This window comes from Oryctolagus cuniculus, chromosome 20, assembly GCF_964237555.1.
Source record: "Oryctolagus cuniculus chromosome 20, mOryCun1.1, whole genome shotgun sequence".
In the NCBI taxonomy this organism is placed as follows: Eukaryota; Metazoa; Chordata; class Mammalia; order Lagomorpha; family Leporidae; genus Oryctolagus; species Oryctolagus cuniculus.
Genome location: NC_091451.1, coordinates 39,985,820 through 40,124,743, shown reverse-complemented (window position 1 = coordinate 40,124,743; position 138,924 = coordinate 39,985,820). Strand labels below are relative to the sequence as shown.

At 58.1% G+C, this 138,924-nt stretch overlaps 2 protein-coding genes, 3 long non-coding RNA genes and 1 other non-coding gene across 11 annotated transcripts; 3 read left to right on the top strand and 3 right to left on the bottom strand.

The window, feature by feature from the left end:
- Positions 1-12,788: 12,788 nt before the first annotated feature.
- Positions 12,789-19,543, bottom strand: LOC108176054 (uncharacterized). The gene is made up of 2 exons (XR_011385040.1): positions 19,252-19,543; positions 12,789-17,585 (listed from the first exon to the last, which is right to left on the bottom strand). It is a non-coding gene; the product is annotated as an uncharacterized lncRNA (long non-coding RNA).
- Positions 19,544-29,001: 9,458 nt separating this feature from the next.
- On the bottom strand, positions 29,002-38,693 carry GLRX5 (glutaredoxin 5). Its single transcript, XM_002723629.5, has 2 exons — positions 38,299-38,693; positions 29,002-29,595 (listed from the first exon to the last, which is right to left on the bottom strand). The coding sequence occupies exons 1-2, from the start codon at positions 38,591-38,593 to the stop codon at positions 29,417-29,419; spliced, it is 474 nt and encodes a 157-aa protein (XP_002723675.2). The 5' UTR covers positions 38,594-38,693; the 3' UTR covers positions 29,002-29,416.
- Positions 38,694-38,827: 134 nt separating this feature from the next.
- Positions 38,828-42,560, top strand: LOC108176053 (uncharacterized). Its single transcript, XR_001792730.3, has 2 exons — positions 38,828-39,381; positions 40,506-42,560. It is a non-coding gene; the product is annotated as an uncharacterized lncRNA (long non-coding RNA).
- On the top strand, positions 39,445-39,718 carry LOC127490186 (small Cajal body-specific RNA 13). Its single transcript, XR_007918033.1, has one exon. It is a non-coding gene; the product is annotated as a small Cajal body-specific RNA 13 (non-coding RNA).
- LOC127490185 (uncharacterized) lies at positions 41,843-48,033 on the bottom strand. The gene is made up of 2 exons (XR_011385041.1): positions 47,512-48,033; positions 41,843-46,614 (listed from the first exon to the last, which is right to left on the bottom strand). It is a non-coding gene; the product is annotated as an uncharacterized lncRNA (long non-coding RNA).
- A 4,775-nt stretch (positions 48,034-52,808) lies between these two features.
- Positions 52,809-131,939, top strand: SYNE3 (spectrin repeat containing nuclear envelope family member 3). 6 transcript variants are annotated; one of them, XM_070065589.1, is made up of 19 exons: positions 52,879-52,900; positions 67,657-67,714; positions 90,396-90,544; positions 92,084-92,256; positions 93,422-93,731; positions 99,592-99,753; positions 100,987-101,334; positions 104,131-104,267; positions 104,386-104,560; positions 105,538-105,720; positions 107,447-107,590; positions 109,062-109,196; positions 112,188-112,349; positions 112,846-113,018; positions 113,442-113,571; positions 113,919-114,080; positions 117,609-117,758; positions 119,169-119,207; positions 126,623-131,939. In XM_070065589.1, exons 2-19 carry the CDS (start codon positions 67,684-67,686, stop codon positions 126,824-126,826), a joined length of 2,967 nt encoding a protein of 988 aa, XP_069921690.1. In that variant the 5' UTR covers positions 52,879-52,900; positions 67,657-67,683; the 3' UTR covers positions 126,827-131,939. The 6 variants fall into 6 exon arrangements, with proteins under 6 accessions (XP_069921694.1, XP_069921690.1, XP_051698310.1 ...); XM_051842350.2 differs by lacking the exon at positions 52,879-52,900 and adding an exon at positions 63,691-65,046; XM_070065590.1 differs by lacking the exon at positions 52,879-52,900 and adding an exon at positions 65,137-65,195.
- Positions 131,940-138,924: the final 6,985 nt, after the last annotated feature.

Below are 138,924 nucleotides of genomic sequence, written 5' to 3'. Positions count from 1 at the left end.
AAGTCCCAGCCTGCAGAAAGCTAATCTCAGACCAAATATCAGGATGCTCCCTGCGAGCTATAGAGCAAGGCAGCCGCGTGCAAGTGGGCAGGAGTGCAAGGGGAAGAAACTCCACACCAGGCTCTTTGAAGACTTATGTTCCATCCTGCTGATAGCTGAGTGGTTAGGGATCACCCACCCTCCCCATCCCCCTTGCCTCCCACCTGACTCCAAGGCAGAAGTGAAGGCTAAAGTAGGATGTGGGAGAGGCAGGATCCCAACGAGGAGCAGCTGAAGAGGGGGAAGTGTTTACGAGATCAAGGGCTCATTGAGGGCAGGGGCTGTGTCTTGCCCCTAGCACCTGTCACAAAGCAGGACTTGAGGCCGGCGCTGCAGCTCACTTGGCTAATCCTCTGCCTGTGGCACTGGCACCCCGGGTTCTAGTCCCGGTCGGGGTGCTGGATTCTGTCCCGGTTGCCCCTCTTCCAGTCCATCTCTCTGCTGTGGCCCGGGAAGGCAGTGGAGGATGGCCCAAGTGCTTGGGCCCTGCACCCGCATGGGAGACCAGGAGGAAGCACCTGGCTCCTGGCTTCAGATCGGCACAGTGCCAGCCGTAGTGGCCATTTGAGGGGTGAACCAACGGAAGGAAGACCTTTCTCTCTGTCTCTCTCTCTCACTAACTCTGCCTGTCAAAAAAAAAAAAAAAAAAAAAAAAGGCAGGACTTGAGCAATGATCGTTAACTTGAGCATCACACAGAGACACACAGAGACCACAGTTCTGGAGTTCAGGAGAGGCCAGGTCGGCAGAGCTTGCAGTGGGATACCTGCTGCTGCACCAGCATGCTGAGGGGTCGCGTTGATCATTGATGAGCGATTAGACTGTGTTTAGCAAGAGGAGGCAAGATGGCGGATTCTCAAGGCCACAAGGAACCATGGAGGCCACTTGACATTTGCACAACTCCCGTCCACATGAGCCCCGCTGAGCAGGATAGCCTTCCGGTTACAGTGGGCGCTCTGTAGCCACTGCTGGCTTTGTACCGCGGCCTCTTGGGCTACCCAACTCGGTCCACCTGCCTGGACGAACATGACAGAAACTCACCTGCTGGGCAGCAGCCCCTTTCCTCAGCCCAGTAGGGGAGTCGGATCGTCCTGCTCCCCACTTTTCCCCCTCTGCTAAGTCACTTCTGCTTTGACTTTCCTCTCCACCTCTCCCACTGGAAGACAGGCCCCGCCCCCTCAAGGGCAGGTGCTGCGTATCTCGTCTCTGCACACCCAACACATGGTGCAACGGCTGATGCCCACATGGGCCTGCACACACAGCTGGAGGCTGACCAAACCCCGGCATTCAACACCAGTGGGAGAGAGACACACGGCGTCCTCAGCACCTGGACCAAGCACTTCTCTTGTCGTTGTGACCTCTCTGAGCCCGGGACGCACCTTGCAGTCGCTGTGTCCCGGTTATTTTTCCTGCAGGCGAGCATCCAAGCAGGCAGAGTGTCATGAGCCTGGGACAACAGTGGAGCACTCCTCAGAAATCACTCTGTGTGAGGAAGCACACAGAACTCCCGATAAACATGACCGGAAGAGACCCTCCCACGACACACTGCAATCAAACGCACCACAGGAAACATAAAGACAAGATTCTAAAGTGTGCGAGAGAGAAACTCCAGATTACTCTCAGAGGATCTCCAATCAGACTCACAGCAGACTTCTCATCAGAAACCCCACAGGCTAGGAGAGAATGGCGAGATGTAGCCCAAGTACTAAGAGAAAAAAAACTGCCATCCCAGAATGTTATATCCTGCAAAGCTCTCATTTGTGAATGAAGGTAAAATAAAGACCTTTCATAGCAAACAGACATTGAAGGAATTTGTCACCACTCCTCCAACCCTGCAAAAGATGCTTAAAGATGTGTTACACACAGAAACACAGAATCACGGCCATCAATATGAAAGAAGGCAAAGGAAGAAAACCTCACAGTAAAAGATCACAGGAAGTTCAAACTATATATTAGAAATATCTTTAGAGGCTGGCGCTGTGGCACACTAGGTTAATCCTCTGCCTGCGGCACCGGTATCCCATATGGGCGCAGGTTCTAGTCCCAGTTGCTCTTCTTCCAGTCCAGCTCTATGCTGTGGCCTGGGATGTCAGTAGAGGATGGCCCAAGTACTTGGGCCTCTTAACCCACATGGGAGACTAGGAAGAAGTTCCTGGCTCCTGGCTTTGGATCGGCACAGCTCTGGTCATTGTGGCCATTAGGGGAATAAACCAGTGGACGGAAGACCTTTCTCTTTGTCTCTCTCTCACTGTCTATAACTGTACCTGTCAAATAAATAAAATCTTAAAAAAAGAAATATGTTTGGAAAAATGGCAGGGCAAAGTCACTACTTATCAATAGTCACACTGAATGTAAATGGCCTCAACTCTCCAGTTAAAAGACAAAGACTGGCTGAATGGGTTAAAAAACAAAACCATCTATTTGCTGCTTACAAGAAACACATCTTTCCAACAAAGGGGCATGCAGACTGAAAGTGAAAGGCTGGAAAAGATATTCCATGCCAACAGAAACCAAAACAGAGCTGGCATAGCCATCTTAATATCAGAGAAAATGAACTTTAACACAAAACTGTTAAGAGAGACAAAAAGAGGCACTATATAATGATTAAGGGATCAATTCAACAGGAATATGTAACTATTATAAACGTGTATGCACTTAACTACAGGGCACTGGGCTACTTAAAAGATATGTTAAGGGACTTAAAGGGAGACTTAGACTCCAATACAATAGGATTGGAGGACTTTAATACTCCACTTTCAGCAATGGACAGATCAATCAGACAGAAGATCAACAAGGTGTGGGGAGCAACTGGGAGAAACTCGGACTAGACTAAGTTACTGGAATTAAGACTTATTCTATACATCTGCTCTCCCACAATATGTCGCTGGGAGAGGAGCAAACAGCTTCTACCCAGCTGCCTCTCACCAACTTGACAAGCTGTAGGAGCTGCTCCTGATTGGAGGAGAGCAGCGTACTCGGCGTGTGGGTAGCAGAGTTGGGATTGGTGGAAGAGGACTATAAAGGAGGAGAGAGACAACATGCACCAGGAACATCTAGAGGGAACATCTATCTGAAGGAACACCTGTGCAGCCCCCGAGAGAGCCGGCCGGCGGTGTGCCGCTCCCCTGTGGAAGTGGGGAAAGTGGCAGGGGGAACCGCCCTTCCACGGAGGTGGAAGGGACGGTAGCCAACCCGGGAAGAACCAGCAGCAAACCCGGGAAGGGCCAAGCAGACAAAAGAACAGCGCAGGGTCCTGTGTCGTTCCTCCATGAAGAGGGGGAGCGACACAAGGAAACAGCAGATTTAATCGACACTACAGACCAAATGGATCCAACAGATATCTACAGAACTTTTCATCCTACACTTAAAGAATACACATTCTTCTCAGCAGTACATGGAACCTATTCTAGGATTGACCACGTACTAGGCCATAAAGCAAATCTCAACAAATTCAAAATAATCAAAACCATACCATGCAGCTTCTCAGACCACAGTGGAATGAAGCTGGAAATTAGCAACTCAGGAACCCCTAGAGCATATGCAAACACGTGGAGACTGAACAACATGCTCCTGAATGAACAGTGGGTCATAGAGGAAATCAAAAGAGAAATAAAAAACTTTCTGGAAGTAAATGAGGATAACAACACAACATATCAAAAATTATGGGATACGGCAAAAGCAATGTTAATAGGAAAGTTTATAGCAATAGGTGCCTACATCAAGAAATTGGAAAGGCACCAAATAAATGAGCCATCAATGCATCTCAAGGATCTAGAAAAACTGCAGCAAACCAGACCCAAAACTAGCAAGAGAAGAGAAATAATTAAAATTAGAGAAGAAATCAACAGAATTGAATCCAAAAAAATCGCAAACGATCAGCAAAACGAAGAGCTGGTGTTTTGAAAAAATAAACAAAATTGATACACCATTGGCCCAACTAACTAAAAAAATGAGAGAGAAGATCCAAATCAATAAAATCAGAGATGAAAAAGGGAATGTAGCAACAGACAACACAGAAATAAAAAGAGTCATCAGAAATTACTACAAAGAGTCGTATGCCAACAAACTGGGAAATATATCAGAAATGGATAGATTCCTGGACACATGCAGCCTACCTAAACTGAACCATGAAGACACAGAAAATCTAAACAGACCCATAACTGAGTCAGAAATTGAATCAGTAATAAAGGCCTTCGCAACAAAGAAAAGCCTATGACCGGATGGATTCACTGCTGAATTCTACCAGACATTTAAAGAAAAACTAACTCCAATTCTTCTCAAGCTATTCAAAACCATTGAAGGAGAGGGAATCCTTCCGAATTCTTTCTAGGAAGCCAGCACCACCTTAATCCCTAAACCTGAAAAAGATGCTGCAGAGAAAGAGAATTACAGACCAATTTCCCTGATGAACATAGACATAAAAATCATCAGTAGGGGCTAGCGCCGTGGCTCACTTGGCTAATCCTCCACCTGTGGTGCTGGCATCCCATATGGGCACCAGTTCTAGTCCCAGATGCTCCTCTTCCAGTCCAGCTCTCTGCTGTGGCCCGGGAGGGCAGTGGAGAATGGCCCAAGTCCTTGGGCCCTGCACCCGCATGGGAGACCAGGAGGAAGTACCTGGCTCCTGACTTTGGATTGGTGCAGCGCCAGCCGTGGCAGCCATTTGGAGAGTGAACCAACGGAAGGAAGACCTTTCTCTCTGTCTCTCCCTCTTACTGTCTATAACTCTGCCTGTCAAATAAAAATTAAAAAAAAAAAAAGAACAGTGTGGGGACAGTAGAACAGCACTGGAACTTCAGGTCTGGCAGTCATTAGCAGGGTGGCCTCAGACAAGTCACTTACCACCTGTGAACCTTGTTGAAAAAAAATGCTCAATAAAATTCTGGCCAATAGAATGCAACAACACATCAGAAAGATCATCCACCCAGACCAAGTGGGATTTATCCCTAGTATGCAGGGATGGTTCAACGTTTGCAGATCAATCAATGTGATATACCACATTAACAAACTGCAGAAGAAAAACCATATGGTTATTTCAATAGATGCAAAGAAAGCATTTGATAAAATACAACAGCCTTTCATGATGAAAACTCTAAGCAAATTGGGTATAGAAGGAACATTCCTCAATACAATCAAGGCAATTTATGAAAACCCCACAGCCAGCATCCTATTGAATGGGGAAAAGTTGGAAGCACTTCCACTGAGATCCGGTGCCAGACAGGGATGCCCACTCTCACCATTGCTGTTCAATATAGTACTAGAAGTTTTAGCCAAAGCCATTAGGCAAGAAAAAGAAATTAAAGGGATACAAATTGGGAAGGAAGATGTCAAACTATCCCTCAAATCTATGATATGATTATTTAGGGGATCCAAAGAACTCTACTAAGAGACTATTGGAACTCATAGAAGAGTTTGGCAAAGTAGCAGGACATAAAATCAATGCACAAAAATCAACAGCCTTTGTATACACAGACAATGCCACGGCTGAGAAAGAACTTCTAAGATCAATCCCATTCACAATAGCTACAAAAACAATCAAATACCTTGGCATAAACTTAACCAAGGATTCAAAGATCTCTATGATGAAAATTACAAAACCTTAAAGAAAGAAATAGAAGAGGATACCAAAAAAATGGAAAAATCTTCCATGTTCATGGATTGGAAGAATCAATATCACCAAAATGTCATATTCCCCAAAGCAATTTATAGATTCAATGTGATCCCAATCAAAATACCAAAGACATTCTTCTCAGATCTGGAAAAAATGGTGCTGAAATTCATATGGAGGCCCAGGAGACTTGGAATAGCTACAGCAGTCTTGCACAACAAAAACAAAGCCGGAGGCATCACAATACCAGATTTCAAGACATACTACAGGGCAATTGTAATCAAAACAGCCTGGTACTGGTACAGAAACAGATGGATAGACCAATGGAACAGAATAGGAACACCAGAAATCAATCCAAACATCTACAACCAACTTATATTTGAGAAAGGATCTAAAACCAATTCCTGGAGCAAGGACAGTCTATTCAACAAATGGTGTTGGAAAAACTGGATTTCCACATGCAGAAGTATGAAGCAAGACCCCTACCTTACACCTTACACAAAAATCCACTCAACGTGGATTAAAGATCTAAAGCTACAACTCAATACCATCAAATTATTGAAGAACATTGGAGAAACCCTGCAAGATATAGGCACAGGCAGATTTCTTGGAAAAGACCCCAGAGGCACAGGCAGTTAAAGCCAGAATTAACAATTGGGATTACATCAAATTGAGAAGTTTCTGTACTACAAAAGAAACAGTCAGGAAAGTGAAGAGGCAACCAAAAGAATGGGAAAAAATATTTGAAAATTATGCAACTGATAAAGGATTAATAACCAGAATCTACAAAGAGATCAAGAAACTCCACAACCACAAAACAAACAACCCATTAAGAGATGGGCCAAGGACCTAAATAGACATTTTTCAAAAGAGGAAATCAAATGGCCAACAGACACATGAAAAACTGTTCAGGATCACTAGCAATCAGGGAAATGCAAATCAAAACCGCAATGAGGTTTCACCTCACCCTGGTTAGAATGGCTCACATACAGAAATCTACCAATAACAGATGCTGGCGAGGATGTGGGGAAAAAGGGACACTAACCCACTGTTGGTGGGAATGCAAACTGGTTAAGCCACTATGGAAGTCAGTCTGGAGATTCCTCAGAAACCTGAATATAACCCTACCATACAACCCAGCCATCCCACTCCTCAAAATTTACCCAAAGGGAATTAAATTGGCAAATAAAAGAGATGTCTGCACCTCAATGTTTACTGCAGCTCAATTCACAATAACTAAGACATGGAATCAACCTAAATGCCCATCAACAGAGACTGGATAAAGAAATTATGGGATATATCCTCTATAGAATACTATACAGGAGTAAAAAAAATGAAATCTGGTCATTTGCAAAAAATGGAGGAATCTGGAAAACATCATGCTGAGTGAAATCAGCCAGTCCCGAAGGGACAAATATCATATGTTCTCTGATCTGTGACGACTAACCGAGCACCTAAAAGGAAACCTGTAGAAGTAAAATGGACACTATGAGAAACAGTGACTTGATCAGCCCTGACTGTCCTGTAGAGGAACAACTCACTGTTTTATTCTTTTTAGTATTTTCTTGTACTACTTAATACCATTGGTTGAACTCTTTAATTAACACACAATTATTCTTTTTTTTTTAATTTTTTTTGACAGGCAGAGTGGACAGTGAGAGAGAGAGACAGAGAGAAAGCTTTTCCTTTTCTGTTGGTTCACCCTTCAATGGCCGCTGCGGCCGGCGTGCTGTGGCTGGCGCACCGCGCTGATCCAAAGCCAGGAGCCAGGTGCTTCTCCTGGTCTCCCATGTGGGTGCAGGGCCCAAGAATTTGGGCCATCCTCCACTGCACTTCCGGGCCACAGCAGAGAGCTGGCCTGGAAGAGAGGCAACAGGGACAGAATCTGGTGCCCCGACCGGGACTAGAACCTGGTGTGCTGGCGCCGCAGGCGGAGGATTAGCCTATTGAGCTGCAGCGCCAGCCCACAATTATTTTTAGGTGTTTAAATTTAACTGAAAATTGATCCCTGTTAAAAACAAGAGTGGGACTAAGAGAGGGAGGAGATGTACAGTTTGGCACACGCTCACTTGGACTTACCCCTAATGGTAGAGCTAGAAATGTGCCAGGGGATTCCAAATCAATCCCATTAAGGTGGCATGTACCATCGCCATCTCACTAGTCAAAGGGATCAGTTTAAGTTCATAATGATAGGATTAAGTGTCAAAGGGATCACGTAAACAAGACTAGTGTCTGCTAATAATAACTGATAGAATTAAAAAGGAAAAGGCTGGCGCCATGGCTCAATAGGCTAATCCTCCACCTTGTGGTGTTGGCACACCAGGTTCTAGTCCCGGTCAGGGTGCCAGATTCTGTCCCAGTTGCCCCTCTTCCAGGCCAGCTCTCTGCTGTGGCCCGGGAGGGCAGTGGAGGATGGCCCAAGTGCTTGGGCCCTGCACCTCATGGGAAACCAGGAGAAGCACCTGGCTCCTGGCTTTGGATCAGCGCATTGCGCTGGCCGCAGCGCGCCGGCCATGGCAGCCATTGGAGGGTGAACCAACAGAAAAGGAAGACCTTTCTCTCTGTCTCTCTCTCTCACTGTCCACTCTGCCTGTCAAAAAAAAAAAAAAAGAATTAAAAAGGAAAGAACAATCCAACATGGGAAGTGGGATACACAGCAGACTCATAAAATGACAGATGTCCTAAACAGCACTCTGGCCTCAGAATCAGTCCTTAAGGCACTCAGATCTGGCTAAAAAGCCCATGAGTGTTTCTCATGGAAACTCTCCAAGCATGGAAAGCCAAGACACTGTGGCAAAAAAAATGACCTAAATGAAAGATCTCTGTGAGTGAGATCCCAGCAGAAACAAGGGGCCATCAAAGAAGGAGGTACCTTTCTCTGAAGGGAGGAGAGAACTTCCACTTTGATTATGGCCTTGTCTAAATAAGGTCGGAGTTTGTGAACTCAAGAGGCTTCCATAGCCTTGGCAGCTCATGACAAGAGCCTCGGGTGATTACTGACATCATAAATAAGAGTGTCAATTGTTAAATCAACAACAGGAGTCACTGTGCACTTACTCCCCATGTAGGATCTCTGTCCTTAATATGTTGTACCATGGAATTAACGGTAAAACTAGTCTTCAAACAGTACTTTATATTTTGTGTATCTGTGTGGGGGCAAACTGTTGAAATCTTTACTTAGTATATACTAAGTTGATCTGCTGTATATAAAGATAATTGAAAATGAATCTTGATGAAGAATGGGATGGGAGAGGGAGTGGGAGATGGGATGGTTGCGGGTAGGAGGGAGGTTATGGGAGGAAAAACTGCTATAATGAAAAAGTTGTACTTTCTAAATTTATATTTACTAAAGTTTAAAAAACCTGTAACTATGAAATACATAAAAAAAAAAAGAAAGAAATTGGCTGGCACCACGGCTCAACAGGCTAATCTTCTGCCTGTGGTGCCGGCACACCGGGTTCTAGTCCCGGTCAGGGTGCCAGATTCTGTCCCGGTTGCCCCTCTTCCAGGCCAGCTCTCTGCTGTGGCTCGGGAGTGCAGTGGAGGATGGCCCAGGTCCTTGGGCCCTGCACCCCATGGGAGACCAGGAGAAGCACCTGGCTCCTGGCTTCGGATCAGCGCGTTGCGCCAGCCGCAGCGTGCCAGCTGCAGTGGCCATTGGAGGGTGAACCAACGGAAAAGGAAGACCTTTCTCTCTGTCTCTCTCTCTCACTGTCCACTCTGCCTGTCAAAAAAAAAAAAAATCACTCTGTGTGGTAGGAAAAACGATGCCACCCACCTGTCCCAAAGAGCTCCACCTCCTAACCTCTGGAACTGTGGATGTGGTACCTTCCACGGCAGGAGACTTTGCAGACGGCTTAAACTCTGGATCCTGAAATGGGGAGGCAATGCTGGAGTATCTGGGTTGGTCACAAAACTCATGAGAGGGGGTTGGTGCTGTGGCTCATTGCTCATTGCTAAGCCTCCACCTGCAGTGCTGGCATCCCATATGAGCACTAGTTCGAGTCCCAGCTACTCCAGTTCCCATCCAGCTCTCTGCTGTGGCCTGGGAAAGCAGTAGAAGATGGCCCAAGTCCTTGGGTCCCTGCACCCACATGGGAGACCTGGGAGAAGCTCCTGGCTCCTGGCTTCAGATGGGCGCAGCTCCAGCCGCCGCAGCCATTTGAGGAGTGAACCAGCGGATGGAAGACCTCTCTCTCTGTCTCACCCTCTCTCTGTCTGTAACTCTGCCTCTCAAATAAATACGTAAAATCCTTACAAAAGAAAGTCGTCACAAGCGGTCACCCTGAAGTCATCGGTGGCCAAGGCAGGCCCTCTGGCGGCCCACTCAGCCTCTGTGCCACTCGGAAAAGCTCAAGCCCCAGCCGCCTCTCCGCTGAGCCTCCTGGCACCTTTCTGAAGATGGGCTCCAGCCCGCAGCACCCTGCTGGCCCCCTCCCCACTCCGATACTGTCGCTCCCCATCTTCGTGGAGGAACGACACAAGACCCTGCGCTGTTCTTTCGTCTGCTCGGCCCTCCCCGGGTTTGCTGCTGGTTCTTCCCGGGTTGGCTGCCGTCCCTTCCACCTCCGTGGAAGGGCGGTTCCCCCTGCCACATTCCCCACTTCCGTGGGGGAGCGGCACATCGCTGACCGGCTCTCTCGGGGGCTGCACAGGTGTTCCCCTTAGATGTTCCTGGTGCATGTTGTCTCTCTCCTCCTTTATAGTCCTCTTCCACCAATCCCAACTCTGCTACCCACACGCCGAGTACGCTGCTCTCCTCCAATCAGGAGCAGGTCCCACAGTTTATTGGTTGAACTGGAGGCAGCTGTGTAGAAGCTGTTTCCCTTCTCAGCGCCATATTGTGGGAGAGCAGATGCATAGAATAAGTCTTAATTCCAGTAACTTAGTCTAGTCCGAGTTGCTCCCACTTGCTCCCCACACGATACCCTCCCCTCCCCTCCTCCCTCCCTCCCCCAACTCTCTAAAGCAGATCTCGCATGGCCTTCCAGCTCCCCTGCAGGAGGCACCCCAAGGAACCTGGGTTTAGAGAGGAGGGAAGCGAAAGTGCGTGGGTTCAACTTCATAAAAAGATTATCCTTGGGACATCAGCCTGATAACTGTGGCCCTGGGAGTAAGGGTGAGGACGAGTTTCAGGCAGGGCATTTGCGAATCTCAGGTTTTTAAAGCCCTAGGTCATGGAGATGAGAAGCAGTGTGAGCCCTTAGCAGGATCTGGGTCCCCAACTCTCCAGAGCTGTCTGTCTTCCTGGACTTGACATTCATGGTTTGGAGGAAGCACTGCCAAGGCTTTCAACTCTGGGGGTGTGGGTCTCTGGCCAAAGATTCTGACTCCACATCTTTCATATTTCTGATGAAAACAGCCAAAGGCGCTCAAAACGTCAAAAGCAGATCGGGATCCTCGTTCTGCCGAGTTGGGTCCCTGCGGGCGCGCACAGCTGCCTCCACTTCCCAGGAGGCAGAGTGGTGGGTCCAACAAGAGGGTTTTGTGTGTGGAGCATCAGGAAAAGCTGGCGGAGGGACAGTCTTGGGTCATGCAGGCGGCCCTCCCACTTTCCCAGGGTGCCCAGCGGCCTTGCGCCTTCCTGTGGTCAGATAAGGACCATGGCGTCCATGGCCTGGCTGGTTCCAGGGTTCTCCACCCTGGCCACCCATGATCAGCACACCAGCGCTGGCCACAAGTCTGCTCCAGTGCATCCTGGGTGAGGCCTGAGCACCTGCACCCACACGAGTCTCCAGGTGGTTCAAGTGCACACCAAGGATTGGGAGCCCAGATTCAGCCCTGCAAACCCCTCCGCCCGCCCTCATGGCGTCCTCACTTTCTCAGAGGCACAGCCACACTGCCCATGCCCTCCCCAACCCCCGTTCCTTTACTACGTCAGCTTTTCCTTTGGACCTCATGGCACTGATCTCCCAGGCCCAGATCTTAGCTCAAATGCTGCCACTTCCTCCAGGACACCCTCCTGGACCTGCTGGACTAAATCATGCCACCCTCCCACATTGGTCAAGGTCAGCTGGGAAGACAGAGGCCACTCTAGGTGCTTTGAGCAGAAGGGACTTAAATCCTGGGCACTGGTCACAGGATGCTGCAGTAATGAGAGGGAGCTGTGGCCACGCCCTGGGCTGGGCAGCTAGCAGGTGTCTCCCGCAAGCCAGAAGCTGAGGCATTTGGGCAGGAGCTGGACTATGGTGAGGGCTGCCCACTGGGGGCCACAGAAGGAGGGGCTTTCTGGCAAGCAGCCATGCCCATGAAGAGAGACAGCCACTGGGAGATGCCACCCACAGCAGCCCAGGTGGACGGAGGTGGGCACTGGCCGTGGCAGGGGTGGGGGCAGTGCCTGCAGCCGGAGCCCAGCCCCCACTCCAGTGGCTCCTGGAAGGGACCCACGTGAGGCAACATCCCCCGGGGAGGGCCTGAGTTCGCCCAGGGTTGGTAACACAGCACGCAGGGGAGTCGGGAGGCCTGGTGCTGTGGGCAGAGGAAGAAACCCCAGATGGACGCTGGAGCAGCACACAGGAGCCTCCCAGGAGGCAGAGGAACGGGTTTAAGGTCTCTGTGCAGAGGCAGACAGCACAGGCCCGGGGGGGGGGCGGCCCGGGGGGAGCCAAGGCCTCCAGGTGCTTGCGGATCCTGCACAAAAGGGAGCCATCCTTAGTCTGGCTCTAAGCCACACACACCCCAGCCTGCAGCCCAAACCGGCTCACTGCTGTGACCGCGCGCGAGCTAAGAATGTGAGTGTGCAAACAGTCACTGCTCTTTGAATATCCCTTAGTATTGCATGTTGGGGACCCGTCATTTGTCTCTCTGTCCTCGGGGACCCAGAGCAACCAGGGTCTGACACTGACCACTTCCCGTCACCCCACAGCGGGGGAAGCATGGCTTCCCTGTGCCTTGGGGGAGGAACAGAGAACATGATTGACGTGCCCTTGGTCACAAAGCTCGTGAACGGCAAATCATGGACTTGACTCCCAGGCCCCCCTCTTTCCACGAGAAATTCACAGAACAAATAAAGGCGAGACGCAGCCGGAGGCAGTGCATGGGAGCGTGGGCTTTGCAATCAGTGGGTTCTGGGACACATCCTGGCTCTGCCTGTGTGGGGTTTGTCAAGTGGATAGACAGAACACAGACATCTACACCCGAAGAGTGCCGCCGGATAGCTCTCGGCCGGCGCTTTTTATTAGAGGGTGCCAGCAAGTCAGCAAGCTAGCACGTGCACATCTTCAAAGACAGGTCCACTCAAACGCTATCGCAAGTTCAGAATCAGAGCCGAGTAGTTCGAACAGAGACCAATGATTGGCAAAACCGGAAACATCTACCCTTGTTATAGAAGACGGTCCCGACTCCGGCGCTGGGTGGACGACCTTGAATGAGATTCGGGAGACGGGCGGCCCAGTCGGTGACCAAGAACGCGCACCAGTAACTGAGCTGGCGCTGTGATGACCGAAAGCGTCAGGACTGGGCCCAGCATCCTTGTCGCCAGCTCCCAGGCTGGTCCCAGTGAGAAGCAGGAATCCCGCCCCGGGCCCCTGGTGGGGAGGGAGCGACTTCTCCCACCTTCACCTGGGACCAGCACAGAGGGGCCCCTGGCTCCAAGGAGGCAGAAGAGGAAGCGTCTCCTGCCCACGGAGCCTGCCCTCCGCAGGGCTGGGCCAGGATGGCTGGTTTTCCACGCTGTGAATGTGTGCCAAAGGGCAAGCAGTCACGCGCATGAAGAGATAGAGCCCCTGGGAGATGCCACCCACCGCAGCCCACAGCACCTGCAGCTGAGGACACGGCTCCAGACCTCACCAGGAAGAGGTGGCTGGAGAAACAGCCAAAAAGCTTGTGCTAACGTCTCACCCACTGCTCACAGCTGCCCCAAAAGGTAGAGACTGTTATTAAACCCACTTTATAGATGAGAAGGGCGAGAGTCAGAGATGACAAGGGAGCCCCGAGGATTAGAGATGAAGATGCAGCCACACGTGTACCCACCCCCAGGACCTGCACCTGCACCTGTAGGCGTCGGAATGCGTGGTTTTCCCGCCAGATCCTACACTCCCTGCATTCTCCCTGGCGCCGCCCGAGACCCCGGTCTTCCGGGCAATGCTGTGGGAGTGACTATCCGGGATTGCCAACAAAGCATTTGATCGCAGGCAGAGCTGTGACTCCTATCAATAAAGGCATTTGGCCAAGTGGTTAAGACACTGGCTGGGATGTGTACATCCCACCTCAGGGGGCCTGGGTTCAATCCCCAGCTCCAGCTCCTGGCTCTGCTTCCTACTCATGCAGACCCTGGGAGGCAGCAGTGATGGCTCGATAGCTGGGTCTCCGCCGCCTGTGTGGGAGCCCAGGACCGAGCTCCTGGCTTCAGCCTCCCCAGCTCGCTCACTCTCGCCCTCTTCCAACCCCTGCTGTACTGGATTCAGCAGGTACTTTTTGCACTATGTGCCAAATATTTCTCCTAGGTGCTTGGAAGACGGCGATGCATGCCAACAGCAGAATGGCCCTCCCAACCTCCTCTGTGCGGACTGCAGTAGGTCTGGCAGCCGGGGCTCCTGCTGCAACAACCAGGGAAACACGAGGAAACGGGGGAGTCACATCGGGAAGCTGAGACATCAACACAGGGCAGGATGAGCTGCAGGTTAGAGACGGAGGCTCAGTCTCTAGAGGGGACAAGGTGAGCCAAGCTTCAAAGAGCTGACCACAGAAAGGCCTGGAGGGCCACGTTCAGGGACCAGGAATAAACCAGAAGTGGACTGAGTCCAGCTTAACTCCAGTGCACCGACCATCCAGCTCGGCTGCTGGGGAGAGAGGAAGACTGGTGGAAAACAGCGCTATCTATAGCCTGTGTGGATTATGGGTCTCTTCTACAAAATGAACAGCACTGAATATACAAATACACAAGTGAGTCCAGTAGGCCGGCGCCATGGGTAGCAGGTAAAGCCGCCTGCAGTGCCGCATCCCATAGGGGTGCCGGTGTGAATCCCGGCTGCTCCACTTCCCATCCAGCTCTCTGCTGTGGCCTGGGAAAGCAGTAGAAGATGGCCCGAGTCCTTGGGCCCCTGTACCTGTGGGGGAGACCCGGAAGAAGCTCCTGGCTCCTGGCTTTGGCTCTGCCCAACTCTGGCGGTTGTGGCCATTTGGGGAGTGAACCAGCAGATGGAAGACCTCTCTCTCTCTCTCTCTCTCTCTCTCTCTCTGCCTCTGCCTTTCAAATAAATAAGTAAATAAATAAATCTTCCAGAAACAAAAACAAGTGAGTCCAATATATCTGGGCTTTGAATAGAAAAGTCAGATGTTCATTTTCATTTTGGCTCTGGGGGCCATGGAGTGTCCCGTGACACCGTGAGGCCCAGCTTCACCGTGTGAACTGGCGACAAAGGGGAAGGAGAAATGACTCGGAATCACAAGAGAAGTGGCAATAGAGACAGACCCATAGGCGATGTAAACGACTCGGTCAACAAAGATCTTAAAGTAATTTAAAATATTAAAATTAGGGGAAAATCATGCCCAAAGATGAAAATGGAGAATTTTTTTAAAGATTTATTTATTTATTTGAGAGGCAGAGACAGAGAGAGAGGTCTTCCATCTGCTGGTTCACTCTCCAATTGGCTGCAATGGCCAGAGCTGTGCCGACCTGAAGCCAGGAGACAGGAGCTTCCTCTGGGTCTCCCATGCAAGTGCAGGGGCCCAAGGACTTGGGCCATCTTCTACTGCTTTCCCAGGCCACAGCAGAGAGCTGGATGGAAGTGAAGCAGCCAGGACCTGAACCGGCGCCCATACGGGATGTCAGCACTGCAGGCAGTGGCTTTACCCGCTACATCACAGCACCGGCCCCACAAACACATTTTCTAAAGACTTTTCTCATGAGCAGGTGACGCCAGTTTCTCGATCATGGTTCCATTTAATGATGATGATGGTCATGCACCAAGCTCTGCTCTGGGAGTGTCTCCCGGCATCACTTTGTCGAAAGCTCATAGGTACCCCCTTGGGGGTGACTCGCGTCCTCTTCTACAGGGACAAAGACTGAGGCTTGGAGGGTCTGGGGAAGAAGCGGACGCCAGAGCCCAAACCCACGCTCCTACTTGCACTGCTGTTCCCATGGCAAGGGAGCCCGCGACGCTCCACCCAGCACAGAGCCTCAGGAGTGTGGCTCTGGGGCTTCCCCTGCACCCCGGGAACAGCCAATGACACTGTCAGACCCCACAAACGCACCAGAACCCCACACAAGCCGGACCAGCAGCTCTCCCCGCTCGAGGCTGCGTGTCGGGGCCCTGACTCGGCAAAGGCAGCATCCTAGCCTTTATCCCCTGCCACCTGGCGGCCGAGCCCTCCTCCAAACCTCCCGGCACCTCCGGGGGGCCCCAGGCCTTGGCTACCAGCCAGCAGATTTCCTGTGCATTGGGAAAGACTCAGAGGGGCCACCCGGCTGTCCCCGTCCTGTGGGTGTCCAGGGCCCCTTCCTTAGTGATGCCCAGCCCATGGCCATCAGCGTGGCAGGAATGTGGCTGTGACCTCCGTCAGGTAGCTGCCCTACTGGGTTTGGAATTCCCTGGGGGACCAGAGACCGGAACTGATGGATGAGTAAGCGCCGAGTCACCAAACCAAAGTGACGAGCGCCTGAGACTTCCCTTTCTCATCCGCTCCTTTGGTGCTTACGGAGGGCCCAATCTGGGCCCAACGCAGGTGCAGGACAGCAGCAGGTGGGCAGCACAGCTGCCTGGCACGTTCACGGCCCACCTGTGCCACGGGGAATCTTGCAGCTCTGACGGCATGGGTACCTGCCTCATCCGAGGACACTCGGGGAGAGAGTAAGGGTGTCGGGATTTGAACCCAGCTCCAGGCTCCCGAGCCCACTCTCCCAGCCACGGTAAAGGGAGCTCTTCCGAGGGCCCTCACAATCCGGTCATGGTGACAACACATGCACGGCTCCGCCTGGCGAGACAGCACCAGGGACGGATCACGAGAGGCTTCCGGGAGGAAGCCACACTCCAGCCTGATGTCACAGCCAGGCTTTGCATCTACAAGGGGAACGACAGATCCGCTTTCTCACAGCAAAGCAAACGCGGCAGGAGACAGAGGAGAGGGGAACGGCGAATCCCCAGGAGGCACCAGGACCCGGCCAGCTCCATGCTCTTCTTGGGCGAGACACTGACAGCTGCCACTCCGAGCCGTCTGCCCTCGGCTGCCGGTGGGTGCTCAGACACAGCAGCTTAGAGTTGATGGGTCACCCCAAGAATGGGAGGATCGAACTGCCGAGACAGGCGGCCACTGCGCTCACGGGCCGACGCAGGTCAGCAAACCCCGCACTGAAAGCCCCGGCTGGCCAAGGTGCACCCCTCCCCTCGCAGGTGCACCCCACACAGCCACCCTGTGACAATGCAGCCCGACCTCGGGCCCCTCATAAACAAGCAAATTCTCCTGCTGGCTGTCACTCGTGTCTTTGATGTATCCTGTCACAGGAGGCACTTTTATCATCCCCACCTTGCAGATGGCACAACCGGGCCGGAGGGCTCTGGGGGCCAGACCCCTCAGCCCAGGATGCCTGCAGCCTGAGAAGCCGGGACGAGGGGATTCCGAGCCGTCAAACGGGCATCTCCAAGATGCACCTGCGAGAACGCACTGCGCGCCCACGAGCCGCTTCCGATGGACGGTGCTGCCTGGTGCCCAGACGCACTTCCTAGAAACCCAGTGTCTGGGAAGGAGGCGAGGGCCGCTTCCGTGGGAGGAAACGCGGAATGTGTGGGGCTCAGGGCTGCGCCCGGGGGCACGTGGGCTCTGCTGGATGCGCTGTTCACAGAGGGCGCTCTCCAGGGAGGTCCGGAGTGGGTCTCGGGGTGGCCGAGCGGAGCGGCGCAGCCCACGGAAGGCAGCCGGGACGGGGCGCATTCGCAGACAAACGGCGCCACCTGCTGGTCCTCTGCAGAGCGCCCCAGAACAACCGCGTTCGGCAAACAGCTCCTGGAGGAGGCGAAAATCCCTAGTGTTTCCAACTCCGTGAGAGTCGGATCCACTTGGTACATTTTCATAAAAATGAAGAGTGAGCATGAGCTAATTATACAATAAGTGTGTGTTCAGCGTGTGCTCAGATGAGATACGCGGTGTGTGCCCTCCTGGGAGGTGCATTTTTGGGCAAAGGGTAGCTGTATGATCCCATGCACACATGCACACTGAAGGACAAAGATTCCAGGAGGCCCTTGTCTTGGACCGGATTCTTCCTGCACTAGGGCCCAACAAACCACCACTCACACTAAAAGTTCCACTGTGCAGACCCCAAACCGAGTTCCAACCCCCCGGGAAATCAGGAGGGAAATGTGATGGCCACAGTCCTGGCCAGTTCCAGTCGGCAGGACAATGAGACTCCTCTACAAGAAGGCACCCTGGTGTTAGCCAGTCAGCTGCTTTCCTGTAGCTCCGTCTCCCTGAAGTGACAGATCTGCCTTTCTGTTCTGCTTCTGCTCCCTTCAACCCTGTTCTGTCTACACAACCAGGCCCTCGGCTCTGTTTTATGGAGTAACACATGGCCTGGCTCGAGTCCCAGACAGAGCCAGTGACCATCGTACTTGTGCACGTGTGCCCACATGCACAGGTGCACGCATGGACACGCACACACACACGCACACACACACATGTGCAAGCTTGGGCAGGAACTGACACAGGCCGGGAATGACAGGGAAGGAGAGAGGACGCTGCCGGGCTCTGGGGGAGGAAGCAGGGTCTCCGGCCACGGCTGGCCATCGGCCGCTTTGAAGTAAGAGCTGAATCTGGAGAAAAGGCAGCCGTGTGGGAAGGAATTACTTCCCCGGAAGAAACCGCAACAAGAGTGGAGGCGGGTGCCAGGCTGACGGGGAGAGGCCGCTGTGTCGGGGGCACAGCACAGTCTGGGTCTGGGGGCGGCCGCTGTGGCGCGGGCGGAGCTGCTGCTCAGGATGGCACCCCCACTTCGGGGGCCAGTTCGAGTCTGGCTGCTCCACTTCAGACCAGACTTCCTGCTAATACATCTAGGAAGCTGCAGATGATGGCTCAAGTAGCTGGGCCCCCGCCACCCCCGTGGGAGACCTGGGTGGAGTTCCCGGCTCCCGGCTTCAGCCTGCCCTAGGAAGGCCCAGCCCGGGCTGTTGCAGGCATTGACCGAGCGGACAGGGCACCGGGGGAGTGAGCCTGCCTGTGGACTCTCTCTGTCTCCCTCCATCACTCTGCCTTTGGAATGAAGATGAACAGCCCTTAAGAAACCCGTTGCCTGGCTGAGGCTCACAGCAAGATTCCCGCGAGCTCTCAAGGGCTCTACCCCATGCACCCGTCATTATTGCTCCTTGAACAAACATGACTCAGCTCTTGAAGAGGTCGCCCTTAGAGTCGACCCTGGCAGATTCGCACTACCAGGCACGCTTACAGCCCTGCTAGTTTACAGTGACCACCTTCTGACTGGGGAGGCCGCTCAGACGGAGACACCCAGGGCGAGGTGGTTGGGCCAAAAGCTGGGAAGCCAGGGGGCAATCAACAGTCCTGGCTGGAACACCGAGGGCCCTTGTAACCAAGCCTTTTAAAGATCACTTTAGAAAGCAAATGGAGCCAGCGTTGTGGCACAGTGGGTTAACGCCATGGCCTGAAGCACCGGCATACCTACCATATGGGCGCTGGTTCTAGTCTCGGCTTCTCCTCTTCCAATCCAGCTCTCTGCTATGGCCTGGGAAAGCAGTAGAAGATGGCCCAAATGCTTGGTCCCTTGCAGGAAGAAGCTCCTGGCTCCTGGATTTGGATCGGCGCAGCTCCAGCCATTGTGGCCATCTGGGGAGTGAACCACTGGACAGAAGACCTCTCTTCTCTCTGTGTAACTCTTTCAAATAAATAAATCTTTAAAAAAAAAAAAGAAAAAAAGAAAGAAAGCAAACGGGTAGGGGTCGGTGCAGTGGCATAGTGGGTAAAGCTACCACCTGTAGTGCTGGCATCCCAAATGGTCCCTGGTTCGACTCCCGGCTGTTCCACTTCCTATCCAGCTCTCCGCTATGGCCTGGAAAAGAAATAGAAGATGGCCCAAGTCCTTGGGTTCCTGCACCCATGGGAGACCTGGAAGAAGCTCCTGGCTCCTGGCTTCTGATTGGCGCAGTTCTGGCCTTTGCAGCCATTTGGGGAGTGAACCAATGGATGGAAGATCTCTCTCTCTCTCTCTCTGCCTCTCCTTCTCTCTCTGTGTAACCCTGACTTTCAAATAAAAAACAAAAAAGCAAACAGGTAGACAGGTGGGTACATCACGCAGAGCCCCTGGCCAAACAGCGACAGGAAACAAGGGGAAGACGGAGCATCCCAATGGCCTTCCGAGAAACTTCCCGTGCGGCGCTCCGAGACCCACAGCTGCTCCGCCTCCGCTGACACAGAGACGGCCAGGGAAGAGCGTGCTGCGGCTGTGGCCCAGGGACCAGCAGCGACTGTGTGCCCTTTGGTTAGGAGTCTGCGGAGTCTGCACTGGAGCCGACCCCGGGACTCTGAGAATCACTGCTACAGAGCTCCGACGTGCTCTGGGGGCGCAGAGGGAACTGGAACGCGGAGCAGTGCCCGAACAGGCACGCGACCCTGGGCGGGGGACACGCGTCACGGCATCTTCAGGGCACGGTCAGGGCCACGCAGGGGCTTCTACTCCGGTCTCCCTCTTCTTGTCTGTGCCTCCTGCCCTCGTGGGTAACACGTTAGGTGGACGTTAAAATGAAGTTAAGATAGTTGATGTTCCACTGTGTCACCTACAGGCACAAAGGTTCTTGTACGTAAACAATCTAAACTTTTCAAAAGAAAACTGGGCAAAATGGGAAGCCATGGCTCGTATTTAGACACTCAAAGCGGTCCCATGGGAGTTGGAAGTCAAGCAGCTGGGCTGCTTCATTTCTCCTCTCGGACCCCAGCCCAAGAGGGATCACCGCTATCCACCAGCTCTGCCGATCAGCGCCGGAGTGGTGAGAGGCAGCTCACCCGGCGTCGTTCAACCTCTGCTCTGCGTGTGGGTAAAGGGTGGGGTCCCCGCGTGGCCCAGAGGCCGGGGGTCTTTCCAGGCACTTGGGCCCTAGGAGGGGCGGGAACGCAGCCAGGAAACCACAGCCCTTGACAGGTGCAGAGCTCTCGGAGATGGGAGTGATGAGAGCCGGCAGCGGCCGGAAGGTGGGTGTGCCGGCAGCCCGTGTGCGCTGACAGTTTTATCTTGCTAGCCACACGCTCCAGTCTCCCCGCTGTGTCACAAGCACCACAGGCAGTGTCTCGGGTCCGCAGCTGGCAGTCAGCCTGGCCGTGGCGCAGGAGGATGGGCCCTGTCAGGATCATCCCTGCACGGGGGAGGGGGCAGGGAGAGGTTGATGGCTCATGGGAAGGACACACAGGACTTGGAAGCTGTCATGTTTGTTCAAGGAGCAATAATGACGGGTGCATGGGGTGGAGCCCTTGAGAGTGCCCAGACCCCAGGAATCCCCAGACAGGGCTCCCACTCCGCCTCCCCACGTGGGGTGCATCATCCCTCCAGGGCCAGTGAGTGACAGCACATGCAGACCTAGCCAACCAGGGAAGCCCACCAGAGCCCGGTGTCCAAGGGCTTTAGCGGCGGCCACAGGACTGGCCATGGCTCCCCAGAGGTCGACCCTCTGCTGCCGGACCTCGGACCGCGGCGGCTGCTACAGAAGCTCTTATCAGGCAGTGCCGGGGCTACCTCCCAGGAGCAGGTCAAAGGCCCTTTCTCTAAAATGGGTGCAGGGTTCCGAGCCCCTCCCTCCATGAACCCTTAGTGGACATAGAACAGGAAAGCAGGGACTATGGCTACAACTACGGGGGACTCCGGAGAGGTGGGGAGGGGAGGTTGGTGATGACTGAGCGGCTCTGAACCTGTGCCTACCAGAATCTTACAACGCCGCAAACTGATCAGCAAGGCAAAAGCAACACGAGCACATCAGGGAACAGGAGGCCGAGGCAGGCGTTCAGCCTGGTGGCTCAGACACGTGCATTCCATGTCACAGACCCTGGGCTCAACCCCCACTTCCGCTCCCGGATCCAGCTTCCCGCCAGTGCAGACCTGAGGCAGCAGCCGAGGTGGCTCAGGTCTGTGGGAGCCCTGGACCGAGTTCCCGGTTCCTTGCTTTGGCCCCAGACCCACCCCAGTCATTGCAGGCATTTGGGGACTAAACCAGCAGATGAGAGCTCTCTGTCCCTCTAACTCTCAAATAAATAACAAGCAGCAAGCAGAAGAAAAAACTTAGAGTCCCGCCGCTCCACTTCTGATCCAGTGCCCTGCTAATGTGCCTGGGAAAGCAGCAGAAGATGGTCCACGTGTTTGGGCCCCTGCACCCATGTGGGGACCCAGATGGAGCTGCTGGCTCCTGGCTTCAGTCTGGCCCAGCACTGGCCATTGTGGCCATCTGGGGAGTGAACCAGCCTGAAGCTCTCTCTCTCTCTTGCTCTCACTCCCCCTACCCCCTGAGTCTCCTTCTCTCTCTGTAACTGACTTTCCAACAAATTTTTAAATTAATTTTTAAAGAAAGAAATGGAAATTGGTTGCATCCAGGAGCAAGATTATGGGTTAAAAGGTAAAAGGCAGGAGACTACTGATTCTAGGGGCCTGGCGCTGTGGCACAGTGGGTTAACACCCTAGCCTGAAGCACTGGCCTCCCATATGGGTGCCATAGGGGTGCTGGTTGGAGACCCAGCTCTCTGCTGTGGCCTGGGAAGGCAGTGGAAGATGGCCCAAGTCCTTGGCCTCTGCACCCACTTGGGAGACCCGGAAGAAGCTCCTGGCTCCTGGCTTCAGATTGGTGCAGCTCCGGCTGTTGTGGCCAGCTGGGGAGTGAACCATCGGATGGAAGACCTCTCTCTCTCTCTCTCTGCCTCTCCTCTGTGTAACTCTGACTTGCAAATAAATAAATAAACCTTTAAAAAAAAAAAGGCAAAAGGCAGGAGACTACTGATTCTCATTATTAGTTTTCAGGACCATTGGAGCCATTTATGTGTGTGCATTATTCAATCAGAGTAAAAATTAACTAAACATTCAAGCAACTGGGGTTCTAAAACATAGTTACCTATGTTGCCAACAACCAGAGGGGACCAAAGGGCCAAGGGCGACACTGGAGAGGGCTAAGGGGTGGATGGAGGACGGGCAGAGGCAAGCTGCATGCTGGCAGGAACTCAGGACAGCAGGTGGCCCTGAGCGGGTGCAGAAATAGATCACCAGGCCAGGGCGGGGCGGAAGTGCAGGGAGAGCGGGCGGCTGGTGGGAGTCGTCCGGGCAGCTCTGCCTGGCTGTCCTCATGTTTGGAATTTCTCCCAGGAAGCACAATGGGGCCTGTGGCTCAGCCATGGGTCCGCACCGCACCCGGAGCCTCGAGTGCCTCCCCTGGGCATCCCTCATGCTGCTCGTGCACCTGGCTGTGCCCAGCGGGCCTGCCCTGCCGCTGCTGGCCTGGAACGCCGGACCCTCCACCTGCACGCAGACTTGAGAGCGGACTGCTGGGGGGTCTCCCGGAAGGCCTGGCCGCCCTGGTTCTTGCCATGGGGAACTGAAGATGGACGTCAGCTCTGAGGGCGGCTGTGGGGAGAACCGTCCCAGACACCCCGCCAGAGCCTCACCGAGCTCCTGCGCCGAGGACACGCTCGTGTGGCAAGGCCTCTGACATGGGACGCGGCCCAGACTCCAGCTCTGCTCCTGGCTCCTGACCTCGCACCGGTGACGGTGACAGTCTGACCGCCCTGCGCCCTGCGCCCTGCAGCCGCGGTCTGGAAGGAGCAGATCTTTGGTGGGGGGTGGGGGACCAAATGCTGTGTCCCTCTCCCCTGTCACACCGAGTGAGATCCCATAAACCCAGGGACCAGCTGAGTCTGTAACAAGTGATTGCAAACCCAGTGACTTTAAACCGAATTTTTTTTCTCTTTTATTTCTGGAGGTCGTTCGTCCGCAGTCTCACAGGGCCAAAATTGAGGCCTGCATTTTTTTTTTTTTTTTTTTTTTTTTTTTAAGATTTATTTTATTTATTTGACAGGTAGAGTTACAGACAGTGAGAGGGAGACAGAGAGAGAGAGAGGTCTCCCATCCACTGATTCATTCCGCAGATGGCCACAACGGCCGGAGCTGCGCCGATCTGAAGCCAGGAGCCAGGAGCCAGGAGCCAGGAGCCAGGAGCCTCCTCCAGGTCTCCCACGCAGGCACAGGGCCCAAGGACCTGGACCATCCATCCTCACTGCTATCCCAGGCCACAGCAGAGAGCCGGATCAGAAGAGGAGCAGCTGGGACTAGAATCGGCGCCCATATGGGATGCCAACACTGCAGGCCAGGGCGTTAACCTGCTGTGCCACAGCGCTGGCCCCACGGCCTGCATTCTTATAACTTCCAGGGAGAATGGTTTCCTGGTCTCTTCCTGCTCCCAGGGGCTACCTGCAGTCCTCGGCGTGTGGCCTCTTCCTCCACCTCCTCTGACTCTGCTCCTACTGCCTCCCTGTTTTGTTTTAATTTATTTTTATTCCTTGAAAGAGAGACAGAGAGAGGCAAACAGACCGTCCATCCACTGGTTCCCTCCCCAAATGCCTGCAACAGCCAGGGCTGGGCAGGTGAAAGCCAGGAGCTTCATCTGGGTTTCACAAGTGGATGACAGGGACCCAACTTTGAGCCATCTCCTGCTGCCCCGCAGGGTCCATCTGCACAAAGCTGGGATCGGAAGCAGAGACGGGACTTGAACCCAGGCACTCTGGGATACGATGAGGATGTCCTAGCCCTGCCTTAACTACAGCACCAGTGCCCACACTGGTGATTGCATCATGCTCACCCAAACGATACAGGACCATCTCCTGTCTCAAAGGCAGAGAGAGTTTCCATCCACTGGTCCACTAACACCCCAAATGGCTGCAATGGCCAGGTCTGGGCCGGGCAAAGCCACGAACCAGAAACTCCATCCGGGTCTCCCCCATGGGTGGCAGGGGTTCAAGGCCATCTTCTGCATTAGCAGGGAGCTGGATCGGAAGTGGAGCAGCTGGAACTGGAAGTGGCACTCCGACATGGGACGCTGGCATTGCAAGCGCTGACTTAACCCACTGCACCACACCACCAGCCCCTTCCCTCCCCAGAATCATTCTAAGGAGACTTTACTAAAAAATGATGGACAAGAGACAAACACAATTGAAAGGTCAGAATCACAGGAAGCTGCCAGTTGCCAGGGTTCCAATCCACACATCAAGATGCCGGGAAAGCACTGGGCTTCTCCCGTGTCAGACTCCAGCTTCAGGGCAGGAGGGGAGGGACCTGACCCTGGGCGGAAGGCTCAGCCCCAGGCAGGGAGGGGCCCCAGGCTCTAGGGCTCAGCCTGGTTCAGCACTGGATACTGACGGTCAAAGCCTGCCCTTGTCAGGACTGGCAGAGGACACAGCGGTGGCAGCCAGGGGCTTCCCACATCTCAGCAGCAAATTTCCTGCGAGCCAGGGCACGCGTCCACCTCCCCGTGTGGCGAGATGGACCCTGCGACAACGGCTGGATAGGAGAACTCGGTGTCGCCATCCTCGCCGCTGAGAAGCCACAAGTAGCTCAAGGTGAGACCAAGCTCTGGTGAGCGTTAACTCACACAAAGCCCAACAAATCAGTTCAGAACAGACTTCCCACTCTAGGAGGAAACACGGGTCGTAACACTCTGTAGCAGTAAGTCAGACTACCTGCTTAGGAAAATAATTCTCGGGCTGAAGGCCCTCCCATCACCTAGGGCGGCGGGACCACTGAGACGAAACCTTGGCACCTACCTTCGGACACGAAGCCCCATCACAACCCTCTGCTGATGAGCACAGACGGACCTCCAGGTGGTGAGGAGTGACGCGGTGCAGGTGGAAGCCGACTCAAGCCCAGGCAGGTGGAGAAAGGGGGCACTGGCTGGTGTGAGGTCAGCAGCACCCGGGGGAGGAGCCGGCACACAAACCCAGGATGTCTGAGCCAGGCCCAGGCTCCTGGCTACTGCCCCAGGCTGCTGGGCTGAACTTCAATAAGCTGTCACTTCCTGTGACCAGTCCAAGGAGAAGGGAGGAGGGGGATTCTCTACTGTTCTCACAAAGAAAGCCAAGTTGAAGACGGTCCCATCCTCGAGTGAACACAGGCTTCCGTTCTGTCTGGGGCGCTCAGGGCAGGCGCTCTGGAGTTAAGAGGTGTCGCTGTGCTGCTAGGGGGAGTCCGGGAGGTGGGGAAGGGAGGGAGTCAGGCCAGAGCTCTGGCAGAGGGGTTAAAGGATCCTGGAAGCAGGTGCACGCACCCAGGGAGCAGCCGCCGGCTTCGACTCAGGCCAGGCTGAGCCGGCGCAGCTGTGCTCGGCTCGCGGTTGCACGATGCCCATCAGACCAGAGGTGACGCGGCTCTCAGGACACGAGGCGTGCCTGCAAGTGCCGGGACCCTAGGCCCGTTCCTCCCCTCCCCAGCCTCTGCTCTCCCTCAGCCCACAGGGTTCTCCGGGGCCTAAGATTTGCACTTCTATGAAAACAAAGCCGCCTCTGTGCAACCCAACACATACTTTCTCCTATCAGTGAATGCGGGAGCTCTCACCTCTGACCTAAATTCACTTCAACAAAACTCTGCCAATCCACCTCATTCCTGTTTCTGCTACATTTTGCTTTTGTTTGGGAGACAGAGAAAACATGTGCATGTGCTCCCCAAATGCTTGCAATCAATCTAGTCTCCCACGTGGGTGGTAGGGACCCATCACTACTGTCTCCCTGGGTACCCATTAGCAGGTAGCTGACTCCAGCTGGTGAAGCCATTTGGAGAATGAACCAGTGGATGGAAATCTGTCACTCTCTCTTTCAAATAAATATTTTTTTAAAAGTTGCCTTTTGTCCTGAAATAGTTCCAAAACATAGAGCATAAATGAAGTGTAACATTTATGTAACCACCAGTCCATGAAACATAAAAACCTGAAATCATAACAATGTTTAATCTTCTAAACTACCTTCATCTGTTTCTAACCGGATACCCGGCTTCAAGCTGTGACAGACAACACCCAACACAAGTCTGACAGCAGCCACATGTCCGGGAGCCTAGGAGCAGATCCTGTCCTCGTGGAGACAGCGCGGGCTGGTGCACCTGTCTGGGGAACTTGAGGTTCACTGCTCTGACCTCACTGTGCATCCTAATTATGCAGACCTTCATAACTAATCATAGTTATCAGACAGCATCTTCAATTTCCCACTGGGTAAAGACTGGCTAAGCAGATAGGAAAGAATTTTTGTTTTGTTTTGTTTTGATTATTTGACAGCTAGACTTGACTGTGAGAGAGAGAGACAGAGAGAAAGGTCTTCCTTCCATTGGTGCACTCCCCAGATGGCCGCAACGGCCGGAGCTGCGCTGATCCGAAGCCAGGAGCCAGGAGCTTCCTCCAGGTCCCCATGCGGGTGCAGGGCCCCAAGCACTTGGGCCATCCTCCACTGCCCTCCCAGACCACAGCAGAGAGCTGGACTGGAAGAGGAGAAACCGGGACCAGAACCGGCGCCCATGTGGGATGCCGGTGCCGCAGGCGGAGGATTAACCAGGTGAGCCACGGCGCCAGCCCCAGATAGGAAAGAGTATTCATTAACTTCTAGGAAGAGCATTTACAAGTCTTGCAGAGCTGGGTGACTCCTGACATTCCTAAGTCCTCTGGTGACTTGGTCGCATCTCGCTAAGATTCACAGGTTTCAGGGCCAAACTGTTCACTTGGCAGCCTTCTCCTGGCCCAAGGACAGTCCAGGGACGTTTTGTACACGAGTCAGCTTCTCACCGTTTCACTCTTCAGACGAAGCTAAGGGGTGAATAAGCAGATCTAAGGAAAAGAAGCAAACCCACAGAGCGTGACCACGCTACACCCCGGACGTGAAGCCGAGGGCCCCTGTGCAGGCCTGGGTGAGCGACTCTGCCTGGTTCTCACCCGGGCGGCATGAAGCCTTTCCCAGGGCAAGGTCACAGCCTTGGCGCACCACACCCAGCAGCTCCCACAGCCCTCCCTCTCTTCCATCCCGCCGACGTGTTCCAGCCTCCTCTAGGATTTCTACGCGTGCTCTTCACTTCCAAGGCATCCACGGACCGGATGTACAGTTCACACCACAAACCCGACCTCAGGCAGGAAGTGTGCAGACTCCTCCCCAGGTGCATTCCAGAAACTGAGTGGTCAACATAGAAGCAGCCAGAGGGCGCTGGGGCCAGGAGCCAGCCTCCCCCCATCCCTACAAATGCACCACCTTCCCCGCTCCGTCCCCAGACGCACTTCTGCACCCACGCTCTGGAGACCAGGAAGGACCCGGCCCTGGGATGGCCCCTTCCCCCCAGCCTGGGAAGCCCTGCTGGCTCCTCCCTAACCGTCTTGGGAGGCAGAGACCATGAGCGTCTTACTAAGACCCTGGACACCGACTCTCTGCTGTGACTCCAATTATTTCCTTTTTTTTTTTTTTTAATGATTTATTTATTTGAAAGTCAGGGTTACAGAGAGGAGAGGCAGAGAGAAAGATCTTCCATCCGATGGTTCACTCCCCAATTGGCTGCAACAGCTGGAGCTGTGCTGATCCGAAGCCAGGAGCCAGGAGCTTCTTCTGGATCTCCCAGGCAGGTGGAGGACCTTGGGCCATTTTCTACTGCTTTCCCAAGCTATAGCAGAGAGCTGGATAGGAAGTGGAGCAGATGGGATTCGAACCGGTGTCCATATGGGATGCCGGCCCTGCAGGGTGTGGCTTTACTCACTACACCACAGCGCCAGCCCCTACTTCCTTTCTTATAAAGGCCCCACTTGAAACCACCTTGCAATCATTTCTTTCTCTCTGAGAGGCAGAGGGGAGCACCCATTCACTGGTTCAGGCCCCAGATGCCAGCAGCAGCTTCCCGGATGGAGCTGGGAGTTGGGAACTCAGCCCAGGTCCCCCTCAGGGGCAACAGTGACCCAGCCGCTAGGGCTATCACCTGCTGCCCCGCAGGGCACTGGAACCCAGGCGCTCTGAAACAGGACCCTGGCATCTGAATGGTGAGGCCACGCGCTCACTCACCCAGCTCCGCTAGACAAAAACTCTGCATACTTCCGGGCGATTTGATGTGTCGATACAGAAAGGCCCGATCATCTCAGAAACAAAATACCCACCGCACCCACAGCCCCGCAGGCCGATGCCTGCCCCCCGCCCCCCCCTGCAGCACAGGCTCTGAGGATGGCAGGTGCAACCTCGCCTCCTCCGTGTCCCTCCGCTCAGCCCGCCTCCTGCTGGACTGTCCACTCGGCACTCAGAGCACCACCTCCCCTGGCGAGCCGCAGCTCGGGGCCGATTCCTGCAACAACTCAGGAGCAGGTGCGTCAAGGGAATGCCACTCCCAAGGCTGCAGGCACCACAAAGCCCTGCAGGGCTGTGCTCAGCGGGATTAACTCACGCACACACAGGGTCCCGCTGTCGGCAGTTTATTTTAAAAAAACCACACCCCAGTCGTCACATTTTCTCTGTCCACCATTTTCCTTGACGGGAGAAGTGAGCAAACAACCGGGGGTGTTATCTTTGCAGACCGACACAGCAGCAGAGGGGTCACGGTCAGCAGGGACTCACAAGCTCATCTGCGTCCCCGGGTCAGGGAAGGGACAGGTGACCACAGAACAGGCTCCGTCTACAGCGAGAGCGGGAGACAGCACTGAATCATTACGGCACAGTGTTGTAAACAGGTTCATCGCAGACTCTTCTCAGCCCGAACACCAGACGAACGGAACCCAGCCTCAGCCTGCAAGCCGGCAGAGGGGGTGCAGGAGAGGCCGCGCGGCGAGGGCTTCTGGGCGGCGAGGCCCTGCGGGGCGGCGGCGCCCGGGCCCTCACTTGGAGTCCTGGTCTTTGTCTTCACCCAGGAGGGCGGAGCGCACCCCCAGCTTCTTCAGCTCCTCCACCAGGTCCCCGTTCTGGTGCATCTGCAGGAGGATGTCGCAGCCCCCCACAAACTCGCCGTTGAGGTACACCTGCGGGATGGTGGGCCAGTTGGAGTAGTCCTTGATGCCTGCGGGGGGAGGACATTCAAGCGTCAAAGGTCGCATCCGAGCTTCACAAAGACCTCTGCCCAGCGCCCCTCCTCTTCTGCCTTCCCGTCTCCGGGACAGCAACATGTCAGTCCCAGGGACACACGGGCCAGGGTTCAACTCCCCATCACAGACCACGAGCCCTCAGCGGGTCATGTGACCTCGGACATCTCTCTTCACAGGCCAACACGAATGCACTTGCAAACATTCGCCAGTGAAGGCTGTGTTGCCTACGTAAAGCACAAGGTCAAGGGCACGACTCATAACTCCTCTGCACAGATTACACGGAGCGGACTACAGAGCTATTTTTAACTGGCCAAACGGAGCACATAAACAAACAAATCAGTAGTGATTTTCATGCAAATTAAAAATACAAAATGTGTTCCCTCTATCTAGCACTTCTTAGCAAACATTTTCCAAATAAAATGACCAAGCTGACTTACAGTATCATCACAGGTAACAGCCCCCAGATGGAAGTCACCTGCCCTCAAAAGTTGGTGCCTTCTACACAAACAGTGGGTCTGCTCTGAACAGCGGCGTCAGCCTGGGCGCGGGTGCCGGCGCCTTATCTCTGCTCTGCACACCTCACCCATGTCCCCCACCCCCCGCCCCGCCCCGGGCCTGGGAAAGCCACTCTGGGGTCTCAGGTCCCCAGGAAAGGGTCAGCACCACTCATCATCAGGACTTCTCTCCAGGCCAAGCGCATGGACACACGGGCTCCTGGCCATTCTGACGGTGGGCGTCAGAGATGAAGGACTCACATGTGCGCTGCGGGCCAGGTGTAAATGCGACCCTCCCTCAGTCTGTGGGCACTGACTGCACTGATGTCACCTACGAAGTGGCTTCTTTAACCTCCTCAGCTTCCTTCAATACCTTTCACACACGAGCCATTTATGTGTACATCAGGTGTTTTTCAACTACTAAGACATGGCGAATCCTCCTAGGACAGTAAAGTTCTATCAGTTTCTTCCAGTGAGGGCCTTCAATTCTGACACATACCACAGATGCTGCCTGGGCCGGGCAGGTGGCAGAGCAGTTACGGTGCACTCATCCCATCCTGGGTTCAAGTCCTGGCTCCACTTCCATCTTCCTGCCAACCTGCACCCTGGGGCTGGCAGATGATGGCTCAGGTGTGGGGCCCTGCCACCCACGTGGGAGACCTCAACTGGGTGCCCAGTTCTTGGCTCTGCCCTGGCCCTGCCCTGGCTGTCGCGGACCTTTGGGGAGTAAACCAGTGGACAGAAGATCTCTCTCTCTCTCTCTCTCTCTGCCTTTCAAATAAACAAAATACATTTTAAAAGTTTTAAAAAAATTTCTGCCACAAAACTACATGTTTAATCCTAAAAGGTAAAAAACAAATTTTTTTTAATTTAAATCTTCGTTGAGTAGAAGGGTGAATCTGTCCGTCACTTTTACGATCTGGCCTCATTCATGAAACTTCGTTTTGCTGCAGACCCCACATCCTGACACTGGAAGCTGGGGGAACAGCACCGAGCCCCCACCCCACGGCCACCGGTACAAGGAGCCTGCAGACCACAGATTCCAGAGAGCCCGCATCACCCGACACGCACAGCCCTGTGCAAACGAAGCCACCCCTTCACACCACTCCTCCTAACACACGCAGGCCACAGTGAATGCCAGCACCTGCCGGACAGCACCCGCGTGCCCGCTGGCTGACGGGGCCGGGGGAAGTGCACCTGCCGCCTTTGCGTTCCCAGTAATGCGCAGCCAAAGCTCTGGCTCCTTTCTTCAAAGCTATGCGATGTGCCGTTTTAAAGAAATCCGATATAAGTTTAACTACTTAAGGAAATACCCAATTGTTTCCTATGGAATGAAGTGAGAAACTTCTGCAAGAAAGAAAAGACCTTGTTCGCAGGTTGAACAATTAAAAAGAACCCTGTGGACTCTCAATGACTGTATCAACATGGTTAATTTCTCCCACAGGCAGCTCTCAAAAGCTGCACCTACTGTGACAGTTTTTACAAATATCACCAGAAGTAACTCAGAATCAGGGACCAGCTTCCGCCATTCAGGAAATCATAGCCCAGAACAGAGTTCAAGATAATCCTATTTCCTACGACAGACAGGGTTCAACCTGGGACAGAAAAGGTTAACCGCAGTTATGTAACCGAGAAACAGGAGGAGCCAGGGGTCAGGAGACTCTTGCAAAATCGGTTTACACAAATATTACTGCTCCACAAAAAAAAAAAAAAAAAAAAAAAAAAAAAAATCAGTATTCCAGTGGCCTGAGCCGGCGAAGGCAGGGCAGATGCACGCCCACCCCCTCCCGAACCTCCAGAGGCACTTTCAAAGTGCCGCCCTGCAGGGCGCTGGACTTTGCTCCTGGTCTGGACCCTGGACTGTGCAAGCGCAGCAGCCCCGGCTTCCTTTCTCCTGGGGTTTCACCACAGGGCCTCCACCCACTCGGCTTGCTGGGCTCCGTGGCCCCACACAGGGCACGTCACCACCAGTCATCTGGGTCTTCCCTAGCCTCGAGAATGGCGTCAGGCCCGAGACAGCCCGAGCCGGAAGCAGCGGCCAGGCCGGCTACCCCCCGGGAGGAGCGCGGCCCGCTGGCAGGGCAGGCAGGCCCGCTTGCTGGCTTGTGAACACGGCGCAGACGGCCTCAGCTTCCCCGTCTGTCAAGTGGGAGCGGCGCTGTCTCACAGGCTTGGAGACATAACAGGGAAAAGGAACTAAGCTCCCAGCACAGCGCAGGGACCCCGTGCACCCCCCTCCCCATCACCGCTCTCCATCCCACCCTGACGGAAACACTTTCCTGAGAAACACGGAGAAAAAATACAGAAAAATACTAGCAAGAATATCATTTACTGAGCTAAGGGCTACTCTTTCAGTGTCTTCCACAAATAACCTTATTTAATCTTCGCAAAGAGCCCACCAGGGAGGTACAGCTGTCCCTAGGCTATGGATGAGGGGAATCAGAGCAGCTGGGTCACCCAAGTCCCGCGCGGTGGAGCCAGGCTCGGCACCCGGCACCGCCGCCCACAGCGGCCCGGCACTGCACCCGCACCTGCCCGGCACACTGCCTGACTTCTCTAACGTCTGTACACACATCCTTTCAACCCACAGTCTTTTTCAAGGTTTACTTGATTGACTTGAAAAGCAGAGTTTCAGAGAGAGACAGAAAGATCTTCCACCTGCTGGTTCACTCTCCAAATTGCCACAACGGCCAGAGCTGGGCCAGACTGAAGTCAGGAGCCTGGAGCTCCATCTGAGTCTCCCACGTGGGTGGCAGGGGCCCAGGCGTTTGGCTGCTGCTTTCCCAGGCTCATAGCAGGGAGCTGGATCAGAAGTGGAGCCGCCGGGACTCCAACCAGTGCTCACATGGAATGCCAGTGTCGCAGGTGGTGGCTTAACCACGACACCGGCATGACCACAACACTCGCACCAAACGTATTTTTGTGATTTTGCCATGTTGAATAAATCTAGTTCTAGTACATTTTAATCCCAATTTCGTTTTCTATCACATCACTGAACTACTTTATCCAGTCTGCTACTAAGCAACCCAGACTTCCTCCCGTCAGTTTTCCACCCTTCCAGCAACATGGCAGCGGGCATCTTCGCGTGTCCCTTACGCAGCAAGCGTCACCTCTAGCAATGGCAGCAAACCGCGGCCTGCGGGCCAGATCTGATCCACTTCCGGTTTTGTAAATAAAGTTTTATCAGAAGCCAGCAACACTCATTCGTCCATGTACTGCCCGACCACTGTCACACAATGGTGGCGCTGAACATGTGCGGCCCACAAAGCCTTTTCTTACAGAGGAAGTGAGCCCCTCCCACTCCAGACTGTACTCCTGGGGGTGAGGCCACTGGGTCTGGGCCCTGTCCACCTCCGGCTTAGTGCTGACACTCGAGGGACGTGTGGGTACCACCCTACACTCTCACCTGCAGCACGAGACAGCCACAGACAAGCACAACCACACAACTTATTGTCCGACTTCTAGTGGCAGCCAGCTGACAGGTGTCGTATTTTTACCACTGTCTTAAATGTGCGGATACCGGAGACACTGGGCAAATTCTCAATGTGGAAAACGGCTGTTTATTCCACAAATATTTGAGTCTCTGCTCCACCACGCTGTTCCTAACGCAAGGAAAACAACGGTGATCCAGCAAGCACATTTAAACTGCGTGTGTTTTTCAGAGCAAGGGGAGAGCTGGCCACAGGCTGAGGGCTGGCTGCAAGCTTGCGCTGCGCAGAGGCAACCTGGCCTGGACGGCAAACGGCGAAGCGTGGACGGCACGCTCACAGCTGGGTGACAGCGGTGTGCTCTGGCCTGCCCCCGGCCTCTGGCTCTCTGCTGTGTGACTGCAGATAGAACGGGAGGGCAAGAGGCCTCGCCCACTCCCCGTGCCTCAGTGCCTGGCACTCACAGGCAGCCCCTCCCCGCCTGGGCCCCTTCAGACCTTGGCCTTCACTGGGGCAGGAAGAGAGAATTCCGCAGGTGCTCACTGCTGCGGCGGGTGGCGGGCGGCGGGTGGCGGGTGCTCACCCCTGCGGCGGGTGGCGGGTGCTCACCCCTGCAGCGGGCGGCGATCCCTTGGCTGGGGCCGGCGCACAAACCCATCTTTGGCAACAGCGAGCACCGGCCAGCCTGTCACTCGCCTCGGTACACAGCACAGGGGAGTCTTAGGGCTCAAAGCCGCGCCCGGCTAGGCTCAGGGCCGCGCTGGGCCGGGCTCCCACCTCCGTCCAGTGGGACTGGCGGCCTGCACTCACCTTCACTTTCCCCGGCAGCAGCAGACGTGTGTGTTACAGCCCACGGGTACAGACACACGCGTCAACCACATATCAGCGAATGAAACTCAGTGGTCAAGAGATTTTTTTTTAAGTACAGATTTGTATTTTTTACATGCTTGCTTATTTTCATGAAAGGCAAAGTAAGAGTGAGCAAGGAGAGGGGAGAAAGATCTTCACTCCCCAAGTATCTGCAGCACTCAGGGCTGGGCCAGGCTGAAGCCAGGAGCCTGGAGCTCCACCCGGGTCTCCCACGTGGGTGGCCGGGGTCCAAGCACTGGAGCCACCATCTGATGCCTCCCAGGCACACCAGCAGGGAGCTGGATCAGAAGCAGAGTGGCCAGGACTCGAAGCAGTGCTGTTAAGAGGCAGGTGTCGCAGGCAACAGCTTCACCCACCGTCCAGTTGCCCTCACCTCCACAATCAGAGATTTCAGGGCTGAACTCCTGTTGCTGCTCTGTCAGAAGCAGACATGGGGCTGGCACTGTGGCGTAGCGGGTGAGGCCATACGTCTGCAGTGCCGGCATCCCATATGGGCGCCGGTTCTAGTCCTGGCTGCTCTACTTCCCATCCAGCTCTCTGCTATGGCCTGGGAAAGCAGTAGAAGATGGCCCAAGTCCTTGGGCCCTGTATTCGCATGGGAGACCCGGAAGAATCTCCTGGCTCCTGGCTTAGGATTGGCACAGCTCCGGCCATTGCGGCCATCTGGGGGAGTGAACCAGTGGATGTAAGACTTCTTTCTCTGTACCTCTCTGTAACTCTGCCTTTCAATTAAATAGACAAATCATAAAAAAAAAATAAATATAGGAAGCCAGATGTATAAGATAGAAGACAGAAACACAAATGCTAAACAGTAAACAACCCGATTTCTGCTTCTACTTGCAATTCATCGGCCATAATCCAGGACGGTCCACGTCCAGTGACATTCAACAGAACATGAGCTTAGACACCGAAGACCCTCAGAACTTATGTGAATCGAGATGTCAACCACACAACTTGTCGGCACTTGGCCGGGCGCCAGGTGGGGCCCAGCCGACAGCAGAGCGGTCACTCCCTTCTTATCTTGCAGGCAGGCAGCTGCCGTGAATGAAGACCACAGAGCCAGCCGCCAGCCCCTGATAAAGCCCAGGGCCTGACCGGCTGCATTCCAGTGGACGAGAGGGCAGAGGAGTCGCCAGCACGTGCACGGCATCATAGCCGGCATTACACAGCCAGCAATGCTAACCTGCTTCTCCACGCACAGTACTACTGTAGCCTGTATTATACAACCAGTAACGTTAACCTAATTCTCCACACACGGTACTACTGTAGCCTGTATTATACAACCAGCAATGCTAACCTGTTTCTACACGCACGGTACTACTGTAGCCTGTATTATATAACCAGTAACGTTAACCTAATTCTCCACACACGGTACTACTGTAGCCTGTATTATACAACCAGCAATGCTAACCTGTTTCTACACGCACGGTACTATTGTAGCCTGTATTATACAACCAGTAACGTTAACCTGCTTCTCCACGCATAGTACTACTGTAACCTGTAAAATACAGCCAGCAATGCTAACCTGCTTCTACACGCACGGTACTACTGTAGCCTGTATTATACAACCAGTAACGTTAACCTGCTTCTCCGCACACAGTACTACTGTAGCCTGTATTATACAACCAGTAACGTTAACCTGCTTCTCCGCACACAGTACTACTGTAGCCTGTATTATACAACCAGTAATGTTAACCTAATTCTCCACGCACAGTACTGTAACCTGCATTATACAACCAGTAATGTTAACCTGCTTCTCCATGCACAGTACTACTGAAGCCTGTATAATACAACCAGTAATGTTAACCTGCTTCTCTACGCACAGTACTACTGAAGCCTGTATAATACAACCAGTAATGTTAACCTAATTCTCCAAGCACGGTACTACTGTAACCTGCATTATACAACCAGCAATGTTAACCTGCTTCTCCACGCACAGTACTACCGTAGCCTGTATAATACAACCAGTAATGTTAACCTAATTCTTCACGCACAGTACTACTGTAGCCTGTATAATACAACCAGTAACGTTAACCTAATTGTCCACGCACAGTACTGTAACCTGCATTATAAAATAGAGCACAGTACTGTAACCTGCATTATACAACCAGCAATGCTAACTTGCTTCTCCACGCACGGTACTACTGTAGCCTGTATGATACAACCAGTAATGTTAACCTGCTTCTCCGCACACAGTACTACTGTAGCCTGTATTATACAACCAGTAACGTTAAGGTAATTCTCCACGCACAGTACTGTAACCTGCATTATACAACCAGTAACGTTAACCTGCTTCTCCACGCACAGTACTACTGCAGCCTGTATTATACAACCAGCAATGCTAACCTGCTTCTACACGCACGGTACTATTGTAGTCTGTATTATACAACCAGTAACGTTAACCTAATTCTCCACACACAGTACTACAGCCTGCATTAGACAGCCAGCAATGCTACCCTGCTTCTCCACGCCTCCACCCAAGGCGCCTCCTAGGCACCACCAGCAGTGACAGCAGACGCAGGATCGGCTGTCACCAAGAGTTCTGTAAGGAGCAGACAAGGTGGGGAAGAACTTTGAGAACCAGCGCGTGCCAACAGTGGAACAGCTCCCTGTGCCACACGAAGACGCATGTGCTCGTGGAACCTGTACTCTTTCCTCCTCACAAAACCCAACGTTGCCGTCGGGCCTTCATATCTTCGTTTTATGGAAAAGGCGACCTGAGGACATACAGTCGACTGGCCAGGGCAGGAGGGCCACCACGGCCCTTCCACACACCAGCCTGCCTCAGCACGGCACAGAACGGCCACAGCCAGTCGTGGCTGTCCCCACACAGAACCTGGGGCCACCATTTAGCAAGCTGGACAAGAGCCCTGGGCTTGGGAGAGGCAGGGTCTCGGTCCCGAGTCCCCAGCTGGAGCACAGGGTCCCCTGGGCCCCTGCCCGACACCAAGCTGGACGTAAGAGACGCCCCGGCGGGTGGGGGCAGCCTGTGGCACAGCAGGTTAAGTTCAGCCGCGACTTGTGGTGCCAGCGGCGTCCTGTACCAGAGTCCCGGCTGCTCAGCTTCCAACCCCGCTCCCTGCTCATGCGCCTGGGAAGACGGCGGAAGATGGCCCTAGCACTTGGGTCCCTGCCGCCCAAGTGGGAGACCCGGGCGGAGCTCCTGGCTCCTGGCTTCGGCCTGGCCAGCCCCGGCTGTTGTAGCCACCTAGGGGAGTGAACCAACAAGTGGAAAAATCCCTCTGTCAATCAAATAAATAAATCTTTTTCTAAATGCTAACTGGCTATCAGCACCCCCCGACTCCCACACACATGGTGAAATCCACAGTCCTGCTGCACCTGCCCCCCACCCCCCGGGGCTCCAGGCTGGGGGCAGCGAGTTCACCCGGGGCCAGGAGTTCCCTGCTGCGCCCCTCTCCATAACTCCCCAGGGCCAAGCTCCCGAACGTCGGCCCCTCAACCTGAGCGCCTGAAACCTAAGGTTAGGTCCCCCCACCCGCCCCGGACCTCAACTAAGACCCCCCAACCCTGCAGCCAGCCCTCTCCTGCCACATCAACACCTGCGCCTGGGACGCGGCCTCGGACGAGGGTCGCTGGGTCGTCTCCCGGCTCTCCAACCCCCAAAGTGCTCGCCTCGGCCTCAGGTCCGGCTCTGCTCCACCCCCAGCCGTGCGGGGCGCGGAGCCGGGCTGCTGACCACCGTCCTCGGGCCCTGCGGGGCGAGCCCCCGGGACTTCGCCACTGCCCAAGCCCAGACCCCAAGACCGCAGGACTCGGCTCGAAGCAACCACGCGCCCACCCCGGACCCTCGGTCCACAGCCCTCGCGCCGCACCGACCCCGCCCGGCCCGGGGGCCTCGGCCCGTCCCCCGCCCCGCGGGCCTGACCTTGCCGGAGGTCGGGGTCGTCCAGCACGTTGTAGGCCGCGTAGTCGCGGACGCCGTGCAGCCGCAGGATCTGCACCACGGCGTTACTGAAGCCGCACTGGGGCTGCTCCGGCGTCCCCTTGAGGAAGACCACCACCTTGTCTTTCTTCACCAGCGCGTCCAGGTGCTCCGTGGAGCCGCTGCCGCCGCCGCCGCCCGCGCCTGAGCCCGCCGTCCGCACGCCCGGACTCCACAGGCCTCCGCCGCGCCCCCAGCGGAGCAGAGCCGCCGCCGCCCGGCCCAGGGACCCGCTCATGCCCGCACCCTCGCCGGAGCCCTAGACGGCTCGGGATCTCGGAGAACCACCGGGAGCTGTCCCCGGGCTCGCGGCGGAGGGCCCGCCTCCCGCAGCCTCTCATTGGGCCTGCGCCGAACTGCTCTCTGTCATTGGACAATACTGGCCCGCAATTACTTGATTCAACCAATCATGTGACTCGTCCAGCTCCGGCAAGTAGGAGGTGGTCCTTACGCTGGAATAGCATCCTGCTACCTTACAATTGGCCGTCGGCAACCTCTTTGCCGCTTGATTGGACAGCGTGGATGTCCATTAGGGCCACGCTGCCCGGCAACAGAGGCAAAGCGAAGAGGAAGACGTCCTTTCTCCTGAGAATGGGCGGGACCAGCTGGGGTACTGGGGACGACTGGGAAAGACGCTGGGCGGGGCTTCGCCCGGCGCCTGGGACTCTGGGATAGGGTCACGTCCAGATGAAGGTTCTGCTTCCGGTGTCGGCCGTAGTGGGTTGCCATGACAGTGCGGCGGGCCGGCGCGTGGCGCGGGTATCCGGGAAGGTAGAGGAGTAGCGCCGGCCGGCATCTTCCTCGCTCCCGCATAAATGCCCGCCCTCGCGAGCGGCCGAAGGGCGGCGGCCGAGGACCTGGGCCAGCCCGGGCCGGAGACTCGGGCCCCGCGGCCAGCGGGAGCTGAGGCCCGGGCTGCCGGCGTGCGGTGGCTGCTGGAACAGCAAGGCCGTCTCGCCGGGGCGCCCTGGCCTTGCAGCCCGCTTGAGCGCTTGGGTCCCGGCTCGGGCGGCGTTTGCCGAGAAGGTAGCCAGTTGGGCCGCGCGGGGTGCGGAGCGCGGTGGGCGCTCGGGTGGCGGGAGGAGGCCGCGGCTGCAGCCTGGGCGCCGCGCGGGGTCGGAGGTCCCCAGCGCGCACCGGGCTTGCAGACACAGCATAGCCCGGAGGAAGCTGAGGCATGGCCGCCCCAGAGCCGGCGGCTCCGTGTGCAATTTTCCTCCGATAGCTCCTGGCAGCTGTTGCCACGGGGGTGATGGCTGTGCCGTGTCATCATCGATCCGCCAACAGTGAGAGAAGCCTTGCAGTCGCGATATTGTTTGGCAGACCGAGTGGTTTCTGTCGGACACTAAGTACTGCTACAAACGACTGAAAGTTGCGGGGGGTGACGAGTCTGGGTGCTACGGGAGTGCTCGCATTTAAAATCAGAGCGGCAGCCCGTGTCGGCCAGGCGGTCTTGCGGGGAACCTGTCGGCGCAGACTGGAGCCTGGCGGGCCGTCCACCTCCGGGGGCTCCTGGGTGTCCATTGCTGCATTGGGGGGGTTCCTGGGTGCTGCAGGGGGGTGCCCTGGGTGTCCACTGCTGCATTGGGGGGGGCTCTGGGTGTCCACTGCTGCAGGGGGGGTGCCCTGGGTGTCCACTGCTGCACGGGGGGGCTCCTGGGTGTCTACTGCTGCATTGGGGGGGTGCCCTGGGTGTCCACTGCTGCATTGAGGGGGCTCCTGGGTGCTGCATAGGGGGGTGCCCTGGGTGTCCACTGCTGCACTGAGGGGGCTCCTGGGTGTCCACTGCTGCATTGGGGGGGGTGCCCTGGGTGTCCACTGCTGCATGGGGGGGTGCCCTGGGTGTCCACTGCTGCACTGGGGGGGTGCCCTGGGTGTCCACTGCTGCACTGAGGGGGCTCCTGGGTGTCCACTGCTGCATTGGGGGGGTCCCCTGGGTGTCCACTGCTGCACTGAGGGGGCTCCTGGGTGTCCACTGCTGCATTGGGGGGGTCCCCTGTGTGTCCATTGCTGCACTGGGGGGGTGCCCTGGGTGTCCACTGCTGCACTGGGGGGTGCCCTGGGTGTCCACTGCTGCATGGGGGGGTACGTGCTGATTCCATGTGAGGCCCACGAGTGCTGCGGTTCTTAGAAGACTTTCTGTTTTTCAGATTCGGGGATTCCAGGCGTGGTCTACACACGTGATGCAGAACTTGGCACTCCGCGGTTAGGGCAGAAGCCTGGCGTCCGGTGTGCCTCGCAGGAGGACCCACGAGTCCCTGCCGGAGTCTCTGATTCGTGCTGAGGTCGCAGCGAGTGGCTCTTGCTTGTCTAATGAACGCTGGCAGTTTTCCCCTGAAAGCCTGGCTCGGTTCTTGCCGACCGTGGGTCAGGCCGCTCTCCAAGCCTGGGCATGGGAGAAGGGTTTGCACGGGGGCGTTCTGAGGACCCAGGCCTAGGCCGGCGGGGATGGAGAGTGGCGCGTCCTGCCGTCTTCCCTGGTCGTCAGATGTTTGTGCTGCTGGGAACCCAGCTGTCGTTGGAGATGAGGACTGAGAGGAAACCTGTGTTTTCAGAATTGAAAGGAGGCGCAGCGTTTGGGAGGCTGTGCTGCTGTGATAGGGGGGCAAATGGAGGGGAGCCCGGGCGCTGTGCCCCCGCCTTGCCGACGGGGGTGGAGCCAGCAGGCTCAGCGAGGTGTTGGTGTGTGTCTGACACCACTCTCGCAGGACGCGGCAGCCATCAGAGTCTTAGAGAGGGAGGCCGCTGTGTGCTTCAGCTCTCGGGGTCCCTGGGTCCTGCCGCCCACTGCACTTCTAATCTGCTTCCCTGCCGCCGCACGCCCCAGGGGACAACCGGTGATGGCCAGACCCTTGAGGGCCTGCCGCCCGCGTGGGAGGCCTCGGTGGAGTTCCGAGCTCTGGGCTTCCGCCGGCCAAGCCCTGGCTATGGCAGGCGTTTAGGGAGGGAACCAGCTGATGGGAGGTCTGCCTCAGCCTTTCAGAGTAAAAAGGAACAAACCTCGGAAATGTGATGGCCTCTTCCTCTATCTCAGTCCCAAGTGACGTGAGCTGGAGTCGGGGATTTTTTTAAGGGATGTATTTATTTGAAATGCAGAGAGCAGAGAGGGAGCTGCGGATCTCCCTTCCCTGGTTCACTCCCCAAACGCCTGCAACAGCCGGGAGCCCAGGTACCGGGCCTCCTGCCTCCCGCGTGCGTTAGCAGGAAGCTGGGTGGGAAGTGCAGAGTCGCTGGGCGTCCCAAGCGGCAGCTTAGCCCGGGCACGCGGCGCCCACCCAGGGTGCGTGGCCAGTGCCGAGTCCTTGTGTGCTCAGCAATGACCGTTTGTAGAAGATGGGGGGGCTGTCACAGTGTGTGCCACGGAAGGGCCTGGCTTTGTAAAAGCGTCATTTTAAGAGAAAATTGGCAGCCTGGGCTGCACTTGGGGTGGAGCCGCCAGACATCGCTGAGCTAAGATAGCATCTGGGACCCAGAATTCCACTGAGCAGGGTTGGAACCCAGAACCTTTCTCTGATGCGCTTAGCTGTTACCAGTAATTCTGGAGCGTCTGTGCTAGGCTGGCATCAACGTGCCAACACCAGGGAGGAGCCAGGCAGAGCCCTGTCTGGGTGGAGCCTCTCGCCGGGACTCCTCTGTCCGTGGGAGTGGCCCACATCATGACGCTCGGCCTAGGCTCCTGTTCTCTGTGGCTCTCAGGGTGCCGGGGGATGCAGAGAAGTGGGGAGCTAGAGGTGTGAGTGGCTCAGTCTGGAATGGACCCTGGGATGGGTGAGTATCAGCACCCGGGTGTCACGGAAGGTGACCGGGCCCCAGCGGCGGCCCTCACCACCACCAGCTGTTCAGGAACTCTTTGCTGCCCAGGTTTCTGGCCTTTCCTGTTTTCCACTTCTGGTCGCCACGTTTTCAGAAATCTGTACTGGTAGTAAGATGGTGGTGTCTTATCGGGGCACCATCTCGAGCCCCGGGTGCCACCTTGGGCTCTGGCCCAGCCGCCACCTTGCGCAATGGGCTGGGCCTCTCCAGGACCCAGCCTGGCCTACCAGGGGTCAGGTGACTAAATGGCCCAATCACGGCAGCAGCCCCACCCCCACCCTGGTGGAATTCGCAGCTCCCACTTCTACCTCTGCAAAGCTATGATGAGACCTGTTTTCTCTGCCTCCAGCCTGTGGGGTTCCCTGCCACCCGACAATAAACCTTTTCCCTTATTCCGGTGTTGGGTGTGTTTTGTGGTGGCCTCCCCTGCACCGTGTTCCTCTGCTCTGAGGCGCAGGTGTGTCTTCGCATGTGTATTGTACGTCTTGTTCAAGCAGTGTTTGCGTACGTGAATTCGCGGGACCCTGCGTGAGCCCTCGGGTGACAGCTCTCACGCCTTGGTCTCCCTTCTGTCTCGCGTTTACTCACAACATCCGGGGGTCGGCTTCGCTCTGAGTTTCTCTGCAGAATTGAAGACCTGAGTGGCCTCTGCTGTGCGTGCCTGTAGATGTTCTGGGCAGAGAGTGACTTTTTTATGCTTTTGTGAATTAAAATGGCAGCAACTTCAATGCAAAGATCCAATTTAAAAAGTCTCCTCCTAGCTTTTCACTTCCTGTGTTCTGTGTCCTCAGGCTTCTAAAGCTTACTTTACTCCACAGATAGAAGCCCAAGTCCTGCCTCTTACAAGGGAGTGTCACACAGCAGCTCAGGTGCCACTTGGGACACCTGCAGCGCATAGTGGAGTTCCAGGGCTCCAGTCCTGACGCCTGCTGACGTGCGCCCCAGGAGCCAGCAGGTGCTGTGGTACTGTGGTCCCTGCCACCACCTGGGAGACCTGGATTAAGTTCCTGGGCTCCTAGCTTTGGGCAGGCCCAGCCCTTGGCGTTGTGGGCATTTGGAGAGTGAATCAGTGGGTAGGAGAATCTCCCTCTGCTTCAAATTTAAAAAGTTAAAATTAAAAAAATAAAATAAAAATATGAAATGGTAATTACAAAAATTACATTAAAAAAGCTTTTGATTAAAGGCGATGAATTGTTGGCTTTCCCTCTACCCACTGTTTAACGAGTGACTTTAAATTTTGTGTTTGTTTCTTTCTGTAGTAGCAGATGGGTTCTGTAACTCAAACTGTTACATTCCAGCTAGAGTGACAGCCAGGGAGCCAGTTAGGAAGGTGTTCCTGCCGGGGGAGGTTCTGGCCTCCGTGTGTCACCGAGCCTGCAGCCAGAACACTGGGGGCCTGCGTGGTTGTGCAGGCGGATCGCAGGCCGTGGCTGGTCTGATGGGTCAGGTTTCTCTCTGAGCCTTGATCATTGCAAGCCTGCAGAATGAAAGCTGGCCAGCACGGGACCCACTGCTGCCACGTACGTCTCAGCTGGAAAGAAAGGGGATTTCACCCCGCTTAAGGGGCCAGGACTTCGGGTTAGAAATGGGGAGAGACGTTAACTGTCATTGTCTTTGTGCAAGAGAATGGAAAGACTTTTAAGTATTTTTTTCTCCTTTTATGATGGAAAAGCCCAAAAACCTCATTTGTTAATTCTAAGCTTCGTACTTTGAAAATGTAGCCCAGGGAGATAGGAAGTGCCTATCAAGGTTCAGAGTTTTAAAGAGTTCTAATAAAATACCATTGTCAGTCAGTTGTGCTCTGTTAGAATAAGTGGCGGGGGGGCTGCTCTGTCACATGCACCTCCCTTGGAAGACTGGGTGACCAAGCTAGAGGGTGCCGCACGCCGCCTCCATCTCCGGACGGGCTCTGTGCCAGCCAGCACAGTGGGGGCCCTGCGCCTCGTCTCCCTCCAGCCGTGCGGCTGCAGCCCTGGGGCCGCGTGGGGGCAGGGCCCGTGCCACCCTCTCACTGCTCCTATACTTGGCATTTCCGTCATTTCTGCTCAGAGAAGCGCGTGGGCCTTTCTGTAAACGAGTCTCTGCCTTCCCCAGCCAGGCAGGCAGGGGGCGCTAGTCCTTGCTCCTCCGGAGCCCTGGGGCCCTCCTGTGATCACCCACACTATCTGGGAATGAGTCCCCGCGTGCTCAGAGCTGCGCCCAGCCCACTATCTTAGGGCGGTTCCCTGGGGTTTTCCACAGCAAGGCCACAACAGATTAGAAGCAGTGCGTTTAAAAGGCTAACGCTGAAAGCAGGAGAATCCGGGGCTGGTCAGCGAGAGATGAAAAAATAAACCAGAAATTCTGGGGCTTCCTCTTTGCAAGCAGCGGCACTCTGGGCGCAGATAAGAGACAGGCAAGCAGCCTCCATGCGGCGCTGTCCTGCATCCAAAACCCGGAAGCCCCCAAATCACCCACATGGCGCTGCAAGTCGGAAATTCCACAGCTGGCCTCACGTGGTGGACACGGGCAAAACTGGCACGTTGGAAGTACTGCCCCACATGACCTCCAGGTTGTCTTGTGAGGTGGGTATGAAACATACATGTATTAGGCGTAGTCTTGGGTCCTGTCCCTAAGCTATCACGCTTACGCACGCAGATATTCCGAGATCTGGAGTCTGCGGTCCCATTTTGCAGAAGGATGTTCAGGCTTGCGGGCCCCCTGAGGAGCATAACTTCCACACGCGCTGGGTAAGAAGTCCTGGAACCGTGCGGTGTGTTCAGGACTAGAATGAAAACTGCATACACCCACAGTTTAAAGGGGTTATGTTAAAAAAAATTAGACTTCAGAGGAAGCCTTCATCCATTATGCCAGATAAGGGGTTTGTTTCTTCTTCTTTATTTGAAAGACAACCTTTGGGGCTGGTGCTGTGGCGCAGCGGGTTAAAGCCCTTGCCTGAAGTGCTGGCATCCCATATGGACGCCAGTTCAAGTCCTGGCTGCTCCACTTCTAATGCAGTTTTCTGCTGTGGCCTGGGAAAGCAGTGGAAGATGGCCCAAGTCCTTGGGCCCCTGCAGTCACATGGGAGACCTGGAAGAAGCTCCTGGCTCCTGGCTTCAGATAGGCGCAGCTCCGGCCATTGCAGCCAACTGGGTAGGGAACCAGCAGGTGGAAGACCTCTCTCTGTCTCCACCTCTTTCTGTAACTCTGTCTTTCAAATAAATAAAATAAAAATCTTTAAAAAAAAAATCTTAAATCCACCGGCTCACTCCCCAAATGCCTACAACAACCAGGGCTGGGCCACACTGAAGCCAGGAGCCTGGGACTCCATCCAGGTCTCCCATGTGGGTGGCAGGGACCCAAACACTTGAGCCATTGCTGCTGTCTCCCAGAGTGTGCATTAGCAGGAAGCTGGACCAGAAGCAGGAGAAGCAGGCACCGTCGTGTGGGGCATGGACATCCCCGATGGCACCCTTAGCCACTGTCCCAGCCCCTGCCCGGGTTTCATTCTGTGGCCAGGTGTCTTAGCTCTGTTTCTGGCACCAGCGTATGCCTAATACATAATTCTGGAATAAAGACCACGTAACACGGTAAAGCACCCAGGACTGGGACTCAGCAAATCCCGAACTGTGTGAAACTCATCCCGTGGACCGCAGATCCCACAAGCTGTGTGCCAAGCAGGGGCCAGGTGGAGCAGGAGGAACCCCTCCCTCATCCCAAGGACCTCACGGCCTTGTGATGGACACAGGGTAGGAGCCACTCAGTCCCACAAGGGGCGGGGAGCTTGAGCACTCCTGGATGACAGAAGGTTCCGGAAGGCGTGCAGGCTGCAGCGCTCTGGAGAGATGACGGGGCAGGACGGGGGAACTGGGGTGGGAGGCAGGCCAGTGCGGAGACTGCGGCAGGACTGGAGAGGGAAGGGCATGTGGGCACCCCTCGGAGGGGGGCCGGGCAGCCCTCAGGGAGGGCTGAGTGCAGGGAGGGGCTTGGGCCTGTCACCAGGGGACTACCGGGGAGGAAGGAGGGCTGCCGAGGCAAGGCCCTGGGTCACTTCTGGGCATTCGGATTCCCCAGGTTCTGAGGGACATCTGGGCCTTCCGGTGATGTCTCTAAGATCCCAGGACCAGGGTCCTGATTGTTGCCTGGGGTCTGGATCGGTCCAGACCCCAGGAGAGCGACAGGAGGGCAGGGGAGAAACCCTGGGAGCGTCCATAGTCAGGGAGGGCAGGGCCCAGGGAGGATGAAGAGGGGGAGGAAGGGGAACCCCATCAGAGCCGCAGAGAGGCAGCGGCGAGGCTGCCAGGGCTGCGGGCTGCAGCTGGCTGAAGCGGGCAGCGTTCCCTGACTGCGCTCTTCAAGCCTCCTGGGGGCTCCGGGACAGGAAAGAGCTGGGCCGGGGGTTTGTCCAGTTGTCCAGTGCCTGCTGCGTGCGAGCCTCTGTCGTCCGCAGTCACTGCCATCTGTGACCTGCGCAGACAGCGTCCCGCCAGTTGGCCAAATTCACCCGTGACACAAACACGCCGCCTCTGCACGGTGAGACAACCAGGAGCTCCGAAGGCGAGAACCGGTCCCACGGGCCTGGAGCTGGCAGAGACCTCTGAGATGCCAGGATGTGCGTGCCCCTCCCCCACCCCACCCCCACCCCCACCCCTGGGGTCCTTCTGTCTGCTCAGGGCGCCTGTCAGGGCCTTGGGGCAGCTCTCAGGACTCAAGCCCCTCGCAGCCTCGGGCCGGTGCTCCCGCACTGCAGCTGAAAGCCGTTTTCCCCGCGCGTTATTGGAGCCAGCTGCTTGCTAGGTTGTGTGGAGCTGGGCCCCGGCAGCAAAGCCAGCGTCTGTTAGGGAAGTGTCCTTGCCCGCAAGAATCCCCACCAAGGGGCGGGCCTTTGGACTCAACGGCGGAGCCACGTGACAGCCCACAAGGGAGACCTGGACGGAGTGCCAAGGTCCTGGCTGTGGAGGGCATTAGGGGAGTGAACCAGCAGGCAGGAGAGCTGCCTCGCGCCCCCTCCCTCCCTCCCGTTCTCACAGACGCGGGAACCCACTTGGCATTTACAGGTCCCTTACTGGGATAAGTGTGGACTTCCCCGAAGACTGAACGCCCGCTTATCTGGGACAGGATGATGCCCCTCTGGGTTCCGCTGCCCTGAGGCTTATACCACAGCCATGCCCCTGCCTGTCAGCCAGCTTCCCCCGGGGAATTCTGCCTAGCACACAGCGGCTAATGGCATCACGTGTCCAGAGCAGCCACGCCCCCCCCCCCCCCCCCCCCAGCAAGCACACCGGCAGAGTTCAAAAGCCATGTCTCCAGGGAGCACAAAAGGCAAAGGCTGCCTGCTCCTCCCTCCCTCCGTGCAGTGCTCACCTGCAGCCATGTCCTGGCGTGGCCTCTGTCCTGAGCTCTGCCAAGGTCATCTGCAGCCACTACACCTCACGGGTGCAGCTCGATCGCTCGCTCACTCCCTCCTACTCTACGGGATCCCCATGACGGCTCCGTAGGGAAGACGGAGCAGGCGTGGGCCCATTTGCCGGATGTGGAGGCGAGAGGAGGGGACACGCTGAGCCCAGAGACGCCAGAGCCCAGAGAGACGCCCCACCAGCAGGCTTTGATCCAGGGAGCCTTGCTCTGCCAACCACCCCAGGGCTGGAAACAGACATTATGAAAGCTGCAATTCAGATTTCAAAACAAAAACAAACGGGCTGCAAGCCAACCCACAGTAGGCTGTTGCTGGATCCTGAAGAATGGCGCTCGAAGGGCGCCTCGCCCCCGCTGAGTGCTCACAGCCCAGGAAGTAGCCGAGCGGGGATGCGGCAATTCAGAGAATACAAAACCACATTTATCTCTGAAACGGGCACAACCGGCCCCGCGCGTCCCGTGGTACAGAGCTGGAAACTCTGCTGTTTTCCTTGCTGCAAATGCAGATATCAACATAGCTGGAGGCTTCAGTCCTGCTGTGTGCACACACACACAGGGTCAGCCCCCCAGGGTGAGCGCCCCCTGTGGCAGCAGACACATCACACACACACACACACACACGCACACACACTCACCCAGTCTCTCCTGCTGCAAACGCTGCTACAAGGTGTTTTAGCATTTCATCCATGACCTTGACCCAGAAAAAACTCACTAACATCCTGAGTTCAACAGAGCTCTGTGGGGAAACATAACCTAAGAAAGAGACTAGGATTTAATCCTTTATTTTATTTTATTTATTTATTTATTATTTGACAGGAAGAGTTAGTGAGAGAGAGAAAGAGAGAGAGAGAAAGGTCTTCCTTTTTCCGTTGGTTCACCTCCCAAATGGCTACTATGGCTGATGCGTGTGGCTGGTGCACTGCACTGATCTAAAGCCAGGAGCCAGGTGCTTCTCCTGGTCTCCCATGCGGGTGCAGGGCCCAAGCACTTGGGCCATCCTCCACTGCACTCCCGGGCCACCGCAGAGAGCTGGACAGGAAAAGGGGCAACCAGGACAGAATCCGGCGCCCCAACTGGGACTAGAACCCGGTGTGCCGACGCCACAGGTGGAGGATTAGCCTAGTGAGCCGCGGTGCCGGCTGGGATTTAATCCTGACTTCCACTATTGCCACCAGCCACACAGAGCTGGAGGAGTTAGAATGCTGGGGCCGGACGGTGGGGTTTGAGCTCTCGATGAGTCACGTGATGGCTGTGTGATGATGGCCAAGTTGTCACCCTCCTTTCCCTCATGGGCACATGGGTAGGTGACGGTGGCCACCTTGTCTGGTGGTAATGAGGGTGACGGGAGGAAGTAGGAAAGGCTAAGAGCAGTATTTTCCACATTGGAAGCCCTTAGTACATGGTAAATATACACATTTTTACAAATAAAATTTAGAAAGGAAATAAAAGACCAACATAAATGGCAAATCTAATTAGAGTCCTCCGTCCTTAAGGCACAGCTCTCTCCCTTAACCAGGGCTTCTCCCGCCCCCCCCCCCCACTTGAGTCTTCACTCCCTCCCACTTCTGGATCTTCCATCTGCTGGTCCCCTCCTCAAGTGGCCACAACGGCCAGGGCTGGGCCAGGCCAAAGCCAGGAGCCACGAGCTTCACCCGGGTCTCCCACGTGGGTGCAGGGCCCAAGCACTTGGGCCACCTTCTGCTGCTTTCCCAGGCATATTAGCAGGGAGCTGGATGGGAATTGGAGCAGCTGGGACTCGAACCGGTGTCCATATGGGATGCTGGCGCTGCAGGCTGTGGCTTAATCTACTACCCCACAACAGCCCCCAAAAATAATTTTAAAAAAAGTTTGTCAATTGTACTTTAACATTTTTGCTAATGATAGTACTTATTTCCTAGAGTGTTATGATGACTGTTTAGTTGTATTAAATGATGCTCTTATCTAATATTGCCAAGATCCTCATGATTTTAAAGTTGGAGGAACAACGTAGAGATGACCTTTTCCATTTGTCTCGTTGGACAGATTTAGGAGTGACCCAGAGTCACAGAGCCAGTAAGCAGTGCCCGCGAGGGCTAGGACAATGGTCCAAGGCGTCGGTCCTGGGTTCCCCACACCCTCTACGTTTTATCTTATAAAAGCAGCATAGTGAAACATACACAAGGAATATCCTACAGGCTCCAGTCCCCAGGTTCAGGGCTGAGACAGCTCACTGTGGGCTGGCAGCTGCCCCACGGGAGGCCACCAAGCCAGAGAAGCGGGCAAACCAGAGAGTTAGCCACCCACCCCGGAAACACATGTGGACCCGAGTGGGAGAGAGAGGCAGCCACTTGGAGCACTGGCAAGCAGAAAACACAGCAAGACGAAGGGGCAGAGAGCTGGGGCGAGAACCGGCTGCCCACGCTGACGCCAAGCACCGCGGAAACTGGCACCCCAGCGCGAGCTTGCTCTCTGTGTTTAGCCAACAGCACTTACACAACTCACCACCACGGGAACCCAGGCTGGAGATGCAGAAGTGGGAACGCAAATTTCCAAAACACCGATCAGGACCCTGGCACCCTGGGCAGAGCCCCTCCTCCACACCCCCTCGCCTCAGTTTACCCGTTCATACAACGAGGGACTCTGTTCGCTGGAAAGAAAGACAAAGGTTCCAGCTGGCTGAAGACACCGCGCCGGGCGGCTGTCGCCGCGGGCGAGCCAAGTGCACAAGGCACAGGGCAGTGTTTCCCCTGGCTCGGTAGCCGGGCCCTGCTTCCCCCTCCGAGCGGAGGCGGGGAGGCGTCCTGGGGAAAGGGCCGTAAAAACGCTGCTTCTCGGGGAGTCGTTTTGTGCATTCGCAAACAGCCCCGCTGCCAAGTGAGTCAGAGTTTCCGAGTGAACACGGCATCGGTTCAGAGCCCTGCTGTGGTTCCCTCTCTGCTTCTGAAAGGGGGGCCTCGGGCGGGGCTTCCTGTGCTCGATTCCAGGAACGAGAGGGGCTCTCCCCTGGCCCAGTTCTCGCTTGCCCGCCCGCCCTTCGCAGCTAAGGACGCTGAAGCATCCCTAGCACCTCACCACCAGCTTGCAGGTGCCCCGTCCTCCCGCGCTGCCTGCTCAGCCCTTTCTCCTTAGGACTCCGACTGTCGTCACACAAGCACAAGGTCGTGGTTTGGATGGGAAGTTTGTGAAAAGTCCATGCAGCCAAAGATTACTAATCTACAGCATCTACTACTATCTGCTCGGGGTCTCGCGGTTTGTCAAATATTTTCTCCCGTGATCTTGCTATTCCCATCTAACAGGTGAGATAAGTCATGTTTGGGAAGGTCACACAGCCTGCCAAGGTCCACTCCAATAGTAAGCAGCAACGCTGGGCCTGGGATTTGAGTCTCTCCGCTGTTCTGAGCTTGGGGTCCGTGCTGTGGCAGCGGGGGGAGGGACAGGTCATCTCTGCCCTGCGCTACCCTGTCCCGGACACAGGACCCCTGTACCGTGGCCTCCTGGGAGGTGGTAGTCTGTGCCTCACTCTCCTCCGTAGTCCCAGGCACTAGCACATAGTAGGTGCTGAAAGCCCGTATTGCTGTGTGCCAGAAACCATGGCAATCACCCTCCACCAGGCCACCGGAGAACAGCCATGTATGCCGGGAGCTCACGAAACCACACGAGCCGAGTTCCTATCATTAGATTCATCTAACAGAAGAGGAAACCAGGCGTGAGGAACCAGCTGAAAGTCTCTCATGGGGGCAGTTGGGCGCCAGGGTCCTGCTGCCAGCCGTCAGTCGCCCCTCGCCATGGGTCCGTGCGGGGTGTTCACTCCAGCAGTCCGCGGCTCCACCCTCCGGGCAGCACGGGCCCCACCGCCCCGCCCCTGTGCAAATCACCAGACCTCTTTGTGCCTTTGTCTCCCTCACAAGACACACTCATTAAACCTTTCCTAACACCCCAAGGAGCTCTGAAGACTTAATAAGGAGACACACCTGAAAGCCACCTGTAAAGTAGAGAGCGTCATCCCGGCACGGCTCTCTAATGACGGCTAATCACCACCTGCATCCAAGGTGCCGGCTGAGCTGGGGCCCCACGGCGCGCGGCGACCTCTCCGATGCTGTCAGGCTGGTGGTGGGACCCGGGCCAGGACACTTGGGTCCTGCCAAATGCGACGGTGGGTGAGGCCCTTTATCCTCGACTCCAGTGTCCCAGAGAACAGCCCTGATTGGCTGCCCGCGCTCTCACCTAGGGGGCGTGGCTGCCACTCTGATTAAGCTAGGTCTGCCCCAGTGCTCCTCATGTGTGCGTTTTGGCTACGTCCTCTACCCTGTCCTTCAATCACACGCACACACACACTACAACACAGTCCTGTTTCACAAGTCAGTCTCTTAGGACACTGACTTTTACACTGGTTTAGTCAACAAACTCCGGCCAGACCTGCTACGAGACCCAGGAGGAAACACCCCCTGGAAGCAGTGGGTTGGGGCAGTCACCTCTCTCCAGAGTCCCCTGTTCTTGTCCCTAAGCCCTGCAGGCTGGAGGAGCGTTGTCCTCCTTAGCAGCTCACCCCCATCCAGGAGACAGAACCAATCACTCAGAGACACAGTCACTGGGAAAAAAGAGAGCAGGGGCTGGCCAGGCCAGTGGCCCTGAGACCTGGGCCCAGAGGTGCAGAGAGACAGGCAACAAGGCCTCCGGCCCGCAGGAGGAGCCCCACGGGAGGTGTGGGAGGAAGCCCTGCCCAGGGCAAGTGCAGGTGTAAAGGCCCGGGGCAGGTTAGGCTTCTGCCCTCAGAGGCCAGGTTAAAGGGCTGCGGGCCCTGAGCGGGCGGGGAGGTGTCTGGAGAGCTGGGGGAGGGCGCGGGGACGCACATTCTTGGGCCTGGGGGTTGCCCGAGGCTCCCATTGAGGGTGGGATTCCTATTCCCTGCGGCTCTGGGGACCTGGGGTGGGAGGGGCGCACGGGGAGTTCGCCCCCGCCCATCGGGCCGGCTGCGGAGGTCACTTCCTTCCCGCATTTCACGCCTCACCTGGGCTCCGGGTGGCAGAAGCTGCCGGCCTCCCCCCCGCCCCCCCGCCCCAGACCCAACTTTCCCGGAGGCAGAGGCGGCTGCGCGCCACTCCAGAGGATGAGCCCCTGCGGAGCCTGCGTGCGCCGCGTCCCCGGGCCCCCGGCCCTCGCGCGGGAGCCGCGGGCTTCTGCCGGGCGCCTCGCCATCCCGCGGGCCGCAGGCGGGTCCCGGCGGGGCGGGAGCGGCCGCGGGTGTCCGGGCCCCGCCCCGGCCCGGCCCCGCCCCGGAGCCGCCCGGGACGCAGGGACGAGGGCGGGCGGCTCGGCCCCAGCTGCCCGCGGCGCCGCGCTCCTGCTCGCTCCGGGCCGGGTAAGTGGCGTGGGGAGGCCGAGCCGGGCCAGGGGCGGCGGGGTCGGGCCTCACTCAGCGCCCTGCTGGAGCCCGGCGTAGGGGTCGCGGTCCCCGAAAGTCAAGGGGAGCCGGGGAGGCGCGTGTGTGTGCGCGCGCGCGCGCAGGGCCAGGGCCGGCGTGACAGCTGCGGGCGAGCGCTTCTTTCAGTTTAAAACCCGCCGCTCCTTGGGGGCCGCCAAAGTCCCAGGCTTCCCTCTGCCCCTGGAGGTTCCGGTCCGGAGGAAAAGCCCTGGAAGCCTGGGCGGTGGGTCTGCCAGCTGTCCCCTGGGCGAGTGGACCCTGTCACCCCTGCTCGGCAGCGCACGGGCGGTGAAGTCGCTGGTGGCACCGCGGCGTCGAGGGGGTCCCGGTTTCTTCCCACACCCCGGGCTGTGCAGCCCCGGGCGAGCGCTGGCCTCTGAGCCTCACTGCCACGTCTCTAGGAGCTGGCTCGCAGGGCTGGGGGAGCCTCGGGGGTGGGGGGTGTTGACTTCCTCTGGGGTCTTACTGTGTGACTCCAAACAGGAGACCCGGGGATGTGGCCGCGTGGTCACCCGGGAGTAGTGGCCCATGTGGCTCAGCTGGCCTCTGCTTTGGGACTGGAAGCCAGGGGGCTCCAGCCCGAGGTGTGGCGATAATGAGCCCTGTTACTCTGGGCGGCCCTGGCCCAGGGAACTTTCCCGTGTCCTGGGCTCCTCCTTAGTCTCTGAAGGGGTCCCCGCCTCCTGCCTTTTGGGAGGGGGCACGGTAGGGTCCCCAGATGTGTTGAGTGAGGACAGGAAAGGGGCATGTCGCCAGTCACTGCCCTCTGCATCCACCACGAGGAGAAGAAACCGAAACAGAGATGGGGACTGCTTTGCCCAGAGCGGCACAGCCACAGCAGAGCCCGGCCCTCGGGAAGGGCCTGGCCTTGGCCTCCCGCGCAGCTGGGGCAGCCAACAGCCCCCAGGGCTCCCGAGCGAGCGGGGAGGTGGGAGGGGCGTCCTGGTGGCCACGGCTGCTTTGCTCCCTTTGCTGTCGCCGTGCGCCAGCAGCCGCGCCAACACGTGTGGGTCTGCACATTCCTCAGGCAGGACAACGCTGTGCTGCTGGCAGCCACAGCTGTGCCAAGCCTGCTGGCCCCGGCGTTGTTTTTAGCCAGAGAGGCCCCTCTGGGGGTGGCTGAGCGGGAAGTGGGCTGGGAGGTCATTTCTGGAACTCTCGCCCTGCTGGGGGTCTGAGGATTTGCTGGTGGCACGGAGGGGAGGGGCTGAGACCCCAGGCACTGGTTTCTGCTTGGAGGTGCAGGCGGCTGTCTGAGGGTGAGTTGGGTCTTCTGTCTCCATGGGAACAGCCCTGCCGACCGAGTGCTTTGCATGGGCCTGGCCGTGCCTGGCAGCCCCTGTGCCCGGTGATACAGAGACCTGGGGCCGGGGCTCCTTGGGCACCCTGGCTTGGCTGCTCTGGGAATGAGACTGGCAGGTGCAACATGGACGCTTCTCCAAACACCCTGGAGCCTCTGGGAGCCCCCAGGGCTGCCGGGCTGCCTGTGTCCCCCATCTGTGAGCAATGAGTGGACCCAGTCCTGCTCTCGCCCATTCCCAGCTGTGTGGTAGGAAAGTCACTGCAGCTTTCAGAGCCCTGGTGGCAGGCGGGGGGAGGGGGGCATAACCAGAGCCCCCACACAGGAGGGCGCCGTGAGCCTTAAATGATGCCCTTCATGGGCAGCAAGCTGCGTGGCTCCAGGCACAGCCCATACAAGCAGTTGTCACAGCCTCGGGGAGGGGGCTTGGCTGGGGTCTGCCCCGTCCCTCTCTGCCTTGATTTCCCCATGTCTGTCAAATGGTCTTGGCCGCTGACACCTGTTCCTTGTCCCAGAGGAGGCTGGGAGGGACTGTGTGTGTTATCTAAGAGACGGGGGCGTGAGTGTTTTCTAAGGGAGCATTTCCTGTCTGGCAGCAGTCAGGGCTCCACTGCTGCCCAGTTTGCAGATGCAGGACTGATGCCTGTGCCCGTGCCTGCGTGTGGCGGAGCCAGGATCTGAACTCTGGGCTTTTGATGTTCTGCACAACACCACACAGCCTGTCCAAGGACAATGTCCGACATTACTCACTGGGACAACGGCCCTGGCCAGGCAGGATCCCGGTCATCATGAGCTCTGGCTGAGAAAAGAGGGGCTCTGAGAGTAAACATCTAAGAGCAGCCCACCTGGGCCCCCAGTAGAGGAAGCCGGGCGGAGCAGATGGAAGGCAGGCAGTGGCTGCTGGCCTTTGCCACCTGACAAGGCATCTTTGCTGTGGGACTCCGGGGTGCTGGCCGTGTGCCGAGCCCCTAGGAAGCAGAGGGGTACGAGTCCCGGAAGCTGAAGCCTCACGTTTGTCGTCTTGAAAGTAGTGACCATCGCCCCCAGAGAGAATAAATGAGGTGACTGGGACCAGGCTCAGCAGAGCGCCTGCCTGGGCAGGGTGTCGCGTGGCGTCAAGGGTGAGAGGGAGGGTTTTTATTATCACCAGTCCTCCTGCAGGGGTAAGGCTGGGTGCAGCTGGGTTTCCTTCCTTCTGGCAGAGGGAATCCTGAAGCCAGAGTGGTGATCGGTGATCTGTTCGGGAGAAGTCAGAGGAAGACAGAGAGTGGGATTGGGGGTGGGGGTGGTGATCACCTTAAATAAGAGTCGGACCTCACCGTGGGGGCAAGAGGAGGGCTGGGGGGCGGGGGGAGTGGCAGGGTGCAGGTGCACGGGAAGTCACGTGGTAGAGGCTTAAGTACATGTGGGCTTCCATGCGTGCGTTGTTTCACAGATGGAAGCAGGTTCTCCGAAGGGAAAGGCGAGGGGGTGATCCTGCAGCAGAGAGAGAGAGGGCCGCTGCTGCCCGCCGTGGGCACCTCAGGCTAGCTGCTTTGATGCTGCGTCGTTTACAAACAGGGTGTACATGTGTGCCCTCGCTTCAGGAAGTTTCAAAAAGCTCATGGAAAATGCAGATTATGAAAACTATGCCTGGATCTCAAAATGTTTAAAATTTTGCTTATTTGAAAGGCAGAAAAAAAATTTTCCCTGTCTCTCTCTCCTCTCTCTCACTCTCTCCTCTCTCCTCTCTCTCTCTCTCTCTCTCTCTTTCTCTCTTTCTCTCTTTCTCTCTCTCTCTCTTTCTCTCTTTCTCTCTTTCTCGATCTCCCATCCTCTGGTTCTCTCCCTGGATCCCCACAACAGCCAGGATGAGCCAGGCACTTAATCCAGGTCTCCCATGTGGGTGACAGGAACCCAAATCCTCGAGTGGTTGCCTGCTGCCTCCCCGGGTGTGTGTCAGCAGGAAGCTGGGCTTGTGGGAAACAGCCAGAACTCAAACCCAGGCACTCCGATTTGGGGTGCTGGTGTCCCACACATTCATCCCAGGTTTCAAATTTTTTTTACAGCAAGATAAACATCTTTTAATTCTATAACCAATAAACTTTTTGAAGTATTCTCTTATATGTACAATTGTGTTCCATTATATGTATTTTTAATATTATATATGTAATTTTAGGACTGATATTAAAGATAGTATGGCACATTTGCAAGTTACATCTTAGAAAATCGGACTCCGCCCTTGGATTCAAATGTTAATCTGCTTGGATTTAGTAAAACACATGGGCTGGCGCTGTGGCCCGGTAGGTTAAGCCACTGCCTGCCACACCAGCATCCCATACAGGCACCAGCTGCTCCATTTCCGATCCAGCTCCCTGCTGATGTGCGGGTGCAGGCAGCAGAGGACGGCCCACATGCTTGGGCCCCTGCACCCACGTGGGAGACCTGGATGGAGTGCAGGCTCCTGGGTTTGGCCTGATCTTTGCAGCCATTTGGAGAGTGAACCAGATGAAAGGTCTCTTCCTCTCTCTGTCTCTCCCTCTCTCTGTCACTCTGCCTTTCAAATAAATAAATCATATAAAGAAAAAGTCAAAAAGACATCCTGTTGTAGGACGCGTGACTTCTCTTCATTCAGCAGATATAATCGCCCCCTTCACAACTCATAAAGAAAGTGACATTAGCACTCTGTGATCTCAGATTATCGTCGGATGTTAAGTCCTGGCCTAATGATTTACACTTCTGAATCATAAAACGCTGACATGTTTGAGCTGGGAGGGGCCTCGGGTCACCTGGACCGATCCACCGGTTCAACAGCTGGGAAGTGCCCTGGCCAGGTCAGCAATGGACACACAGGCGGGGAGGATGGTTCGCTGTGGGCTGCCACACCTGTGCGTGTGTGTCTCCCCTGAGGATGCCACCTGCCACGCCGGTGTGACTTCTGGAACTTCCTGCTTCAGACGGGGGCATACGTGAGATTCAACTGACTTGATCATTTTAATCTTAAAAAGTCAGAGGAGAGCGGCAGCAAGCAGCGTGAGCATGCTGGGAATATCCCCCCAGGAAGCTCAGAGCGGGCAGCGTCTCTCTCAAGTCTTCCGCACAGAGTCTGCCGGGGCTTGCGGCTCAGCTGGAGCGATGGGTTCCGGGAGGCGGGGTGGGCAGTGATGACGGAGCAGGGGTTACTGCCTCCTGGGGGAGCAGGGAGACCGTGAGCCACTTCTGTTCTCTGGGCGCTGGTGTTCTGAGCACATTTTTCACCCCAGCCTGGGCGGGCCACCGGGAAACACGCCTGTGAAAACAGCTGGGTGGTGGCTCGCAGCTGTCAGATTCGGCCAGGTCCTGAAGACTGACAGCTCTGACTGGGCCAGGCTGCTTCCCTCCGTCCGTGGCTCTCACTGGTTTTGGAACGTGGCCGTGGGGCCCAGAGGCGGGGCACCCACCCCCGTTCCCTCCTGGTGCTTTGCTGCGTGCTGTGACCCCCGGCTGCCTCCTCTCTGCCCGCCCCAATGCATTCTTTCAGACTTGCCTCTGCCCAGTGGTGTCCCCGCACGGCACGTCCCAGCGGGAGCGGCCCCAGTGGTTTCCTGATGCTCAGTCCTTGTGTCTGGATTGGGTGCCCCTGGCACGTGTGAGGCCCTGATGAGAAAGACCCTTATGCGGTTGGCCGCTTTCGGACACTGGGACCCGGAAACTGTGTGGGTGCTGCACCAAGACCGCCCGAGTACCCCTCACCCACGATGCTGGGGGACCAGAAGTGTTGCGGATTTTGGATTTTGGTCTGTTCACAATTCCGTAGCGTGATATCTTGGGGATGGACAGAAGTTGAAGCATGAAATCCGTTGGTGCTTCCTGCACGCCTTGCACGCATAGCTGGAAGATAATGCCATCTGTCTTTGGTGTGTGTTCTGACGGTGACCTGTCACGTGAGGACAGGTGTGGGATTTTAAACTGTTAGTGTCAGGTGGCTGCTTGAAATGTTTCAGGCTTGGGGATATTTGGAATTGGGGGGTTGGGGGCACTCAGCCTGTGTTTAGAAATGCCAGCTGCGGTAGGGGATAAGAGAGTGCCGGAATCAGCCAGAGCCTTGGCACTGATCTGTAATTTTGTATGCAGAGGAACGGAGTCTTAACAGGTGCCTCAGGGGCAGATGGGACCTCCCAACCACCAGACCTGCACTCCCTGCCCTGCAGACACCTCCCCTAGTGTCCATCTCACTGGCGCTCACGCCTGACCTGGGGTGGCCACAGGATGGAAGTGGGGAGGCCCACGTGGTCGTCCCGAGGCATGGGTGGGCCACCAGGGCTGGTTGGAGTCTAATTAAGCCAAGAGTTTTATTCGAGATTTGAAAATGGCTGAGCCCCTCCCCAGTGACATTTGCTGAATAACTCAGCGGCTGACTCACTGGGGAGCCTCTTTCCTTTTGGATGGGAGAGGCCTGTGTTTGACCTTCACCTGGGCCAGTCTCGGTTTCCTGCTCTGAAATGAGATTGAGGGGCTGGTGCTGTGGCTCAGCAGGTTAAGTCACTGTCTGCAATGCTGGTATCCCACAGGGGTACCGGTTCAAGTCCCGGCTGCCCCACTTCTGATCCAGCTGCCTGCTAATGTGCCTGGGAAAACAGTAGAAGATGGCCCAAGTGCTTGGGCCCCTGCATCCATGTGGGAGACCTGGATGGAGCTCCAGGCTCCTGGCTTTGGCCTGGCCCAGCCCTGACCTTCATGGCCATTTGGGGAGTGAACCAACAGATGGAAGTTATCTCTCTCTGTCTCTTTCTCTGTCACTCTGCCTTTCAAGTAAATAAAATAAATCTCACAAAAACAATAAAATGAGAGATTGAAATTGGGAGACCACTCAGGTGCCCTGAAGTCCAGCTCTTCCGTCGTGCGTGGGCTGCAGGCTCGCTGTCGGTGTTGGGGACCTGAGTGTGGCCGCTGCCATCTGCCATCTGTCCCAGGAAGGGCCAGGCCACTGCAGCTGGTGGCTGCCTGCTTATCCCCCTGCTCTGAGGATCAAGTCGCAAGTCTCCGGCCTGCCCAACTCTCTGCTACCTGGCCACCTCCGGTCCCATGAAGCCCCCGATTCTTCCTGACCTCTCTCATCTCTGGGCCTGAGCACAGACTGTTAGTTCTGCCCGGCTGCCCTCCCTGCCCCTCCCGCCAGCCCTCCCTGCCCCTCCAGCCAGCACCTGGCTGGATGTCCCCTCCACCAGGAAGCCTCCTGTAGTCACCTCTGTTTTCCTGTTCCCATCGTACTTTGCCATTGATACTTAGTGAAGTTTTCAAGTCTGCTTCCCTCCTGGACCATGAGGTCCTCTTCATCCTCTCATGTCGTCACTGCCAGCCCAGAGAGGAGTGGTGGTTATTACCATTATTAAAAGGCTTTGTGGCCGGCGCTGCTGCTCAGTAGGCTAATCCTCCACCTGCGGCACCGGCACCCTGGGTTCTAGTCCCGGTCGGGGCACCGGATTCTGTCCCGGTTGCTCCTCTTCCTGTCCAGTTCTCTGCTATGGCCCAGGAGTACAGTGGAGGATGACCCAAGTGCTTGGGCCCTGCACCCGCATGGGAGACCTGGAGAAGCTCCTGGCTCCTGGCTTTGGATCATTACGGTGTGCTGGCCGCAGCGCGCCGGCTGTAGTGGCCATTGGAGGGTGAACCAACGGAGAGGAAGACCTTTCTCTCTCTCTCTCTCTCTCACTGTCCACTCTGCCTGTCAAAAAAAAAAAAAAGGCTTTGTACCTTAATTTTTCATTTATTTTGATTTTTATTTAAAAGCCAGAAAGAGGCTGAGCTCTGCCATCCACTGGTTCATTCCCCCAGATGCCTGCAATAGCTAGGGCTGGACTAGGCCAAAGCCAGGGCCAGGAACTCCGTCTGGGTCTCCCCTGTTGCTGGCAGGGACCCAGGCACTCGAGCCATCACCTGCTTTCTCCCAGGGTGTCGGATTGGCGTGTTGATTTGGGGGACGTGAACAAGGAACTTCTGTGTGGGAAGCAGGTGTCCCGGTGGCTGCTTGACCACTGCGCCGCACACCTGCCCCTGACTTTATACTTTAAAACAGGCTCTTAGGGACTTTGCAGGAGCTGATGCTCACAACAGCCTTGAACGGAGCAGGCAGAGCAGATCCTGATAGGAGCGTTTCCAGGACTCAGACGCGGTGGGTTTGGCGTGGTGGCAGTGGGCAGAGGACAGCGTGCTGTGTGTCACCTTCCCTCGTGGCCCTGGCAGGAACTATCCTCCTGGAGAGCTGCCCCGTCCCTGTGCAGGGGCTCTCCCAGGGTCTGGAAGCTGCCCTTGGCCTCCCAGGACCCCCACCTGCCGTTCATTGTCTTCCGGGACCATACCACGCCTTTCCCTCCTCCGGCTTCCTTCTGCCTAGAAGGTGTCTCCCGCAGCCCTGTCCTCTTTGCGAAGGTCTCAGTTCTCAGTCCCAGCCTCAGAGGGGCTGTCCTGCCTGCACAGTCGTCCCCGCCACACCCCTGCTGCCGTGCTGTGTCCTGTCCTACCCGAGACTGACCGAGTTAGTCGTTCATTTGCAGGTGCGGTCATCAGCCATCCCCTGTCTCTTCACACAGGGGATGGCTGTCCCAGATGTCCCAGAGCCATTGCAGCTGCTCGGACACGATGTGCCCTCGGGGTGCCCCCAGGGCATTGGTCCCCGGACCTCCCCTGGGTACCACATCTGTGGACGCTCAAGTCGCCTGATAGAAAATCTGGGGAGGTGCACGGAACCCATGCCCACCCTCCTGTCTATTTCCTGCGTCTCTAGGTGGCTTATGTTACCTAATACTGTGTCCTCACTCTGCGGATCGTTGCCATACTCCATTGTTAGGGAATGAGAAGAAACGTGGGCTTGCTCAGGGCAGGTGCACGGTTCATTTCCACCTGGTGGTTGGTTGAATCCATGGATGCAGAACCCACTTCCAGAGAGCCAGTTGTATTTGTGGAGTGAGTGAATGAGCGAACAATGAGCGAGTGGGTACGCACACTTCGAGGTAGCAGCCGGTGGCCGTCTGGCACTTATGAAAGCCGCGTTGCGTTTTCTCTGTCCTCACAGCGGCAAAGTGGGGCACACGCGGACCTCATCCCCACTTGCCAGAGACGCAAAATAACTTGCCCGCAGCCCCTCAGGTTGCAGCGGAGTTAGGAGTTGAACTCAGGTTCCCTGGTCCGGAGCTCAGGCAGGTGCCTGTCCATGCTGCTGGGGTCAGACGGAGAACTTGGCCTTCCAGCCTGCACCCCCGTGGCTGCCCCCTCGCCAGGCTGGTCCGCAAAGGAAATCCTTTTGGTGTGACCAGCATCACGTGGTCCAGGAATGCCAACGGTTTTCCAGAGCAGGGACTCACCCTGGAGCGCCCAGCCCTGCCTCCCCGACCACACCCTTTGCTCCCAAGGAAAGTCAACATCTGCGACTCGCAGCTTGGCGACCACAAGCCAGCCCTTGCAGGCTGCCCGAGAGCCAGTTTGGCTGCTGGCCAGGTCCACCTCTGCCACCGAGCCAGCACCAGGAGCCAGCCTGCCTGGCTGGCAGAATTGGCTGATGTATCTGCGTGTTGGCTCAGAAATAACGGATTTTTTTTTTTTTAAGAAAGTCTGTCCTGTGGCTTCTGTTGTCCCCACTTCCTTCTGAGTAAAACCACCCCAGTGCCTGGGGTGGGGCTGGCCAGGCGCTGCTTGGCACGGTCTTGGCTTGTTGATGTGGAGGGAGCGGAGGGAGAGGATGGCTCCCGCGAGTTCCTATATTTGTCCCCTACAGGAAGCAGCGGGTTAGTCATGCAGCTCCGAGCTAGAGCTGCCCCGCCTGGGGAGCCAGAGCCGCACGTGTTCCTGGCTGGGATTTCGGTCCTTCCGCCCTGTAACCTGGTGCCTTGGGCAACTGCGTTCCTTCAGCATATTGACACTGACTGAGACAGCCATGGCCACAGGATAGGAAGACAAGGCCAAGGCCACGTCTCTGCCCTGGGGAGGAGTCTGGTGGGTGAGGTGGGTGCTTTAAACATAGTCCTTGGGGGCTTCCCTGGAGGGCACCTGGGGGGCCCTTTAATTTTGCTCCAGGACCCAGACTTTCTGGACCTCAACACTCTTCTCTGTGGAGTGGGGGCGCACGTGCTGGGTGTGTGTGAGCTGCACCCCTGCGCAGGTGTGGGGCCGTCCGTGTCGGTGCAGCAGACGGGGTGTGGCTGGCACGGTCTGGCCTCCAGGGCACAGGACAGTTAGACTCCCACGTTGGCAGAGTTTCTCTCTGCTCCTGGACCCGAGGTGGACTCAGACAGACCTAGGCTGGGACCTGAGTTCTGCCACCTGCTGTGTGGTCCTGGGGCACCACGTAACCTCCAGGGGGCCTGGCGATCTCACCCATCAGACGGGGCTGGCCAGCTTCTCTGCAGAGCTGCTGTGGGGGTCAGGTGAGAAGACAGAGGGGCGTGTCCCTGCCCAGCCACTCCAAGCTCTCCCAGCTGGGAAGGTGGCTTTGCTGACACCGGGTGTCACTTGGAGGGGAACCTGGGATGTCACCTGCCCCACTCCGCCACAGCTGCTGGTGAATCAGCTCCTGGCTCGGGTGTCCATGGCCAAGGCCTGATGGCTCCGTGACCCAGCCATTACTGCGTCTACACGAAGAGATGGTGCATACCGTACAGCTGGGTGCCCAAGGTGCCAGGCACCCTTTTCTGGGATGAACTCTGTGTGGTGGGGGTGCTGGTGTCAAGGGCACCACCCAGGCTCTTTGTCTCATTTCTAGCCCTGAGCTCTGAAGTGGGGACATTTACCTACACCTTTGTTGTTGTTTTTCCTGGGAGAGGCAGAGAGACAATCACGCAGAGGGCCCCCGTCTGCTGGTCTGCTCCGCACACGGCCACAAGGGCCTGAGCCAGGAGCTGGGAGTGCCAGCCAGGCCTGCTGCGTGGGTGGCAGGAACCCAGTTACCTGAGCCATTTCCGGCTGCCTTCCCAGGCAGGAAGCTGCATGGAAAGCCGAGCTGCCGAGGCGGGGGTGTGGCTGTCCCAGGCAGCAGCCTAGACCACGGTGCCACAACGCTGGCTCCATCCTGCTATCCTCTAACCTTTAACCAATCTGTGATTCACATCAGGGAGGGCTGGGAGGAGATTCCAGCAGATAAACCCTCCACAGTGCTGGGAGACCTCGGATTTAATGGCGGACATACCCGAAGTGACTGTAAGAAGAATTCCAGAAGGAAATTTAAGATTTATTTTAAAAATCAAGAGTTAGTTACACAAGGAGGGATCTTCCACCTGGTGGTCACTCTGGTGGTCAGCCTATTGTGACAGCAGGGGATTGCGTCAGGATTTGCCGAAAGGGCTGGAAGAGAACCTTCTAGGCTCTCAGGCCTGGAGGAATGCGGCCCTGGTAGGCGGGGGTGGGTGGGGGTGGGTGGGGTAGATCCCGAGCTGATAGTACAGGGCCTCTGGAGCTTCCAGACAAAGGCCCCAGAGGTTGTCTCTGAAGCCGCCACAGACAGCACGGAAATTAATGGATGTTGGTTGTTTCCAATAAAACTTTATTTGCAGACACTGGAACTTGAATTTCACTTAATTTTCACGTGTCTCAAAATATTATTCTGATTTTTTTCAACCGTTTGAAAATAGGAAGACTGACTTGGGTGGAGAGCTGTAGAGAAACGGGGAGGGGCTGTCCCTGCTGGGGAGGGGGCTTGCAGAGTTGTCCTCAGTCCTTGCAAATGTGTTCTGGAACAGGTCTCAGGCTGCGTCTGCTGGCTGAGACAGGCCCCAGTGCTCAGTAACTGATGCGTGCGGTCAGCTGGAGCTGGCAGCGCAGTGGTTACGAGCAGGGCAGGGGCTGTGCCGAGCATAAAGAAAGGGGAAGGCTGCTGCCTGCAGCGCTGGCTGCGCACCTGCCATCCAGCTCCCGGGGAGAGCAGTGGAAAACACTGGAAGGTGGCGTAAGTGCCTGGGCCTCCGCACCCACAGGCTCCTGGCTCCTGGCTCCTGACCGGTCCCGCTTCAGCCATTGTGGCCATTTGAGGAGTGAGGGAAGATCGCTCCCTCTCTCTATCTAACTCTGCCTTTCAGATAAATGAGTGAGCCTTAAAGAGAGACGAGTGAACAGGGGAGATGTGCAGAGGTGCCTGTGGGACCTCGGGCAGGCCGCCTGGCCTCTCTGAGCTCCGTTCTTCATCTGAATAGGTGATCACAGTAGGATGTGGTGCAGCCGTGCAGTGCTCCTGTGCGACTCACACAGCCCTGTGTGCTCCCCAGGAAGGGTCGCTGTTACCCTCGCACCTCTATGAAGAGTCTAAGGGGTGTACCCCGCTGGACAGCAGTGCCCGATCGCGTTGGCCCACACCCCTGTAGAGGCAGTGTTGCCTAGAGGAGGCCCGGAGGCATGAAGGTGCTTGTCCAAGGTCGCAGAAGGCGCTTGTCCAAGGTCGCAGAAGGCGCTTGTCCAAGGCTGCAGGCTTGCAATCAGCAGCACGAGTCTCAACACACAGGAAGCCCTTGCAGGGGGAGTGAGGGAGATTACACATAGTTGATCCAGGCACTTGCTGATGGGATTAATTTAATCACTCGCATGTTTCCCGTTACAGCTGGGGCTCTCGTAACCCCCCCTTGATACTCAGCTCCTTGGGGAGCTGGCATGTTTGGGGGACCTCACAGGCCTTTAGGCTGACGCATTTCCCTGAACAGCTTTGGGGGAGCTGTGTTGGTCCATGTGCAGGTCTCTGCAGAGCTGGTGTGGAAAGCTCTAGAAGATTCTAGAAGATTCTGGAAACTGAGGTCTGGGAGTAGCTGCTTTTGAAGAATGGATGCCCCCAGGTCTTGCAAAACAAAAGGTGCATGTGAGTTCCTGACTGGGGTTTCTGCCTCAGTTTCCTTCCTGCAAAATGGAGACGGGAGCGTCCTCCATTGGCACAGGCCCCGCCGTGGACGCCCAGAGGAGGCAGGGGAGGCAGCCCGTCCTTGGTGTGTGCAGGCCTCAGAGGTAAATCCCAGACAGTTGTCAGGAATCAGAGAGGCCCTGGCAGCCGCCATGACGACCCCGGGGAAGCTGGGCCGAGCCGGGGCCCTCTGCACCTGCTGCCCACCTCTGGCGGCTGTGATGGGGAGGAGGGCCAGCACCCGGGCACACGTCCGCTGTCAGGTACCTGGAGGAGGAGTGCTCTGACCCTGGCTCTGGGCACACGGGCTGTGAGTGGCCGAGAGGCTGGGGAGGGGTGGGGCTTCAGCAGAGGAGGGGCTGCAGGGGTGACCGGCTGCCCCTGGTTTGCTGCAGGCTGAGGGCTGTGCTGGGGGTCGGGGTCTTATGGCTGACACGTGGGAAATGTCCAGCAGTCCAGGACTAATGGGTCACCCTGGTCACAGTGGTGGTGGTGGGGGTGGGGAGGGTGGGTGCAGGCGGTGTAAGGGGTCTTCTCTCCCCTGAGCCTCCTCCCTTCGACTTGCTGGGCCCTGCTCTGTGCTCCCAGAGGCCCAGCTGTCTCCTGAGAGTCAGTGAGGGCAGGCATTACTGCCCTTGTCCTCGGGCCAGCCCTGCCCGCTCCGGGCCAGCCGGGGGTCTGGTGGATGCTGTCAGAGGCAGGAATGAGGCTGGAGGGTCTCCGCCTCCACCCCCTGCACACCGGGACAGACCCCACGGCCAGTCCTGCACTGCACGCGTCGTCCCCTCTCCCACACACCCCTGCTTCCCGTGGCCACCTCCTCCGCTGTCCTTGGCTCAGGCCACCTCCTCTGTGACTCTACCCTCCCTTCCCGGCTGTGTCCCCAGGACTGAACATCCCTCAATTCCAGCTTAGCATTTTCTCTGCTGTGGGAGGCACCTGAAGCAATGAATGGAGTTGAATCCACAGGGCAGAGTTTCTTTCTTTTTTTTTTTTTTAAGATTTTTATTTTATTTATTTGAAAGAATTACAGAGAGAGGTAGAGACATCTGCTGGTTCACTCCCCAGTTGGCTGCAACCGCTGGAGCTGCGCCGATCCGAAACCAGGAGCCAGGAGCTTCTTCCTGGTCTCCCACGTGGGTGCAGGGGCCCAAGCACTTGGGCCATCTTCCACTGCTTTCCCAGGCCACAGCAGAGAGCTGGATTAGAAGTGGGGCAGCCGGGACTAGAATCAGCGTCCATATGGGATGCCAGGGCATTAACCGGCTGCGCCACAGCGCCGGCCCCTGCAGTCTTGTGCACGGACTCCTTGCGGAGGGCCTCCTGTGTGCTGGCACTGGCCTTGGTGTTGGGACAAGAAGTGTGGATGAGACTGGCAGAAACATTGCTCTTGGGGGAACGTACACTCTAGAAGCATCTAGACACAACAAGCAGACAAGCACGTGAGCAAGAACATGTTGGCAGGTTGGTAGTGCCCTGAGGAAAACAAGGAGAAAGCGAGTGGCCGGAGCCCCTGCCGGTTGCTTGCGGGCGCTCGGGCTGGGGCACACCAGGTCAGAGTCCGTGGAGGGAAGCACTGGCGCCCAGCACAGGCACGGTCTTTTCTCTGGGGACAGATGGAAGCCGTCGTCCCTGGGTGTTGGGCGTCCTGCTGCTGAGTGTGGCCCTCTCGGGGACAGCGGCTTTGCCTGGGGGCTGCCAGTCCCTTCGAGGATTACCGTGTGCACGGCAGTAAGAACAGGGCCCCCAGTGTGGACCCCCTGCCCCAGCGGGGCGGGTGGCCCTGGAGCATGGCAGCTCAGGCAGGGACGGGGCTGCTGGGGAGAACCTGGGAGCGCTCCCTCCCTGGGTCCAGCAGCAGCTGTCGGGAGCCAGTGGATCGGGGTGGGTGGGGGATGATGGAGACGATGGGGGTGAGAGGTGCTGGGTCAGCTTCCAGGGCTGTGCACACGGCGAGTGTGGACCTCTGGCTCTGGCTCTGATGAGGAGCCCAGCCCCCTCGCAGACCCCCTTCCAGGAGCGGGGCCAGCAGCCTCCTCCCGCAAGTCCCCCAGAGCTGATGTGGGTGTGTTAAACACGCCGCGGCACGGAGGCCCGGAGGGCGGCTCCCCCCTATGGCCCGGGTGCAGGTGGCTGCTGGCGCTGAGGTCTGGGGATGAGGGGGCACCTGTGAGCCTACAGGGGGCCCCCGCTCCTGCAGAGAGCCCCATAGAGAGCAGAGGAGCAGAAGTCCATTCCAGGGTTGGTTGGCCTGGGTGTCACACAGACAAGCCGTGACCCCCGGCATCTCCAAGCCCTGGCAGGAACTGGCTTGCACTAATTATAGCCCACAAGCCTGTTAACCACTGACCTTGCACCGTGCTCTGCAGATCCCAGAGAGGCGGCAGGGGCTTGTGAGTCAGTGCACACCCCCTCGCCGCCCAGCAGGATGGGGACGGCACAAACCCTTGTGCAACTACGGGGAGAACCAGCTTCGCGACCTTGGCCTTGGGCAGGCTACCTAACTATCTGGGCCTAAGCTTGACTTTGTTATCTCTAAATGAGTTAATCATTCCTATTTAACAGGAGACAGGAGGCCGGCAGTGAGCTGACATGGACTCACGCCTCACAGTGCCTGACCCTGGTAGGTACTTAGCAGTTTTAGTTCCAAGTTCTGCACCCCTTGGGAAAAACCCTGGAAGGCTTCCTGAAGGCAATGATGTCAGAGCTGATAGGTGAACGTAGCCAGGCAGAGAAGGGCAGAGAAACCAGCAGGAGCAAAGACACTGAGTGGGGATAGCCGTGGTGTACCCCGGCGTATGCGGGGAGCCCCAGGGAGTTCGGGCTGCAGGCCCAAGGAGGCGGGGTGAGGCTAGAGAAGGACTTTGTCCTGCTGTGCGTCTTGGATTCTCCTAGGTGGAGGCTGCAAGGCGTTGGGCAGCTGCAGTCAGACAGGCTCTTGACCCTGGGCCCTCTGGTACCTGTTTCTGCTGAGAGAGGACCCTGGTTGCCCCCGGCTCCTGCAGAGTTGACGGATTCCCTGGGGCAGGAAGCAGAGCAGCCTGGGGCCTGAGCCTCAGGAGCCGGGCAGGGCTGGGCTCTGGCCGTGGAGGGCTCAGGCTGGGGCAGGGGGTGCATGCCCCCACGGAGTCGGCGAGTTCAGCCTGAGACTCCCTCTGTCTGCTCATTCCCCTTGGGAGCACACCCTGTCTCTCCTTGGCCATTCTTCCCCAAGCTGGGTGTCACCTATCAAAGCAGAAGTGGGGGGGCGAGTGGTTCTGTGATGTTTTCTGCCCCAAATCTGGACACTGCACAGGGCGTTCCCCTTGGCTGGGAGGTGGGGTGTGCGGGGCTTTGTGCTCTGCCTGGTTCCTGATGCACCCGGGACGCAGGGGCCGCCAGACCCGGCCGGCGGAGTGGGACCGAGTAGCCGTGTCCTGGTGTTCAGGGCCTCGCGTGCCCCGAGCTCAGTGCCAGGCTTCTTTGTTACTATAGTGAAGCCCCAGGGAGCTCGCTTTGTAGACGGGAGGTTTTTCAGCTCATGATTTCGAAGGCGCCCGGTCCGAGATCCGATGACCCCGAGGTGTGGCGTCTGGTGGTGGCGTTCTTGGTGTTAGAATCCCGGGGTGGGGTGGTGCATCACGTGGCAGAGATGAGCGACTGCGTCCATGCCTGTGTGTGTGTGACGTGTATCCGTGTCTGTCCACACCTGTGTGTGTGAGACCTGTGTCCCTGTGTCCATGCCTGTGTGTGTGACCTGTGTTGCTGTCTGTCCACACCTGTGTTTGTGAGACCTGTGTCCCTGTGTCCACGCCTGTGTGTGTGACCTATGTCCATGTCTGTCCATACCTGCGTGTGTGACCTGTGTCCATGTCTATGTCCACACCTGCGTGTGTGTGACCTGTGTCGCTGTCTGTGTGACCTCTTACACAGCCGCAGGACTTAGTCCCAGGCGCTCTACTCTGCCTGCCCAGGGCAGTCCATGGCCTCCTAAGGGCCCCACCTCCACACACCACACCTGGAGTCCTGCTTCTCAGTGACATTAGCATAAGTCTTGGGAGCCAGACCCTTAGCATGGGGGCCTTTGAGACACTGAACATCCACACTCATACCCAAGTCACAGCCCAGGCTCTCTGCAGTTTTATAGATGCCCTTGCTATTCCCATACAAATAGGGGAACGGGGACAGAGAGGTTAATAAACCTGGCTGAGGTCACACAGCTGGCAGATGCCGAAGCCAGCTTAGTTCCGGTTCCAGGCTTTTCTGAATAGCATGATGGGAATGTTGGGCTGAGTACTCTGATTCTCAAGTCCAGTGGAACTGGGACAGTTTTAAGTTTGTTACTAGAATGTAACATTGAAAGACTTCAAATTTGTGTTTAAAAAAACTGTTACTTGAAGGAAACGGAAAACTTGAAAGTGACCCGATGATTCCGTGCTCTGCAGGAACTCTGCTTTTTTCTGCATTCCTTTCCTTTCTCGTCGACTTGGACGGTTTTTCCAAAATTTGCACAGCAGGAGTTGGCATACTGCAGCCAACAGGCCTAATGCCTTTTTTCCCCCAAGATTTTAAAATTAATTTTGAAAGAGTTAGAGAGAGAGGAAGAGGGAGAGAGATCCATCTTCCATCCACTGGTTCACTCCCCAGTTGGCCACGGTAGCCAGGGCTGGGCGAGGCCGAAGCCAGGAGCTACATCCGGGTCTCCCACGTGGGTGCAGGGGCCCAAGGACTTGACCCGTCTTCTGCTGCTTTTCCCAGGCACACTAGCAGGGAACCGGATTGGAAGTGGAGCAGCTGGGATTTGAACTGGGCCCATATGGGATGCCAGGCATTGCAGGCAATGGCTTTACCAGCTGTATCACAACACTGGCCCCCAAATGCCTGCTTTTATGAATAAAGCTTTATTGGGACACAGCTGTGCTCATTCCTGTGCGCATTATTTGTGGCTGTTTCTGTGCTGTGGTGACAGATCTGAGTGCTTGTCCCAGAGGCCAGATGGCTCATGAACCCTACCCGGTTGCCTCTGGCCCTTTCCAGAAAGCTTGCAACCTCCGCTCTGCGGTATCTGGGGTCTCGCAGCACGGCCTTCCTCTCTTCAGCCACGGCATTGTTCCGGGGCTTCAGTTCCTCAGTGCATGGATTGCAGACTTGAACGGTTTCTGTTTTGTTGGGCTGTTCCATTGCATGCTTATTTTTCCCCCCTTAGTAGAATGGTCACCGTTGCAAGTTTATTATTTACTTATTAGCAAGCATGTGTGTAGCACCGACTGTGTGCCAGAACTGTTCCAACCACTTTACTGGTATCAGCCCCTTTAGTATTTGGGTCACCAGGAACAGTCATACTATTATTATTCCCATTTTGCAGGTGAGAAAGTAAAGTCAGGACTTAAACGCGCTTGTTGCATAATTTTTCAGCGGCAAAGTCAGGGTTGAACCTGGGTTGGCTGACTTCTGGGTTTGTCCTCAGCAGCTGTTTGGAGTGCCCAGGACGGGCGAGGCTTTGTGAGTTGCTGTGTGTGAGGTCCCAGGGCTGGGGCACCAGGAGTGAGCCATGCCCTCCCGCTGACCCAACCAGCAGCCCCACATCACCCAGAGTTGGCCTTGCCCCGATCCTCCTTGTTAGCCAAGCGACTTGGACCAGGTGACCACAAATTCTGTTTCTTTGTTTAAAGACGTGGCCCTGCAAAGAAGGCCAGCAGCTGATACCAAGAGAAGGAGCAGTGGGCTTAGAAAGTACCGGCTCCTGACCAGAGCCATCGCACTAGGGAGCATGAGATGGCCAGGCCCAGCTGGGGCTCTGCTCTCTGGACTCAGGGGTCTGTGGCTTGCTTAAGTCTTCAATAAATGAGAAATTTGCACATGTTCCAGTTGGATTGAAAAAAATCATTCTGGAAACTTGGTGACGTCAACTCCGTGGAAAATTCTGGGCCATTGGCAATGAGCGATGCTAAGGATGAGTGGCGCAGGTTGCCTTGGTCAAGCTCGTTCCTCATCTGGCCTGAGTCTGGGCCCCGGGGAAGCTGGCGACGGCTGCAGAGGCCCTGCCCAGGCTGCTCAGGGTTTCGGTGGGGGTTTGTGGAGCCCTCGCTGCCCATCCTGGGCCCCCAGCACGTTGTCCGAGGGGGCTCTGGGACCACAGAGACATTTTGGAAAGTGCATTTAGTGAGTGTGTCCCATAGGATATCTCTGAACTGGTGGGTTCCAGAAGGTTCCGAGTTGAGAAGTGTCCTGGGGTGGGGGAGGGGATCTGCAGGTGGTGGAAATGCTCTGGATGCCCCGCCCACTGCCCAGAAAGGGAGCCCGAGCTGCCAGGTCCCCGGGCAGGCAGGATCCAGGCTTGGTTCACCTCGGTGGCCTTCCACCCCGGCCGCAGCCTCGAGTGGGCCGTGAAATGGGACTGGTCATCAGATGAATTCAGGGGAGGGGAGCTTGCCCCGATGTGGTTCCGCGTGGGAGGATGAGATGGGCCCGCCTGCTGCCCGCCCACCTTCACCTGCCCACACAGCCGGGCCTGCCCCACTGTCCGCAGGCCTTCATCTGCCCACGCAGCCGGGCCTGCCCCGCTGTCCACCAGCCTTCACCTGCCCACGCAGCCGGGCCTGCCCCGCTGTCTGCCGGCCTTCATCTGCCCACGCAGCTGGGCCTGTCCCACTGTCCGCCAGCCTTCATCTGCCCACGCAGCTGAGATGAGAGGCGCAAGGGTCCCCGGCACAGCCATCTGGGGTTTGCTCAGCCATTGGCTCCGGCAATGCCAAGTCCAGGGCCCCTGCAGCTGGGGTCGCCGTCCCTGGCTGGGACCGCTCCCTGCGGAGTTGCACAAGGCCTCTGAGCCACAAGCCGCGCACACGCCTGCAGCTTGTCTTGTCCTTGCTGCCGAGGGGCTGCTGGGGCTGAGCGCCCACCGGCCCGAGCGCAGGGCTCACCCCCTCACCCCTCTCTCTGCAGTCGGTTGGTGTGCATGGGAAATCCTGTTTGACTCAGAAAGGAACCCCCCTTTCTCGGTTGTCCTGACTCACTTCCTCATTTTGCTGACCGTTTCGTAGCAGGGCCTGGGTGCGAGAGCCAGGCAGGCCTGGGCTTGTCCCTCGCTCCCTGCCCCGGGAGCTGTCTGGGCAGGAGCCTCAGTTTCTCCATTTGTGAGGGGGTGCAGTCAGCACCACAGGGACCTTCGGTGTGGTGGTGCCTTTGGGGCCATTACCACGCTGGCCCCACTCGTGGCAACTCTGGCCATCTTGACTGCTGTTTGTGACATTGTGTCCAACCCACAGCTCCTTCCTTTGTATCCAAAGATCCAGACCCTGGGCTCACCTTGACACACATGCAGGGCAGTCTAGGGGTGCAGGTGAGCCTGGGGTGGGGGCAGGGCAGCCTAGGGGTGCAGGTGAGCCTGAGGGGGGGAGGGCAGTCTAGGGGTGCAGGTGAGCCTGGGGGTGGGGGCGGGGCAGTCTAAGGGTACAGATGAGCCTGGGAGTAGGGCGATCTAGGGGTGTAGGTGAGCCTGGGGGTGGGGGATGGGGTACTAGCAGATGGGAGACTCCATCACCTGCCCCCAAAGGTGCACTAAACCCTGGCGCCAAGGCTGTTGTGTGTGCTCCTGACCTCCCCTGAGTCTGGCCCGGTCAGCCAGCTTCCCAGGGTGCTCCCTGGGTGCTCCTGAGGCCACACCTCCTGCTCCAGGCTCTGCACTCAGCATTTCTTTCGGGGGCAGAGTTTGCTCTGTGTGTCCCGGAGTTGATTGGAGGACTCCATGTCCTTTCTAGAACGCCTGTAGGGCCAGCTTGGGCTCGGGAGCGCTCAGGCTCTCAGAAGTAATCTGGCCAATGCGGCCGGGGCAGCTGCAGCCCTGGAGTTCAGAAGAGCTGGTCCCACTCCCAGCTCCGCCTCTTGGGCAGTGGCAGTGACCAGTTCGCGTTATTTCGCCTGCGTGAGCCTTGGTTTCCTTGTCTCTGACTTGGGGGTGATGACACTGACCTTCAGAGTCACCTTTAGGAGCCTGTGCAGTGGGGAGCACCTGGGGAGGGCACTGGACTGGCACTGCAGCCCGGCTCAGTGATGCCAGGGGCTGCTCCTCAGCTTGAGAGGCACCCAGGGGTCCCTTAGCCCCCTTTACGTGAACACACTGTTGACCGGGTGCTAGCTCCCTGGAACAAACAACTTCTTGCCTGAGCTATGCAACAGCAGGTTAGGATGCCTGGAGGAGGCAGTGAGCCACCCATCACCGAAGGTGTGCAAGTCTTGGGAACCTTTTGGTGGATGTCATCTTAATGAGTTCAAGGATGAGTGTTTCTACTGAATGCCCTCCTAATTTTCAGAGTCTGGTTCTTTTTTTAAAAAAACAGCTTTATTGAAATATAATTTATATAACTCTCAAATCCAGTTTACTGATTTCGGGTGTACAATTCAGGGCCTGTGTTTGTTCACAGAGATGTACAATCATCACGATACAGTTTTTCGGACATTTTTATTACCCCCAAAGTAACCCTGCTCGACTTAGCAGTCTGTCAGCCTGCACCTGTCCCCAGCTCTCTGCGACCACAGGTGCTCTTTCTCTGTAGACCTGCCGGGTCTGCACTTACTATAATGGCATCACAGGATATTTGGTCCTCGGAGGCTTTAGCATGTTGGTTTCAAGAATCACCCATGTTGTAACATATTCCAGTACTTCGTTTCTTTTTATTGTCAAACAATATTCCATTTTATGAGTCACGGGATTTTGTTTATCCATTAGCTGATGGACATTTGTGTCACTTCCACTTTTTGGGTCGTCGTGTACAATTGTGTGTGTTTTTGTTTGGACGTGGATTTTCTTTTCTTTTCTTTTCTTTTTTTTTGACAGGCAGAGTGGACAGTGAGAGAGAGAGAGAGACAGAGAGAAAGGTCTTCCTTTGCTGTTGGTTCACCCTCCAATGGCCGCCGCGGCCAGCGCACCGCGCTGATCCGAAGCCAGGAGCCAGGTGCTTCTCCTGGTCTCCCATGGGGTGCAGGGCCCAAGCACCTGGGCCATCCTCCACTGCACTCCCGGGCCACAGCAGAGAGCTGGCCTGGAAGAGGGGCAACCGGGACAGAATCGGCACCCCGACCGGGACTAGAACCCGGTGTGCCGGCGCCGCAAGGCGGAGGATTAGCCTAGTGAGCCGCGGTGCCGGCCATGGACGTGGATTTTCATTGCTCTTGAGCACACACCTAGGAGTGCATTGCTGGGTTGCATGGTAATTGTGTAAGCATTGCAAGCTGCCAGGCTGTTTCCCAAGTGTGCTGGGACATAGAGGGCGCTGACTGCTCCGTCTTCACCAACACCTGTCACGAGGGCGCCGACTGCTCCGTCTTCACCAACACCTGTCGCAGTCTTTTCTATTGTATCCATTCTAGTGGGGGTGAAGCTGCATCTCATTTGGGCTTTAATTTGCATTTCCCTGATGGCTTCGGAAGTGGGACATCTTTCCTGCGCCTTCGGCGCTTTCCGATGTGCTTATTGGAAACTTGTTTGTACATCTTGCTGGAAGGAGAGTCTATTCAAATCCTGGGTCCATTTCCTAGCTGTAAGGGTTCTTGAATCTTCTAGGAGCAATCCCTTTTCAGAGCCATGACTTCCGGAAATTTCATCCCATTCTTTGGCTATCTTTTCACCTTCGTAGTGGTGTTCTTGGACCAAAAGATGTAGATTTTGATGCTGTTCAGTTATCTATTTTTCCTTTTGTTGCTTCAGCTTTGGCGTCACGTCTAAGGAAGTGCTGCTTAGTCCAAGGTCAGGGAGATTTATGCCTGTGTTTTCTCCTACGCTGTGGCTCTTCGGGTTAGGTTTGGTTGTATACGGCGTGAGGTAAGGGTCCAGCTCTGCTCTTTCGCATGTGGTTACCCAGTTGTCACAGCTCCATTGGCTGCAAAGGTGATCATTTCCCACGGAACTGGCTCTGCCCGAGCTTGTTGAAAATGGATTGACTGTAAACACCAGTGCTGGCTGTTGAGGGACACTATGGAGAAACAGAGCCTCCCCTCAGAGGCACGAGATGTTATTATACCAAGATAGGTCCTGGCCACAGCTCTGCCACTGGGCTGCTATAGGACACTTTCCTCGCCTGAGCCTCAGTCTTCCCATCTATAAGATGGCCAGATAAAAGGATCCCTAAGAGCTGGTCCGAGTGTCCACGCTGAGATGCAGGAAGAGGTCCATAAAGCCTCCCATTGGCTCTCTGGAGTGCCTGTCATCCTGCAAGGCCCACCTCTGCAGCCTGAGATCTGGAGCGGTGCTCAAGTCTGGGGAAGGTTCCAGCAACTGCCTACCCTGGCCTGGCCCCACGAGAGCCAGCCCCAGTTCCAGGAGGGCTGGAGTTGTGCTCACTCACTTAGTAAGCGGTGTGCCCTCCTCCTGTGAGCCAGGCGTGTCCCAGGCCTGCGTCGCAGCCTCTGCCATTGAGGGTGACAGTCTAAGGGGAGGTCAGACTAATCAGCAAACACTGCAGGGCTGAGTGAGGGCATGCTGGCTGGCCCCGTGACCATGGCTGCAGGTCCAGACGGTGGATGGCAACACACAGCTTTGCGGATACGGCCACAGGCCTGGACGAAATGGCGAACACCCGCTCTGGGCTGAGCTCCACCGTGGGGAATTCTTCACTCTCGTCTGCCAGCCAGCAGCCACTACTACTTCACTCACACCCCGGCTCTCCAAGCCTGCAAAACACTGACCAAGTGGGTGCTGAGCACTTGTCTGCAAGTCCATTGCAACGCTGGAGTTTCCGTCGCAGCTCTGCTTTGGGGAAAGTGCTTGAACATCTCTGGTCCTGTTCCTCATCTCTAATGTGGGCTAATGGTAGCATCTGCTGTGGTAGCAGGTGTGTTTCGGAGGCTGTAACAAGTTGCAATTGGAGCCTGGAACAATGTAGCATTTAGCTGAGCAGCCAACACCCACTCCACAATGGGTGATTGCTGCCTGTGGCTGTTACACTTGCTAAAGTGGTGGTTAGCCTTCAGCTGCCAGAACACAAGATGTTAATGACAATTCTTTATGTCTGAATGGGGCAGGGCTGCTTGGCAGGGTGCATTTGCCTTCCCAGGTGATAATGATAGAAGTCCAGAACGAATTGGATGTGCCTCTTCCCTCACAGCTGCATTGCCACTTAAAGCTCACCCATCTCAGAGGGGCTGCAAGTCTCATGGGGACTGCCATTCCCATTTGACCAATGAGAAGACTGAGGTTTAAGAGCGACTGGGTGGTGGAGCCTGCACTGGAACCCACGTCCCCCAGTCCCGTTCTGAGCCTGCTGTGCCCCCAATGAGTGGCCTGGAGGAAGGCTCTTAGTTAGGGGTCCCCAGACTCTGCTTTTACAGTTTTCTTGAACCAGAAACATGCACAAGGCATCTTCAAAAAGCTCAAGGATTTCAAAATTTTTTGCACTCAAATAAACTTATCTTTTAATTCCATTTCCATGAGAAGTACCCTCATACATCAAAGGACAGAGAGATGCTTGTCCTAGATCCTGGCTTCTTTCTCTTTTATTTATTTTATTTTATTTATTTATTTTTTTTTTGACAGGCAGAGTGGACAGTGAGAGAGAGACAGAGAGAAAGGTCTTCCTTTTGCCGTTGGTTCACCCTCCAGTGGCGCGCTGTGGCTGGCGCACCGCCGCTGATCCGATGGCAGGAGCCAGGTGCTTCTCCTGGTCTCCCATGGGGTGCAGGGCCCAAGCACTTGGGCCATCCTCCACTGCACTCCCAAGCCACAGCAGAGAGCTGGCCTGGAAGAGGGGCAACCGGGACAGAATCCGGCACCCCGACCGGGACTAGAACTCGGTGTGCCAGCGCCACTAGGTGGAGGATTAGCCTATTGAGCCACGGCGCCGGCCTCCTTTCTCTTAATAAAAGGACAACTGAACATTTTTGAGTACTTCCTTAGTGGGGTAGATATTCTTTTTTTTTTTTTTTCAATTTATGTGCAATGCAGAATTACAGAGAGAAGTAGAGAGACAGAGAGAAAGATCTTCCATCCACTGGTTCACTCCCCAAATGTCTAGAATGGCCAGGGCTGGGCCAGGCTGAAGCCAGGAGCCAGGAGCTTCTTCTGGGTCTCCCATGTGGGTGCAGGGGCCCAAGGACTTCCGCCATCTTCTGCTACTTTCCCAGGTACATTGGCAGGGAACTGGATCAGAACTAGAACAAATGTGCTTAACCTTCTTTTTTTTCCCTAATTTTTTATTCACAAATATATTGAGCACTTATAAAGTGCCAGTGTCTGTCCCAGGTCCTGTGATCAGAAGAGGCAGCTGATGGGCCAAGGGAGATGGGGGACTGCACTGGAACCAGGTCCCCGTGGCTCTCCGTGGCAGCCACACGGGCTGTGCAGGGCACAGGCCTCACACAGGGGCCTGCGGGGGCCCGAGGAGGATGACACACTGGCTGCTGGCAGTGCTCTTGGGGCCCAGTCAGCACCCGCACGTGTGGGTGACTCTTTGCTTTTCTGTTTTTATACATTCTGGGTGGGGAGTTCAAGGTTTTGTTCTCAGAGTGTGTTGTGTTCAAGGATTTGGCCACAGCATCCTTGGAATTGGAGCAGGTGCCTGTTGTCTGCGTGTCTCCTCCTCACTCAGCTGCTCACTCCGAGCTGTTAGCCGGCAGGGCTGCTGAGCACACAGGTGTCTTACAGGAGAAGCTGCCTGGGAGACGCTTAGCCCAGGGCCAGGAGCTCAGTGAGAGCTCCTGGGTCACACATGGAGACACCAATAACACAGTCGCCATTTGGGACTGCGACTCAGACCCACGATGAGATGTCATTGTGTTACCGGAGAATGGCAGGATCCTTGTCTTTGTGCAAGAAAGAATGCAGGCGTGAGACAGAGAGTAGTGCAAAGTAAAATAGCAAGGTTTATTAAGGCAGGGACATCCGTAAGGACGGATGGGCACCTCTCCAGACAACTTGAGAGAGAGCGCCCAGTTACTCAGACTTGGGGAGAGCGAGGTTACAGGGTTGAGTGGAGAGAGTTCACCTGGGCAGGCAGACGGGCGGCTCAGCAGAGAGGCAGAGGGCAGAGCCCGCAGTCCGGTTGAGGCGGGGGGGGGGGGGGTGTTTAAGGGGATCAGTCTTGCCTTCCCACATTTTCTCCTCTTGGAACAAAGGACTTTTTGGTTGTAAATACAAAAAATTCCTGCCTGAGTTTTTCCCCCTGAAGTTATCAGACAGGAGGAAGCCTGGCTGGCTGGCTTTGTCCCCATTAGAGGAAGGGTAGGCAGGACCCCCTGGAAGATCAGGATCGTTTTGAAGTACAGATACTGGGCTGCACCTGGAAGGTTATCAGGCAGAAGGGGCGGGACTCCCACCTGGCAGGTTATCGGGATGACTTTGAGATGCATATGCTGGACCTAGATGTCAACTCTTTAGGCTTTTGTCACACACACATAAGCTCATATCTGACTTCCTACCTAACAATTGCACACGTTAGAGGGGCCGGGATGGGAAAGACTGGCCATGCAAAGTGTTGGTGAAAATGTACAGGAATTGGAACTTCACACGCTGCGGGCGGGAACAGAAAGTGGGGCAGCCACTTGGCAGACATTTGCGCTGTCTTAAACGCGTGACTGTGCACCAACCCCACGATGCACCTGTTCCACTCCTAGGTTTTCATGCAGGGGAATCGAAGGCTTTCGTCCGTGTGCAGGTATTTATAGCAGCCTTATTTGCAGTCGCCCAAAACTGCCCTGCAGTGGGTGAACGAAGGGTGGAGAGATCCCATGGACTATTACTCAGCAGTAAGAAGGACTGACCCATCGATCCAGCTGACCACAGGGGTGCATCTCCAGTAACTGCACTGGGAGAGAGAAACCAGAAACCCCTCCCTGGAGCACACAAACGAGAGTTACACTGTTGCAGGTGGTTCCATGTTTGTACAGCACCCTAGAAAATGCAGATTATAGTGACAGTGGGCAGATGGGGGGTCAGCTGGGACAGGTGTGGGCGGGAGGAGGGATGACGGCCTCAGGGAGCTTTTGGGGTGATGGGTGTGTCCTGTGGGGGGTTATCTTGACTGGGTGCTCGTTTTATATGTGTACCGTCTGTGTCAAAACTTAGCAAATTGTGCAGTTTACACACGTGAGGCCTCTTGTTTATCGACTGTACCCCAATAGAGCTGCTCAAGTGATGGCACCCTCATTCTCCAGCCGGTCGGTGGGTACGGTGAACTGACCCTGCCCGAGCAGCGCAGTGGGGCTGCTGGTGGCCATTCTTGCTCCATCAGTAACCTTGCTGTGCCACCCGGAGCCTCAGTTTTCTCACTGGGAAATGGGCCCATTGATAGCTCCTACCCCTTGTGGTTGTTGGGAACAGAAGGTGGAAAAATCGTGTGTGCTCAGTGCAGTAGATGCAGGCGCTCCCAAGGCCCCACGGGGACCCCAGGAAGGGAGAGGTCCTTTCTGCCCGGGGCACACAAACATGGGGCTGCCCCGTGAGTGGCTGTGAGCTGAGTCTGGAAAGGAAAGCAGGGAAGACTGCTAGGAGGAGGTGTGCAGGGCTGAGGTGGTGGTGAGCAGGGGGGACTTTCCAGGCGGTACTGGCCGGGGCAGAAGAGACCCCCTCAAGCTTCTAGGAGCGCCAGCAGGGAGGCAGCCTAGCGATGAGCTGTAGGGTCAGGGGGACCCATCCTGTGCATCTCTGAGCCCCCACTTATACCGCAGCCTGAGGTTCTCAGCTTGTGTGGGGGGGTCCGAGGAAGATTTCCCTGCAGACCCTGGATTCCATGGGGAGGTTTGAAAGGTTTGTGTTAGGCAAACAAAGTGGGGTGCCGTGTCTTTGGGGGCAGGGTTTTTGCACTGAAAGCCGAGTTCCTCCAGCAGAGAGCCGTCACTCGTGAGGTCCACGAGGGCAGGAGCGGGGTCGGGGAACGTGTCTCCTGCGGCTGTCACGGGCTTTGTTACTCAGGTTCAAGGGCAGCCAGGTGGGGTGAGGAGGCGTCCAGGGAGGCGCGCTGGCTCTGGTGGCAGATCCCGGGAGGTCAGTCCAGCCGGCCAGGCAGGTCTGGCAGGGTCAGGGATGTCCCCTCCCTGCAGGACATTGTCGTCTGTGGATACGCACTCACGTCTGTGGATATGCACTCACGGCATACACGAGGTGCCAGGGGCTGTTTGGCTTCTGCCTCCTTCTCCCTAGGCCACCGGGATCCTGGGGCAGCTGTCACTGGGGAAGGTGAGGGCCCAGGGTTGGGGCAGAGACAAGGACAGGGCATCCTGGCTGGCTCCATCTTGGGGGCAGGGCCCTCTCGGGGAGGGGCTGGCCACACAACTGGCCAGGGCTGCAGGCCTGGGGCTGGTGCAGTGCCTGGGACTGGCCTCGTCCCAGGCCACCTGGGAACTCAGCCCTGACCTGGCCTTGGAGGTTTCGTGTTGTCGAAGCACAGGGTTCCGGGAATGGCTGCTTTCTCCTGGCTTCTCGAGGGCTCACTCTCTTCCCTCTTCTCCACGTTGTGCTGAAGTCGCTGAATGCGGGGACCACAGGGGCCCCGTGTACCCTGAGTGCAGGCTCTGGCTTCTCCGAAGCGAGACGCCCCTGGGCCTCAGGGATGTGCAGAAGCTCCGTTCACTCCTGGCTGCTCACAGCCCTGCTGAGCTCCATGGGGAGGGAAGGGGGAGCACCACAGGGCACGGGGTAGGGGCTGCAGGGATCCTTCAGGGAAGGCTTCCTAGAAGAGGTGCCCTCTGAGCTGAGCCTCCAGGGACGCCGGGTATCCTAGAGGGAAGGGTGTGGCCCAGGGCAGAGGTGGAGGGGGAGGAAACACACACTGAGGTCCTGACCAGGCAGGGGAGGGTGCAGAGCTGATAGCACCTCCAGCTTAGAGCCCTGCCCTGGATGGGGGCAGCCAACCGCCTCCAGCTGCTCCAGGGCCTCCCAGGAATCAGGTGAGGGCCCTCGGGCCTCTTCATTAAACAGAAGCAGCTACTGGGGCTGCTCCCTGCGTGGACAGAGTGCCCCTGGGAGGTGGGGAGGGAGCCCCGAGCTGGAGGCCTCTCTGCCTTTCTGAGGCCAGGAGGGCGGCTTGCTGGGGACTGTGCTTTCACTTCCTAATCTTGGCCCGGTGACTCAAACCTGATAGCACCTGATAGCACCAGCCCCAGCCCCAGCCCCAGCCCCAGCCAACCCGATAACACCCGGCTCCAGCCTCAGCCCCAGCCAACCCGACAGCGCCTGGCTCCAGCCTCAGCCCCAGCCTCAGCCCCAGCCCACCCGACAGCGCCCGGCTCCAGCTCCAGCCCCAGCCCACCCGACAGCGCCTGGCTCCAGCCTCAGCTCCAGTCTGCGCTTGAATGTGCCAGTCACACACACCATGGTCTAGGTCAGAAACCCCAGCCTCTGGGCCAGGGCTTCTCCCAGGGAGGTCCTGGACCTCAGCCCCAGTGCCAACACCCCTCCCCCCACTTAGAACCCAGGGTGGGGCCCAGTTATCAAACCCTCCAGGGGGTTCTGAGGCGGGCTCAAGGGTCAGCACCACTGATGGGGTCCATTGTCCCTAGAGTTTGTGTGGAAGTGTGGGGTGTGTGTGTGTGTGTGTGTGGTATGTGGTGTGTGTATGGTGTGCACGTGTGTGGAGTGTGCATGTGTGGTGTGTGGTGTGTGTATGGTGTGCACGTGTGTGTGGAGTGTGCATGTGTGGTGTGTGGTGTGTGTATGGTGTGCACGTGTGTGGTGTGTGAAGGCCTCCAGAAGCGTGCATCCTCGGCCTTGAGGGGGCGCTGTGGAGTCGTGCACTGGGTTCTGCTTCCCCCACCCCCGACAGACCCCCTTGCATGGGAGCCAGGCGCTGACTTCCGACTCACGCAGGTCAGGACGCTCGCCATAGAAAGCCGACCCTGGCTTTGAGAATGCTGTTTCCCAGACCAGAGGCCAGCCCGTGGCCCGAGACGCGCCACGTCCCAGTGAGCCTGGGACGCCCTGACACCCAGGCCTCTGCCCTCCTGCCTCTCCCCTCTCAGCCTCCGCGGTGTGGCCGCGGGTGCCAGGCCGGCATTTCCCAGGTGTTCCTCTGGGCAGCCTGCAGACTTACCTCCTGGTGGAGAGCTTGGAAAGACTGCCCCCTGGGCAGTGCCCCTGGGCAGCAGGTGGGCCAGAGCCCCCTACCTCTGTGGGTGGGGGGAGGGGCTGCCTCCCAGTCCCACTCAGAGCACTTGTCTTGAGAACAGTCGCTGGCCCCTGCCCGCCTTGTGGCTGTAAGTGTGAAGTGGCCCTCGCAGCCCCTTACCAAATGGTGTTTCTATAACCACTGACCGTTGTCCCTCGGGACCTGGGGGCCATGGCCTCCCAGCTGACAGCAAAGTCCCCAGGTCAAGTCACTTAGAGAAAGTGGTGTAGGATCCACACAGGACCCGTTCAATTGTCCCGTGCACTGCAGGCTTTGCGGATTCCGCCTAGTCCCTAACACCGTGTAAGTGCTCCGTGAGGAGTCGCGAAACTGTTGTTCAGGGAGTGAAGTCAAGCCAGAAAGGCTGGGCCTATTCTGGTACAGACGCAGTTTTCTCCCCAAATATTTCCAACCCACAGTTGGTTGATTCTGAGGACTGGAAGCCGTAGATCTGGGAGACAGAGGGTGGCTGGTGTTTTCCGTGCGGTCTCCTCGCCTGTCTGTGTTTGGTTACGTCTGAAGATGGGACAAACCCAGGAGTCGTCTCTCACTCTAGGTTCAGCCCCTGGGAGGGCCGCGGCAAGGTTGAATGAGACAATGGCAGGTGCCTGGTCCGATGGCCGCTCCGTGCTGGGGAGGGCTCCCGCTGGCCCTTTGCCACACTTGGCTCCCAGGGTCACCTCCCGCAGGTGCCGCAGAGTGCGATAGAGTGGCTGAGGGCCGACCCCTCCTTGCGCGGGCCAAGGTCTCTGCAGCATTGTCAGTGCTGAGCAGACAGAAGAGGGCGGTCCCAGAATCCCCTTGGAATCAGGCTGGGGATTAAAACCAGCTGCGGCTCAGTCCCTGAAATTCCATCTGTGCGGGGACCCCTGGGGAGGAGAGTTGGGAGGGGGTGGGAATGAGTGCCGAGTGACTCAGGGAGGGCCCGGTGAGTCACCGCATGGGGCACGCCCTGCCTGGCTCTGGCTCAGCCTTGGTGGGTGGCCCCTGGGGACAGCGGCCGAGCTGCGAGGGCCTGCCCTGGGAGCTGAGGTTTACTTGGGCCTTCTGGGTTCCCGGACAAAGTGCCAGTGGGCGGCTGGGGTGGACTGGACAGGATGACTAAGACGCCTGGCAGCTGGGGACTGTGTTGTCCCAAGCCTGGATTCTTGAGCCCAGGCCCAGATCTACACCCTGGAGTTCCCTTCCTGGGACTTGGATGCTCACTGGTGACGACCCAGAGAGGGAGGCTGCCCCAGGCTCCCTGCACAGGGTGGGCAGCTCTCAGGGGTCCAGGCAGAGCTGTGGACGTGGGGTAGTGTTGTGGGGTTGAGGAGCAAGGGCTTTGGACTTGTGCTGTGCTCACTGAAGTTCTGACTGCGCTACCTAGCACCCCTGGGACTCTGGGAACGTTGCTGCTAGCATGCTGACCCTCCGTTTTCTCAGCTAGCAAGTGGGATAACAGGGTCTCCCTGGGTCTTTGTAGGAGGAGTGAGTCAGTTGTCTAAAGAATTAGGTGCACACAGAATGCCGGGCAAGTGTTGGCCTTCACTGTTACTGTCGCCCCCACCCCCACCCCGGGTCCTCTGATTTTCCATCTTTGTAGAACGGGGGTGATTGTACCAGTCATGTGACAGCCGCTGTGCACGCCTGACTCTGCCCCTTTCCCGGCTCGGGAGGCCCGGTGTCCTGTCTCAGGGGTGCTCTCTACTGGGTCTCGGTTAGGTCCTGAGCAGGAACCTTGGTGCATCCGGGTCACTGAACAGCAGGCAGCACACTCCCAGGACGCGGTAGAGGGGGAGGCAGGTGCTGCCCCAGCCTGGACCCTGTGTGGTGTCAGCGCCTCACCAGCAAGACAAGTGGGGGCCTCCTCCAGCTTTGTGGGACCCAGGGAGGGGAGGGAGAAGAAAGCCGGCCCCCAGGAGATGGGGCTCTGGCCCCAGTTGGCCATCCGCGGCCGTGACCTGGCAGGCGGTCAGGACCAGCGATTATGCCCATGCCAGTGTCCTGTGCTTGCTGCAAGCCTGGGCCCCTGGGGACCAAATTGCAGCTCGTCCAGTTGCTGTTGGGCCTGAGGTCAGGGCAGAGGGAGCTGGCGTCCCCTGCAGTCCCCAAGTGGACGGCCTGCCGAGGGCCCCACCCCCTTTCCTGCCGGTCCCCTGCTCCGCTTGGCTCACAGGAGGGCCGGCCCTGCAGGCTCCCCTAGGCTGGGCCAGAGGTGAGTCCACGTGGCCGGGACAAGGAGAAGCTTGGAGGTTTCTGGACCAATTCTGTCCAATTCCTGCTGCCGAGCAGCCCGCAGCCCGGGTCTGGGGACAGCATCTGCTCCCTTGGCCTTTCTAGCCCAGCGGTTGATCTCCGAGACCCCTTTTGTCTCCTGGTGGCTTCTCGGCTCCCCTGGCTTCTGTCTGGATGCAGGATGGGTTGACTCTGCCGTGCGGGTCCCGGGGGCGGTACTGCAGTTTGCCACCGAGGCAGCTGCACCTGGGCTTCGTAGCGGAGGCAGTGAGCACTGGTGAGACAAGCAAAGGCTCCGGAATCCCACAGAACAGGGCTCGCATCTGAGTGCTGCCTGGAGCGGCTGTGTCCTGGGCGTGCTGCTGCAGCCTCTGCATCCTCCCTGGGGTGGGGGAAGGCGAGGGCAGCTCCTGCCCACTGGGCACCTTGAGCAGGTGTCCTCTGGGCCAGCCCTGAGAGGAAGATGCCACGGCTGTCCCCGGGGTGGCCCAGAGGAAGCTCTGCCAAGCCCAGATAATTGGTGGCAGGGCTCGGCCCGAGAGGGGGTCCCCTGGTTTGACCTCAGCTGCTTCCTTGTGGAACCTACCTTGGACTGAGGATACTGGGGGTTACGTCCCCTTGGGGCGATTTTTAGGCAAGCAGCCAACACAGTGCGGCCTGTCGTTCTCATGTAAATGTTGGCACCCTTCCCTTCCCGGGCTGATCTTTTATTCCAAGCCTGCGTCACCTGGTGCAGCATCCTCCCGTCGGTCACACACTTCCTGTGACTTGGAGTTTTCTTGCTTCACCCTGAGCCTTCCCTGGGCTCTGATGATGGTCTCCTTTTTCGGATCTCAGGTTCTGGAAGCTTCCGGTGCTCTCCCACAGTGCACCTGCACACAGACTTGCCCCGTGAACTGTCAGTCTCCCCGACCTGGGGCTTCGGACCCAGTTTCCGTCTTCAGGACACAGTCTGCTCCCTGGTCACCTCTGCCACCTGTCCATCCATTGCTTCTCTTCCATGTCTGTTGCTGGCCACTGTAACCCACCTGAGCCTGGGGAATTTATAAGGAATCTAGATTTATGGCTCAGAGTTCTGGAGCTGGGAGGTCCAAGAGCAATGGTGCCGGCGTCTGGCGAGGGTCTTCTGCAGCATCGTAACGCAGTGGGGGGCGTCAGGTGTTGGTGAAGAACCCGTCTAAGAAGGGGGAAAGGTGGCGACCCCATCCCTGTTCAGGACCCCGCTCTGTGACAATAGCCCACGCCCTCCATGGATGCTGGCTTCAGCCTTCATGGGCTCCTGACTTAGTCACACCTCGGAGGCCCACCCCTCCTTGCTGGTAACAATGGCAGTTAAATTCCCACAAGGGTTTTGGTGCTGACACCGAAGGCTGCTTCCTTCCTGGCCATCCCATCCAGCAGACCAGGGCCAGCCCGCCCCTGACCCAGCGGGCGCGGCTCCAGAACACACCCAGGGCCCTGTGTCCTGCCTCTGGCACCCCCGCCCCGGGGATGTTCCCCGGAGCCGCTTGCTTTGGTTTGGAAGCCCTTAGTTCCATTTTGTGTAAAACGCTCTTTGCACTTAACTCACCCAAAGCTGAGAATTCAGGCTCCCCAGACACGTGCGGCCGTGCTGGTCGTGCAGCCCTACCTGTCCTTGGCCGGGGCCACGGCTGTTCCCTGTGCTGCCTCCAGTGCTCCCTCTCCACCCGCCCGGGCCCCAGGGACCTGCCTGGACCCTTGCCAGCTCCCCTCAGGGTCAAGTCCGACATCCTGGATGTGGCTCCTGAGGCTTTGATCTGGCCCCTGCCCCCACCCCAGCTTCTTCCACCATTTCCCAGGCTGCCGCCTTGAGGGGTGGTGAGGGGGAGGTGATTTGAGTTCCTGGGGACCCAGCTGCTTCATTCATGGGGGGATGTGCCAGCCCCCGCTCACCTGGCCGTGTCAGTCTGTCCTCCTCCATGTCTCTGATTCTAGAAGGGACCAGGCCAGGAGGTCCCTGTAAGCTTCTGGTGGGGGACACTTAAGGAGGATGATTTCCTGGTGTTTATGTCAACCGTACGTGGGTTTTCTGGGCCCCTTTCTAACTGCCAGCTCTGTAAGGGAGCAGGCTCCTGCATCCACTGGCTGCTAGCACGACCCTTCCTTGGGGACCGTGGACTGACAGAGGCCCACAGAGAGGAGTTGGGGGCCCATGAACTTGGGTAGCCAACTGGCTTCATCTTCGTTGCCTCTCACTTCCAGCTGAGAGAGTTGTCTGCAGTTAGCCATGAGACGTGAACAAGCAGAGTCCCTTCCAGTCTCCAGAGTGCCTGGAACATTGTCACCCCTGTTTCAGGGTGCGTGCAGTTGATAGATACCCTGAAATGCCCTTAGGCACATCTCCCACTCAGAATTGCAGTGCTCGGGAGGCCCATTGGTAGAGCTTGGGATTTAATGTGTTAATGAAATGTGTGTGTGTGAGTTTTAGGATTCCATAGCTGGGTCTTAATGATCGGTTTCCTTGAATTCTCTGCATTTCAAGCCTTTGTTCTGAGAAGTGGGTTCCGAGAGAAAGTTGCCCCTCCCCTCTATCCTGGCTCGCAGCGCACCTGCCTGCAGCCACTCACAGGTCCGTGTGCGGCTCATCCCTCCTCCTGAGAGCTGTCTGGATCAGGGATGGTGCCTGCCTGCTGTATATTGTTATTGTTATTATCCTCATCATCCTCATCATCAGACACCCAGAGAAACACCCAGTGAGCACCCCCATCCCCACCTGCTTGTTCATTCTTCAGCTGCTCCCAACAGCCAGGTCTGGGACAGAGCCAGGAGCTGAGAGCCCAGTTAAGGCCTCTCCCATGGGTGGCAGGGACCCAACCGCTTGTGCTCACTGCTGCGTCCCAGGGTGCACATGAGCAGGAAGCCGGAATCGGGGGCAGAGCGGGGACTCAAACCCAGGCGCTGCGGTTCGGGATACGGACGTCCCCAGAGCCGCCTTCGCCACGTCCCCGCCCCAGCAGTCTCTGCTGCTGTGGCCGCGGCGCCGGCTGCTCAGGGCCTGGGCTCGATTCCTGTGTCTCCGTGAGGTGCAGCGGAGCAGGCCGAGAGGCCCGGGACTCCGGACTCGGCCCCAGCCTCCCGCGGCCCTCTGTGAGCCTGCTCTGCTCCGCTCCGCTGGCTGCCGTGCCCCGTTGGCCGCCCCTGTGGTCGCTGCCCATCATCTGAGACTCCCTTCTGCCCCCCACCCCCACTTCTTGCTTTATTAAATAAAAGCCGGACTTCTGGAAGGCAGGCAAGTCGCACGCTAGAGAGGAGCAGTTCAAACGCCTGCGCACTAGAGAGGGGCAGTTCGAACGCCTGCGCGTGCTCTCCTGCTTTTCAGAGAGGATGCAAAACCAGGGCGTGGCTGCAGACCACACCTTTGGTTAGGGAGGAGGGCAGCTGTGAAAGCGCACAAGAGCCACCTGCTCCACGTCGCCCCCCCGAGGAGCCGGGCTGCGTGCCCAGCCTCCCCACACAAGCTTGCAAAACAATGCACCCGCGGCTGAGATGAAGGGGCCCACACACAGTGCAGCCAATGTTAAGAGATGTTAAGAGTCCCAGTGTTAAGAGGCCCTTTCTGGAAAATTCTGGACATGTTCTTAAGAGAAAGTGAAAGTGGGAAAAAGCATCCCACCAGTTTCCCTGCACCCCCCTCCCCCCAACATCATCCTTAACCATGTGACCTCCAAGGCCTGAGGGTCACTTGGGGTGTGTGTGGGGCCAAGTCCCTTCTGCCCACAGCCCTGGCTCTGGGTCAGTCACGTGGCCCCTCCCCCTCGTGGCAAGCTTCCCCAGCCTTTTTCCCAACCAGAAGCCTGGCTTTTTGTTGCCTGTGTCGCTGACCTTAGTTGTGGAGTTGTCACTACTAAGCATGTCATTTTGTCTCACTTTCTGGCATTAATATTTTCTCAGAATGCTCCTTCGGTGCATTTGTTTTTAAGATTATTTTTAAAAAAATTTATTTGCTTATTGATTTGAAAGACAGAGTGACAGAGAGAGATCTTCTGTGTGCTGGTTCAGTCCCCAAATGGCCACAATGGCTGGGGCTGGGTCAGGCTGAAGCCAGGAACCTGAAGCTCCATCCTGGTCTCCTATATGGGTGGCAGGGCCCAAAAACTTGGGCCATCATCCACTGCCTTTCGGGGCGCATTAGCAGGGAGCTGAATTGGAAGTGGAGCAGCCAGGGCTGGATGCCGGGAGTCCTGTGTTTCACTCTAACCCACTGTGCCACAACGCCTGCCCCAAGCTTAGGTTTTGTTGGCTGTACAAATCCAAACCGCGAGAGTGCTGTCATCACCTAGCAGCACTGGGCACTTGGGTTCTTTCTTATTCTCTGTGGATTTGCATTTTAAATAATGCTGGGGGGAGTTTGGGGTTGTCCCCGTCTGGGCTGCGTCCACTACGTTGGGCTCACTGTGCAAGGCCTTGCAGGAGCCCGGCAGAGAGGCCAGACCGTGCCCGCACAGCCGGCGCAGCTATAAATAGCTTCCATGGTGGCCGTTAAGCCGACGGCTCGGGCAGCAGCACGAAGAACTTCGCCTGGTCTTAATGGGATTTTAACTCAGTCACGTGACAAAACCTGAGCCTTTGCGGCCCAGCCCGGGGAAGGCGAGGGGTGGGCGGGCCGTTTCTCAGAGGGGAAGAGGGGACGGTCTTGCTGGGCAGGAGCCGTAGCTGGTTTCGTGTCACGCTTGGGTCAGTTGCTTGAGTCCTGGGACGTGGGCTGGTGGCTGGGTGGGTGGCTGGGTGGGAGACCCTGCTGGATCAGCCAGCGCTGTCTCCAGAAGGAAATAGCTGAGCTGGACCAGCTGGGAGGGGCAGGCAGGGTGATGCAGTGCACGGCTTTGGATGCCCAAGCAGCCATGATGCAGGCTGGGGCCAGCCCCGGGGGCAGAGGCTCATGTGGCAAACCAGGAGCAGAGAGGGGGCTGGGCCCAAACCCAGGCTTTCACAACAACCCTCTTGGAGAGCTCCTTTCTGAGGACACGCCCTCATGACCATAGGACCTCCCACTTGGCCCACCTTCTAGAAGTTTCCTCACCTCCCAATAATGCTACCTGGGAATCAGACCTCTCTCTTTCTTTCTTTCTTTCTTTCTTTCTTTCTTTCTTTCTTTCTTTCTTTCTTTCTTTCTTTCTTTTTATTTATTTACCTGAAAGGCAGAGTTTAAGAGAGAGAGAGAGATCTTCCATCTGCTGATTCACTCCCAAAATGGTTGCAATAGCCAGAGCTGGGCTGGTCTGAAGGCAGAAGCTAGGAGCTTCTTCTGGTTCTCCCACATGGGTGCAGGGCCCAAGGACCTGGGCCATCTTCTGCTGCTTTCCCAGGCACATCAGCAGGGAGCTGGATCAGAAGTGGAGCAGCCGGCTCTCAAACTGGCACCCATAGGGGAGGCTGGCACCACAGACAGCAGCTTTGCCTGCTACACCGCAGCACCGGAATCAGATCTTTAACATGTAGGCCGATAGGGCCACTCAGCATTCAAATACAACAATTAGCAATGTGTGCCATGGACCCCAGTTGGTGGAGAAGTGGACAGCCCACCAGCTGACACGACCATCCGTGCCCCAGAGGGTGATCTTGGGTGGGGCCCAGGCTGCTGCTGGCTTGGCCCATGCCAAAAGCTGTGTTCCTTAGGTTGAGGCCTCCTTGGTTGGTTCACATCAGGAATCACTGGGGGTCCCGAGTCTCAGACCGTGAATCTGAGATCATCTCCTGGGGCCGCCAACCTCAGGTAGTGGGCAAGCAGCACCCCAGGCCTCAAGCCGAGGGAACAGGGGAGCGGGGTGGCCTGAGCGGCCCAGGGGAATCTCTGCCAGGACCCGCACCCCCAGCTCCATGGTGAGGGTGGCCAGATCTGTCCTCCTGTCTCACTTGCCTCTGGCTGTGTTGCCCATCTGGGAGTTCCAGGAGGGGTGCTGGCGGGGCGCAGGGGGCAGGCCCATCCCAGCTGTGTGCGCCCTGCAGCCCCTGCACCCCTGCCTGTGTGCCTGACCTCGTGTGGTGCTTGCGCAGCCCCTGCAGGTGCCATGAGCCTGGAGGACTTCCACAGGAGCGTGCTGGACGCCCAGGAGTGGATGAAGGCGGTGCACGAGCGGCTGCACATCAATGACAACACCCAGGGGCCCCGCGCCGCCCTGGAGGCTCGGCTGCGGGAGACAGAGGTACGCAGGGGTGTGGCCCCGGTGGCTGTGCGATCCTCCCCCGTGCCTCCCGCTCCTCCGTGTTCCCACCTGTTAGATGGAAGGGGTAGACGAGCCGCATGTTTCTCAACCTCTGCTCTGTGTGCAGATCTCCGGGGGGGGGGGGGGGGGGTGCTTAAATGCAGGTTCTGATCAGGTCCAGGTGTTGTCCGGGAGTCTGCGTCCCTGGCAGGTTCCCGGCGATGCCGGATGCTGATGGCTTCACCTGCTGCACCACAGCACCGGCCCCCGTTAGCGATATTTCTAAATGCGTATCACAACCCAGTGTGGTAGACCAAGCAGGTGTGGTGACCGCTGCCTCCAGGTGAGGACAGGAGACCCAGAGTCCTGGAGTGATCCAGACCCACGTGGCTGTCAGCAGGGCGGCCCGTGGCAGGCAGGAGCCTCTCCCCTACCCCTCCACAGGGAAGGGTCTGAGACCACCGGACATTGGTCTGAGAAGGCTGACCGCCTGCCCCCAAGGAGACAGGCTGGGGGCTTAGGCCTGAGCTCCAGGCAACCGTGTGAGTGCAGATCCGAAGGGAAGTAGAAGATAATACAAACACGAATCTGAGCCAATGAGCACGCAGCGTGGCCGGGCAGCCTGCAGGGACTCCCCGCATCACTAGTGCTCGCTGTCCCCCTGGGCAGAGAGCAGTCACTCTCTCCTCATTGCTTCGGCCTTAAGTCCCGTGACGGAGGTCATGCAGGTGGGCGAGGTGGTCCTGGGATTGGGATCTGGTCGTTTTCCACTGCAGAGACCACGCTTTGGCTGCCGCCACCAACAACCAGGAACGGCAAAGGCTGACCTTGACTGTGATTAGTTGGTCAATACGTTTATTAGGGGAGGCCCCCGCCCTGAGAGAGAAGAGGGAGGAGTGGGGGAAGCCAGCAGAGATGAGCTAAGTGGACGCAGGGATAGGCAGGGGGAGCTGGGACGGGACAGTTGGAGGGAGCATCTCAGACCTCCGTGAGGTTCGGGGGAGCCTGGCGAGGCCACGGGGTGTCCTTGAGTCACCCTGCAGGAGACACGGCCGCCCCCTGCCTCTTGGTCACCTGTGGGAGCAGGTGCAGGGCTGGGGGCGTGGCCCTGGGGGGAGCCTTGTGGCTGCACGCACGGTGATGGGGGTTTCACACGCGTTTCCCCATCCCTGAAAAAGTAGCTGAGCCGTGTGTGCTCCTAAGGAAGGCCCCCATTCTGCAGGTGGGAAAACCGAGTCCGAGCAGAGCGGGGACTTGTCTGAGTTCTCAGCAGGAAAGGGGCATGGCAGGGGGTGAGGGCACTCACTCTCCTTGAACAGCAGTGGGCAGTCCTGCGCCCACGCCCGCGGCTCCTGCCTCCTGCCCCCTGCCCTCTGAGCCATCAGCAGGTTGTCCAAAGTCACAGACCGGGTGCAGGGGCTGCATCCTGAGCCCAGCACCTGCGGCCTCACAGTCCCAGCTCCCTGTTCGAGGCCACCGTCCTCACCAGGCCAGGCCCGTCTGCATTTTGCCTTGTGCCTCACTTCGTGCCCACCACAGAAAATCTGCCGGCTGGAGCCCGAGGGGCGCGTGAAGGTGGACCTGGTGCTGGGTGCGGCGGAAGCCTTGCTGGCCTGCTGCCATGAAGACCAGAAGCCTGAGGTCCTGGCCCAGCTGAGGGACATCAAGGCCCAGTGGGAGGAGACGGTCACCTATATGACTCACTGTCACAGGTAAGGGGCCGGGGCGGGGGACCTGGCCAGGGCCCTCCTTGTCCACCACCGTGCTGGCCAGGGGCCTTGACCCAAGGGACACCGCGGCAGTCCTGGGATCCCTGGGGGCAGGATGTTCCCTTGGGACTCAGGCCAGCCCTGCTGCCTCTCATTAGCATCACGCTTAATGAGGATTGGGACACTGGGAGCCCAGCGTGTTTGCCAACAGTGCCTAATAGACCAGCCGAGAATAGCCGGACAGCTGTGTGCCGTGAGCACCGCAGCCTGGCTTCTCTGCCTGCACCAGGGAGCTGGGCTAGGGTTGGGGGCGGGGTAGGGAGCAGAGACTCAGACCTGCCATTGACTTGCCTTGCTGGTTACTTCCCTGGAGGCCATGAGTCCCGCACCTGAAGCCAGGGGAGTAATCCAGCGCCCCCTGGAGGCCGTGAGGAAGATGGGGATGGTAGACGTCGGGGTGAGGCACCCGCCGGGCCCTCAGGAGCCCCGAGCTGCCTTTGCCGTGGCTTCTCTGTGTGGCAAGGCCGTGCATGAGACGAGGATGGGTTTGCACAGAACTTTGTGCTTCCCAGACCTTCCCACCTGACACCCTTGCAAGGTGGCTTGACGCTGGCTGGGGAAATAGGGCCATTGCTGTGTTCCGTTACAGGCGGGGAAACCGAGGCGGGTTCAAGGGCACAGTTGCACTGCAAGGTCACAGCACCCCTGGAACCCACATGCAGGCTCCCAGCTCCCTTTCTCCACTGGGGGCACCAAGCCCACAGATGCTGTTGTCCTCTGCAAGCAGGCTCCTCCATGCATGTGCTAAGGGCCAGGTGTCACTGTGTTCAGAGTTGCAATGCCACAGAGAAGTGACTGGGGGTATCCGTGCAGCAGTAGTGGGAGTTCAGGGCCAGGGTTTGGGTGTTGGCGGCTAAGGGCTCGCCAGCTCATCACCCAGGCGGGCGGTTCTCAGGGGCGTCTGGAATCTGAGCCTCACCAGGGAGTTCACCTGTAGCAAGGAGGGTCCGACCCTGTTGGATGTAGTGAGGCCCAGAATCTAGTGCTCCCCAGCTGCCCAGGCGACTCCAAGGCAGACGTGACGTCATCATGTCCTGTCCACACTGGGGGGCGGCAGACGCGTGGCTCCCGGCCAGGTCCCTCACGGCCCCGTGGTCTCTGCCCACAGCCGCATTGAGTGGGTGTGGCTGCACTGGAGTGAGTACCTGCTGGCCCAGGATGAGTTCTACCGCTGGTTCCAGAAGATGACGGTCACGCTGGAGCCGCCCGTGGAGCTGCAGCTCGGGCTGCAGGAGAAGCAGTGGCAGCTGAGCCACGCCCAGGTGCTGCTGCAAAACGTGGACCACCAGGCCGTGCTCCTGGAGCGGCTGCTGGAGGAGGCGGCCTCCCTCTTCAACAGGATCGGGGACCCCAGCGTGGACGAGGGGGCCCAGAAGAGGATGCAGGCTGAATACGACGCCGTGAAGGCCAAGGCCCAGGTGAGGCTTGGGGGTTCTCGCCTCCCACCTGTCCACGCTCCTTCGTCCATCTCCTCACCCATTCTCCTCCTCCTCCCGTCCACCCACTGCTCACCCGTCCATGTCCCACTAAACTATCAAACTCCCATTCACTGCCTGCCCGTCTCCTCACCCACCCAACCACCTCCGTCCACCCCGCCCCGTCCCTCTGTGCTCCCTTCCGTCCGCCTCCCCCACTGGCCTAACCAGTCTCCTGCTCGGCCACGTAATCACTCGCTCCCCATCTGTCTGCTCACTCACTGAGCCACCCCCTCCTTACCCACACATTCCCCTCTCCATCATCCACCTGCTCATCTCCCTGCCACCTGATTGCTCATCCTCCAGTCTCCCATGTACCCGCCCAGTCACCCTGCCACCACCACCCGCCCACCCGTCCCGGCGACATCTGCCGTCCATACGTCCGGTGTGTGCGGTGTCCTGCACACAGGGTGCTGAATCTGCGTGCACTGGCCGACGGGCGGAGGCTCTGTGCTGCTCCCTTCCTCTCCTCCCTCCTCGTTCCCCCTCCCCTTCCCCCTCCCTTCCTCTGCTCTCTCGCCCACCCCCTGGCCCCTCTGCCAGTTCTGTGCGTTCCTCCACCTCATTCCTGCCTTGGTTTTTAAACGGTTCATTGAGGTGTTCGGTGAAATCGGTAGAGTCTGTGCCCACCTGCTGTTCTTTAGGGCCGTGTCCTCTCTGGCGGGCTGTGCATTCCTCCCAGACAGAGGGTGCTTTCACAGTCACCCCAGGCTTGTGTGTGGCCGTCTCAGGGGGTCCCAGCGGCTGACGTCCCAAGGTCTGATACTGTCGTGTGTTGTGTCTCCTGACTTGGTGGACAGTTCCTTAGGGGCTTTGCCACTTTTTAAGCCAAGATCTATTTTATTTATTTGAAAGGCAGAGTGCAGAGAGACAGGGAGAAAGAGAGTTTCCATCTGCCAGTTCAGCCCCCAAATGTCTGGGCCAGGCCGCAGCCAGGAGCCAGGAACTTCATCCGGGTGGCAGGGCCCCCTTAGCATTAGCGGGGTGCGGGATCAGAAGTGGAGCAGCCAGGACCTGAACTGGCGCTGACATGGGATGCCAGTGTCTCAGACAGTGGCTTAACTCGTTTGCCACAACGCCAGCCCTGGGCTTCGTAATTTTGAGCCGTGAACTCATCTCGCAGAACCCCGTGGCTGGGTCTTGGCCTGCCCGTGGCTTTGCATGAGCTCCCGCCTGGCTCCCCTGCGAAGTTGCCCTCTGGGTCAGCGTACACATTTGGGAGTCCCTGAGTTGAGCTAGGGCCCTGAACATGAACCCCACACTGAAGGGATGCATTTGGCCCCCGGCTGCGTGTTCTGGAAGTCGGCCGGTTTGTTTGCCGAAGCCCAGGCCGACACACAAGCTTCCTTGTCTCTGGAAAGACTGTTTTCTGCTTTGCCCTTTAGGGGCGTGGAGTGGGGGCACTCGAAGGTCCTCCCCTTTTCAGTGGTCTCCGCTTCCTCCGGGACCAAAGCCCTGTGCCAGCCCAGCATTCCCCCCAGGCCTCCAATAGCTGACGTCAGGCTCTCGTGTGAGTTTGATGGCCCGGTGCCCATGACGCCTGTACTCGTGGTCTCTGGGTGAGCCCTCACCTCGGGGGCACTGGGTGTGCATTTTCCCAGCACTCCTGGCTGGCTGCAAGGGCAGGTGTTCAGGTCGCGTAGCCCACTGTGGTGCTGCTGGTGGTGGTCTGCGGGGTCCCTCACATTGCTAAGTTAGGGGAGATCGTGTTCCGGAAGAAACAGAGGCAGGGAATCCAGCAGGAGCAGGACTCCGGCTGCTGACTGCGTGGGAAGGGACCTGGGTTGGGGCCAGGCGCCAGGGCTGCCCAGCCACGTGGCCTTGGGGCAGCTCCCCGACCTGTAACCAGGTTGTCGGGGCTGAATGAGCTACCGGAGCTCTCTGAGAACCGGCAGCACGCTCCCGATCGAGGACGCTCTCTGCTCTCAGAGGCAGTGGGAATAAATAGCACAACAGGGCCAGGCGCAGCAGGTGCTGAGAGCTATTTATTGAATGAAGAGAGCTCCACCCCCCAGCCAGCCCCGGGGCCCCAGAGGGGAGTGACAGGAGGTTCCCGGGGCAGCTGCACAGGGGCCAGAGGGGTGGTCAGGATGGGGATGGGTCTCATGCAGATGCCACCACGCGGTCCTGCTGCGGCCCTGCGGGGCAGGTTCAACAGTTGGCCTGGATGGGGCGGAGCCTCATAGCCTGCTGGTCCTGGCTCCGTAGGCAACAGGTGCCTGTGCTAAACAGGGAGCCCCTAGTCCAGGGTACAGAGGCACGGAGATGGGACGTGGCTGGTGTGTGTGTCTGTGTGTGAATATATATATATATGTGTGTGCCTTCATGTGTGTGTGTTCATGTGTGAGAGTATATGTGTGTTCATGTGTGTGTATGTGTGAGAGTATATATGTGGGTGTATTCGTATGTGTGTATGTATGTGTTCATTGTATGTGTGTTTGTGTGTGTGTGTGTGAGTATATATGTGTGTGTTCGTGTTCGTGTGTGTGTGTGTCTGGAGCCAGGAGGTCCCAGGGGACCCCATGACCTTGAGAAGATGAAAAGTCACTCCGCCCTCCCCACAGACTTTCACTTCCCCACCCAGATATCGGCCTCTGGGGCCACCCCAGCTGCCAGCTCCGGGGAGAAGGGCATGCGCGGGCCCCTCCCGGCGGGGAGGGGAGCACCATGTGTCCAGAGCTCCCCAGGAGCCACATGGCACAGCTGCCTCCTGCCCACTGCCCTGCAGCCTTGGTGAGCCCCTCGGCTTGCACCAAAGACTTTCTCAAGGACGATCCGCCTCAGGGACAGGGCGAGGGCCCCATGGGGGGACGACCCTGGGGGTCGCGTGTGTCGATGCTGTACTCCCTCTCACCTAGGAGAGCCGTGTCCCGCGATCCACATACAAGCTAGCGGGGTGCCGTCTGCACCTACAGATGTCCAGCTTGTTCATTGGCAAAGCCCCCCGTGTGGTGGGGAGGGCCGCCCCAGAGGGAGGTGCTTCCAGGGGACAGCAGGCCAAGCGTGGAGGTGGGCGACAGCACCATTCTCCCTGAAGCAGCCCCTCGGAACCACGGTTACACTGAGCCCCAGCCGCGCCGTGCGCTTCCTCTGCACACACGCCTCAGATAAATGGCCACCTGCACACAGAAAGGAAGTGCCCGTAGCTTCTGGGGGCCTCTCCCTGCTCCTGCACCGCACAGGTTACCAGGACACAAGTCCGGTGGTGCAGCCACAGCCTGGCTGGTCACCAAGATGGCTGCAAAGTGACAGCCGGTGGGCAGCTCACAGGACGCGGCTACGCTGCCCGGGGTTGGCTCACGTCCTGGGGAGAAGCAGCAGGGGCTGCAGTAGTCCGTCCCTTACTCTGAACTGTGTGGATTTAGAAGTCGTGTGTTGTTTATTTCGGGAATTTCAGTTTGGTGTTTTGAGGCTGTGGTTGACCCCAGGTCAGTGAAACCATGGTGGGGGAGGGGGTGGGAGTGGGGGTGCTGCAGAGACAGGGTGGCGGTCGCCCGGAGGTCATAGCTTGTGTGCTTTGAATCGGATGCTCCCGTTCCATCCATCACAGATGTGTGCTTGTCCCACACCTCGGCCTGGACCTCGCTGCCCATGCGGCTCTGGGCAGAGGCAGGAACCCAGGCCAGCGAGCCAGGTTGGGTTTTGTCATCGCTGACGGCTTAATTGTTTGGTCTGACGAGGAGGTGGAGCACCCCCATCGTCATCCTGCCGCCCTGCACCGCGGCTCTGAGACGGCCGCGCCTGGCACACGCTGTGGCTGGCTGCCTGCCCGCCTGGCCCTGGGTCCTCACGCGTGCCTGCTCCTTGTCGCTGGGGCCTTTATTTACTCTGGCCTTGGCTGGTGCCAGCACCTGGCTGTTCAGCCCTGCAGAGCCGCGCTTGGCGGTGGGGGTGGGTGGGACGCGCGCCTTCCTGGCTCGGTCGGCAGCCGCTCCGTGCCCACTTGTTCTTCCTCTCTGTGTGCTTCCTGGGCGAGCCCTTCCTGGGGCTGAGGGAGGCTCGGGAGGGTTTACTTTTGTTTATTTTCATTTTATTTGAAAAGTGGAGAGAGAGAGAGAGCGATCGATTGATCGATCAATCTTCCTTCCACTGGTTCTTTCCTCAAATGCCTCCAACAGCCAGGGCTGGGCCAGGCTGAAGCCAGCAGCCAGGAACTCAGTGCAGGATGGGTCCTAGCACTCGAGCCGTCATTTGCTGTCCCCCAGAGTTGACATCAGCGGGAAGCTGGCTCAGAGCGGAGTGGCAGACGCTGGAATCACTCGGATGTGGGATGCAGGTGTCCCAAGGGTCGACTTCACGCGGGACTACGTGTCCACACACCCTGGGAGGGCTTTGATGGCGGCAAACTACCCCATGGGAAGGAGGCACCAGCGAGGCTGGTGTGGTGGATCCCACACAGACAGGGAGGCCCGTGCCCAGAGGGTTCACGCTGTGCCCAAGGTGGGGCCAGGGTTCAAGCCCCAGGAAATGGCCTCCTAAGCCAGGGTCTTTTTAAAACTTTTTAAAAAATTTTTTTTAATTTTTATTCATTTATTTATTTTTGACAGGCAGGGTGGACAGTGAGAGAGAGAGACAAAAAAGAAGGGTCTTCCTTTTGCCGTTGGTTCACCCTCCAATGGCCGCTGCGGCCGGCGCGCCGCGCTGATCCGAAGGCAGGAGCCAGGTGCTTCTCCTGGTCTCCCATGGGGTGCAGGGCCCAAGCACCTGGGCCATCTTCCACTGCACTCCCTGGCCACAGCAGAGAGCTGGCCTGGAAGAGGAGCAACCGGGACAGAATCCGGCGCCCCGACCGGGACTAGAACCCGGTGTGCCGGCGCCGCTAGGCGGGGGATTAGCCTAGTGAGCCGCGGCGCCGGCTATAGCCAGGGTCTTGACTACTGGACCACAGAGTGACATCAGGCAGACCTGGCCTCGGTCACCAGGGTTTGTGCCGCTTGGACTTGAGCCTGGGGGAGGTCAGGGGCCGCGGGGGGCTGCATGGAGTGAGCACCATGCTCAGGGTGTTTTAAAAAGCAGGGTCTCAAGCACAGTGGGTCTTACACAGCGGGGATACCCTTGTCTCCCCAAATTCCAGCCGCCCCCAAGACATCATGTTGTGATTAGACCTTCAGTGGGACTGGCTGAGAAATACGCCGGAAGTGGCATTAAAAGATAGGTTTACTTCGATGCAGAGCTTTTTGGAATCCATGCATTTGTCGTAATGTGCCTTCTCCGTGGACTTCCTGAAGATCCATCCCGGAGCTGCTGCCAGCCCACACGGTGACCATCCCTGAGTGGGCAGGGGGCAGCCAGTGTCTGCTCGCACCCCCTGCAGACTCCGTGACAGCACAGAAGTGCCGTGGGCACCCTTGCCTCCTGGCTCTGAGTCTCGGCGCTTTCCTAGCCGGGGGCCGTGGGCGAGTCGCGTCACCTCCCTGTGTCCTCACCTGTCAGCCTGGGTGATGACAGTGCCGGCTGATGGGGCGGTCAGTGAGGTCATGGAGGTCAGGTTCACTGAGCAGGGCCCGCACCGCGGTGGGCGGGTGGTATTGTGTAGCAATGCTGTCACTGTGCCTCCCCGAGTGGCCTTCCCAGGACCTGAGCTGTGTGGCTGACAGGCCCGGTGTCCTCACACTTCGGCCTCCGAGCCGGTGCCTCCAGCTGCAGCCCAGCGTCTGGATCTCTGTCCCAAGCACTCTGAGGGCTGGAAGCCCCCTCCCCGACGCCCACCATACACACTCGGGCTGTGGGTTTCCTGGCCTCAAAGCCCAGGGGCAGCCTGGGCCAGGGGCCCTCATGGCTGGTGGCTCTCCCCGTCCTGCAGGAACGGGTGCACCTGCTGGCACAGGTGGCCCAGGAGCACGAGCAGTACCAGGCGAATGTGGACGAGTTCCAGCTGTGGCTGCAGGCGGTGGTGGAGAAGGCGCACAGCTGCCTGGGGCGGAACCGCAAGCTGAGCCCCGCGCACCGCCTCTCGGCACTGCAGGTAACCCCAGCCGGGCCTCCCCTAGAGGGGCCCCAGGGCCCGCCGAGGGGGGTATACCTGGACAGAGAGCTGTATGGTACCGTGGTTTAATAGGACGGCACTGGGGGCCCTGGAGATGTGCACACCCACAGTGCACGGGGCGCCCGTAAGGGGAACCACGGAGGAGTGCAGGGCCACAGCAGCGTGGTCCAGACCAGGGCGCCTGAGCGGGAGGTGGCTTTGTTGGTCACAGCGGGGGGTGGGGACTCCCAGCCTGGAGTGGGGGTGCCAGTGCTGCTGCCCATCCTGCCGAGCACAGGGCAGCTCCATGACAGGAATTATGACCCATAGGGGCACCAGGGCTGCAGCCGGAGGAGCTGGGTCTGCCCTGGCCCCTCCCACGTGCTGTGTGGCCTGAGTGAGCCTCAGGTCCCTCTGTCCAGGGAGAAGCGGACGATCCTCTGGACAGCACCTGTGTGTTTAATATGTGGATTTGCGTTGGCTCACTTTAAAAAACACGGGTGAACTTTTTTTAAAAAAGATTTATTTATTTATTTGAAACTCAGAGTTACACACACACACAGAGAAGAAAGACAGAGAGAGAGGTCTTCCATCCACTGGTTCACTCCCTAGTTGTCCGCAATGGCTGGAGCTGCGCTGATCTGAAGCCAGGAGCTTCTTCCAGGTCTCCCAGGCAGGTGCAGGGGCCCAAGCACTTGGGCCATCTTCTACTGCTTTCCCAGGCCATAGCAGAGAGCTGGATGGGAAGTGTAGCAGCTGGGACTTGAACCGACGTCCATATGGATTGCTGGCAGTGGCTTTACCTGCTACGCCACAGTGTTAGCCCCACAGGTGAACTTCTATTTAGAAAGTAAACCCATGTGACTTTTGAAAATGGCAAAACCAATGCTCGTTCATAGGAGGTGACCGTGCAGAGAAACCACAGGGCAGCAACAGGCTCTGTGTGGTGCCAGCCCATGGCCAGTCAGAGGCTCTGAGCCTGAGATTTAGCAAGGATCAGCCAAACCCAAGGGTGGAGACTCATCTGACGGGGTCTTCCTCCTTCACCTGATCAGAAGGCTGGGGGAGACTGAGGACGGATGCCTGTCTCTGCTGCAGGCGCACCCCGCAGAGGGGCCCTCTGGCTGTGGCTGGGATCGGGACAGCCAGGTCCACTGTGGGCCGTGCGGTGAACGCTTGCTTTTCCTCTCCTGTCCATCCCTTCCCCCTCACCCCTGCCTCTCCCCACCCCAGGACATCACCAAAGACTTCCCCAGGGGAGAGGACTCTCTGCAGAGGCTGCAAGAGCAGTCGGCGGGCGTCATCCGGAACACCTCTCCCCTGGGAGCGGAGAAGGTGGCCGGCGAGCTGGACGACATGCGGAAGGTTCTGGAGAAGCTGCGGCTGCTCTGGGAGGAGGAGGAGGCGCGGCTGCGGGGCCTGCTCCAGGCCGAGGGGGCCTGCGAGCTGCGGGTCCGGCAGCTGGAGACCGAGCTGGCAGAGTTCCGGAAGCGCCTTCACGGGCTGGCCCAGGAGGGCCTGGAGCCCGCAGCGAGGGCAGGGACCGAGGACGAGCTGCTGGCGCACTGGCGACGCTGCTCGGTAAGCCGCGGGGCGATCCAGGCTGCCGTCTCGCAGCCCTGAGCTCGCTCGCTCTGGCCCCCTGCACTGTGGCTGTTTCTGGATGGGGTCACAGACAAGTTGGGTGTTTATCCCCATTTTCTGGATGAAGACATTGAGGTGGGGGGAGATGATTTTCCAGTACCCCCAGGATCACGCGGTGAGTCGGTGAGGAAGTAAGACCGGAGGGGGAACGGGCAGCCGAGTCTGGACCTCGAAGCCATTCCCTTGCCCCGTGGTGGGTGAGGCGTGGGATTCCTCCGTGTACAGCCAGACTGCCAGCTCAGCGGGGAAGCTCTGGGTGTCGAGACGTCGAGTCCCACACACCACAGGGCTGGGGAGGCCACGCACAGGGTGCTGGTTCCCGAGGGGAGGGGACAGCCACTGGGACAGGCGCCACCCCATGTGCACTGCAGGGGCTGCCCTTGTAGGTACAGAGAGCTTTTATATTTGTTTACATATCTATTTTAATTTCTTTATAAAGAGAGGGAGAGCGCAAGATGGATGAGGCGGGGGGAGATATCTCCCACCTGCTGGCTCATTCCCCAAATGCAAACCAGGCTGAAGCCAGGAGCCACGAACTCAGTCTGGGTCCCCGACATGGGTGGCAGGGACCCATCATGTGTTGCCTCCAGGGTGTGCAGTAGCTGGAAGCTGGAATCAGGAATCAGGAGTGGAACTGGGACTTGAACCCAGGCACTACAGTGTGGAGCATGGGCATTGCAAAAAGCACCTTTCTCTTTTTTTAAAGAATATTTATTTATTTATTTGAAAATCAGAGTTACAGAGAGAGAGAGAGAGAATCTTCCATCCACTGGTTCATTCTCCAGATGGCTGCAACAGCTAGGGCTGAGCCAGGCTGAAGCCAGGAGCTTCTAGGTCTCGCACATGGATGCAGGGGCCCAAGCACTTGGACTGTCCTCTGTTGCTTTCCCGGGCAGGGAGCTGGATCGGAAGTAGAACAGCCGGGTCTCAAACCAGTGCCCTTGTGGGATGCTGGCATCGCAGGCAGCACCTTTACCTGCTGTGCCACAGCACCAGCCTCCCAAGCAGCACCTTAGCCACTGTGCCAGACATCTGCCCCAAGGGTTTCAAAATAAGGAGCCACAACCCTCTCTTGTCCTCCATCTTTATTTGTTGTTAACTCGGTCTCACCATTCCATTTACGAAGATGTCTCTGAAAGTCCCGCCCAGCTCTTTCCTCCACTCTGTGGCCATGGGTCTCCTTTCCCTCTCTCTCCTCATCTTGTTGCAAACGTTGATCTGTGGGTGGAAACGAGGATTCTCATTCAGATCACCCCGCGGGACCCCCTTCCTGCAAAGTCCTCGCTGCTCTGAGCATCGCCGCCCTCCCGGCCACGGGAGGTGGTGTGGTGCTGCGGCTGAGGGCCGTCGCTTTGGGCCCCGGCTGCCTGGCTTCAAGGCTTGGGTCCTCTCCCTGCTCCCTGGTTGGCTTTGAGAATTACTTTAGCCTTGGTAATGTGTGCAGAGGGAATAATGACACAGAGACCAGAACAGGAGCTTAGACTAGCACGTGTCGGGAAGTCGTGCTACCGTGTGTTCCATGGGACGGTGAGGGGTGAAGCCCCCCCGGGCACCACCGGGTGGGCCGTCTTCACGCGTGGGTTGCCCACCGCCAGCTCACGTGCACCACCTGTCTTTGCAGAGGTCATGACGTTGCTGCCTAACGGAACATCCATTGCAGTGACTGACGGAGGACGGGACTGGCCAGGCAGACTCTGTCCTGCTGCCTCCATGGTGGCCCCCATTGCCCCAGCCACTGCCTAAAGTTCCCCTCTTGGGGCTTTGTGCCTTGAGCTTGAGCCATTGACCGTGGGGGCTGGCGCTGAGGTGCAGAGGGTTAAACCTCCCCCTGCGGTGCCAGCATCCTGTATGGGTGCCTGTTCCAAGTCCCAGCTGTTCCACTTCTGATTTAGCCCCCTGCTAATGTGCCTGGGAAGGCAGTGGCAGATGACCCAAGTGCTTGGGCCCCTGCACCCGTGTGGGAGACCCAGAGGAAGCTCCTGGCTCCTGGCTTGGGCCTGGCTCTTGCAGTCATTTGGGGAGTGAAACAGCAGATGAAGATCTTCTTTCTCTTTCTGTTTCTCTGTCTCTCCCTCTCTCTCTAACTCCGCCTTCCAAATAAATAAATAAAATAAATCTTAAAAATGGTTGATAACGAGCCCAGCGAGGTGGGCGGGGCATCCTGCTGGTCACGGTCGACCTCCTAAGGTGCCAGGACCTCGGGAGGCGCTGTGTCGGAGGGTCTGGATGCAGGGAAGTGAAGCAGCCTGGGGGTGGTCCCGGCACGAATCTCCCAGGCAGCAGCACGGTGCAGACAGCGTGGCGGCACAGCTCGGTTTCGGGGCCCTGGGGGTCAGGTCTGGGTTCTGGGCTCTGTGGCCCCCCAGGCCCCTCTGGGGCCCTGCTCCCTGGGTGTAAGCGGGGATATGGAACTCTGCCTTCCCAGGAAGCCTTGGGCCCCTGCCACAGGGTCTGTGTCCCTGCATGAATCGTTAGGGCCGGGACTCCCCATCACAGTGCTGTGGGTGGGGGTGGTAGAGGGTGAAGCCAGCTACGGGCAAGGCCAAGCTCCAGGTCACGGAGTCAGAGGCGGGAGAGGGGACCCAGGCTCCAGGCTTGGGGTCCCGGTCCCTGCTCTTGGTGACAGTTTTCTGCCAGCTTGGCCCATCCCTGCCAGCCGAACCCGCCCCCTACCCCTGCACACCCTCCCCTCCTGTTGATGAGCCTCTCCCTCCCCCATGTCACCTGCCGCAGGCCACGCGTGCAGCCCTGGCCTCGGAGGAGCCCCGCGTGGAGCGGCTGCAGGCCCAGCTGAAGGAGCTCCTGGGCTCTGCCCACGACCTGCAGCCGCTCTCAGACGCCGTGGTCACCGCCATCCAGGACTTTCACAGGTGCTCAGGAGGCTGAGGGCGGGCGGGACTCGGGGCTGGGCCCCCACCCGGAGGGCGGGCAGAGGCCCCGGCCCGGGACTGAGCCCCACCCCGCTGCCTCCATCCTGGGTCCCTGTAGCCTGAAGGGGAAGAGTGCCAAGCTGCGCAGCGCGGCGGGTGCCCAGCTGTGGCAGCGGCTCCAGCGCCCCCTGCAGGATCTGCAGCTGTGGAAAGCCCTGGCGCAGCGGCTCCTGGACGTCACGGCCAGCCTGCCGGACCCGCCCTCCATCCACACCTTCCTGCCCCAGATCGAGGTAACCAGGGTCCCACAGGGGCTCACTGGGGAGGCCGAGGGCGGCTGGCGGCTGCGGGCAGCCTCTCGGCCACTGTCCTGAGGTGGGTCCCCAGACCTCATGGCACTGTGCACGCGGTGCCGTGCCCGGAGGGCCCCAAGGGCACAGGAGATGTCACGCTGTTTGTTTGTAGTGGCAAAGGCCACCCTCAGCTCTTGAGGAGCAGGGGGGAGCCTGGTGTGACCCCAGGCTGTGTACTGGCCCTGCCCCCTGGGACCTCCCCCCACCCCCAGCCAGTCCTCTGCTGAAGTGGGTTTTTCAGAAGAACCAGCAGGTTTGGATGGAAGAACCTGGGCCAGCTAAGACAGACCTCTGGCCTCCAGGACCCCAGACCCTCAAGTGGAGAAACAGAGCTGCTGCCCCCCAAACAGCCACTAGTCAGCGGAGCCCGACGCTTGGCAAGGCTGTCGGGGCTGTGGGGCTGGAAACGGGGTGAGGGAAGGCTTCCTGGAGGAGGTGGAGGCCTGGGCTGTGCAGGGTCAGGGTGCATGGAGGCAGCTGCCGTCACGCGAGGTGGCTCCTGAGACTCCGTGCCCTCTCTGCCTAGCAAGCTCCCACACGTCAGGAGTCTGCTGTGGAGTCCCCTCCTCTGGGAAGCCCTCCTGAATTCCCTCTGCTCTTGCTCCCCCACGTCCCCCCTTCAAAGTATCCACGACGTCCCGTTGCTGTTGGTGATGGGAGTAACCGAGCAGGGCGCCGAGCTGGCTTAGGTGTGGGATTCTGCTGTTGGTTCTGGGGGCAGCCGGGGCTGTGTGGACAGGTGAGCGAAGCCAGGGGCACTGCGGTCTACGATGAGGGGGTGACAGGGAGCCCCACCGACCCTCCCCATGCAGCCTCTGGTTCCCAGCCGCGGGCGCTGCTTCCGGGCAGCGGCAGCCAGAGCCGGGGCTCCCCAGGCGCGTCGGGCTCCGTGGCTGATGCGGGCCTTCCTCCCGCAGGCGGCCCTGGCGGAAAGCTCTCGCCTGAAAGAGCAGCTGACCATGCTGCAGCTGAAGAAGGAGCTGCTGGGCGGCGTCTGTGACCCCGACAGGGCGGCGGCCCTCCTGGAGGAGGCAGCGAGCTCGGTGCGGGACCGAGACCTGCTGCATAACAGCCTCCTGCAGAGGAAAAGCAAGCTGCAGGTGAGCGGCGCGGGTGTGTGCCGGGCCCGGCCGCTTCCCGGGACACGGGGACACGGGCACGGGAGCCACTGCAGGGCCCGGCCACTTCCTGGGACACGGGGACCCACTGCAGGGCCCGGCCGCTTCCTGGGACACGGGCATGGGAGCCACTGCAGGGCCCGGCCACTTCCCGGGACACGGGCACCCACTGTAGGGCCGGGCCACTTCCCGGGACACGGGGACACAGGCACAGGAGCCACTGCACGGCCTGGCCGCTTCCCGGGACACGGGGGCACGGGAGCCACTGCAGGGCCCGGCCACTTCCCGGGACACGGGGACACGGGCACGGGAGCCACTGCAGGGCCCGGCCGCTTCCCGGGACACGGGGGCACGGGAGCCACTGCAGGGCCCGGCCACTTCCCGGGACACGGGGACACGGGCACAGGAGCCACTGCAGGGCCCGGCCACTTCCCGGGACACGGGGGCACGGGCACGGGAGCCACTGCAGGGCCCGGCCACTTCCTGGGACATGGGCACCCACTGTAGGGCCGGGCCACTTCCCGGGACACGGGGACACAGGCACAGGAGCCACTGCAGGGCCCGGCCACTTCCCGGGACACGGGGACACGGGCACAGGAGCCACTGCAGGGCCCGGCCGCTTCCCGGGACACGGGGGCACGGGAGCCACTGCAGGGCCCGGCCACTTCCCGGGACACGGGGACACGGGCACAGGAGCCACTGCAGGGCCCGGCCACTTCCTGGGACACGGGGGCACGGGCACGGGAGCCACTGCAGGGCCAGGCCACTTCCCGGGACACAGGCACGGGAGCCACTGCAGGGCCAGGCCACTTCCCGGGACACGGGGACACGGGAGCCACTACAGGGCCCGGCCACTTCCCGGGACACGGGCACCCACTGTAGGGCCAGGCCACTTCCGGGGATACGGGCACCCACTGCAGGGCCGGGCCACTTCCTGGGACACGGGGACACGGGCACTGGAGCCACTGCAGGGCCAGGCCACTTCCTGGGACATGGGGGCACGGGAGCCACTGCAGGGCCAGGCCACTTCCTGGGACACGGGGGCATGGGAGCCACTGCAGGGCCGGGCCACTTCCCGGGACACGGGGGCACGGGAGCCACTGCAGGGCCGGGCCACTTCCCGGGACACGGGCACCCACTGCAGGGCCAGGCCACTTTCTGGGACACGGGGGCATGGGAGCCACTGCAGGGCCAGGCCACTTCCTGGGACACGGGCGGCCCCAGCTTCTCCTCTCAGCCCCGTCGCTTGCTGCCCTGGGCCTGGCTGTGTCCCCGTGCGTGAACTGTGTGGGGTTCCTCTGGCCGCTCCCTAGCCGCCCGTCTATCTCCCGACCACCCCCTAAGCCCATGCCTACACTGCAGGCTGGCGGTGCAGACAGACTTACAGGGGCTGGGGCAGGGCGAGGGCTGGCAGACTGAAGCTGTCGTGTTTGTCAGGAAGGTTGACAGTCGTGGCTCCTGCCAGTGAATGGGGTCAGCCGTGTTCCCATAAAACTTGATCTGGTGAGGGCTGGGAGGTGATGGGAGGGGGCACGCTGTGGTGGTGCTGAGGTGAGGCTCAGGAAGGCTTCCTGGAGGGGGTGGCGCCTGCGTGAGTGTGAGCTGGCCGGGATGAGAGCAGCCTGGTTACAGGTGTCAGGTGTGTGTGGGGGGAGTGGGGGCGGTGGGGGGCAGCCGCTCACTTGCAGCCCCCGTTCTGTGTCTGCAGAGCTTGCTGGCCCAGCACAAGGACTTTGGGGCCGCGTTTGAGCCGCTGCAGAGGAAGCTCCTGGACCTCCAGGCCCGGGTCCAAGCCGAGGACGGGCCTCAGCCGGACCTTCCTGGAAAGCAGGCCCAGCTGTCAAGGTTGCAGGTGAGGGGCCCGTGGGGTCCGCGTGCCCCCTGCCCAGGCGCTCAGCCACACCCAGGAGCGGCGCCCGTGGTCTAGCAGAAGCCGGCAGAGCCAGGCTGAGCCAGACGGCTGGGTGCCTGCTTGCCACCTCCCTAGAATCTCTGCCCGTTATAACGGATGGCCCCTGGCCTCGAGGCCTGTGGCACCTCCAAACTGCGATTCTTTCTCTTAAGATTTATTTATTTATTAATTTGAGAGGCAGAGTTACAGAGAGAGGGAGAGAGAGAGAGAGAGCTCTCATCTGCTCGTTCATTCTCAGGCTGGGGCCAGGAGCCAGGAGCTCTGGATCTCCCGTGTGGGTGCAGGGTCCCAAGTACCTGGGCCATCTTGCTCTGCTTAACCCGGGGACATTAGCAGAGAGCTGGATCAGAAGTGGAGCAGCTGGGACTTGAACCAGTGTCCGTATGGGATGCCGGCATCACAGGTGGCGGCTTAACCCACTGTGCCACAACGCCGGCCCCCAACCTGCTGACTCTTGGGATCAGCAACCTTGTGTTTACTCCTTGGTCCCAAAGTCTGGCATTGGTGTTTATTTTTAAAATTACTTTTTTAAAAAATTCCCTTTCTGAAGTATTCTTAAGTACAGAAGTATTCCTCCAGTTAAATACATCAATTTAGAGATGAAGCAGGTATGTTTTCAAACGCACGAGCCTGGAGACAGGCTGCTCATTGGCTGGATAAGGAGCCTTGCTGGTTTTCAAGTTGCGTGCGATACAATGATGATCTTTTTTTTATTATTATTATTTATTTATTTATTTGAAAGTCAGAGTTACAGAGAGGGAGATCAATCTTCCATCCGTTGGGTTCACTTCCCAAATGGCCACAACGGCCAGGGCTGGCCAGTTCTAAAGCCAAGGAGCTAAGAGCTTCCTCTGGGTCTCTCCCATGTGGGTGCAGGGGCCCAAGGTCTTGGGCATCCTCCGCTGCTTTCCCAGGCACATTAGCAGGGAGCTGTATCGAAAGTGGAGCAGCTGGGACTTGAACCGGCTCCCATATGGGATGCTGGCACTGCAGGTGGCGGCTTTACCTGCTACGCCACAGCGCCGGCCCCCAATGGTTATCTTTTAAAACTCAAGTGCAGCTCGTACATTAGTGAGTTTCAGAATGGTGCATTTGGGGCTTTAAAGCTAAAACAGGTGTGAGTCGTCTTAAGAGAGGTGGCCATCAGCTGAGAGTCCAGAGACGCTGTCTGGTCTTAGGGTTTACTTTCATGGCGCCCTACAGTTTCTGACTTTTTAAGTCTCACCTGCTCCGAGAACAGGCCCATCAGACTGACCACACGAGCAGCCCCTGGTGCACGACAGGCCTGTGCTATCCTGGGTGACCCCTCACCCTAGACTCTCCCACCTAGAGACCCCCTCCCTGCTCAGCCTCCGCGATGGGGAGGCAGAAAGGAGAGCCTCCCCCCCCCTCATTCCTTTCCTCCCCGCAGGGGCTGCAGGAAGAAGGGCTGGAGCTGGGCGTGCAGGCGGAGGCTCTGCAGTCTCTGGTACAGGGGAACACCAGCCACCAGCAGAGAGCGGGCCAGCTCTGCTCCGACTGCCAGGCCCTGCAGCGGGCCCTGGAGGTAAGGGGCGGGCGAGGGGGTCCCCGGCAGCCCCAGAGACATCTCCACCCTGGACCTTGCTTCCGCTGCTTTTGCAACCCTCTCCTCTTCTCCTTTCTGTCTCCATGCATTCAATGATTGCCAAGTGCCTCCTGCACGTGCAGCCAGCACTGCAGACCCACCCTTCTGGGCGCGAGGTGCTGGTTGTGTAAACAGACACTCAGCAAGCAAGCAAGTAAATGTGCAGTTCCTTCTTGTAATAAAGGCCAACAGGCAGGCGCACACTGGGTCCCAGGCATGCTGCCGGGAGCCCTGGCAGGGCAGAGCCTCGCCTGCAGTGGCCCCTACTGGCCACTGGGTGTTTGTGCAGAATTGACGCCCCTTTGGGCAGTACAGATGGAGCTGGAGGGTGGACCTCCAGCCGGAGGTCCAGGCGTGTGCAGCGCAGGCCCCACCCTGCCGCTGGCTCAATGGTGTGCTGATCGCCCTTGGTGGCAAGCCTGGGGAGTGCTGTGTCAGTCGGCTGTGCGCTGTTGCAGGCAAACACAGGGGAAGCCAAACTTGAGTTTTGACAAAGAGGTTAATTTTGATTCAGAGAGCTAGAGGTTCACAGTCCAGGGCCACGCAGCCATGGGTTCACCGTCAGCTGCTGGCAGAGAACCGAGGTGGCCAGGCCATCACGTGGCGAGAGCCGGGGAGCACCGAGGAGTGTCGTGTGTGTGGTCACTCCCTCCGTCCCTAAAGCCACAGCATTCCATCCTGGGGCCCCGATGCCCTAGTTCTCGAAGCCCCACCTCCCGTCACCATCACTGGATTCTTCTGTGTTCTTAGTATCGCCAACGTCTGTCTTTGGGGACTGAGCCCCTGTAGGGGTTTGGGGAACGATTATGCCAACGCTTGTCCTCCAAAACCAGGCAGGTGCAAGGAGGCATCCTGCAGCCACACTTGCAGCAGAGTTCCCCACCCCACCCGGCCCACGCAGCCCATCTGAGCCACATGCTCCCACCTCCCCTCCACGGGGCTCAGCCTCCCAGATACCCCGAGTCACCCACAGGGACCACTCAGAACTTACACGATTGCATAGAATTGTACAAAATACACGTAGAAATCACCCCATTCCTAATATACAGAAATACTGTGATAGGAGAGAGATGAAAGTCGTTATGGTAAAGTGGCGTCCTTTGGTGGGGTGGCCAGGATGCGCCCCCTCCACGTGACAGCCCAACACTGTGCCGCGGTGCCGCCGGCGGTGTGGCTGGGTACGGCACTCATCCTCTGAAGGTGCTTTCCCGTCGGCTCTCACGACCGTGTCTCTCTGGAGCACTCAGCGCCTTTGTTGAAGCTGCGGAAGCCTCTGTGTCGGCAGCTGCGGCCAGCTTCCACGTGCAGGTCTTGACAGACAGACATTTTGCCACTGTGGGTGTTGGGAGGGCCTGGGGAAGCCTGGTGGGATGGGGGCACTGCTGGGCGGCGGCCCTCCTTTGGGTACCCCTAGTATCCGCTGCCCACACCCACCTTGGTGCACTGCACTGCTGTAGCCAACAGTGCAGCCTAGGTAACTTATAAATAACAGGAATTTATTGCTCACGGCCCTGGAGCAATAAATTGGAGGCTGGGATGGCCCGGATGCAGGAGCCGGCGCTGTCCCCGTGTGCCAAGGGCTGCTCTGCCAGGCCTCTCAAGGCGTTAACCAGGCCAGAGCTCTCCGGACCTGAACACCTCCCCGGAGGCCCCACCCCCAACACTGCTGCACTGGGGGTCGAGTTGACAACCTGTGCATTTTGGGGAGACGTCCGAGTCATAGCACACCCCCGCCCCACCATTACTGCAGCAACCCGGGTCCCCCCTGTGTTTCCTGCAAATGCAACACTACCGAGGAGACCCCTTGGTCCGAGTGACACGGAAGATAGCAAACAGTGGCTGGCAGTCTCAAGGTTAGGGCGGGAGCGTGGAGACGTGGGACCCTGGCCCCACCACCCGGGGGCCCGCAGGAGCCGGCTCTGCCAGCCCTACCTTCCTGCTGTCTCCCTCATTCAAGTCAGCACAGCTCGGAAGCACTGCAGCCAGAGGAGGAGACAGTGGCCGCTGTGAGACGCAGCGCTAACCCAGCGTCCATGGCAGCCGCGCAGTGGTGCTGTTCTCGGGCCAGGCACTTCTTCCAGGAGACATCGTCCCACTTCATCTTGCTACCCAATGCTTGTTACATGTAGAAAGTTCTAGAGCACTCCTCCCCCACAGCCCGGGGATCTTCACCGTCACAGCTCTGTGCCACGGGGAGCCGTGCGCCACATTGGTCTGAGGTTGGCGGCCAGGAGCTGCCAGGGGCTGGCGGTGGTGGGAGCTCACTGCTATGGCATCCGTGGGTCCCAGCACCTAGCGTGGGCCGGGTATCTCAGCCGTGTGTTGGTGCAGCTGTGGGCTGGTGTGCAGGAGTCAGGAGGATCTGCACTGGGGAACGCAGCAGGAGTGAGGACACAGGCCCCTGGGGTCCGAGCGGCTTGTGGTGTGCGGGGGGGGGGGTGTGGTGGGGTGGCATGCAGGGGGCCGGGCTAGGTGACCAGGAGGGTGGAGAGAGGCCTCCCCTGGGGGCACCATGCCCACCTTTCCTGGAGCCAGAGAGCAGGGCCTCTCATGAAGACAGGATCCATTTCCGGTGGGTCTGCAACCCGAGTACAGTGGCTGGGTGGCAAGGTGCACCGTGTCCAGCATCAGAAGACACTGACCAGGGGTTTCCGCGAGGGCTTGTGCCCGTTGCTGTGTCCATCGCAGCCGTGGAACAAACACCTCCTCCACCCCCTCCCCCACTCCAGACCTGGGAGTTTCTGGGAGACAGGCTTGGGGTGTTGGGGGGGGGCGCGATCTTCCTGCGGGAAGCCCCTGGTGTGCAGAGGGCAGGACCAGCCTCACATGTGGGTGGGGCCAGCCGGGGCCCAGGCAGGCCGGGGTGGTGCGCACGGGTCTCTGCCTCCACCGGCGCTCAGAGCGCCCTGGGCCGTGTGGGCTGTGCCGCAGGACCTGGTGGACGGGTGTCGGCAGAGCGTGCAGGAGCACCGCACCTTCAGCCAGGAGCTACTGGAGCTGCGCCAGTGGATCGCCGTGGTGGCACAGAAGCTGGAGTCCCACCAGGGGGACGCGGAACCCGGGGACGCCGCGTCCCGAGAGGCCGAGGTCGAGGTGAGATCGCCAGCGTGCTCGTGTGGTCCCCGACACCGTGACGAGATCCCGGAGGCTGGTTACTGTATAGAGCAGCAGGCTTGGCGAGCTCAGGCAGGGTCTGGCGCTCCTAGGGCTTGGCCCCTGCATCCGCCCGGCTCTGCGGGAGCCTTCCAGGTGGGTGGTGTCGCAGTGCGTGGAGCACGCGAGAGAGGGAGGCCGGACAGGAAGCCACAGAGCTCACCTAGAGAGCACCTCACGCTCGCGAGAGCAAACTCTGGTCCCAGGAGAGCTCCATGCATCCCTTCTGAGGCCACATTCCCAGTGACACACAGACCTCCCGCTCATCCCTGCTCTGGGCACCACCGCACCGGGGACCAAGCTACGCCCGCACGAGCCCTTGGGGGTGGACCACGTGCTTGCTCCAGGCAGCCGGGGACCTGCCCCTGCGTCCCACCAGAGCAGAGCGCCCCCTGCCCCCGGCCTCACTGCATCTGCATGCCCCTGTGTCCCTCAGAGGTTGGTGGCGGACTTCCCGGAGAAGGAGGCCCAGCTGCTGTTGATCGAAGCGCGTGGCCGGCGGGTGCTGGAGCAGTCTTCCCGGGAGGGGGCCACCAGGGTCCAGGAGGAGCTGCGGGAGCTGGCGGAGTCCTGGCAGAGCCTACAGCTGCGGAAAGAAAGCCTGCTGAGGTCAGAGGCCGCCTGGCTTCCCCCCCACCCCCAAGCTGGGGCGAGCTCGGCGGTGGGGGCTGGGCTGTGTGCTAGGTGTGGTGCCGCGGTTGGGCGGGGTTGGTGACTGACTTAGCAGGGGCAGGAAGAGCCTGGAAGCAGCCCTGGCTGGGGAGTTGGCCTCCCGTTTGGCTTGGGGCCTCTGTTTCTGCCTCTGTATCCCCGGGCAAGTGCACCCTCACGACCTAGTGACTTGAATGTGAAGCAGGAACCCGGACGGGAGAGTGCCATGGGCTCGTCCTGGCGAGCCTGGAGGGTGGGTGCTAACTTGTGAGCCGCAGGGGCTACCGGAAGCTTCCTGCCAGCCACGGGGTCCCAAGGCCACTGCCTCCCCGGAGACCTCGGTCTTCCCGTGCCGTAACTGCGTGGCCTTTGTCATCTCAGCCTCATCAGAAACTGGCAGATGCGGAGGACCGAAGTGGATTCAGGGAAGAAAATGATTTTCACCAACAACATCCCGAAGTCTGGGTTCCTCATCGACCCCATGGATCCTCTTCCCAGGCATCGCCGGGGGGTGAGTCTGGCAGGAGCCCGGACCCAGTGGCGGGGCAGGGGCGGGGCGGGGGTGGACACCCAGCGTGGACCCTCCCTGCTTGGGGCCACATCCAGTCTCACGTGAGCCTGCTCCTCTTGTGACCCCACGGGGGGCGGGGAGAATTGAGAGATCCCAGGATGCAGAGCCAGGCTGCCGGGAGGCGGAGGGCATCCCTGGCCACCAGTGTGCACTTCTTGATGGCCCCAGCAGTGGCCTCTGTAGGAGAGATCAGAAGCCGAAATGCATGATGGGTCTATTTCTGTGCGTAGCTCTGTTCCGGTGGGCTTTTTCTGCCTCTGATGCTCGGATCACGTGCATTCCTGCAGGCAAACCTACTTGTGGAGGAAGAAGGCAGCCGCGAAGAGCGGTCGCGACTCCTGAGAGACTTTGAGCAGTGGCTGCAGGTGGAAAATTCCAAGCTGGTGAGAATCATCGCGACGAGAGCCGCCACAGCCGAGGACCTGAGGACCCGGGAGACCAAGCTGCAGGTTGGTCCTGGAGGACAGGTGCACCTGCTTTGCACCTGAGCTGTGCACCTGCGGGCGTGTGTGGCGCCCTCAGCGTGTTCTCGCCGATGAGCACACACCCAGCTCATGCACGGTCTGTCCTCACTGGTGTCTAAATAATCGCTTTTCAACTTTGTGGGTTCAAATATTTTTAAATTCTTTTAAGTGTATTTATTTGAAGAGGAGTGCATAGAGAATCTTCCATCTGCTAGTTTACTCCCCAAATGTCCACAGCAGTCAGGACTGGGCTAGGTTGAAGCCAGGAGCCCAGAGCTCAATCCGGGTCTCCCATGTGGGTAGCTGGGACCCAAGTACTTGAGCCATCACCTGCTGCCTCCTGGGGTGCTGTCGGCAGGAAGCTGGATCAGAAGTGGAGCCTGATCGAAGCGGAGTACTTGAAACAGGTACTCCAACATGGGTTGCAGGCATTGCAAGAAGTGGCTTAACCATGGCCTCAAATGCCCGCCCCAGCTCAAATGTTCTAGACCTTTCCCTGGCATTCACTCGTGAATTCTGCCTACTTCTGTATTTCCCACCGTCCATCATCTTACTGCTCTGTCAGTTAACTCTTGCTGTGGGACACACCGCCCCTCAGTTTGTGGCTCACGACAGTAGTCATCCAACACACGATTCTGAAACCTGGCAGCTTGGTCTGAGCTCAGCTGGGCGGTTCTGGTCTCAGCCCTGCTTCCTCATTTGTCCACCGTCCATTGTAGGTCTGCATGTGGCTCTGCCCCTGGGGGTTGGCAAGCTGTTGGAGATGAGAATGACCTGGATCACTCGTCTCTCACCTGCTGTGGGCCAGCCCAGGCCACTCATAGCAGAGGGAGGTCGGGGCCACTGTGATGGGGACAGCGGCTCAGCTCGTCTCTCCTCAGGTGGCTTGTGATTCATTCTGCAGCTGGAATGACCCACTGACTCTTCAGATCCATAGATGTGGCCTGCCCCTCCCCCACACCTAATGAAGACCTGAGACTTCAGGCCTTACACCCCCAGGATATCACCGAGTCCTTTCTCACCGGACTCCAGCCTGCTCGCTCGCTCGCTCTCTCTCGTCAGTATTTTTCTTTGTAGTTTCACTGTGATATGTTAGACATTGAATTTTGAAAAATTTATTCTGCTTTTCATTTTTTTTAAGATTTATTTATTTATTTGAAAGTCATCTTTACACAGAGAGAGGAGAGAGAGAGAGAGAGAGAGAGAGAGAGAGAGAGAGGTCTTCCATCCACTGGTTCACTCCCCAGTTGGGCGCAATGACTGGAGCTGAGCTGAGCCGAAGCCAGGAACTTCTCCCGGGTCTCCCACGTGGGTGCAGGGGCCCAAGGACTTGGACCATCCTCTACTTCTTTCCCAGGCCATAGCAGAGAGTTGGATCAGAAGTGGAACAGCTGGGTCTGAAACCGGCACCCACATGGGATGCTGGTGCTGCAGGCCAGGGTGTTAACCTGCTGCACCACAGCGCCAGCCCCTTGAGATTCATTTGAACTCATGAATTTGCTGTGTAGCATCTCTGGCAAATTCTCTGATGTTAGCTCTTAAAATGCTGGCTCTCCCTCCCTGCGTGATGTCTTTTAAGCATATGTTACCTTTCCCACTGAGCGCCTTATGTATCTGCCTCCTCTTGTGTATTTGCCATCCTTTGTCTCTTCCTGTTGCACTCTGGTTAATTTTTTCCAACCCACCTTCCAGTTTCCTCATTCTCTCTTTAGCTGTGTTTCATTTGCTGGTAAACATGTCTTCTGAGCTCATACCTTTTGCTGTTTATCAGTTCTGGAACTTCTATTTGGGTCTTAGCAATATGCTCTGTCACTTTCCATAGCTTCCAGAGTCTTGCTGAAATTTCTAAACTTTAAATCTTTGAACACAGTGAACAAGCCTTGTCTACAGAGGCTGACGGGTAATGCCAGCATCTCAAGGCATTTTAGGAGTTTCTGTTGGGTGTTATTTTTGCCTGTTCTTGTTCTTGGTGTCTTGCGTCCATGTGGCTGATCACTTGATCCATGTGTTTTATTCTGTAAAACAGCTGTGAGAGTCCCTTGAGGTTTGGAGCCATCTTTTTCTGCAGAGATGATTTTGTTTGCTACCACTGGGAGAGTGGGGGCTTTATCCCGTGGGACCACTCAACCCGAATTCAAGGCTTGAGGTTCCTGGACCTCTGAGATGACTTGGAGCTGGGCTGCAAGTTCACTGAAGGCCTGGATTTACTTACTTACTTATTTATTTAAAGGCAGAGTTACAGAGAGGCAGAGAGAGAGAGAGAGAGAGAGAGAGAGAGAGAGAGAGAGACAGGGGTCTTCCATCTGCTGGTTCACTCCCCAGATGGCTGCAACGGCTGGAGCTGAGTGGATCTGAAGCCAGGATCCAGGAGCTTTTTCTGGGTCTCCCATGCAGGTGCAGGGGCCCAAGGACTTGGGCCATCCTCTACTGCTTTCCCAGACCATAGCAGAGAGCTGGATCGGAAGTGGAGCAGCCAGGTCTCGAACTAGCACCCATATGGGATGCCGGCACAGCAGGCAGTGGCTTTACCCGCTATGCCATAGCACCGGCCCCTGGATTTACTTCTGCTTCACCTTTACTCTGCGGGTGCAGCCTGTGGGGGTCCCAGCAGAGGGGGAATGGGTTGACCCTGACCCCTGCAGGAGTGACCTTGACCTCTCTGCCCCTGGACCTGCAAGGCTGCCAGGAGCACAGGTCTGTTCCGCAGCCGTCGCTTCCCGACGGGCCCCTGTCCATGGGTGATGGACGCGTGCCTGAACATGGGGTTTGCCTCTCTGCTTCTCAGCCTCCGGGAGTGACGCTCTGATGTGCTGCCTCTTGGTAACGCTCTGATGCCTTTGTCATGTCTTCGGTGGGGAGGTGGGGTGGTTCCAATGATCTGATTGGCCGTTACCGAGAGGTACTTCCTGTGTGCGTCTCCTGTCTCACCCGTGGTCGCTCTTCTCATTTTTCACCACCTCCTCCCAACGTGCACCGTGTTGGAAATGACCCCGTCCCCCAGGTTACGCTCCCTTGCTCTTGGATGTTTGATTTGTAGGGGCTCTGAGCAGCCAAGCTGACTGTCCCATGGTGCACAGCTAAGCCGGCTGGGATTGAAACTCGGGCTCTCAGATGTAGAGCCCTGCTCCAGGCTCCACATCCCACTACGTCTTAGGAGCCGGAGAATGGCGGGTGCCATCCCCGGGCGTGAAAAATCGGCCCAATGCCAACAGAAACACGTGTTCAACAGTAATTACGAGACTCCCTCTGGGGGACGTGCCCTGGACTGTCGCACTGCAAGTCACAACAGGAAGTCAGCAGTCTGACTGCCCCTGTTGTGCGGGAGGCCACGCTATGGCAGTTTCCAGAGTCATTGCCGCTCCTCGGTGTGTACTGCAGAGATGAGAGTCTCTCACGTCCAGATGCCGTCTGCCTGCTCCCTGTGCACCTGCCTGTCCAGTGCTCGACTGGCCTGCTCTTCCCAGCTGGGTGAGGCTGACCGGGCCATAACACGGCCTTCTCCCCCCACCCTAGGAGTTGGATGCTCGGGTGCCAGAAGGCCAACATCTCTTTGAGACCCTCCTTCGTCTCAGACCAGCAAGGGGGACCTCGGATGAGCTGGAGGATCTGCGCTACCGCTGGATGCTGTACAAGTCCAAGCTCAAGGACTCCAGCCACCTGCTGGTAGGTGCAAAGGGTGCCCAGGTCCTAGACCCCGGGGAAGGGACCACAGTTGGGCCCAAGTGCACCTGGAGGGGCTGCTTGACTGCACGTGCTGGGCCCCATCCATCTTTATGCACAGAGAGGGGAGGGGACTTGTGGTTCCAAGGCACTTGGCCTGTGCAGTCTCCCAGGCTGTCTGCCGCGCTGTGAGGCCACAGTCCCGGCCACGGCCACAGTCCCAGCCACGGCCACAGTCACCTCATGGTTAACGTGCAGGGAGTGCTTGCTGCCCTCCCCGCTGAGAGCTCTGTGTGCAGTCCCCGCAGCCACCCACTGCTGGAGGCATCGACCTCCAAGCTAAAAAGCTTGCCAAGGGCACCCTGGCAGTCAGTGGCAAAGCCAGCATTAAGCACAACCTTCCATAGAAGTCCTGACTTGGGCATCAGAGCCTGGGGTGTGGCCCTGGCTCCTTCACTAACTTGCTTTTTTTTTTTTTAAAAAAAGATTTATTTATTTACTTGAAAGTCAGAGTTACACAGAGGAGAGCCAGAGAGAGAGAGAGAGAGAGAGAGAGAGAGAGGTCGTCCATTTGCTGGTTCACTCCCCAATTGGACACAACGGCCGGAGCAGCACTGATCAGGAGCCAGGAGCTTCCTCTCGGTCTTTCCATGCGGGTGCAGGGGCCCAAGGACTTGGACCATCTTCTACTGCTTTCCCAGGCCACAGCAGAGAGCTGGATCGGAAATGGAGCAGCCGGGTCTCGAACCAGCGCCCATATGGGATGCCAGCACTTCAGGCGGCAGCTTTACTCTCTATGCCACAGTGCTGGCCACTTGCTTTGTGGCTCTGAGCAAGCACCTGCCATCTGGGGACCCCCGTGTCTCCCATGCAAAGCAGTGATAATAACGACAATAGTGGTAAAGGCTAACTTCATGACAACATTTATTAAACGGCCACGGCCACAACAATCCCATATAGGAGATGCTGTCATGATTCCCTGTGAACCAAGGGGAAACTGAGGCACAGAGGCTGTGTTTCCTGTGTCCAAGGAGGAATGTGAGCCAAGTGGCCTCCAAGAGCCTCCTCCTCTCAGGCCTGGGACCCCGACACCAGTCTCTCCTGGCCCTGTCACAGCCTTGACGGCCACTAGGTGTCAGCCCAGCCCCAGCCAGCAGCCAGCCCCCTCCCAGCCTGCTCCCGGCCGGCCTGGGCAAGGCCTTCCCAGACAGAAATCCCAGCTGGGCCTGAAGTGTGTTAAAAAGCTCATTAAATGGAATCACCTGCTGGCTCAGGCTGTCCAGATGACCGTGGCTTTCAGGAAACACCCCCCTGACAAATGCATATTCCATGACAGCCCTGCTGGGACTTCAGTTTCACTCACTTAACTTTTTTTTTTCTTTGCCCCTTTTCCTCCCTTCCCTAAAATAACAGACGCAGAGTTCTCCGGGGGAGCCGACTGGATTCCAAAAGGTACAGGGTCCGCCATCTGCTCCGCACGGCAAGAGGGCAGGGTTGCAGGGCCTGTGGCACGGGGCAGGACTCCTGGGCTTTCTGGAAAGTCCCATGATGGCTGGGGAACATTTGTGGGAATCAGTCCAGAGCTGCACTGTGCGCTGGCCTCTCCCCCTCCCTGGGGTGGGGGGACCTTGTCAGGAAGTTCCAAGCTGGGAGAAGCTGGCTGGGGCCATGACAGGTACCTGATGGAGAAGGGACCCTGGATTTATCAGCCTAGGATGCTGGTAATACCGTGACAACGGGTCACTGTCGCAGGAAGCCCGGGCTGTGTGAATACCCTGGGGATCAACGGAGGGGTCTGTGCAGCCCAGCGGGGCAGGTGGTGTCCCACTAACACCCACAGAGCCGTGGGCAGAGCTACTCCCGTGGCTTGGCAGGACAAAGCGACAGCAAGGATGGTAGCAGTGCAGGATGACGACGAGCGAGACGGTTGTCACTGTAAACGCTCCGTGTCGGGCGTCTGCTGTGTCCCCATGAAGAGCTGTGCTAGGGTGCGGCTGGGGTGTCTGTGTGGACGCCTGCGCCGTTGCTGTCTCAGCTGTACGCTGTGGGGAAGAAACGGCAGCGCCGGAAGCACCTGCTTGCGCAGGCTGCTAAAGCCCACGCTGTCGGCTCTTGCTCCGCGCCTCGGAGAAGTTCTTCCTGGGCCTGACAAAGCCCGATGGAGAGGACTTTTCTGGCGCTCTGGTTTCCAAGGCAACGCCTGGCAGTGGCCCATCGCGACCCCAGGAGCCACCAGCGCACCCTACTCATGAGTGCTCCCGCTCCACAGCTTTTGTGCACGCCTGGTGCTAGGCTGACGTCCTGTGTCACACCTGCAGGGCTCTGGGGACCTGGAGGACTGGGCGGGGCAGTCACCAGCCTGGTGCTGAGCCCCGGCTCCAGAAGCCACCGGCTTTGTGGTCCTGTGAAAACCCTCTGCCTCTTGGGGTTCACTTGCCCCATCTGTAGAATGGGACTTTTTAGTGTGTTTATTTTTACCTGCTTGAAAGCCAGAGACAGAATTGAGAGAGAGAGAGAGAGAGAGACTGAGAGAGAGATCTTGGGGTCTTTAACCCCAGGGTTGATCTTACCCTTGGCTGCCAGGTGTGGGTGCGGTTTTCCAGGGAGTTCCAAGCAGGAGGGCTTTTCGTGGCTGTGCGACTGCCTGCTTGGGTTAAATTGGAAACCTGGCTGTGTAGAAGTTTGACCTTGGGGCTGGCCCGCCTTTGAGCCTGCTGGGATGTAGGAACCTGGAGGTTAGTACACGGAGGCCAACTTTGGCCCACATGCAGCACAGATGACAACAAGGGTCGCGAGGCCCCACTCGAGAGTGGCTGACTCCTATGGGCTGGAATGGCCCAGGAATCTGCATTTCTGACGCCAGGTGAGGCGGATGCTGCTGACTGGGGATGCTTTGAGAAGCACGGCTTGCAGTTTGCCAGTGAGGGTTAGCCACCTCCTGCAACACTGGCATCCCGCACCAGAGCACTGGTTCATGCCCTGGCTACGCCACTTCTGCTCCCTGGGAAAACCAGTGGAAGATGGCCCACGTACTTGGTCCCCTGCTGCCACAGGGAAGACCCAGATGGACTTGTTCCAGGCTCCTGGCTTTAGCCTGGCCCAGCCCCAGCTGTTGCAGCTGTTAATGGAGTGAACCAGCAGATGGAAGATCTCTCACTCTGCCTTTCAAATAAATAAATTAAATCTTTACAAACAGAGAGAGAGAGAGAGAGAGAGAGAGAGAGAGAAAACCACTGCCTAGTGCTCTGGGTTCGAATCCAGCCCCCACCATCAGTGCGCATGACCTTTGGTGAGTCACTTAACCAGCGTCTCCCACTGGGGACAGTGAAGGTGGGCTGAGCTCACGGTGGGCAAAGTGGCTGTCGTAACAGCCGGTGCACAGTAGGTCCCCATTGCCAGGTCAGTGAGGACCCGAGACCTGCTCACACCGCCCCTGTTTTTCTTTCCGGGAGCAGAGGCGGCAGTGACGCTCCGGAGGGAAACCCTCCCTGGGGGTTGGCCCTCGTGTTTTCGCTGGGTGGGTTGTGTGCACGCGTGTGCGTGTGCCCATCCACCCGCAGGCCTGGCGGGCCCAGGCTGTCATGCCGCCAGGCAGCCTGCGTTATTTTTCATCTCGAGGAAAGAAGCCAAGCCTGCTGCCCGTGCCCGGCTAATTATTTACGAGCAGTTGGTTTTCCACACGTTTCTTGCCCGTCTCGGGCTGCGTCAGCGGCTGCAACCTGCTGGTTTGTACAAACAGAACCGGGGGATGCGTCCGTCTGCAGCCGCCTCCACGCTTGGCAGCTCTGGGCCCTGATGGTTTGCCTGCAGCCCTCAGCTTCCTGCTGGTGGTGAGGCCGTGAGTCGAGTCACGTCCTGTGCTGGCCCCGGGACAGACACAGACTTTCAGTTGAGGAACAGCTTGGCAAATGCCTCTCCAGGCCAGGGCCGGCGTGCCGGGGCCGGAAGCAGATGCTGCCCATGCATTGGGAGCGTTCACAGGGACTTCAAGCGTTCATGGAACGTGGAATGAACAGATCAGGGGAAGAGCCGGCGACGTGGTGTGGCAGGTTCACCCTCCGCTTGCAACACCGGCCTCCCAGAGGAGTGCCAGGTCCCAGCTGCTCCACTTCCAACTCAGCTCCCTGCGAATGCCCCTGGGAAGGCAGCAGAAGATGGCCCAAGTGCTTGGGGCCCTGCACCCACGTGGGAGACCCGGATGGAGTTGCAGGCTCCTCCTGGCTATTGTGGTCACTTGGGGAATGAACCAGTGGATGGACAGTCTCTCGTTACTCCCTCTCTGATGCTCTGCCTTTCAAAAAATGAATAATTTTTTAAAAGACTTATTTATTTATTTGAAAGAGATACACAGAGAGAGAAGGAGAGGCAGAAAGAGAGAAAGGTCTTCCATCTGCTGGTTCACTCCCCAGATGGCTGCAATGGCCAGAGCTGTGCTGATCCGAAGCCAGGAGCCAGGAGCTTCCTCCAGGTCTCCTACGCGGGTGCAGGGGCCCAAGGACTTGGCCCATCCTCTACTGCTTTCTCAGACCATAGCAGAGAGCAAGATTGGAAGCAGAGCAGCCAGGACTCGAACCGGTGCCCATATGGGATGCCGGCACTGCAGGAGGCGGCTTTACCCACTATGCCTCAGCGCAGGCCCCAATTAATAGATTTTTAAAAGATAGGCTTACTTTGGTGCAACAATATCTACAAATGCAGGCAGTTTTTTTCATAATATAAAATTCTCGCGAGATTTTTGAAGACCCAGCCTAAGCATGAGTTGCAAAACCTTTGCCCCAGATTCACTTCTCTTTGAATCCGTTTTCCATGAAGGGTGCGCAGCAGCCGCATCTCAGACACGCGGACCTGGAGGAGTTGGGAGGAGCCGCCGCGGGCTCCGGCACTCGTGGGGTCTGTGCGTCCACATCTCTGCAACCCGGGGGTCTCATTTCAGCCTTGCTTTCCCGGGGAGGATTTGGTCCTCTTCCCTGCAGCCCCCAGCCTGAGATGTCTTTAAATGCAGACCCCTGCGGTGGGCAGTGGACTGTGCTGGCCGTGGACTCAGACCGGCGGCAGTGCGGCCTGCGGGCCTGTGCTTCAGATCCTCGGGAAGCGCTCTGGTTCCCCGGCTCCCCCAGTGCCTTGTCTCCCCTCTCTGCGCGTCGGGTCCGCCCCTCGCTCCCCTGCCCTGCAATGAGGGCAGTCCCAGGTTTATGTGGTTCCCCAGTCGGATGCTTCGTCTCCCTTCCTTTTCCCTTTCCCTTTCCCTTTCCCCCCAAGATTTACTTATTTGAAAAAACAGAGTGACACAGAGAGAGGGAGAGACAGACAAGGAGAGATCTTCCATCCACTGGTTCACTCACCAGGAGCTCCATTCTGGTCCCCCCATGGGGGCAGGGGTCCCGAGTACTTGGGCCGTCTTCTGGTGCCTCCCAGGTGCACTAGTGGAAGCTGGATCGGAAGTGGAGCAGCAGCCAGCGTCTCTGGCCGTGGGCAGCCTGCTGCCCCTGTGTTGTCCTTTTCTTTCTTTGTGCTCTGTAAAATAACGCGTTGGTCTGATGATCCGCGTCCCTGGTTGACAGTGTAGTCTAATACCCAATCTCGGGAAGCTTTGGTGACTTTTTCATGGTCGATGCTACCCTTTCCTCCCAAGAAGTGTGATGTGTAAAAGAAGCCCTGATGTGTGTGCCCGGCACCATGCTGCACCTGCTCGGGCCTGCGGTGAGCGCTCACGAGCTCCTGCCTCCCCCCACCCCTGGCAGCTGAGCGCACACTGGGGTTGGGGCGGAGGCGGCAGCAGTGACTTGGGACCTGTGCGATTCACTCGGCACTCGGCACTCGGCAGGTCGGATCTGGCCAGAGACCTGAGCGGCACTGGGGACGCACCAGGGACAGGTCTCGAACCACACACTACTGGATGCCAGGCCCTGGTGGAACCTGGAGGCCACTGGTCGTGGTGGAAGTGGGGGCTACTGGGCTAGAACTTGGACCCCAAGTGTGGCTGTCTGCCTGCTGTGGGCCAGGGGAGTGTCATCTCCCTGGGCTCTTCCCGTCTCCCCTCCCCCATGCATTCAGACTTCCTCCGTGTCTTTTTAGGACGCACAGTCCACTTGTTCTTACCCCCGAGTCCCATTCCTCCCTGTGGATGCACACACCCTGCTGTGCTTTGATAGATGAGTCTCCCTCGGGCCAGGGTCCACAGTCTCCCTCGGGCCAGGGTCCACACGGTCTCCCTCGGGCCAGGGTCCACACAGTCTCCCTCGGGCCAGGGTCCACACGGTCTCCCTCGGGCCAGGGTCTACACAGTCTCCCTCGGGCCAGGGTCCACACAGTCTCCCTCGGGCCAGGGTCTACACAGTCTCCCTCGGGCCAGGGTCCACACGGTCTCCCTCGGGCCAGGGTCCACACGGTCTCCCTCGGGCCAGGGTCCACACGGTCTCCCTCGGGCCAGGGTCTACACAGTCTCCCTCGGGCCAGGGTCCACACAGTCTCCCTCGGGCCAGGGTCCTCACAGCAGCTCACACCGCAACGTCTCTTCAGTGTCCTCTGATCCAGTGCTATGCCTCGGTTTTTCTTAACCTTTCCTGACCTTGGCCTTTGTGAATGGTCCCTGTGTGGGTGACTCTGGAGTTTCCTTGGGATTGGGCACAGGTGGGTATCCCTGGCAGGAGGCTACAGGAGTGGCATCTCCCCAGCGTCTCACCCAGGGACATGGCATGGCCGTGTGTCCCAGAACTGGTGATGCAAGTTGAGAGAAACCCCATGTAGGGTGGTGGAAAGAGCCTCGGCTTTGGAGCAATGCTCTGGCTGGTTATTCTCCCGTAGCCTCAGTTTCCCCTTCTGTAAAATGGGCACAGGACAGCCTCTCTCCCTTCCAGGGCTGTTGAAGGGGCTCAGAGTGAGGGGATTGCACTCAGCTCCTCAGCTCAAGCCTTTGGGATGTGTTCCATCATCACCGTCTATCACGGGTGGAGCCCAGATGTTCTCAGTGGGCCGCTGGGATGGTGGGAGCAGGTCCAGGACAGTGGTCAGCAGGTACCTGTGTGCTCATCGCCTGGGCACCTGGGGGGAGTGGGTGGCCAGTGGGGCAGGGAGGAAAGGAGGTTGACATTCCAGACGTCCTGCAGTGTGCACTGCTGAACACAGAGCGAACCAAGCTGGCGGGCACCACCAGGGAGTCAGAGCCCAGCCCGCACCCCAGAGCAGAGACCCTGGGCACTGTGAGGGTGTGTGATAGACCCCGGGCACCGTGAGGGTGTGTGATGGACCCCGGGCACCGTGAGGGTGTGTGATGGACCCTGGGCACCGTGAGGGTGTGTGATGGACCCCAGGCACCATGAGGGTGTGTGATGCAGGCAGGGAGGCCCTCCCCAAGGAAGTAACGCAGCTGAGAGTGGAGCGAGCAGGTGGACGGAGCGGGGAGAATCGAGCATCCCAGGTAGAATGCATGGCCGTGGAAAGGCCCTGTGGCAGGAGGGCGTGAAGGTTCCAAGGAGCCGAGGTGGGCTTGAGGACGGTTGTGCTTGATGGCGTCGGATCCCTGCTGTCCCGGCAGTGCCAGTGGGAGGGGGAGGGGACTGTGCTGTTACTCAGCACCCACTCAGGTGCTGAACGCTGCACCCGTCCCTCACTTGTGCTGTGGCTCTGGCAGGAGGCACACCCTCCCCTCCCCCAGGCTCAGAGAGGCTGAGCGGCCCACACCACTGGGACGCGGTGGAGCCAGATTAGAACCCAGGACGCCTACACCTCTCCTGTCCTCAATGGCAGAGGAATAGGCCCCACCATCACCAGCACCACCATCACTGTCATCATCACCATCACCGTCACCATCATCACCACCAACATCACCATTACCACAACCACCTCCCTCACTACAATCATCCTTACCACCATCACCATCACCATCATCACCATTGTCACCACCACCACTCTTGCTACAATCACCCTTCCACCTCTACTGCCACCACCGTTGTCACCAGCACCATCATCACCATCATCACCACCACTGCCGTCACCACTACCATCACCACCAGCATAAACACCAGCACCAGCACCACCATCACTGTCATCACCACCATCACCGTCACCATCATCACCACCAACATCACCATTACCACAACCACCTCCCTCACTACAATCATCCTTACCACCATCACCACCACCACCCTCACCCTCACCCTCACCATCACCATCATCACCATTGTCACCACCACCACCCTTGCTACAATCACCCTTCCACCTCTACTGCCACCACCATTGTCACCATCACCATCATCACCACCACTGCCGTCACCACCAGCATAAACACCAGCACCAGCACCACCATCACTGTCATCACCACCATCACCATTACCGTCCTCACCACCCTCGCTACAATCACCCTTACACTTCTACTGCCAGCATCGTCACTACCACCAGCAGCATAAACACCATTGCCATCACCAGCATTGTCACCATCACCATTACCACTACCACTGTCACCACCACCATCACCACCATTGTTGTCACCACCACTGTCACCACCACTGTCACCACCATTGTTATCACCACCGTCACCACCACCAGCACCACCACCAGCACCACCACTACCATCGTCGCCACCACCACTAGCATCAATACCATTGCATACTCCTTCACCAGCATAGTGACCGCCATCACCTCCACCCTCAGACATCACTGCCACCCAGCCACCACCACGGTCATCCTCACCGTCATCGGCCCTGGCCCGAGCCTGCGGACATCTTTGCTTCTGGCAAAACTCACCTCGGCCCCGTCTCACAGATGGGAGAACCGAGGCGTGTGAGGTCACAGGGTCCGTCCAGCCCCGCCGCTGCCCCTGGCGTGCCCCTGGCCCTGCGCCCGCTCACACGTCCTGGGTTTGTCCACAGACGCGGCGGCGGCGGCGAGGCCTCGGCCACCTCCTCCGGAAGGCCTGCTGCACGGCGCTCCCGCTGCAGGTGCTGCTACTGCTGCTGCTGCTCCTGCTGTTCCTGCTGCCCGTCGGGGAGGAGGCCCGCAGCTGCTCACTGGCCAACAACCTCGCCCGCTCCTTCACGCTCACGCTGCGCCACAGCGGCCCCCCGCCCACCTAGCCCGCCAGGGCCACAGCTGAGCTTCACCGGCCTCCGTCCGTCCCGGCACGCACGTCCCGGGGGAGCCTGGAAGCAGAGCCGCCTGAGCACAAGTCCTGGGTCCGAGTTCCCAGCACCAGCTTGCCTTGGGTACGGCGTCGCCTCCGTCTGTGTGTGCCAGTGTGACCCAGCGACACCTGTGTACATGCTCCGTCTGCTGTCACACGGCGTGTCTGTTCGTGTCCCCGGAGGTTCCTAGCGGGGGCCTCTCCGGGGAGACTTGGTAGCCTTTGTGCCTTGGCTTGCCGGCAGCACCGGCAGCCCCTCTTCCAGAAGCCAGCCCCAAACCCGGAAGTCTGTGAACAAGCCTGGTGACATCGGCACAGGAGCGCGGCCCAGGCCCTCACGCCCAGGCTGGTGACCACTGTGGGCACAGTGAGAATGCACGCGCCCGTCTGCTTCTCTGCTTCTAAACCCAAACCCACCACAGTTCTGTGCTGTGGGGTGGAAGTAGAAATGGCGACGGCCAGAGGCAGGCCCGGCAACGGCAGTGAGGAGTGACAGGGACACAGGGCAGCCTGACGGGGGCTGAGGGGGGTGGGGGGGCGGGGGCAGGGCCCCAAAGCAAAGCCGGACAAGGCATCAAGGGCAGGAACCCAGGCTCACCGACAGCACGGACCACAGCTCCTGTCCACGGGCGTGGCAGTGGCCCTCCAGGAAGCGGCCAGACTGTGCTCCCCGTGTTTTGTTCAGGGGCAGGGAAGGACACAGACTTTATTCTCAAGACTTCCAAGCACACTCTGTGCACTGCACCCCCACAGCCCCAGGGGGAGCCGGGTCATTGCTGTCCCCTGGCACCGGAGGTTCACGGTCAGGGGTCAGCTGAAGGTTCAGGAGAGAGGCACCTGCTGTGCCAAGCCCTGGGGAGCAAGGGTCCCTGCTGGAGACAGCCCTCCCACCTCTTCCAGATCCGCTGGCCAGCCTGTCCCCCATGTGGCCCACTCGGGTCCAGAACCAGGCCTTCTCGGCCAGATCTGGGAAGGTGGGCTCTATGCCACACCCCACCTGGGGCGGGGACAGGGTGACTCCACATGGGCGATGAGGCCAGAAACACATCCCTGCTGGGCCAGGGGCTCTGGGGTGACATCTAAGTGCTTTACAACATCGCATTTGCCCTCTGCGAACGTGTCCCTGTTTTAAAGATACTCCGTGCCCCCTTTCTCCAATGGCTTTTGTTTCTGGCTGCACCTAGGAGTCCCAGAGGCAGGCTGCTCAGGCCCTGTATTGGACCTCGGGCTCATAGAGCGTTTTACCTGGAAAGGCACAGAGGGCCCCAGGCATGTCCCGGCCCCTCCCGGCCTCGCATCTGGCCCCAGGAAGCAGGGAAGGGCTGGAGCTCCCCTCACGAGGGTAGGAGACCTGCTCCCTGGGGAGCTCTTGGCACCGACTCAACAAGCACACTGTCCCAGGGACACTTTGCAAACCAAGCCACAAGCAGGCAAACCCAAGCCTCAGGCCCCGCCTCCAAGCCTGGCAGCTCGCTGAGGCCAGAGCCGATTCCTACTCTCCCACTTCCCAGGTGAGAAAGCAGAGGCCCAGAGAGGGCTGGGCGCTGGGCGCTGGGCGCTGGCCACCCAGTGAGAGGCTGCGGGCCTCCAGGCAGTGCTGTGCTCACGCGAACAGAACCCCTCCCTCCCCCGCAGCAACCTCCAGCGTTCCCCATTCCACGTGATGCGGTCGCGTCCCGGGGCGGCGTGGAGGGGAGGGAGAGTGCGGCTGTGGACAGCTGTACCTGTTCTAAACTTTGATGGTGGTGCCGTCGAGTCGTCTGTTCACATAACTTTTTGAAAAAGGAGAGAGAATTGCTATCCTCATTGCTCTCCCATCCGGCAGCTGGGATGACACGGAAGAGCCGTTTGCCGGTGCTCCTCATGGCGAGCGCGGGCGATTATTCTGTTAGGACCTTGCTAGCAGCCTGTTTGACAACTGCCAAGTTGCCATGCAGCCCGCGTGGGTGTGTGCGTGCTTCCTGTGTCCCCGGAGCGAGAGGAGCCTGAGAGTCGTGTGACTGTCGTGTGTATGTGTGCATGTGGCTGGGGGGGGTAGAAAGAGGCACAGGTGGGTCACACCCATGCTGTCAGCGCCCCCTTGCCTGGCCCACGCGCCCTGCCCTTCCTCACTCTGCCCTGGGTGTGGCAAGGGGCACACAGGGTCTGGCAGAGAGCACAAGGCAGGGGGTGGGGGTGCCGCATGAGGCCAGGAGCCGCCTGGACGTGCCAGCGGGAGGGTGACGGGGATACAGGAAGTGCAGACAAGGAGCTCATTGGTTTGGTTCCTACTGGCCTGCCCCTGGGGGGCCCCTTGCAAGCCTTCTGCCCTGCAAGGCTGCGCAGGGCCAGGCCCCCTTTTGAGATGAGAACCTGGGGGCCTGGACACATAGACAGTTGTCCATGTGGAAGTGGAATTTGAAGCCAGGTGTGGCCCCAGAGCCCATGCCGGGGCAGGGGTGGGTGATGGGGAGGGGCTTGGGATGGCTCCAGCAGGTCGCCGTGTCTGCAGCCCCTGGGAGCGGGTTCTGTGCGCACAGACAGGCTCTCGCTCCGAGGAGAGTGACGTTCCCCGTGCATTCACACGGTCGTCTACCTGATATCATCTTCAGTCGGCTCTAGAGGGCGACTTCTGCCCCCCCCCCCCCCCCGGGAGCTCAGCCCCTCCCCCCCCTGCAGTGAGGGCCATGGCCATGAATGACGGCCCCCAGCTGGGTTTTGTTGTCTTCCGTTAAAAACCCAGAGGCGAGTGTGTTTGCTGGCACTCCACGCCCCTCGTGGGCACACAGGAGGGCCCCTGAATGTATGGCCCAGCTGCATCTCAGGCTCTGTCTCAGAGCCACCTGCAGGGACAGCCTGCAGCCACGCTTGTCCCTGGGCAGTTCCAGGGGAAGGCAGCTGGGGGCGCTCCGCAGCTGGGGGCCTGGGCAACCAATGGCTCCTCTCCTGTGCTGCCACTGGGCAGCACTGGCCCACCTGCCCCGCAGGACAGAGTGAGACAGGGCAGGAGGGGACCTCGTCTCCCCTGGTGGACTGCAGACAGGCCCGAGCAGGGGAAGAGGCGCACAGTGAGCTGGTCTGGCGAGGGCACCCAGCAAGTGGGGCAGAGGGAGTCCGACACCAGGGCCACGCCAGGCTCCGTGCCTCCGACCCGAGTGGTTAAAAGGGTTAAAATGCTATGCGTGTGTCTGCCACCATTTGAGAGAAAAGGGAGAGACAGTGACAGCTGGGCTGTGCCTTTCTGGTAGCCAGGGCTCACCCACGGCCAGGCGGCAGCGGCAAAGCTTCCACTGAGCGAAGACAGAGCCAGGAGGAGGAGGGCCCAGGTGCTGAGCCTCTCCCTGGGGTCTTTTTTATCAGGATGACGACTCCATCCCGAGAGCGTGTCCTTCCTCAGGAGCCCACGTTCAGTGGCCTGCGGGGACAGAGTTGTGTCTTCCTGTGTGGGGTCTGTCTTGAATCCTCGTTGGGCGGAGTCAAAAGTCGCCAACTTCGTGTTCTTTCTGGGAGAAGGGGAGATCCTGACGTGTGGGAGGCCCGGGGCTGGAGAAGGCGGGGAAAGAGAAGGAGTTGGGGAATGTGTGAGCGGAGGGTATCAGGACAGTGGTTTGGTCTTCCAGTGCAGGAGGGAATCCCAGCTCATGGGAGGTCTGAGAGGAGAGCAAAAGTGAACAGAGCGGTTGGATGGATACAGAACACTGTCTTCTCCAGTGTTAGGAGTTAGCGAAGTCACACATCCCAGCTCTGTTCACGTGTTGTTGTCAATGCAAGACTACAGGGGAGTGAGATGGTGATTTATGGCGGCTGGGCATGGGGAGGCCAGGAGCCTTGCAGCTAAGACCTGTAAAAGTACATGTGTTGGCTCCGAGGTGCCACGGCCACGTATGTGCCCAGAATCTGTTTCCTGGCCTCTGGTCAGCGGGCAGCCTGCGCCTCTTCCTGTTAATCCAAGGCAGTGAGTGTTCTCCAAGTCCTGTCTCCGTTCCAGGCTTGTGCAGCTCCTGCTCTCCAGGCACCCAGAGACCAGGGAAAGGGTTTGTGCCCTAGAAGAAGCCAAAGCACACTTGGGCCGTTGCCCTTGACTTTGCTCCTCTGCCTGCCCTGGGGTGGCTGGGCCACGTGGAGGAGACCTGCCGGAGTTCAGGATGGCCGTGGGGGTAGCTTGCTGCCTCTTGGAGATTACCGTGGCCACCGAGTTGCTGGACCACCAGGGCTGGCAGGTGCATCCTCGGGCTGTGCTGGGTCTCGGGGTGTAGGCTCGAGGGGGAGCTGAGTCAAACACCCCACATTGTGTCGTCTCTACTGTTAGCACCACTGTTAGTCTGTAATCTTGGTAAAAATTGGAAGTACCAAGCTGAGAATCGCACTCTGCCCGTGGAGGGTTTTCCACGTCGGTTGTGTGCCTACTGTGTGGATCCCTTGTCCGTGAACTGGGAAGAACTCCTGCCATTCCCCACTTCCTGCTGATGGGTCACAGAGCAGAGGAGCTGAGGGACCCCCGAGGAGGCTGGGTCTGCAGCTCTTGGGCCCCGCTCCCTGCCTGCTGCAGGAGTCCTGAGATGCCAGCAGCTTCCTTCGATGTCTGCTGTCCTAGTGTCTCTCCCTGGAGGCAGTGCAGTGGTCACCAGGCACTTTGTGTCCCTGGATGTGCTCATTCCATCTCTCATGCGAGCTCAGCTAATGCAGCAGGAGCTCCCCCGACTCTCCGCACCCCAGTCCAGCTGCCACAGGTCCAGGTCAGCGTGGGAGGAGAGGTGTGGGCCCCACATCCCTTACTGCAGCCACAGCAGACAGCAGTAATGGATCACCGAGGTAGTCCTCTCCCTGATGCAGCCTGAACAGAGCTCATGGTCCTAAGTCCCTCTCAACTGCCAATCAATCATATTTGACAGATGAGAGAAGTCTGTTTGACATCCTTAGAGCAGATGGCAGCCCCCTCATTCTGATTTCCTTCTTCTATAAATATATAATTCTATATATATGTAAATCCATATATGTAATTCCATATATGTATATATAACTCCATATATATATAATTCCATATATATGTAAAACCTCCTATTAGAATGTACCCAATCAGAAATCACTTTTTGTTCATCTTGTTCTTGGGGGAGACAAACTAAGGTAATGGGAGGTAAAGCAGAGCGGAAAGTGTTAACTGCTCCTCCGCGGGCCTATTTTTTCAGGCTGTCTTGGTTCAGCTTTGTGCCCATTTTACAGGTTAGAACAGTGAGGCCCAGCAGCTCCTGCTTACCCAGTGAGCTCAGGGAGTTCGTCCAGAGGTGGGGCTAGGTCTGTGCATTCCTTGGGTGACAACGTGACCCTGCACAGCAGTGCCCGGGGCTGAGCCTGGGCTCTCCTGGTCCTGGGCCGTGTGGCCGTAGGCCAGTTCACTGCTGCCTCCTCCCTTCCTAGTGGTGAAAGGGAAAATTACCCAGGAGCCTCTTGGACTCCTTGAGCTGCTGTGTATTCTGGAAATACAAGGGCGGGCTCCTGTCTGGAGGAAACAAAGTCGCCCTCCCCCGCCAGCTGTGGCTCAGACTGATAGTGACTCGACCTTGCTCTCATCTTGAGAAATCCCATTGCCGCTTCTGCAGCTGGGAGGTGTCAAGGCCAGCGGGTGTCAGCTTGCTTTTCTGTGCGGTCACGACAACCTCGTGGCCCACTGTGCTTGCTCTACCTCCAATTTCTCATCTAGATCCCAGGCAGGAAGAAAGGGAGTGAGTTTAGTGAATCTGTTTTCCCGGATGCTCCTCTGACAACTTTCACCCTCATCTTGTTGGCCAGGACACTGTCACGGGGCTCCCCTTGTCTGGGAACATGCCCCCAACAAGACGGGGCTCCCCTTGTCTGGGAACACGCCCCCAGCAAGACGGGGCTCTTTGAGAAAAGTGGGGAGGATGGATTAGGGCGGTACCTGGATGTCAATTCCACAGGCAGAGAAGCCCAAGCCTCCGGGTCTGGCTGTCTCTGCCAACAGAACGTGGAGATGCTCACCCTTGAACTTGAGAATGACCTGGCACCACGGCCAGGAGCCTTTAGGTCCCCCAGGTTTGGCAGATGTTCTCACGAGGCCTGGTCGACCCTGCGGGGCTGGGTCTGTGTGTAGACAGGGCCCAGCCCCCCCACCCTGCTGTGCTCCCCAGGGCCCTGCCCCCTACCCTGCTGTGCTCCCCAGGGCCCAGCCCCCCACCCTGCTGTGCTCCCCAGGGCCCAGCCCCCCCGCTGTGCTCCCCAGGGCCCTGCCCCCCCACCCTGCTGTGCTCTCCAGGGCCCTGCCCCCCCACCCTGCTGTGCTCCCCAGGGCCCTGCCCCCCCACCCTGCTGTGCTCCCCAGGGCCCTGCCCCCCCACCCTGCTGTGCTCCCCAGGGCCCAGCCCCCCCACCCTGCTGTGCTCCCCAGGGCCCAGCCCCCCCACCCTGCTGTGCTCCCCAGGGCCCAGCCCCCCCACCCTGCTGTGCTCCCCAAGGCCCAGCCCCCCCACCCTGCTGTGCTCCCCAGGGCCCAGCCCCCCCACCCTGCTGTGCTCCCCAGGGCCCAGCCCCCCACCCTGCTGTGCTCCCCAGGGCCCAGCCCCCCCGCTGTGCTCCCCAGGGCCCTGCCCCCCCACCCTGCTGTGCTCTCCAGGGCCCTGCCCCCCCACCCTGCTGTGCTCCCCAGGGCCCAGCCCCCCACCCTGCTGTGCTCCCCAAGGCCCAGCTCCCCCACCCTGCTGTGCTCCCCAGGGCCCAGCCCCCCCACCCTGCTGTGCTCCCCAGGGCCCAGCCCCCCCACCCTGCTGTGCTCCCCAAGGCCCAGCCCCCCCACCCTGCTGTGCTCCCCAAGGCCCAGCTTTTTCACGCCCTATGTTTGCTTTCCGTGCAGCAAATTTCTGTTCACTTTTTTTTTTCTTGAGCATGAGGAGCTCCTGGGTTCAAATCCTGAACTTTTCCCAGCCACTGCCAGTTTTCTAGCAGGCACCGAGGCCTTGAAAGGAAACAGGAACACTCGTAGGTGGCCCCCGTCACCCCCCGAGACCCTGGCTCCCGCAGCAGGGGCCACAGTCGGGGCTGGAAGGCAGGCCTCGTTTCTCCCCCAGAGAACACCTGTGTTTGTCCAAGTAGGACCAACGGGGATTTGTTTTGAAAGGGAAATTATAAAGCAGAGATTCATGGTCTAAAAGCAAATCTGAGAGCCCTGGAGAGTGGCCAGCAGGACTCAGCATCGCCTGGCACCTGCCCGTGGTTGTCATGGTTACAGCTGCTCCCAAGTTGATACCCGACCACCTCCTCTGGACAGGAGTCAGCAAACTCCGGGAGGAACCTCAGTCTCCCCCAAGGGGTCCTGGGCTTCCGTTCTGGAATGCTTCTGAGCCCAGTGGGCGGGTCAGCAGGCCTGTCCCTGCCGGGGCACCTCTGTAGGGATGGGGGTCAAAGGTGTGCAGCCCCTCCCCTGCTGTGATGATAAAGGCAGAGCAGGAAGCCAGGTGAGGCCCCCCAGTGGGGCCCTGACTCCCAGACGCCTGTGCTACGAGTGCACAATGAAGGCGGAGCACAGAGGTGGGTAAAGCACCCGGCCAGGTGGTGAGCAGCGAGCCTGGCACTTGAGCCCTGGGAGCGTGGCTCCAGGCCCGACGTTGCTGTCACTCCTAGAACTTCGCCTTGGCTGCAGTTGCTTTGCTTTGCAGGCCACAGGCTGTGGTGACGTTGACAGCCGCTTCGCTGGTGGAGGCGCCAGAGCTGCGGCTGCACGTTTCCTGCACGAGCCCACGCCCCCGCTGCCGCCGGGAGCTGGCAAGGCCAGGACGGAGTGCAGGGCACAGAGCAGGTGCTGACTGTCTGCCTGGTGCTCCCAGAGACGCAGGGACCCACAGAGTGCAGCGTCTACTACGAGCTGGCTCCTGCCAGGGCAGCCGGCTGTGCGTGTTCCAGAAGTCCTGCCGGGGAGGAGGAAGTGGCCGGGCGATGTGTGTGTAGTTGGTGTGCGCGTGTGTGTGTGTGTGTGTGTGTGTGCAGGAACGAGTGCCTTCCCCTCCAAACCCAGAGCCCAGCCTTCATTCCAACCCGAATGGGTTTTTTGGTTTCCTTGTCTTCCCATGGAAGGGCTCAGAGCGGAGGGGCAGGAGCCTCCAACATCCCAGCCGGAAGGCATCTGTCGACTCCGGCACTCGCACTGCCCCAAGCCACGTCTGCCTGGGCACGCTCACCCCATCCTCCCTACCTGGGACCTGGGTGCGCTAACCCCACGCTGCCCATTTGCTCGCGTGGCCGGAACAGTGGCTCACGCAGTGCGAGGCAGGCGATGGGGTGGGGGGTGTGCGTGTACACGCGTGTAGATGCTGCGTACGTGGTTTCTGGTGACAAAAGCCAGCTGATGTCATTGTTTCAAATGTGCTGTTACGTACTGAGTGTGCAGAGGGACCATATCCAGTGTTATGTTGTTTGTGACTGTAAAATACGCATTTGCAATCAGTTAAGCTTTCTGGGAAGGGAAGCGGTGTCGGAGCCAAACAACTGTCTTGGACCGTGTGTGTGTTATCTGGGTTCCTGGGGTCCCTCCCCGCCGTGCCGGCCCAGCCCGGAGGCTGCGGGACCCGGGGCCCCGCTCGGCGCTGCGGTGTGGGGTCACGCTGTAGCGTTCTTCCCTTCATGTTCCAGGCGATGTAGCCGTGTTCCAGAAGTCGTTTGACTTTCTTGTCGCTTTGTGTTTTTTTATAATGTATCTGCTTTGTGTTTGGAAATAAAAACATCTCTATTTTGGTCTATGAACGAGTGTGCGGTTTGGAAGTTCTTTTTTTTTCCGGAGCGAAAGGGTTTGTCTGAAGTGACGAGGAGGAAGAGGACCTGTGCTTACGGCTGACGACGTCCTAATTCCGCTTTCCAGACAGGATTAGTACCGAGTTCGGGCAGGAGTCACACCCCGCTCCAGTGCCAGCACCAGGCGTCACCGGCACCGTTCTCAGAGACACCCAGACCTCGCCGTCCCAGCGGTGGGAAGGCCTGAAAAATCCCAGAGTACGCTCTGCATAGAGGGACTGGGCCCTGCGTGTATCTGGACTCTAGTGGGGACCATGAGGCCACTGCAGCCATTCAGTCCCAACGCTGCAGCCGTGGACCACAGCCCTGTGCAGCGGGCGTTTTGCAAACACTCCCTAGACGTGGGAAGCTGGTTTCTTGACCACAGCGGGCTGGGTGTGGCCAACAGGGAGAGGACTGCACAGTCGGATGCAAGACTGAGGCCGCCCTCGAATCCAGAGGGAGACCTGAGGGCAGCAGGTGAGCCCAGGCCGGTGGCATCGTACCCAAGGCTCCTCCCATGGCCCCGGCTTGCCAGGAAAAGGAGTTCATGGCCAGGGTCTCTGCTTAGGAAGGCACAGTGTGTGCTCCAGCTCTGAACGCTTCCCAGGAGGCTTTGCTGCCGTATCACTCGTTCTCCCCAGTGGGAATTTTCCAAAGTCCTTGTTTAATAACGCGTGCGATGTTTTGCCTGCGATTTTTCCATGTTAAGGTAGCAATCTTAGGACATCTTCCCACTCCCTCAGAGCAGAGGGAGAAGGGGCCCGCAGGGGAGAGGGGTCCGCCAGTGATCTCCACCCCTTCTGGGCTGGTGCGAGGAAAAGGTGACATTTTCATTTCCCGTCCCAGGAGCGTCCGGAGCCGCCAGAAAGAATCTTCTAGCTCTGGGCCTGGGTTCAGAGGAGGGGAGAGTGCACAGGTCGGTGTCCGGGTTTTTGACGCGGTGACGCAGGCCTGCCGAGGAAGGGCCGAGGGTGGAAAGCCCCTGCTGTTGGCAGTGGAGCCCCGGCTCCCCAGGCTGGCCTCGGTCCGCCGCGGGCGAGCCGCAGGCACCAGCACCGCTTTCCAGTCCGACACAGCAGACCTGGGACAGCTGCGAGGTCCACCCAGCATTCTGGAACCCTGAAGCTTTTTTTTTTTAAATAAAGATTTATTTATTTATTTGAAATACGGCGTGAACGGGGGCAGGATCGGGGAGACAGAGCTCTTCCGTCTGCCGGTTCACTCCCCAAAAGTTCCCGACGGCCAGGGCTGGGCCAGACTGAAGCCAGGAGCCCGGAACTCTATTTGGGGCCCAAGCATTTTGCATTTGTGCCATCGTTCGCTGCGTTCGCAGGCGCATTGGCAGGGAGCTGGATCAGAAGTGGAGCAGCCGGGACTCAAACTGGCACTCGTAGGGGATGCCGGAGCTGCAGGCAGCAGCTGACCCCGCTGCACCACGCGGGCCCCTGTCTGAGGTCTCTGAGCAGTGCCAGGGACAGCAAGGAGCCCCCGTGCATCCCGAGGTGAGGAGGCCCCGCCCCTTCTGTTGATGCCCGAGCAAACACAGCCGCCCTCCTGGGGATGCTCCGCCCCCTAGCACTTCGCGGAGTTGGTTGTCCAGTCGCGGTCCTCGCTGATTTCACGGGGCTTTGACCCGCCCAGTGGACAGGTGCGCCCTGACCACCGCTCACCCGAACGGGCCGGGGTGTCGCGGAGGCGTCGCATGGGGTCGGGAACTCCGGTGTCCAGAGGCGTCAGGAGCAGGCTGGACTCCGCCTCCCTCGTGTTCACGTAGCCCCTGCGGAAGCTGACATTACCGCGGGGCGCTCGCTCAGACTCCTGGCTGGGAGATTCGCTCGTGTTTGAGCACTCTGGGAGTGTTCGTCTTCACAACTAGGCGGCCCTGGAGAGAGAGACATTATCCCTGCGACCACCGGAGGCTCCCAAACCACGCCTGTGCGCTTCATTGCGGGAGAGTCATCGTGTGCCCGGGGAGCCCGCTCCGCGAGACTGCTGTGCGCGACGTGGGCCTCTCTGTCTCTGTCACTGCCTGGCCGGTCCTGGCCGCCTGGCCGGCAGCCTCCTCTCGCCCACCTGCACCCCCCGTTCAGGCTTCCAGGGGCGCGGTCCCGACCCTCCGAGGCTGCCAGCGCCAGCCTGGTCTCCGCCGGGGTCTTCTGCTGCCGCTCTCGGCTGGGAGGCTGCTCCTCCGCCGGCATCCAGGATAAACGGCTCTGACACTCAATGAGTGCGTGTTCCCGTCCCGCCGCATGTGCAAATAATTGAAGCCCATTCCACTGGAATGAGGTGACACAGTGACAAAAGGAAAAAGAAAAGTGCTCCAGGCCACGTGGCGTCCTGGAGTGCAGCCCGGGAAGGGAAGGGACGTTCGTGGCAAAGTGAAGTTTGCGGTCGCTTTAATGCAGCCGTGCGGGTGCCACTGTCTTGGTTTTGACAGATGTTCCGTGTGGATGGTGTTGGCCTTGGAGCAGACCGGCAAGAGGTAATGGGGACCTGCTGCTACTTTTGCAACTTTTCTAAAATCATTCGCTGTAAGATTTTAAAATGTATGGTCTTGAAAACATAAAAGCGTTCTCTTTCTCCTACCTTGCTCGCTTCAAGGGGTGGCTTTTGGGCCTGGTCATTAGGATGCTCCTGTCTCACATCAGGGTGCTTGGGCTGAGTCCCGGTTCCAGCTCCTGACCCGGCTTCCTGCTGATGCAGACCCTGGGAGGAGACGGTGATGACACAAGGGCTCAGCTGCTGCCCCCATGTGGGCAAACCAGACTGTGTTCTGCACTCCGGCATCAGCTGCGTCCACCCTCTGCTGCAGGCTTTTGGGGAGTGAGCCAGTGGATGGACATGCGTGCATGCTCTCTCTCTCTCTCTGTCTCTCTCTCCCTCTCACATAAATACTTATTTTTTAAATGACAGTGAATCCGTTCCAGGAACAGGCTTGAAATGAGCATGACTGGCCTCTGGCTGCAAGCAGTTGCTCATGGAAGGTCCTGAATACTCGCCTCAAAGGGGTGTGCTTGTGAGGATCGGCTGAGATCGGGGTGTCAAGGGTGTGCCCGCTGGACACGTAGCTGAATGCTCCATGACTGGAGCCTCTCGCGCACTCCCCACCCCAGCTGCCTTCTTGGCCGTGCGAGGCAGGCGCTGCGAAGCATCCCTTCGCGTCTGCGCCTGGGGTGCTTTGGGAGGCGTCGGTGACCAGGGAGCTGCCTGGCAGCCACGGCGGGAGTCTGGGGTCTTCCTGTGGACGCGCGAGGGTCCTGGGGATCCTTGTTGAAGTGCGAGCCTGGAACCAGC

Excerpts from the sequence above, each read along its gene's own strand:
- SYNE3 (XM_070065589.1), top strand. The coding sequence starts at position 67,684 with ATGGACTCACGCCTCACAGTGCCTGACCCTG. Across the intron at positions 99,754-100,986 it reads ACCGCCTCTCGGCACTGCAG|GACATCACCAAAGACTTCCC; the intron begins GTAACCCCAGCC and ends TCCCCACCCCAG. Across the intron at positions 109,197-112,187 it reads CCCTGCAGCGGGCCCTGGAG|GACCTGGTGGACGGGTGTCG; the intron begins GTAAGGGGCGGG and ends GCTGTGCCGCAG.
- GLRX5 (XM_002723629.5), bottom strand. The coding sequence starts at position 38,593 with ATGAGCGGGTCCCTGGGCCGGGCGGCGGCGGCTCTGCTCCGCTGGGGG. Across the intron at positions 29,596-38,298 it reads CGACCCCGACCTCCGGCAAG|GCATCAAGGACTACTCCAAC; the intron begins GTCAGGCCCGCG and ends CTCCCCCCGCAG.